The 142,771-nt window shown below is 30.2% G+C and overlaps 6 protein-coding genes and 1 long non-coding RNA gene across 12 annotated transcripts; 2 read left to right on the top strand and 5 right to left on the bottom strand.

Moving 5' to 3' along the window:
* The first annotated feature begins 39,144 nt into the window (after positions 1-39,144).
* Positions 39,145-58,041, top strand: LOC132950038 (polycystin-2). Its single transcript, XM_061021230.1, has 14 exons — positions 39,145-39,272; positions 45,595-45,708; positions 47,253-47,404; positions 47,767-47,883; positions 48,860-48,984; positions 49,521-49,745; positions 50,503-50,731; positions 51,350-51,595; positions 52,888-52,977; positions 53,756-53,908; positions 54,695-54,918; positions 56,145-56,272; positions 57,651-57,696; positions 57,759-58,041. Exons 1-14 carry the CDS (start codon positions 39,200-39,202, stop codon positions 57,907-57,909), a joined length of 2,073 nt encoding a protein of 690 aa, XP_060877213.1. The 5' UTR covers positions 39,145-39,199; the 3' UTR covers positions 57,910-58,041.
* Positions 58,042-58,182: 141 nt separating this feature from the next.
* On the bottom strand, positions 58,183-75,696 carry LOC132950041 (alanine--glyoxylate aminotransferase 2-like). Of its 2 annotated transcripts, XM_061021233.1 has the most exons (8): positions 75,539-75,696; positions 74,240-74,358; positions 65,365-65,599; positions 62,398-62,491; positions 61,716-61,930; positions 60,390-60,615; positions 58,982-59,229; positions 58,183-58,645 (listed from the first exon to the last, which is right to left on the bottom strand). In XM_061021233.1, exons 1-8 carry the CDS (start codon positions 75,595-75,597, stop codon positions 58,480-58,482), a joined length of 1,362 nt encoding a protein of 453 aa, XP_060877216.1. In that variant the 5' UTR covers positions 75,598-75,696; the 3' UTR covers positions 58,183-58,479. The 2 variants fall into 2 exon arrangements, with proteins under 2 accessions (XP_060877216.1, XP_060877217.1); XM_061021234.1 differs by lacking the exon at positions 74,240-74,358 and having other exon boundaries at positions 75,539-75,675.
* A 135-nt stretch (positions 75,697-75,831) lies between these two features.
* Positions 75,832-83,487, bottom strand: LOC132950040 (sorting nexin-27). 2 transcript variants are annotated; one of them, XM_061021231.1, is made up of 10 exons: positions 83,106-83,487; positions 82,877-82,979; positions 81,128-81,256; positions 80,020-80,153; positions 79,824-79,953; positions 79,580-79,757; positions 79,207-79,460; positions 78,929-79,078; positions 77,942-78,070; positions 75,832-77,846 (listed from the first exon to the last, which is right to left on the bottom strand). In XM_061021231.1, exons 1-10 carry the CDS (start codon positions 83,318-83,320, stop codon positions 77,781-77,783), a joined length of 1,488 nt encoding a protein of 495 aa, XP_060877214.1. In that variant the 5' UTR covers positions 83,321-83,487; the 3' UTR covers positions 75,832-77,780. The 2 variants fall into 2 exon arrangements, with proteins under 2 accessions (XP_060877214.1, XP_060877215.1); XM_061021232.1 differs by lacking the exons at positions 82,877-82,979; positions 83,106-83,487 and adding an exon at positions 82,187-82,344.
* Positions 83,488-91,564: 8,077 nt separating this feature from the next.
* Positions 91,565-93,753, bottom strand: LOC132950476 (uncharacterized). The gene is made up of 2 exons (XR_009665208.1): positions 93,527-93,753; positions 91,565-93,410 (listed from the first exon to the last, which is right to left on the bottom strand). It is a non-coding gene; the product is annotated as an uncharacterized LOC132950476 (long non-coding RNA).
* Positions 93,754-102,230: 8,477 nt separating this feature from the next.
* LOC132950060 (protein pygopus) lies at positions 102,231-112,801 on the top strand. 4 transcript variants are annotated; one of them, XM_061021265.1, is made up of 8 exons: positions 102,231-103,396; positions 103,484-103,581; positions 103,674-103,790; positions 105,176-105,345; positions 107,753-108,678; positions 110,985-111,130; positions 111,618-111,720; positions 112,631-112,801. In XM_061021265.1, exons 2-8 carry the CDS (start codon positions 103,544-103,546, stop codon positions 112,640-112,642), a joined length of 1,512 nt encoding a protein of 503 aa, XP_060877248.1. In that variant the 5' UTR covers positions 102,231-103,396; positions 103,484-103,543; the 3' UTR covers positions 112,643-112,801. The 4 variants fall into 4 exon arrangements, with proteins under 4 accessions (XP_060877248.1, XP_060877246.1, XP_060877245.1 ...); XM_061021263.1 differs by lacking the exon at positions 112,631-112,801 and having other exon boundaries at positions 102,233-103,123; positions 111,618-112,546; XM_061021262.1 differs by lacking the exon at positions 112,631-112,801 and having other exon boundaries at positions 102,233-103,396; positions 111,618-112,546.
* A 1,472-nt stretch (positions 112,802-114,273) lies between these two features.
* Positions 114,274-115,701, bottom strand: LOC132950062 (syntaxin-18). Its single transcript, XM_061021266.1, has 2 exons — positions 114,808-115,701; positions 114,274-114,740 (listed from the first exon to the last, which is right to left on the bottom strand). The coding sequence occupies exons 1-2, from the start codon at positions 115,561-115,563 to the stop codon at positions 114,489-114,491; spliced, it is 1,008 nt and encodes a 335-aa protein (XP_060877249.1). The 5' UTR covers positions 115,564-115,701; the 3' UTR covers positions 114,274-114,488.
* Positions 115,702-138,080: 22,379 nt separating this feature from the next.
* Positions 138,081-140,484, bottom strand: LOC132950137 (uncharacterized). Its single transcript, XM_061021377.1, has 2 exons — positions 138,351-140,484; positions 138,081-138,238 (listed from the first exon to the last, which is right to left on the bottom strand). Exons 1-2 carry the CDS (start codon positions 140,482-140,484, stop codon positions 138,081-138,083), a joined length of 2,292 nt encoding a protein of 763 aa, XP_060877360.1.
* Between the last annotated feature and the right edge of the window lie 2,287 nt (positions 140,485-142,771).

Raw genomic sequence — 142,771 nt, 5'->3', positions numbered from 1 at the left:
TTTTTTTCCCACTCCCCCGCCCCGAGGCGGGTCGTTATGTTTTCGTTACATGTCCCCCTATATCATATTATTATTATTATTATATTCACTATCGCCTCTCACACGCTGCACGACTCTACTAAATATATTATTATTATTATTTGTGTCGTTGTGCCCGTGTGTGTGTACAACTGTAGTACACGCGCGCACGCGATTCTTCTGCTCTTCCGACGACGACGACGTCGCGGGGGCGACAGCGCTCTGCAGCGTGGTAGCGGATGAGGCTGCAGTAGCGGCGGCTTGCCGGGTGGGCGGGCGGGCGGTCGCGCGCGCGTTCGTCCGGGGCAATAAATTTCTGAACGGTATATAGAGTTTAAAAAAAAAATGAGCAAAGGGTTTATACTCGGCGGTGCACGAGTAAAGGAGATATATTATCTACCGACTGTATATATATAAGACGTTCGTTTCAATTTGTTTCGTATTTGACGGTCCAGTTAACCGCCCGAGAACCACCCCCCTGGCTATGGCCCATTAGATGTGTGTGTGTGTCTATATATATATATATATATATGTGTGTGTGTGTGTGTGTTTAGTTGCAGAGCCCTCACGAGAGGGATGCCACCGCATCACGAGCTGCGCGCCGTCGTGTATATAAATATAAGTTAGGTATATAATATATATGATATGCATGTAAGTATATTGTATATACATCACGCGGTTATGATGACGTACCGCCGTGTGTTCCGACCTGCAGACCGAAAACAAAATAAATACTGCGTAATGTATACGCGGGGAGGTACCTACATCAATATCATATTATCATAATATTCGTAATAATATGCGGAAAACAAGGAAAAAAATTGAACGCGCAAACTGAATTATTGTTATTAGTATATTATATATAGGCTGGCAGGTAGCGGGGTTTTTTTTTCACGTTTCGAGAGGTCGTTAGTTTCCATTAAATAAAAATTACCATTTAAAATCCAACACTCTGAACGAGATAAAATATTACACCAGAGCAGTCGAAAACGCGATGATCGTATTCGTGTGCATATACATAATATGTATGTATATATTATACAGCCATGTCCGTAATACATCTCATCGTATACAGGTACCTATTATTAAAAAAAAATGTGATGCTTTTTTATAATATCTTCCAGTGTGTTAAAAACGTATTTATCATAATCCTTTCGGGATTTTATTCGTGTGTAATTGTATACCATTTTGTTAGGTACAATACATTTTCATCATTTTTCTTTAATCAAGTAGTTCGTCTTAATATTATCACATAAATAATATTGTACACGCTTATACGTATAATATATATTTATACGTGGAACATTCCCGTTTAATTTAATGCATAACTTACTCACGTTTTAAAAAAACTTGATAGTTGTACATTTTTCTCGAACAGAATTATTGTTACTAAAATATGAAAGTTTCGGTTTCTTAAAAACAAAATTAACCTTGAACATATATCTCATTTCAAACATATGAACATAATATTTACAGTTAACAGTTACTTAAAAATGAAGGGCGTTGTGCAATAACCAGACAGCTTCATTTTTATAAAAAATCTGTTTTTCGTGGAATATTATTCATGGAAGAAATATCTATATGTTGGTATCAAAATCAGAAAATTGATTTATTATTCCCAAAGAAATTACAAAATTAATTATTTCCCGCCAATAGTGGTAAATAAGATAACGGCATTTCTTTTGCTCATCCTGAACAATTATGTCTGGTTATTGCACAGAGCTCTTCGTAAAATGTTTAAAAAACAAAATTAGTTTTTGCTAATTGTAGATCTTTTCATTTTAAATCAAAATGTATAAAATAATTGGTTTAAATAAATGATTATAAATAAAAAAAACACTGTATCTCTTATACAAGTTTTTTTTTTATCGAAGGAGTAATATAATATATATTTAAAATCGTCGGTGAACTTAATTTTTCAATAATATATTGAAATAGTTCGTTTTTCAACACTATGATATATCATACCTTGAAGACATTTCATTAATTTTGTATCTACCCCCTCGTAAAACTAAAATTGATATTTTAATAATTCTTACTTATTGTGATATCATACATTCATACCTAATTAATTTCTGGATACCTACCAGTTAAAAACTAACAGAATTGTCTGTGAACGAGCACGCGTTATTTTATTTAAAATCAGTTTTAGTATTTAACCTTATTACTTATGAGACTATATTAGAGCTCATAAGAATTTTTTTAAATTTGTGATTAAAGATTACTTATAATTTATAAAAAATATTATCATTGAAAATTATAATAATATCATATTATAACTGCTATTTACTCAATAATATTTGTTCCCAAATAGTAGTTGGAATTACTGTAGGGACGCTGCAAATGTCATCACACAGCAATACAGCATATTCAATAATAATAACAATAATAAAATTAATTGAAAATTACACTTTTGAAAGAGTATTTGAAAACAATAATAGTTAACACTTTTTTTCACATAATATGGGTAGGTAATCGAAAAAGGTCACATATAGTTGTAAATCATTTTCGGGGTTTTTCAAAAAGTAGGTGTATATGTGTATAATAAAATCACACATACCTATAAATATTAAATACATAGATATGTATACCGTATGAAAAAAAAAACAATAACAACCAAACAAACAAATGGTTCAACATTCGAAAATGGCCCATTACCGAAAAAGGGTTTAAATGATTTAAATTAAATTTCGTCACCGTTTGCGGTGTAATTTTTATAAATATCAAACCCCTAAACAACCACACCTACATGACAATATATATATATAGGTATATACCGGCACAACTACCTCGTGCCGTACCCGATCATCCCCCACCGCGGCTGCTGTCGTTATATTCGTGGGGGTTTATATTCACCACCGCTGGCGGCGGCGTCGTATATGGAAATCATAAACCCGCACACCCACCCGTTGTAATATCATAAAACTATCGTTGCAACGGACCGGTGTCGTTGATTTATGTCATATGAAACTGTGTGTGTGTGTGTGTGTGTGTGATGTATATTTATATCTGTATGTAGATCGTCTAAATGGGAATACGCGCTAAACCGGTATAGGTGTGATATTATGTATAATTTTATACAGAGTGTGTGTGTGTGTTCAAAAACGGCGGCGGTGGTGGCGGGCACGCGACCGTATTGAATTATAATAAAACGACAACGGCGCGTATTTATTATATGTACCTATACATAATCTAAGTGCGAGTGTATGTGGGTGTGTGGGTGCGTGCGGGTGTGCGTGTGTGCGTGTGTAAATATAACGGGTGTCGTCAGAGCAAACACGCGCGCACGGCGGCACCCTCCCGCCGCACTCCCCCAGACGACCGCGGCTGACGTTTTTGGCGGACCACCACCACCACCACCACCACCAACAAGGGGATGACGACTAATGTGTCGTGTTCAATTGGCGCGCGCAAGACCAAAAATAATATTACGAGCCGCCGCCGTGTGATATAATTGAAAAATCCCCGCGGCATACGTTCGGTGTTTGTTTAGAGGAATCGGAAATGGGAACGGGAAGGAAAAAAAATCTGTTGTCCCCATACATATATGTATGTGTGTGCAGTTTATATATTATACGAATGTGTTCGTCATATTATTATAATATAAACCACTGCGGGAAAGAGCGAACCGACTGGCGAATGCTGCTGCTGCTGCATAAGCACAATGTGACGACGGAGGAAATATTATTTAATATTATTCGTGAACGTTTAATTGTTATCATTATTTTTTTTTATACAATTATTATTGTTCGAGACCGTGAGAACATTATTTTACGATTTTGGTTCAACGTAGTTTTTGTATTGCGGTATAATACTGATATCGTATTGAACAATTTGATAATGCACATCAATATATTATAATATGTATGTTAGGGACCGGTTTACGGTTCTTATCGGTTCCTTCGGTTCGTTGAGAATCGATGGAACTGATAATTATCGATTTCAACATAATTATTTATCGGTATCAGTTCTTTCCGGGTTTTCTTGTTATAAATAATAAAGTAATATATACAGGTAACTAATAAAGTTCCTTATAAATGTATTATTTTATTCTTAGGTAATTCTTATTTTTAATAAAGTTTAAAAAAAATCAGTATCGATAAGATTTTAAGAACTGGAATCGATGATTCTTTAAGAACTGGTCCATCCCTATTATATACAGGATAATTTGTTAAGCATTATATGTTTAATTGAAATTATACATACCTATCAATATTTTAATTCTGGTATTTGGAATTTTTAAGTACACTTGAAGACTAATATTACCACGTCTGTTTTTCAAATAAGAACCCCACTTTTTCAATTATTCAACAGGTATATTTTGTTGAGCATTTTTATGTGGCTCTCAATCAAAATTTGAGCCAGTAGTTTTTAATTATATAGCTTTATGTATACAAAGGATATTATGTTTATAGTAATGACTAATATGGGCTAAGTAGATATGAGAGCTTAGATAATTTGAAAATGTCAGTAGTTAATATATTGATCTATCAATATAAATAATTTATAAAAATGATCCATATGTACCTATTTAATAAATACTACATCTAAATACATAATATTAAGTACATAATATAATTTATATTTTTGTAAAACCATTTTTAAGGATTATTATCCTTAATATAAATACTATAATCACTCATAAACTACTATCTAGAATTTTAATCTAGAGTAAGAAATGGGGGTTTTCATTTAAAAAATAAAAGTTTGTATCGCCACAGGACGCTCAAGTAGTACAAAAATATCAGAAATTCGGAAATATGGACTTTAGTACTCTAAGGTATACATCATATTTAAAAATTCTAAAAATCAAAATTTGATTAAATGTACTTTTATAGAGGGAAATGGGGATAAAAATGCTGAAAAAATCATTCTGTACATTTCGATTCGATTATTTCCATTTAAAATATAGGTAGTGTTATACGTATATCATCTGAAGCAGTAAGATGAATAATTAAGAAATCCGATTTTACTATTATAAATTATGTAAACCTACCCGTAAATTGTAATAACAATAAATAATTAAACTAAAAAACAAACATCATTAGGTACATAATATATGGTATAACATAATACGTGGGATATTATTGGCAATTAAAAAAGTACTCACTTCTATGCACTTATAATAATTATTAACAATTATACTAGGTAAATTTAAATAGGTAGGTATTTCATAGGAATGGTTAAAATATTAGTTTTGATGTTTGTTGTTTAAGATTAAAAATGTATTATTTGAAATAAGTAATCAAGTAATCGCAGGTAAAAATGTAGGTATATAGTACCTGTATGATAATTCCCGCACACAGTCAAAACGAGTATATTATTTTTTGAAATTCATACATCTTTTTTTGTAGGTAGGTCTTATAATATTATACATTATGTTTCTATTTCCAATTTTTTTTACCCTATGCTGAATTCTCAACCTAAATTAGTATCGGTTTTTATAAAATGTCTAAAAATTTTAAACTGTTGTACCAACTGGAAATAAACAGAATACCTTGGGACTCAGATTACGTATACGTTTAATAACTATCTAGCCGCAATTTACGCAGTATATGAATGTCACCTTTTTTGGAAGACTCAATTTACCTACTCCGAGTAAAGATATATACGAAAATCCTTGAATATGAGTTACCTATATCGTAAAGACTCCATAGTCGAATATCTTTCCGATATTGTGAGTATGGCATACATATATATTATATACGTGTCTCCTTCGCCGAGCGTTACGTTGAAAGCCCATAGGTGCAAAAAATAATTCCGAGAACTTGACTGATACGTTAGACGTTCGCGCGTCGTATAATGTCAAAAAAACGAAATCTAAGAATTTCTTAAGTACGTTTTATTATACAATTTAGTAGGATTGTTATCAACTGTTAATGTGTGAAGAAAATCATTGGGTAATTAAATGTGTTTTGCACCGTGGGAACTGGGAAGTTTGCTAAGTTTAAAAATGGACTCCGTAGAAATTAGTTGGTGACCCCTGCTCTATACCTATTATAGACCAGGGACGCAAATAAGTGGCACGCGTACCATGCTTGCAGGCACGGGAGACATTTTCGATGGCACCCAAAAGACTTTCATTTGTTTGGCGTGTCTATATATATTTATATACCTTGCAAGCAAAAGCGCATATTAATCAGATATAACAAATCTTTCAAGTAATATTAAGTATAATGTTTCTAACAATCAATAAAAGTTGATTTTTTTCTACAATATTATCATTCATTTTTCATTTATATTTTGTAAAAATGCTCTGTGTTAACAAATATAATTATAGTGGCACGGATGAAATTTTTTTTTAATTGTATCATAAATTGGAACGATGAACAAATCCTATTTGCCATCCCTGATATAGACTCCATAGGATAGAAGTTACATTATTTTTAGAGACGTATTTTGAATACTGCTAATTTCGATGATAATGGATTTTCATAAACTGTTGTTCTACCTATATTATATAACATCTGATTAAAATATATTATAAAAAAAATGATAATAGTTGTAAATTTTATATAATTTGTAAAACCTTCTACAATGTATAATACTTAATATTTAAGAAACACATAATATGTAAAATTCAATAACAAGCTAATAACCTACGATGTTGAAGTCTTAATCTTTAAATAATAATAATATACCTTTATAACATCTATAAATGTTTATAATAACTAATGCCTATATAATAATATAATATTTTAAACAGTTGAATTGTGACTATTTTTTTGTTAAACCTGTGTATATTTATTATTTTTCACCATAATAATATTTAATTTTAAAACAGTAACATGAAAATTATTTATCAACTTATTACACTGTCATCTGACCGTAATACTCTTTATAGTCTACATTCACTGACGAACGTCGCTTAATAATCGATTTACTTTGCACATGAATTTAAAAGAAGTTTTTTCCCTTCAAAAGAGATATTAATGGGTATGAGGTGTTTTATTAGGGTCGTTGACGATGTAGATACAAAGAACGCTTTAGATATTTTTTACTTAGAAATAAACGAGGTCACTTCTTTGGATTAAATTAAGATTAATACAACTAGTATAAATAAAAACTAGTGTTTAATTTTATTTTTATACCACCAGGGGTTTTAAAAAATCGAGGGTAATTATGGGATGGAAAAAAAGGAAAGTTTCAGACGCTCGGTAATTACAGCCGTTTGTCAGTCGGTGGAAACTCCTGCTGCTTCACACTACCGTTTGCCGTGATAGTGGATTTATTGCGAGGGGATGACTATATACGTACAAGGGTTGTTCAAAAAAATAATAATAATAATAAGACTGCTTTAAAAACACGAGACAAAAACTTGCATTTTACTATTGCAGGAAAAAACATCGTTAACAATTAATATTCTAGTGTTTACCTTTACCTGCAGAACTTATACATACATATATACAAAAGCAACACTGCAAGGAGGTGCCCATTGCACTGTTCAAGTCTCAAGATCTTATATACAGTATTATACACCCTTGAAAATGAAGAACGTTTATGTTTTCAGTTTTTTGATGACTTCTAACCTGATACTTAACTTTATATATATATAAATTTATGAATGTATATTTTATACATAAACACATATATCAATATTTAATGTATTATAATATATACTAATACATATATATATATTACCTTTACTACCTATATAATATACACATAGGTTTATATAATAAAAAGAAATAAACTCACATTAATTGTCTTATGCGTATTATAACTTTACCAACTACTTATAATTAATATATTATTAATATTTCCTCAGAATAACAATTTTAAATATTTTACTCTATTAGAAGAATCATAATATTTCATTAGTTTAATTTTAATTTTAGTCATAATGGTTTTTACATCATATTATGCGTTTTTAAAAATCTCCTAAATTAAATAGCTTTGGATAATAACATTTAATTTTTATACACTATATATATTATACCTATAGCTCACATTATTATTATATTTAATACCTCATTGTTTATTAGATGTAAGGTATATGTTGTAAATACATTTGATAAACTTAACTCATTTAAATTATTTGTATGAATAGGTACTTTGGAGTTGAAAAACATCCTATATGACTATAGGTATAAACCTATTCACAATATAGTTTCTCTTCCTCCACTCAGTATTGTTTAGCCATGGCAATAAACTAATTAAATTTACTTGACGTATTAAACCTTAAAATTTAAAATAACAATACAAATATTTATAGCTATTATACTTACTTAAATAAAAAAATAAATATTAACTTAACATTTTATTTCACACATTTTTTCAATCAGAAATATAGGTACCTATAATGTGTTACAAAAAATAAAAATATAAAATAAATTATATTTATTATTTTTATCATCTATATAGGTGGTTATATTACTACTATATTCAGTAGGAGTAGAATTAGTAATTGTTTGTACTGTATATAGATAAATAAAATTTTGTAGCAGGTATAGTGACAATAGGTATACATGCATAGATTTTATGAAGTTATAATTTTATTTTCAATGAAACATGTATTTAATAAACATTGTTTATTTTAACAACGATATAATATTATGTATAAAATACTGAATATAAGTAATAAGTAGATACTTATATAAATTATAATGACAGTTTAGGTGCCTATATAGTTGTCATAACTAATATACAAATTTGATAAGATAAATGTATAATAAAACGTGTAAATATGGATATACCTATAGGTAATAGGTGTATTTGTGTTTAAACAAATTTAAATCCGCAGTATAATAATATTCAGAAAACAAATTATAATCTTGCCATAATTGAACTACTATAGGTATGCAATCTTTATTTGAAATAATGTATTCTATTGCAGTGGTTCACAAAAAACTTAGAACATAATATTATTTTAATTTTAAATTCATTTTGAAGTAATATTATTAAAGAGAGCCCATCAGGCCGGTCAATCGTTGTAGAATTTTTTAAATATATTACTTACTGTGCTTATTTGATTATACTGCAGATTGTAAATATTCGTTTTCTTAATAAACATAATAAAAATAATTTTATAATTATTGAATAAATAGCTTTAATGAAATTTAGAAATAACGTGCCGCGTGTCTGCTGCAGGTATACCATATATAACGCACTAAAATAATTGTATTTAAATTTACTATGTTTATATGTATTAGGTATACCTACTAAGTTAGTATATATATATACTTACATACCGTAGTAACTATAACATCGTGTCATGTAGGTATCTAGTGCAGTGTATTGTGAATAATATAATATAGATATCTACCATCTACTGCAGTCTGCAGAGTATATGATACAAAATTACTCTACATACAGGCATAGGTGCTCTAAAAGTCTAAAATATAGAGTTGAATAAAATAAATATATAATGCGCAAATTTGTTGGTCATATTAGTTATATAAAATATAGGTACCTATAATCTATTTATTATAACTTATAAGTCTTACAACACTATATAGGTATAGTATAGTTATTCGTTCATATATAATGTTGTTTAAATATAGGTATATAACAGTTTTTGTTCAAACTGAAACTGTAGGTAGATTAGGTTATAATATATAACCTAACCCCCCAGGTAGCATTTTGTGTTTATGATAATATTATAATATTATAATAATAATGTTATACGCTAATTATTATTATAATCACGAATAATATTAGTATAATGTTACAATAATATTTTTAAACAAAAAATTGTTACGTGGGTATAATATGTAATATAATATATAACGATATATATCTAGTCATTGAAATAATTACAGGAGGGTCCATACCACAAAGACACCCCCCCCCCTCCCCCACAAGTGGCGTTATAAAACGGAAATTCACAGGCAATTGCCTCTGAGATTTTTCTTAAATAGAAGGGTGGGTGGCAGACGGTGGATCACCTAGTAAATATAATATGATATACTCAATAATGTAGTCTATAAAATGATCTGAAACATAATTTGTTTTATTATATTAATATATTATTATGCATTATTACTCGGGATGTTTGTAACTTGTCTCCTTTTCAGTTCGCCGAGCCACTGCCCTCCCCCCCCTCCCCACCAGATACAGCCTTGCATCATATATTATAATAAACAATAATAATAGGTATAGGTGCTTTTCGGCCGACATACGCCAATTTATTATCTTTACAACATATGTAAGACGTTATACATGTACCTATATACATATACATTGGATGCAGAAAATGTAGACATATTTATAATATATATTAATACATTGCATAATAATTGTATTATATATTATATATACCTATCCATATAGTATACCTACTACCTATATATAGTTGGACACTGCAGAAAAATCTGAACTTGCAGTTATCTTAATGTGTACGATCTACGCATAATATTATAAATTATTATTATCACGATTTATATAGATAGGTTATGCGTATACAATATAATAATATACATGGCATGATATGGTTGCTGCAACGATACGCTGTATATAATATACGCTATGCACATCACGGACGACGTAGACGAGGACGGAGGCGGTGGTGGTGGCGGTGGCGGTGAGACGTGCCGACTGCGGCTGCGGCGGTGAGTGGTGTGGCGGGCGCGGTGGCGGTCCCGCAGCACGGCCGAGCATAAAATATTCGATAGCCGCGCCGCCGGCGGTGTACCGTCGCCGCTCGAGGGATTCGCGACACTCCTATCGGGCTCCGCCCAGTTTTCAAAATGGCCGACACCCCATGTGCGTGAAACGTGAGGCGGTGGCGGTGGCGGCGGCGTCGGCGACGGTATATGAAAAGGCCCGCGAGAACAGAGGAAAAAGCGAAACTAAATATATATATATATAGGTAGTGTGTAAAGAAAAGAAGGAGAAAACACTCTCGATTCGGCAGTCTCTTTTGCGAGCGAATTTTTTTTTAACCTCCCCCTCGCTCTCTTACAACCCCATGACGTGGAAAACCCCCGAGTCCGCGACCCCCGCGCCACTACGCGCATACATATATATATTATTGTATATACGACGACGACGACGACGACGACGACGAATAGTTGATAAATTTCCCTTTTTCTTCTCGTCCGCTATCGCCACCGTCCGCGTGTCTTTTCTGCAGCGCCCTCACTCCTCCTGCTTATCACCACCGGGTCTCGACCACCCGCGCATCGACTTCAACGGGGCGCGGGAGGCAGCCCTGCGCAAATGGCTCGAATAATGGACTCCGCTGCCACGACGGATAGGGTAATCATGGCCGGAATTCCGACTTGTTCAGAACAAAACCACAATAACTTTTCTTCCCCAATCCGCCTTCCACAATTTCCTCCGAATAACGCTACATGCGTCTGACGAACGATCGCCCCCGCCACCGTTCTCTTTTTCACTATCTATAGGTTATAACTTATAGGTATACATTATGCCATACACAAACGGTTTAAATATATAATATATTATAATGATATATAGGAATATATAGGTATATATATAAAGGTACATAATTTAAAATGGTATATGTACTCTTTACAGCCTATATATATAAGATCTGATTGTAAACCATTAAATAGTAGGTACTTAATAATAATTATTATTTCTACAATTTTAATACATCGCAATTATATATAAACTGCATTTTGCGAAAAACGTTTGTTTTATTAATATTTTGTATACGACTCGATATATGATATGTTTTAATGTTTAAACAGCACAAATTGGTACAAAATAAGGCAGTCGTATTTATACAGGCGTTTTTCTATACTTTAATAATTCAATTTTGCGCAGTATTCTTCCCTTCGTCGCAGTATTGCTTATCGAATGATAGCTAAAAATATTAAAACAATTATTGTTGTGCTTTACCGCTGTCGACACTCGTCGCTGCAGTATATTAAACGATATTGAGTATTGACATAACATAATATAATTGAATAGCTTATAATATAGTGCAAACTATACCTAACAATGTATATGTTACGACTTGTCGACTTCGGACTTACGGTTGACAAGTTGAGTCGTGAATGACTGAGACGTTTGTTTTGACTTATGTGCATTTGTTTTTTGTTGTTTATCTCTTTACTGTTTATTTTTATTTATATTTGATAAATCAAACTGTCAAAGTTTTTTCGAAATCAACTTGGACATTATAAATGACAGTGATAGTATATAGGTAGTTGTATATAGATTAATCACCACCAAAATAATTAAAACTTATAATAAGAACCCAATTTCTAACTTTCTTCTATAATATACTATATTCTTCTTATATATTATGATCCAAAAGTGCTTATTGATATGTTAATTTAACTTGTAATGTGGAACGTGGATACAAGACAAGTAGGTATACCTTGTATACCTATTGGTACCTATAACCAGTTTAACTGCAATCATTAAATATTATCCTCATCAAAACATTTTTGATTGAATAACTGTATGAGAATTTTAATAATAAATATATTATATAATATACCAACCTATAAAAAAAATGCCTATTATAATATAATTGTAGATCGTTACTATAATATATTATTACCTGACTATGAAATTAATTGAAAAACTAATATATATTAAAATTCTCTTTAAAAAAAATACATTTGTATGTAAATTATATAACCATGTCTGTCCTAAATGTTGATCCTTGACACGCCTCTGCTCATACTTCTATACTGTGTGACGTGTGTGTCTATATGTATACAGTACATACGAATCGTCGGTATTGCAATATATATGGAATACATGTATTCAGCAATGTATGCACAGTAATGTACTTATATGTATATAGGTATACTTTTTTATTAAACTTTAATGAATAATTTGTATAGGCACACGTTTTATAATGAAAATCATGATGAAGTTTAAATTTATTACCCACAACATTGTATGTATTATATTATTATATTTAAATACTACATTATATTATACTGCACAATGCTGAATGCTAAATGACGTATATACATATACAGCAGAGTGATTCATCAAAGCATGCTCACCACCATTATTGTTTAATTTAATAGTTTAATATAATGAATTTATTCAAATTATGATGTTTGGAATTTTTAAAGATACCAATACATAAAAAATCATATTTTCAAATTCTTGAGATTTTACTACTGTAGGCTATCCTGTCGTATCTATACAAACTTCTGTTTTTCAAATGAAAACCTCCTATTTTTACCGTAAATTATTTAATTGATATTTTTTTTTAAATGTTGATGTTACGTATTACGTATAACTAATTGTTGACCTATACCTAATTCATAATTCGAACGAGCCGTTTCTCAGTTGTTAAATTGTTTATTCTAAGAATATTAGTCCTTAAAAATGGTTTTACACAAATATAAAATATAATGTGTAACATAATTGGATCTAGTATTTAAATTATACTTGGACCATTTTCACAAATTATAAATGCTGATTTTTATTAGATTATAATATTTATTACTAAAATTTACAAATCACTATATTCCCCACATATTCAAACATTTCAAACCCGTCATCGTAATTAAAACCTACTGTTCTTACTCCTTAGTGCACAAAGTTAAACATCTAAAACACTACTCGTTCGAATTTTGATTTTGATACGTCAAAAATGTCCAGAAAAATTATCTGCTAAATAATTTACAGTAGAAAATGGGCAGGGGCTCTCATTTTAAACAAAAAAGTTTTATCTCCACAGGACAATCCGTAGGTAGACGAAAAAATATCTAGAATTTTAAAATATGGTCTTTAGGTATATGTAGGTATCTATAACGTAGTAACGTACCTAACTATAACGGTACAAAATCTAACCTATATTTAAAAATCCGAAAATCAGATTTTGAATAAATAGATTATTGAAGAAAAAAGGGGTGGCCATGCTTGGGTGAATTACCCTGAATATTTATATTTATATATACCTACACTTGTTTTTATTTTATGTACTCGTACCCATATGTAAGTACATATATTATATATATAGGTACATTAAACATAACAAATTGTTTGCTTCGGTACATAAATTCGTAGCACTTTTTATTCACAATTTATTTCGGAGAGAACATTAAATATTATTTACGGTAAAACATATTTATTTATATCTTTTGATTTTTATAATATAATTATACTAGTAATTGAGTGCTAGAATATAGCTATGGTATACGCATATATTAAGTATTATAGCTGCAAGCTAATTTAAAATCTCTTAAACGAGTTGTTGGAAATTCTTTAAACGATTATTATATGGCTTAAACTTTGTAAGTACTTTTTGGTTCACCAAAACTTAAAAAAAAAAACAATATCATATTATCTAACTGTATTTTTGTTTCCGCGTGTGACTTAAATAAAAAATCTGAGGTGGTCAATTTATATTACATATATTATATACCTAGCTGCCAGCCGCTAGGGCTAATTTATGTAAATATTTTAAAAGTTGAGTTATTACATTTCGTTATATCAAATATAGTTATTCAAGTTTTAAGGTACCTAGTTATATGAAGCCACATAAATATTTATATAATACATAGGCTGCATCAAAGATATAGGTTAAATATAGTAGATATATTTATACAAGGCGATTTTTTAAACTTGCTCACTCCCATTCTTTTCTTTAATAATACATTTATTCAAATTCCGATTTTTAGAATTCTTAAGAATATCTAAAAGACCATATTTCTTGTCTTACTTAAGGAGTGACTCTTTGGTGATACAAACTTCTATTTTTCAAATGAGAACCTCCATTTTTATTTCAAATTATTTAGCAAATGATTTTCTTGAAAATGTTGATGTTATATCAACATTGAAATTACAACAAGTACCTAGTTTCTAGTTTCTGAGTTATTAAAATGTTTATACTAAAGATAATAATCCTTAAAAATGGTTTTACAAAAATATAAACTTTATGTACCAATATTATTTGTAGTATATTTATTATACTTGAATCATTTTTACAAATTATTGATACTGATAGATCGACATTAATTACCAACATTTTCAGATCATCTAAACCCCCTACTTAAACCATTACTATAGGCATATATTGTCCTTGATACAAAAATGTATAGAACTCAAAAACTACTGGCTCAAATTTTGATTTAGAATATATCAAAGATCTCAAAAGAATATCTGCTGAAATAGGGGTAATTAGGCCTATAACCTCCGGGAATGCACGAGAACAAACAAAGACGTGTATGGTTTATACCTATATAAATAATAAATATATTATAGCGTATTAAATACGTAAAATATGCCTAAAATAATGTGTTATACGTCTATCAGTTGTATAATATATGACCGTATAAACTATAAAGCGTTAACGTTTAGGAAATCGTGCTTTTATGGTTAGTACCTACCTATTAATATAATATACTATGTGATTTTTTAAATCTGTAGATAATTTCCATCACTGACCATAGTGACCAGGCAAGTGAGATAGTTATGATACTATTGATACTGTTTTACACTAAGCCAATATAATACCCAAGCTTTAATGCTTCGGTTGACTTTTTTTTTATACTCGTCTATAGCACGCGTATAATATCATTAATATTGTTTATGAAAAAAAAAAAACAACAGTAAATCAGCTTGACGAATATAGGTAGGTACCAATATAATATATTTTATACTGCGAATACGCGATTATTGCCGATTAAACGTATTATATATTTACACATGCCGCTCTGGCACTTTGGCTCGATATATATAGCTGATCTTATAATTCATTTTAAATGTATTATAACAATTCGTAATATAGCTCGTTATCCTCGTGGATATGATAGTATAAGTAATATATTCATATATATATTTAATGTGTATATTATGTACAACCACAGTAGCGAATCCAGTGGTTGTTCAGAGGAGTGGTGTATGATTTTCAAAATTAACTTTTTTATATGTCGAACCTTTAACTTATAGAGGAAATTGTTTTTCTGAAATATTTTTATTTCTTTTATAATTACTAATTGAAGCTTTATAATTATGGGGATTTGAGAGGCATATTATCATAATAGGTAGGTACGTATTATTATTTATGTTAAAAATTGATAGTTTCTTAGTTATCAAAATGATATTTCTATTGAAGTGATACCTAGATAAAACATTTTATGATAATATAATGATTAACAAATATGATTATCATTCAATTATAAATGCAAATTTCAAATCAATCATTACATATTTTTTTTTCATTGGCGAATCTATGAAATTGCATACACATCAAATATGAATATAGGTACAATGTCCCTATGCATATATATATTGCGTGTGCAAAATCGCTAAACCAGATGATCGTTCTTCTCATATTCGAGATCTTAGCTAAAAATACCGCGATCACGTACAATGTACATAATAACTTAAAAGTTATATTAGTCAATACTCAATATCGATATAACACGACGTATTTATATAGGTGTTGTATACCACGTGTTGTATATTATATATTTATATATAGGTCTGGGGTATAAGCACCTTAAAAATTGTCTAAATATTATCGAAATGTTGGTGTTTATAGGAAATAAGAACATATCTTTCTACGAATTTGTTGAATTAAAAAAAAAATAACTAAAATCGTTTGCGAAAATGTCGTTATATTTTGTTTAATGTCTGTATAAAATATAAATTAATGTTATGTAAAAAAAAAAACCGTGAATATTTTGGTATTCTTTCACTGCTGTAATTACAATTTGTGTCGGGGAACCTCCCAATTAATTTCCAATTTATTAATTACAATAAATAGTGTCCATACATGTGTAATTTTTTAATAGCACAATAAAACAATCTGGCCTCAACTAATCCCGATTAGATAAAATTGACTTCTTGAAACCAACCTCAATGTCGAAGATTGAAGGAGAAGATCTACAACTTAGGCAAACCCTGACGATAGATAAGAGAATAATATGATTACAAAAATAATGTATTCATGAAATTATTTTACAAAATTAATTAATAAATAATATTACTAAAATATAACACGAATATAATATACTTTTTTGTTTAATGCATTTGATTTCAGTGTTAGACTAAAATAATAATATTATTTTTAATTAATTGATTAAATAGATAAATAATAAATATATATGTTTGAAGTGTACAGCAAATTAAAAATTATTTTTCACATTAATAATACAAATTCACACACCTAATATTTAAATAATTATATTGTAATATTATTAAATTCGGAGTGCCGCCACTGGGTGACTTCCCCCTCCCGTCTATCAAATCAAATTTGTTTATTGTATAAGTGTATAACACTAAATACAGCTTGTAAATAAAGAAATTTTTGTACAAAAAAAAATAAATATTATTAAACTAAAATGTATGATGTTGGTTTATAAAATGAAACTGAATAAAAATGAAATATATTGCAGTGAAATAATTATAGTAGGTACTATAGAAGCTGAGGCACTTTTGAAAAAAATTACTGAACGTATATTACAATATATTACATATATATTAAGATGAATTTCAAAAGATGTCAAGTTATAAATAAACAGAACATTTGAATGCATATACTAAAAGTTGAAACCTACTAAAACTGTGTATTTTAAAAGAAAAAAAATAACAAGACTAAACGCATTATTTAGTCGTTAATCAACCAAATGGGATGGTTTAACGCGTTTTATTAGCAATTTTAAAACAAACCTTAGTTTGAAATTAGTTTTGGGTAAACTTTAGACGCGTTTAGAATAGAATTATAATACCCAAATAGACCACCCTTTTAGGGAAAATGTTCAACGATCTGAATATTTAACTCCCTCTTCGACCTTCCATAAATTTCTATACATATAGAGCAGAGCTTTCAGGTAAACCTTTCAAAACACTAATAAATAGTAATAATATTATAACATTTTATATACCGGAAAATTTTAATTTTATGAATAAATTAACAATATTTACACGCACGCACACCTAATGAAATAAAATATTATTTTCGTTTTGCTTGCAATTCGAATAAAGTACCACAATAATATTATAATACACGCAAAATATACCTCAATCTACCTGATCTACCTATCTATATCGTATTTGTTACGCACAAAAACAATAATATAGTCCTCATTCATCTTTCGTTCTGCAACTGCTCCATTATAACATGTTAAATCTCGAAACGGTTAACGTTTTTGAAAAAATATCAATTCGCTTTGTTTTTTGTTGCGCGCATATTATATGTATATTAATCACTCGCCGCCGCTTTAAATGGAAACGAAAATAGAAGTTTTATAGTTAATTGCCTTTCCGACTCTTGCTGCGTGCATTAATATAATAATATAATATGATGAGAGTGACTGTACGTGGTGCGCACAACGCGTCGAAAGCGAAGGGGCGCAAGTTGAATGAAAATTACGTTTCACGTTTTGTAGCTCCTCATAAAGGGATTAATGAGCGTTTTATTTGTCGTGCGTTCACAAAAATGTCTTGGCTGCCAACCATTGAACTATTAAAACCAGTAAATCCCCAACCAGATGTACCTACTGATGTGGGTTGTATTTATTTATTATTAGGTATTTTTTTTATTTTTTTTTTTTTTTCTCGGTGAAGATATACCTATGGGCTATGTTTATCTTATATACTATATACGTATATGTACAATGAACCCCTTGAATATTTTTAGATTTTACGAGAAACGTTGTATGATTTCAAGAGGTTTTCGTTTAAACGTTTTTATTCATATAATGTATCAGAGCTGCATTTACGACCATGCATATTATATTATTATAATATTATTATACTACAATAATGGTCAATAAGTCGTATAAGACTGATACATTGATAATAATATCAATATGTGACTTAATACCTGCTATATTTATGAACTAGTAATTACTAATACAACTAAATTATAAATATATAGATAAATTAGTGTTTCAAATTTCAAACAAATAGCTATTTTTAACAAAATTATGATAACTGATTAGTGTAATAGTCTTGTGTATACGGTCGTTCAACCTTTATGACTATTCAGGACTTAGGTGAAGCACTTCAAATAAAATATGAATATGTTATAACCTTAAAATTATACATTTTATAATTTCTTAAGAGTATACAGGGTGATTTGCCAAGCGTGCTTACCCTTTTTTCTCTTCAATACTTCATTTATTCCAACTATAATTTTTTTAATTTATGAATTGTTATACCTAGTACTTACTAAGGAGTAGGTACCATTTGGATTTACAAACTTCTTTTTTTTCAAATGAGAACTTCCCTTTTCTACTTTAAATTATTTAACGTTAAATTTTTCAGAAAACGATAACGTATTAAAGTGAAAATTTGAATGGATAATTTTTAGTTATTTAACTTTGTGTTCTAAGAATAATGGATCCATGATAATAAATTTGGAAGATATAGGAGCTACAGTGAATTGAAAATTGTAGTAAATCAGCATTAATTTATCAACAATTAGCTAGGTACAATTTTTAAAATGATCCAAGTATAATGAATATTATATCATCCATATTGGATTTGTACATGTATTTTATATTTCTGTAAAATCATTTTGAAGACATTATCCTTACTATAAATATGTTAATAACTGAGAAACTACTAGTTCGAATTTTGATTTTGATAGGTCATCATATTCAGAAAAAAATATTGACTAAACAATGTACACACATTTTTAATAATTACTTATGTAAATCACACATTGACCAATCCAAAAAACAAAATCATAAACAAAAGTTATACCTACGCTAGGAATTTAAAAATGTTGTTTCTATATGTTTGTAAGTTTGTAACAATAACTTCAACCCTAAGAGTTTGCTTCGTATTTATTTTTTTAAACTAGTAAATACTTCCGACAATATTTTCTACAGATTCTTTGGCTTTTGTTTACGTTTATATATAGGTATATACCTAGTGTATTTCATTTTTCATATCTTTATAAGTTCAATATTGAGTATCGTTTCATGTTGGTACCTACGACTGCAGATTCTTTGAACATAAAAAAAGAAAGTATTAAAATGTTGTTTTTTTACAATTATTTAGTCATCACCTACATAGCATAATAATATACATATACATATATATCATAATCTTAAACTAAAAACGTTTTAAATTATTTAATATGATATATGTGTAGGTAGTGATTACGAAATATTCTAATATTATAAATATACCTATAAATATTTAGGTGTTTACAGTTGTGTATTTATAATATATATGTTTATATTTTACTGCTCTATAAAATTGAAAATTATAATATCCATGGACTTAGAATTTAGAAATCACATTAAAATATAAACATTATAAGGTTTATAATTCACACGTCGAATACAAAGAGATACTGCGGGGTCGTGATCTTTTGAATCCCGACCTATATGAATGATCAAATAAACTTATCTCCCAAAAATGTCAGAGGATTTCCACAGTGCATTGGTGGGCCTCCCTCCTCACGTTTTTTTTTCGTGTTTTCATATATTTTAAGCTTCCAAATTTACTTATTGTATACAATTATATTAACGATTTTAAATACCTATAATTTTGTTTTAAATATACAAATATGTTTATAATAATACTTAGGTATATGTTTTAATGTTATTTCTAAGTCTATGGACATTAGATCTTCTAAATAAATAGATATTATATAATAATATAGTTTAGTTTAACAATATAACAGTGGACTACTAAACATAAAAATATCTTATGATTTTACAGTTCCAATCGATACCATTGGAATAGCGCTCGCCTATTATTCATATTCACACTAAATTAAACTTGATCTTGACCAAGTTGATCCAAACCAACTCGTGTTGGTTTTAGCCAGTTGAATAAGGAACCCATGTACCTATGTAAATAATTGTTAACCATATAAAGCATAAATAAAACAAACTATTTCGTTTGTTCGGTGCAAAATATCGAAGCTCGTCCCCTAATTGAATTTTTATTGATTCGTTGTTTCCCTTATTTTCTGTACACTTGCGTTTCTGTGCTCTTTTGTGCATATTGCGCCTGCAATATATATAATACGTCAAAATCGATTAGATTTTTTATCGCCAAAGAGAAAAATCATTTTAAAGTAATTAGTCATATGTAACTTCTTTGTACACGCCGTGCGGCTGCAGTAATTTATTCATAGTCGTAAAGTAAAAAAAAAAAATCATTGACAAACAGTGTATAGAGGGTTAGATCCCTCGCGCCGCTGTGTACGTGTACGCAGGGACAAAAGAAAATGTCATATGTTCCCCATTCCCGGAGACCTGTCACGCAGCGGAGTTTGGGCGGGGGCAAACCTAAAAAATAATTTGTACAACACTTAATGGCTCATCGGTTTTGCATAATGCACAACGACACCCCGATGTACAGTATAATGGATTCGGAGAATATATAATATATAGGTACTATATATACGCGAAAATCGAGTATATACCATGTATATTATACATTATTCACTAATGATATATTTTATGTCTATATAATGACTAATGAGGAGGAAGCTTGGAGTATAAAATTGTATTATAATAAACAATGTGTGTGTATGTGTGTTTTTATATTATTAAAAAAATGCAATTTTAACGTCAACGTGGTACTATGAAATTTAATCTAAAATACCACTTTTTAATCGGAAGTCCTTATCCTATGTAAAAGAACCGTAATATATAGAATCGTTTCTATATAATATATTGTAGTAGAAATAAAAATTGCATCAGCATAAAACTACGAAAGTGCAGTTTATAGGTCACATATCCTTGATACGTGTTTTACTATGAGCCTTGTACATAGTAAAGTGCGAACTACTGCTTAAAATGTAACGCATTTACTAAAAACAAACTAATAAATAATATTACTTGTATAATAATTATGACCATCGCACTAACTTACAATGCCAAAATGATTATATCGATATTGTATAGTAAGTAATCAACCAACGATATAAAAACGAATTCAACCGCAGTTGTGGTATATATAGGTAGTCTCTAACAAATCGTTCTCAAATAAACGAGGAAAACCCAATTCATTCGATCCGCTGACAAAAGGATTAACAATATGTTTTTCCTTATCTGCTATACATGCGCGCAGCATACCTGTGTATATCTAACGTATACTCAGGACATTTGAATATACCTTAATCTATAGTATTCGGTTTTGTTTATTCATCACTATACATTTGTGCCAGCATTGCACGGCATTACCGTTAACTGTGGTATTTCTAATATTAATCGCAATTATTACAGCAATTTTTACTAGTTGGATTATTCTGAGTCGGAGTGATGGTGGTTTTCTCATAGAAAAGAATAATATAGACGATTTGGCTTCTACAATAATTAGTAGAATATCGATAGTAATAAAGGTATAATAGGGGGACGAGCGGACTAAGGCGTTGGTTTGCGATGCGCACCGACGTCGGTTCACCACGGGTGACATTTTTCTTCAGGCAAGTCACGGTGTCCGGAGAGAGATGCCGCCATTCCCCCCCCCCTAACCTACGGGTTCCCAACTTGAAATTCTGCCAAACCTAAAAAACGTGTTTAAACCTGCAGCCATTACAAAAGCAACGAAACCGGTAATGGTTGCCATAGTTGCCAGGCTTAAAGTTCAATGAAAAAAAAAAGTTAAAATAGGACATTAAGACCCCCAAAAAAATAACAAACATAATACCTGTATAACCTATTAAGGTTATACGCAGTTCTATATAGTTTATAATTTATATAGGTACCTCACTACTGTCCACCATTTTCTTCCCAGGAAATGTTCAACGTAATTATAATCAAACAACGAAACTTAAGCTTACTCAGAATAAAAATATACATATATTAAAAAATAAACAGAAACATTCAAACATTTTAAATTCTGAGGTGCTGCATTGTGAACAGTTTAAGCTAATTTCTCCACAAGTTATTCATTTGAACTTGTTATTTTTACCATGTACCAAATTTATTTATTGTTTAAGATAACCGATTGTAAATATATTTATAATAGAAAAAAAGGTAAGTACCTACCTCAATATACCACTAAAATATGTAAATACCTAATATTAAATATACCATTTATTGTTTCGTTAAAATTATAGTAGGTAGTTATATGTACTAGGGTGGTGCTTAAAATTCAACTTTTAAAATATAATTGTGGCACCTTCCCAATTTGTTCTATATGATATAAATGAGCTGTAGGAAAAGTTTCAGGTGTAATAATTAAGTTTTAAAGGTCGCTACCAGCAGATAAAATAATGCTACAATTTCGCCAAAAATAGGTATAGTCGATAATTTCTATAGACCTATAAAGATAACGAGAAACACACTATTTCGATAATATGGGCACAATATTATAATCGATAATTTCTATAGACTCATAAAGATAGGAAGAAACATATTTCACTACGGGTGTCTTGGTCACAAATTCATAATCAGTTTACATTGTCATCTTATTCGTGTTTAATGTTTGAAATTGTTGTAGCTTTTTATACTTATTTTGTGTTCAATTTATTTTTTTTAACGTTAATCTCGCAGTTACTATAGTTTATTAAACACGTCTATTATGGAAACTACTATTAATACAGTGGTTTCGACGAGACAAACGACTGAAGTATGGTTGATCGGTCAGATGTCACAAAATTTAATTGAAACTAAATTACCTTCAAAAAAAGAGGTAGAACTAGAGGAGTTTCAACCAAGAGATGATTATAAAGAATTATTGAACCTATGTATTATTTTCTTGGGGGGAGTTCCTAAAAAAGGTATATATTTTAGATCCCCTGGTGGACTTCATCGTGCTCGATGGATGGCAAAAGCCATATATTCCTTAAAGATATATTTATTTAGAGGACAATGACGAAAAAAGAATATGTAGAAATTTGTGACATTTGTATTTTTACTGTAAGAATATACATAAAATATTGGTTTCAAGCTGCTACAGCGATTTACTCATATATAAATGACCTACATCTATTAAAAGATTTAAAGAAATACGAAGAAGTAAATGTAATGATTTCTAAAAAAGCTATGAAGAAATTCCTTGGCCATCTTTGGTACTTATCAGAAGAACTGATCGCATTCGCCTTTTTTTACGAAAATGTTTCTTCCGAAACAAAAAGAAACCTGGTGGTTGCTATGCAAAATGAAAGAACGGAGCACCCAGTGAAACGCATAAGTTTGGAACCTGATATTGTTTTAAGAAAAAACTTAGAAGATTTTGTAACCGACAACACTCGCAAATTCTTTGACATATTAGGAATTTCTTCTCAGTTTTTTAATAAAGATGTCGACCATTGGGATGAAGACGAAGATTATAAAAAAATTTTTATTAATATTAGGATTTTATTAATATGAAGATTTTACTTAATATTAGGATTTTCTTAATATTAGGATTTTATTAATATTAGGATTTTCTTAATATTAAGATTTTATTATAAATTATAAATTTATTTATTTTATTAATAATATTATTAATATTATACATATGTTAATTACTAACTAATATTATTAATATTAATATTAACTAAAAAATGGGGGGTCCTACTAGACCGAAAACAGTCGGGCGGGAAATATCCATTTACCCTATAATATAGATAATTGTTTTAAGAAAAAACTTAGAAGATTTTGTAACCGACAACACTCGCAAATTCTTTAACATATTAGGAATTTCTTCTCAGTTTTTTAATAAAGATGTCGACCATTGGGATGAAGACGAAGATTATAAAAAAGTAAGGCAATCGTTCAGTCAATGAGAGTTGTCAACGATATTGCAGAGAGAGGAGTGGCTTTGATGGAGGAATATAATAAATTACACACCACAAATGAAGAACAAAAACAGTTCCTTTTGTTACTAATAAAACAGTTTAGGCAAAAATATCCGGACAGAAAAAAATCAACTTTAATATTATAATAATGTAAATACTTGTAGAATGTAATTATAACATAGCTAATTAAAATAATAATACCTACCTTATATGTAAAAATTATACTAGATAATAAAATATACAAACAATTAATTTTTTTCGAAATTTATCAATTTTCAATTCCTGGTAGCGACCTTTAAAAAAAATTCAAAAAAAAAAATTTTACATGTAATAGTATCTCCGAGGTAGGTATAAAATAATTACGAGGTGCCCTGAAATAAATTGAAGAAAAAAATTTATTTGCCCATATAAGCACCACCCTAATATGTACCTATATGTACCTAAAGTTGAATAGGTGTGTGCAATTTGTATAATTTAGTTCGAACAAATAAATTACAGTATAGTTAACACTTAAGTACTTAACCTTACGTCGTTATTGTCATATATATTGGTATAGGTACCAATACTGTAAGCTGAACGCCTGAACTTAATATTTTGCATTTTAATCGAATCTAGTGCAGGCTCGTGTACTTTCAGATATTTTGGTTGAATTGGAGTATTGGACATTAAAATAAGATATTCAATAATATGCAAAACTATAAAAGTCATTACATTACTATAACCCTATTATGTCTAATAATAGTAATATTATTATTAACCACAATAAAAATAATAATAATCACGTTAAAAGTAATACAGTAGCCGTTAGATAGTTTAGCTTTAATTTCCTGAAATTATTTGAATTCGAATGTTTGTCAATTTATATAATAACACGGTAGTATTTCATTTCTTGGCTTTAATTCAAACAAACATTTATTTTTGGTAATTTATTTATAAATACATTTATAACAAAACAAGATTCAAAAATTAAAAATTCAATTTTAAAAATTACGATAATATGTTACACGCGTCACAGACATAATCTAAGAACACATCTACATACATCTATACTTTCATTGAAATCTTTTTTAAATTATTATTCGAGTAATCATCACACTGCAATGTACCTATAACTCTTAGGTGTAATTTTTAGACACTATTCCGCTCGTCGACCTTCTCACTAGTCTGTCATTATTTTTTTTATTAGATAGAACAGTCCGCGGCGTCAGAGGCCATTGGACGTATTACATTAAGATACATTTAAAAATTATAATTTTTTTCAATATTATACGTTATAATAGTATGTACAATGTACATTTAAACTACCTAATTGTATGACAAAAAAAAAAGTACGTATCCTACATATTATTTTTGAATATAGTCATGTCACAAATGTCACGATGGGTGTAATTAGAAATGTCAAATGGGGCCCCCCATTATAAATTATTATTTATTCGTGTATTTTAAAATATGTACGGTGCCATTTTCACACCAATAATTATCAGAAAATTATACAAAATCATCAACAAATATGTAAACATAAAATATATGTACATATACGCATTCGTCGTGTGGTTCTGCATATTATGTAGCCCACATCATTCACATAATATATGATAACAATGTATGATAATATCATGTACCTGCCTACAACTGCTGCAGTACCATATAGTCACCGTTGCTCTTAGAGACCGCCCGGTAAACGGTGGAAAGGATGACGCAATTTGCAGGGTTTTTCAATCGACACGCGACTGCGGCGATTTTTTTTACAATTTTTTCTTCCGGAGTGCGGGCGTGTGCTCGAACGTCTTTACATTACATCCGGTCACCCCAACGACCATCGATCTCCCTCCCCGAAATATCAACCGGAATCGGGAACGTGATTTTCCGCGTATTCGCACTAATCCCTCGCCGACGACGTGTCCAAGCGCGCAAATACGCGAGCACCGCTCTTTATATACTTATACAGCGTGGCGGCGGCGGCTAATTGTAATTCTATTGGTAAACACTCGTTTCGCGTGTAAAACTCGGGCGAGGGTGTAGTCAGCGTATACACAGACATTATAACGATGTTATAACTGCCGTGTTTGTGTTTGCGCATAGTATATGCGGCAACGTGATCACACAACATATATTATATTGTGACGTACAGGGTGCAGTTGTGGACGGGGTGGACTTTTTTCAAATATAATATTTTATTATAATATTATCTATATAAACGTATCCATACCACGGTGGTCGTTTTCAAAAATTGCGAACTTCTTGAGTGTGCGTGATGGCATGACGTACCTATTATACTGCTGCCGCATTGGTTTTCGGTTAAAAGATCACAAATATTATAGGTATAACGCGTTATAGGTTAGGTATGTACGCGTATACAGGTCAGTGTATATTATCTATATACCTACGTCCATGTGGGCGCTGTCAGATTTGGTTGGAACGCGATGGGCGATTGTAAATTCCCCATAGATAATATAAGAATGGATAGGACATGCCTATACCAGTTCCATATGGGGCCGTGTGCTTTTTTGGGGAAGAGACAACGTAAAGAGAGAAAGACGATATGGGGCTTTTTAAGGTTATGTGCAAAACTATTTTATTAAATAATAATGATAACATGATAGTCAGTTATATTTAGATATTTGTCAGTTTTTATTTTGATTGTTGTGCCACTTGTGCCTGGAAAATTACTCTAAACTTTATTAAATATTTAAAATATTTATTATTATTTATCAATTATCATATCAATATTTGCCCCATATAACCTTAAAAATAGTATCACTAAAGTTTCATGTGATAAGTTCTTATGTCCTATCCATTCTTATATTATCTATGAAATTCCCCCGATTTGTAGGTAGTCGATTTTAGGGTAGGATTTATAGCATTGCGTATATTATGCGCCGCGGTGATTTTCAGCGGTACCTTTTTCATGACGCGATTCCGTAGGTTGAATTGATTATATATTTGTGGGATGTCGCCAAATGTTTACAATTTTACAAGCCAAAAGCCAAAAGCTTCTATAAATACACAGCCAGTTGTATAGTGCACACTAACGCATATATTATATGCAACGACAACGTTGAAGCTAGTACGGTTGAGTCGTATTTAAAGGATGTATTTTTCGTCAAATATATACGCTGCAACAGTGTTCAAAAAAATTCAAAAATCATATACGTAATGTTGGATTCTAGTTAAGTAAGAGCCGCGGATGAGCAAGGCCATTTGCGCCTCACGTGTTTACGTTTTAAATACGAGCAAAATTAATGTCTGAACCAGAAAAAAATTATGGGTGAAAAATGTTTGAGGTGACTAAAATCTTCCAATATTATAATCATTGTATATTTTCTGAATATACTTAATAGGGGTTTGTGGAACCCATTTATCCTCGCAAAACCTTGCGCTGCCTTAGTATCTATTATAATATATGTATATACACACTTCACGCATATTATTCGTATAAGTACTATATATATGTGTATATTTATACATAATATGTAGCCGTCAGCAGTATGGGAATATTCTTTTAGGTTTGAAGTGTGAAGCACAGAGTGGTGGGTGATGCCAGCTGGACGTTGCAGACACCGACAAGAGAACATTTTTTTTCGCTGAATCGGTGCGTATACACAAACTCTAGCGAGACGTTGGCTAAAGTCTCAACTGTTTGACGTCTTCTGCAGCAGTTTCAATACACTGCAGCCGTGCCAATCCGCGCACGTTCGGTAGAAGGATTTGTTTATTGTATAATATTATAAATACCTATCATAATATTATATTACGTGAAGACTTCCGAAAACGTGGTGATTTACACTCTGTACAACACATCACAATATGACGAGTAGGTGAATATAAACCTAATATTATAGACGTCAGCAGTAGGAATATCTGTTTAGGTTTAAAGTCTGCAGCACAAAGTGGCGATGATATGCGCCAGCTTGAAGTTGGCACCGACAAGAGAACATTTTTTTTGCGCGGGATCAGCGCGTATTGGCGATGGAAAGTGATAAGCATTAATAAGCTTTAAAGGGCACGCTGCGTAACATTTATACATGTGTTATACTTTCAGTGGCCCGGTACAGATCCACCCCCCGCCGACCTAAAAACTGATAAGCTTTCTATCGCCAATGCGCAAACTCCAGCAAGACATTCCCGAAAGTTTGAAGTCTGCTGTTTCGTAAAGCCGCCGCCACGCACGTTCGGTATGGACAGACTTGTTTATTATTATATTATTATAGATACCTAATTACAGAATTATATTATTACCAGAGAGAGGATCTCTGCGGACGTATGGTGATACATCCTGTACAACACATTATACGACGAGTAAGTATGTATGATGTATATATATATTACACAGTTTACACAGCAGCAGCACCCGTCGCCCTCGCACGCGTTCGATCGCCGTCCGCCGTCGGTTTTTTTTATTTTATTCGCCTCATCTGCGGCGGTGGTGCGCCATCGTCCGCTGGTGGATGGCGGCGGGTGTGGTATCCGGTTAGGTCACGTGTGCAAGTACGTGCATGTGTGTCTATGTGTGTACGAATCGTGCGATGCGTATCGTATTATGTCATTACTATGCACGACATTGGCCGGTCGCGTGTCCGGGGAAAAAAAATAAACCAGTGAGAGAGAGAGAGAGAGAGAGAGAGACGCGCGACGACGATGTTTACGCGTCGTTTTTCCGCGTCGACGCGCACCGCGACCAAGTTATTATAAGGGCGCACGTGTAGAGCTGATCTATATAAACACACACACACACACACACACGCACACACACATTTGTGTACATAATATATATATATATAAATATAACATAATACGTATACGTTGTATATACGCAATATATGCATGCGCGCATATTATAATATAATGTAGCATAATATTTGCTTCCTAGGAAATATTTTTGTTTTTTTAAATATAAATCTCGAAATGTATTCAGACTGCAGGCGAACGCACGCGGGTTTCGACGCATGCGATACGAAGAAGTACATTGAAGTTTAACCGCGCGTGCGATAGAATTTTAAATTATTCGTCTGCAGCGTAATATCATCATTGAGTTAGATAAGGTTAAGTTTAATTAATGATGGTATCATATTGTCGTGGATAATAATATAAGAAATATGTATTGTATTATAGACGTTTTGTAGGTAATCATATAATAATATGTAGGTAAGAATTCGTGTCGCTAACAATCGCCGTGATTTCGATTAAAATCAAACTAATTGCGTAACTATAATACGCGTGTACGATCACCGCGTAAAAAAGCCACGCGCCCTTTTTTATATATATATATAACATTCTCTGTATCGATCTTCAACATCGCTTTCGAGCAATTAAGTTTAACGCGAAGTTTGTTATAATATGAATACATTTTCTCCGCGGTGCGTCTAATTTCGTGAAGGGCTTGTCAAAAGTTTTCGCCTTATATAATAACTTTGACGGGGAAAAAAACCGCGTTATTTACTATACAGTATATTATACGTATATAATATAATATATAGGTACCTAAACTCGTTATTCATCCACCGCCGCACCCTCCCCCGCACCCTCAGAGTCGCGCGCGCACGACGACGATGACACTATAGTTTCGCATTGTGACCGAATTGCATTATTCATCAAATGTCCGTTTTTTGGCCGTGCGCAAAAAAGCGGTAAAAAAGTGTGTGTGTGTATATATAGTTTTTTTTTTTTTTTTTTTAAAAAAAGGCAGACAGGTCGCTCAAAGGCAATAATTCATGAGCTGCCGCTGCTCCCGCGAACACAGTGTCAGAATAAACAAACAAAACACCGGCGGCGGCACATCCTTCGCGTCGCTATCATCCTTTCCCCCATCGACCGACGCAGGTCTCTACTAAATATATATAATATATTATACGTATACTATTATTATTATTATTATTATAATAGTCATCGCGCCGTCGTCGTATTTCGCCGGGGCGGGCTTACGAGCGATCGTCATTATACGAGCGGACCGTTGTTCTATATATATATATATACGCGCGCGGGGACCACCGCCAAAGGTCCCTCGCCTCTCTATTGATATGGTAATGTATAGCAAACCCTCCCCCCCCCCACACGTATACTTATGTTGTATAATGCTCAGTGTGTACATTATATATATATATATAGGTAAGCGTATGTAGTGAACTTCGTTTTATACTTCGTGGCAGCAGACTGCTGCAGTATACGCCATCATAATACACATATATATATATATATATGTGTACGCGTATATAATGTGTACAATATGATATTATATTTGTTACGTTATTACAATCACGCCCACTCGATATACCGCGGTCACGCTCGTAATAAACAGCGCATGGTGACTTGAGCTGCAAACAATGCACAGCCGATGCGCAATTGTTATTGGAATTACTTTTTGTATATATACATTGTATATAGGTAGATTTATTTAGGTACGTATATTATTGAGATTGGACACTTAAAGTATGGAAATATGGTCAGCGCCAAATTTGCCTTCGGTTCGAAAATATCATGTAATATAATATGAAAAACAATTTTCCGTTTGATTCAAGTAGGTAATGACGAGTAATGACTAATATGTGGTACATATATATATATATAGCGTTGGTAGAATAGGCTGTACTATATAGGTTAGTCTAATTAAAATTATTCCAGTTGTATTAGAATTTATTTTCTATGGACGCCAATGATTTCTAGAACCATTAAGTCAAACGCGTATATTTGTCGATTGTACAAATTCGGTAAACCCTTCTTAGAGTTGAGAAAGTCTTTGGTTTCTAAAATGCGGTATCCCGCCCTCGAGGTGTGGTTTCAAACAGACTTGTTGTCTAAATCTTATTATACAATATTGTAGTATCCGTAACACTCACTCGAATACAATAATTAAAATACATTAATTTATACGTTGAATGAATTGATTAATGAAAATTTCAAAAATGTGTACTGTACCTATAACGTTGCTTATGTAATATTTATATGACAATGAACGAATAAACATTTTAGCAACATTTTAGTAAGTAATATACACTTGTGCGCGTGGTAGTTTCACAATTATTGTATTACGCGTATACTGTGCAGTGTCCCCGAAAACAGGGTAAAGAGAAAAGGTTAAGTTGTAGCGCATGATGTATGCGTTGTATGCGCAAAATATACAATAGTTAAAAAAATTGTAAGTCATAGGAATTTATATGGTCCAATAGTTTAGTCTCGTATCCCGAACAGCCTTTAATAATAATAAGTTCATAGGGTGCTGAGTAATATATAAGTAACTGAGTTAGTGAGTTATAGAGTGCACCCTTTTTTGAGGACTCACTGTGTATATCTGTTAAGAGTATATAGTGTATTTTGCACTAAAGTATATTTTAGATTATCTTTTTTCAACTGAAAACCGCTACAAATACTTGAAATATATTCATACGAAATAATCCACCATAACTATTCATAAATTAAATTAACATCAAGTTCGTGTTTTTTTCCGACAATTAATCGGCAATCTGTACCTTCAATAAACTCATTACGTATGCACTCTGCATTGTATACGACCGACAGATAAGCCATTATAATAAACGTATTGAATTTTGATCACGTATATAATATCAATCATTATACTATGTGCATAAACTGGGTCAAGTTACGCTAATTTTATCTAAAAATAATCAGAGATCAAATGATGAAATATCATGTATAATTTGTACCTATTTAATATTTTAATCTTATAATTATAGTATTTTTTTAATCAGTCAATATTATTACTTCCCAAATCACTTAAAATATATTTCTGAAACTATTCTAATACATATAGTAAGTGAAATTGTTTTGGATTTCATCGATATAATTTAAACTAAAATATTTTTTTATCAAATCCAACGATTTATGTCAATGCGTTTGATGTGATAATTTATCGATTAATTTTTTTTTGCAGTCTAAATATTATCCGAAACCATTAAAGGACCAAATCAATTATTGTGAAAACGTCATCACAAAAGGGATGAAAATCCATTAAGCTCCCGGTATAACCCATTTGTTTTGTACTATGATTATTATTATTATTATTTCTAGTAACAACTATTTTGTAGATCGTCAGTGACTGAATCGATTAAATTCGACTTTGTCATAATCAAACGGTCGTTATTATCAAAGCTCGTTTACATTATAATGGCTTAGTGTGTATAGCAACCAAATGGCAGTTTACACTGAACAAAAAAGATACACCTACTTTAAAATTTAAAATTGATTTTTTTTTAAATTCAGAAAGGATATTATTAGTTATGGAAAAAACTTAGATACGAATTTACCTAATTTTTTTAACCGTACGAAATAAAAAGTTAGTCAAATGTTCGAAGTTTATTTATTATAGTATAAAATAATGTCGTAAATTATAACTTATAACTTATAAGTAAAAGTATTATGATTTTGTTTTTATTAAACAATATGCATAATAGTATACCTAATTATTAATTTAAATTTAAATACCTACAATACAATAATTATAATTAACTATCAACAAACAAATAGTTGTTTATGTTATATAAAATTCAAGGCTATTATTTTTTTGATTTATAATGTTACCTTAAGAAAATCAGCCAAAAATCAAGAACTATTATAGACAACTATTTTTGAATTATTATACTACGGAAATAACCAAAGTTATCTAACTCATTAGGTACCTAAGTACCTCGATAATTATTATACTTGGGTTAAAAATTTAAAATGATCATGTTTATGATTTTTACATATTTTTTCTTTCATGCACATTGTAGACCAAATTATAAATATGTTTGTATGACATATATACGAGCGTCATTTTATGTAACCACATAAACTTACCACATTTCATTCGTCATTATAGCTATATAAATGTATTGTATAATAAATTATAATGTATCTACATATTAAATTACCAACAATAACGATTTTAGTGATTTTGTTGTAATTTAAAAATATTATTCGAAAGTACTTGAAACTTTTAAAATATATTATTATAAACAAATATGATAATATATACAAATAACATTAATTCAACTTACCGGCTACCGTATTAATAATAACATTATAAATAGGGCTGTGAATTTGTAGGAAAGTGAATTTTTTTGGTGATTGTGAAACGTAGTTTTGTAAGTACATAATTTGAATTATGTAACTACGAATCTATATATGAAACTTATATTTTGCATTTTTAGGTCATATTTTCCTTTTTTAGTTAATTTTCCGGTATTTTTAATCAAATTCCGTCAATTGACATGTTTGAAAAAACATTTTTTTGTTTTTTTTTTTTTTTTGTCTAATGCAATAGTAAAGACTAAAGATGAATATTTTGTTTAAATTGTCCAACCAATCAAATATGGCCGTTGGGTTCAAATATATATAAATAGATATTCACAATATTAAATTTACTTTCCAAGTAATCCTGCAATTTATCTTGTATGGAATGTATTGACAACTTGTCAATTTCAAGGCAATATGGTGTTTAAAACTAAAAAAGACTTCAAAGGTTAGGTTTGATTATGTTAGGTAAAACATCCTTTATAAGATATTAAATTGTTCTGTTATTGCTCTCAAATTGGATTCCATTGAATCGTCAATAACACGATTCGAAAAAAGTATAGAAAAAACGACCCTTTAATCGGTCTGGTATATCGTATATGATGTATGAGTTTACTTCATTCTATTCTAAATTGATGGTGACATCCATGTTTATATACTTCATTGGTCAAAGCATCTAAAAGTGGCTAACCAATTCTTAGATTTATGAACTAGCAGATCGCGATTGTAGCGGTTTTTAAATAATAATGTTGTGAAACTTGAATACATTTTTGTCCAAGATAACATTATTATCGAGCATAATAATATACACGAACTCAAAACGTGTCACCCATTAGCTATAATATAACTTCTCTGACGATTACATCAACATCAACGCCCTATATTTTGAAACACGCGAGGACAATAAATTATAGATACCTACAGAATAGGTAGCTAAGTATGTAGTTAATATCTACTACTAACAATTTTATATTGTGATAATCTTATAATAAGACGCGGCCACACCCGCCCGAGTTGACATCGGCTTACTACATACTATAGTATATGACATGGAAAATTTGTGTCGTTAGCTCTAATAAAAATGTAGATTGATGACCTTTCATAAAAATCCAAAGGTAAGAAAATTATCTGTGTTCCTGCGTCAGTTTTTACGATATTTCAATTTTCAAGAGATCTTATAGTTAACAAGATATTGCAGTTTAAAAATTGTCATATAATTTATATTACCTATTGCTTAATATAAATTAAATATTTTATGTAGGACCTACCAAGTACAAACACAGATAATGTTGACTTTTAGTTTGATATAATATTAGGTCAATTTGCTATTTTTTATGACGATAACGGAGCAACGCATGCTGCCATGCAGGTATAGTGTTCTCTTATATGCAAATTAAGTGGTTTCAAGTTTACAGTGTTTATGGTAGTGATATCAAAATCGTTTCAAGATCCACGTAGGTGTAGGTAGGTACAATTATTTAATCTTATTATCGAATATTAATTAAATTGTTTCTATTAAAGACTTGCACCGCATAAGTTATTTACAAAAATGTGACCAGACAAAAACTATCGTATATGACTTATATTTTGTATAATATTATAATCCCAAAACGTATAAAGCTATAATAATATAATATATATAATGATTTTTTTTCAAAGTATAATCTCGAAGACTATTTTATTCGAATTTATTAATTTTACTTCGCTTTAAACCATTTTTAGTAAGTAAATTAAAATCAATAACACTGCTACCTAAATATATTCAAATATATATCATTCATATTATTATTTAAATTTATCACATAAAACGGCCTCATCAAGTATTTATTATTATTATATTTTGTCTATTAAAGATTCTTGCACTGGACAACCTATACGAAAATGTGAACGTACAAAAACTACCAATGCAGAACTTATATTTTATATAATATAACTGCAAAACGTATCTGACCTTTTTTTTCAGTTTTTAACCGACGACGCCGCGGGAATTGCTTTTGCATTACTGCCGCAGCTCAAATACCTATCTAACCTACCTAGCCTTCATAAAAATTAAAATCAACTTTTTTCAAACCAATCTCAAATACTATTTTGGTCGAATGTATTCATTTTATTTCGTCTAACGTAAATATCCGTTGGTAGTTTTATGCCGCTATAAGATAATTATAATATCTTGTCATAATTGATTAGTTTTGCGAACAGTTGCGTCGTGTGGTATGCAATATTGAACCCATACATTATTAACCCCAATTTTAATCGGAATTTTCCCGGAAACCGTCAACCCTCAAAGATTAGACATTGGCATTATAAACGTAGGAGACTAGAGAAAGCTTATATAATATCATGTATTATTATAATAGTCCCTTGAAAACCTTCGTGAGTCCAAAGCCAAACCCTTCTTCGAATTTTGCCAAGTCGTGATTATTTAATAGTAATAAAGTAGCAGTAAGATACTATTACTATTACTAGTAAAGTAGTAATATTAGTAATAATACTAGCTGTATAGCCCGACTTCGCCCAGGAAAAAATTCACGATTGAACCCATTCCGACCGCACCGAGGTGCCGATCGGGTCATATTAATGTGTTATTATTATTATTGTTATTTGCTGTTCAATTCTATACAAACCGACTCATATATTATGTGGAGTTCTAATTTATTATTATTATTATTATTATTATTATTATTGCCATTGTAGCGCGTATATTATTAATTTCCCGGGCGCTTATAAATATAATTATTATTGTCAAACATATGCATATTGTGCATTGCGGCCAATCAGATTGGATAATCTTTGTAATAGGTATTGTAGGGATCCTCCTTCCGTCACGGACATCCCGCAAATCGTTGCCGTGAAACTAAAAGTAGGAGCGGAACGGCGCACAAACCCCGTGATTAAAGTGTACCTCAGTTCAGATATTATTGCACTTGGTATATTATGGTCTAACGTGGTTCAGACTACTCTTTTACCTTGCCTGATATCTCTAAGAATAATCTATGAAATGTTCGTTAAAATCGGTCAAGTAGTTTTTGAGTATACATGACAAATATTATATGTATAGAAGAATCGTTTTACAATTAATAATCACTCATATTTGTTTTGAGATATTAACATCTTTGTTCGAGGCCATAAACGCGACGATTTGATGCCTTTTATCTCAACAGCTCGATAAACCAATGGTAAACCATTTATCAACGAAAAAAAATTCAATTTTCATCGTGAATATCAAAATCCATGTGTGCAAAGCACCTCTTTAAAATGTAAATTTTGAAAAATCCTTTCTTGCCTTCTTGGTGCAACCCTACATGGAGGTGCGAATGTACCATGACAATTTCAAGTCTCTAGCTATCATAGTTTATTCTCTTAGTTAGTCAGTCAGTCAGAACCCCGTTACTTAGATATTATACATACATGATATATATTATTTAGAATTGACAACAGTTATAGGACGATGACGCCAGAGCATATCCATAAACGGGTTTCCATCGTAAAACTACTATGGTACCTACGGTTTATAAATGTCAGGTATGGGATCTAAGCCAGCAAACCAGTGTCACGATTCACGGGTAGCTATAATACTGAGGTATACTATGTTACACTCGGGTCACGGTAATCCAATATACCCAATTCCGGGTTGGTAACAGTTTATACAAATATGTGGTGTAATAATATAATATATGTGTGTTTTTTCGACTACCTACTATATTATATAATATATATTAATAGGGCTCGTGTTTTATACAACAAACAAATACCATAAAAAGCACAAAATTGTATGTAAAAAGCAAAATTAGCATGACCAAAAATCAACTTAAATTAGGTAAAAAATGTAATAAAATAAAAAATTATTTTTAATTAAAAAAGCATTTACGATCATGTAATTTTGTTAGATTTTCACTAGTGAACCTGACTCTATTATGAGACGAAATGTTTTTATACATCGAAAACGAACGCTCTAGATCCGCTGAAGTGATCGGCGCGTATACCTATATTTCATATTGATAATAATATACAGTTTACAGACTGTAATATTATGTTTGCGACGGCATATTATATGTGTATCGTCCCATTACATATACCACCTACCTTATTATAAAATTATGTGCCTACATAACTATAGTGTTACGTATACTATTATAATGTAATAATTATTATACTACACGATATATAATATTATAATATACAGTACACACCGTGCGTGTATCCGCAGTGATAAACATCGTAAAGGTCATCTCATCGGCATCGATAACGGGCAATTGACTTCTAACGAGAAAATGGGGCTTATAAATCGTGGAAGAGGGTCGTATATAATGCACAGACGCGATTATGTACACTGCAGTGTGCGTCTAAACGCATAATATGCATTACGTATACAGGGTGGCCGGTGGGCCATTCCGTACGTCAATACAATATAATATTATATAATAATACAGAAAAACCTCCTTATAACGGACACTCTACAGGATCCTCTACAGCAGAAATTAACAATACAGTCCCGTACAACCCGTACATCCCGTACATTATATTTTAGTCCCCCTACACCGAAAACTCCATCATATTGGAAAAATCCGTTGGCGGTTTGGCACCGAGCGATTCCGTTATAAGGAGGTTTCACTGTATAGGTATAGGCGTTTTCGCGACCAGACACGCTGATTCGAACGAGTTTTTCAGGGACGACGCGTGCTTATATTATATGGCGCCCGCGCCTGTTGTACAACAATAGTGTAACATAATCACAATAAGAGTGATGTTATGTACCTAATATCATCATACTTACATGACTCGCAGTGGAAGAAACCCGCCGCGAGAGCGAAATGCAAAACTGGCCGTCGACGGGGTCTTATATAAACACTCGTAATTATTGCTCATAATAATAATAATAATAATAATAATAATAATAATAATATGTATGTTAATGCGGCGGTCTGACGGTCGTAAAACCGCGCGCGAGAAATGACAATGTATATATATTATTATTGTTATTATTATAACGCGGGTATATATAGGGTGTTTCTCTATTGTCACCAAGGGTCCAAAAGGCATAAATAATGGCTAGAACTCCTCCACCCCGCCCCAACCACCCATGGCAATCCCGTCCCGAAAAGTCTATTAGGACTCGGGTGTGTGTGTGTGTGTTTGCGCGCACACCGAGGGGACCGGAATATATGAATTATAGATCTTATTAAATCGGTAACGACCTTTTTCCCCGCCGCCGTTTCGCTACAATATTATAGTGTGTCCGAGAGACGAGCCCGATATGGCGTATGTTGTGGTTAAACAAACAAATAGCTTATATTATTATTATTATTATTATTATGTAGGTCCCGGGGAAAATATATTATATAAAAAAAAAAAAAAATACTGGTATAATGTAAACATTAAACATCTGATTATACGATACGTCGTGGGCGACGGCGGCGTGACAACAATGCACGGGGTCCGGATAAACAGGCTATATTATACGTCATGATATTGTTATTATTATTGTATTTTCGACGGCGATTATTCAGCGATATGTGCGTATCATCGTTATTATATTCCGATTTTTTCCGTTTCGAATCTCCGCAGTAATAATAACATCGTAATACCATCATGTCGGACCGCGGTGGTTCGATCGCGGTAATCGACCCCGGGCAACCGTCGGATCGGACCGTACGACCAAAAGGTAGGAGGTATAATATTATAAATTATAATGTCCTGCCGATTCGCCAGGTTCGGATGTTGTGTTGAATAAAAAATTTTGCGAATCGAGTAGTAAGCACCTACCTATGTAACAGTACCTATTATCTATATGATATAGTCTGCGATTCCACAGCTTCAGTAATAATAACCTAGGTATATCGTAAATAATACTACAACCCATACCGCTTAAAAAACCTTCTAAACTGCATCCTTAACCGTAGGTGAAACTACGGGTCAAGCGGTACGACGGCCCGTCCTAATTCTGACTTAATTAGAATTTAAAATTAACATTAAAAACTTATTTTATAATTAGAATTTATTTTCGTAAATTTTATCATTATTTCATACTGTTTATTATCATCTAATAAAATTGTCTAGTTTCGCTAAGTCCTAAATACAAACACCATGCTGGACTTCGCACAATGCACAATAATTGCTACTAGCTGTTATGAATAATTTCTTGTATTAGACTTATTAGTTGAGACATAATGATTATTAATTATTTATGTGAAAATTTCAATAACGGTCTGAAATTGGTGAAAATTAAAATATTATTCTTACAGTAGGTACCTACCCTATATGGCTATATCAATCAACTATTATCATATTTTATTACATAAATTGTATATAAGCAAATACATTTCTTGCAAAAAAAAATCGTCATTAACTAAAAATGTTTTAACATAACTATGGTAAATAACTATGGAAATATTCTTTATTTTTTTATACTAAAAATGGAAGTTTTAGGGTTCTAAAAAAAATTAGAACAATAGAACAACTTAATAAATCCCCGTTTTGTCCGTCTGTATGATAGTTAACAGTACATAGTTAACAAATAACTAATTTTATAACGGTTATATTGAAAGTAAATTTATACTATTAAGCATTGAAAAAGTAGATATCAAAATATGAGTTGTAACATGAATATGTTTTTGTGCTGGATTCACGATAAAATGTTTCTGACCGATTTGTCTTGAGGTTTTCGTTGTCATGGTTACTTATTAACAAAAACGTATATTTTATGACTCATAGATTTTCCTTGTGGAGGAAAAATATCGAGTAGCCAGCTATGGTTTTTAATATAGATTCATACTAGCCAACACCAAAATAATCGGCACCTACCTACTATTTTGAAAATTAAAATATTTAATTTATTTAGGTTTCTATATATATATATATATATATTTATTTATACATAACCATAATATTTAAGTTACCCAGTTATTTTAAATTTGTACTAATTGTACGTATATGGAATTATAGTTTATTTAAATACCTACTAAATACGTTTAGAAACCGGGAATTTAGCACGCTCGAACAGTGAGCTTTTCCTAAATTGTTTATTTTACTGTAGATTTCAAACGCATAAAATCATTGCTATAATATGTTAAACATGACGTGTGAACTGCGAATATAGTACCTATTTATTTTGTGTACATATTTACCTTTTCCTTGTTCAATAGTTAAACAATTATCGTTCTTTTTGAGTACATACACTGAAAATGTAATTTATTTGCGAATAATAAATATGTATAAAAACCCGTTATCCGCACGATTTCTTAAATTATTAATTTTACTGCACATTATAATGTTATATAAAATATATCAGAGTTATAAAATTACACTATCACTATCGTCAGGGTTTAACTATACTTACACAAGAAATTAAACTTTAAACATGTGTAAATAATATAACTAAACCACCGCGTCATTAATAAAAATAACTATTAATGTATCTACATTATATTATATTATTTTTGTATTAATTTACATTTCATGTTCACAATGAAACTGTATTTTATTCATACGTCAACCAAATAAGTTGTGCGGAAAATATGCAATATTTAACGCAATTGTTTCATTCGGTAGGTATGTGTTATTTGAAGTAAATATTACAATAAACTACCTAAAGTAATATAATGATCATAAATTCCTAAACAAGAACTCGTGTATATTATATTTTTACGACTTCGCGGTGATACAATTCATTCTAGTTTACGGCTGTAATTCAATGAGCATAATGTATTATTACTGTTCTGTATTATTTTATTTTTTTTAAATGGCTCTACCTACGCGTATTTCATTAAAAGTTGTAGGTAGTTCAAAGTTACGAAAATTAGTAACTCGCTGTCACTATCATAAGTTACCTGCATTTTTAATTTTTAGCCCACAAATATTATAGCTATCTACAATGTTACATTTTCATCGCTCGTATAAAATTACTATTTTTATTAAGTAATAAGTAAATATATGCATTCCTATATAATTATTTAAATACAATTTTAAAAAAATAACAAAACAAATTGTTCTTAAAACTGAATTAAGTTTAAAATACAATAGTGGTAACTTTTTGCAGTTACCTTTTATTACCTAATCAAGAAAATTAGGTATTATTATTGAACCTTATAAATTATAATACATATCAGAGTGCCTAACGTTGGCTCCAATTAAATTTAAAAACTATGATTGCATCATAATATATAATCTATTGTCTATTTCGAGACTAGACGAAATTTATTTGAAATAATTTATCATTCTTATTAGATTTTATAAACTATCCTAACCGGGACGCGCTACCGTCTTCACGTTTTATAGTTATACCTAGATATTCTTTAATTGTGTATTTATTTTATGTATTTTAGATTAATATTTTACCGTTTGTTTGACAATAAAACATAATACATACTACACAATATAATACAATACACGTAATAGAAATAACACTATATTATTCTTTTAAAGAGGTAACAAACAGAGTATTATATAGCACTCATCTGCGTCCCGCACAGTAATGTCATTTTTGATTTATGACCTACGAGGGACTTCGATTTATCTTTAATTTACTTTTAAAGATTACACGTTTTGATGGTAAAAACTTGGCTTTTTAATTTTACGACGTTCAAATGTTTATCTGCACTATAGCACTTCTACTATATTATTCAACGATAAGAATACACTTATTTAAATAATGTAAGTATACAATATACAGAAGTTACTTTGTCTGTTTGCACATTGTTTTGTTTAGTGCCACCAAATCTACAACATGTTGTAAATTCTTTATTATAGAGTAAATAATATTATATTCTATATAGACAACGCGCACATCGTAGTTTCGGCTGAAAAATATTGATCCAGTAAACGTTCATTTATCGTGGCCTAAATTATTAACTCTTTACGAAATTCTGAATACTATTGGTTTGTAGCCATATGTGCCATCATATTTTATAGATTTATATCAAAATGATAAGGCAGTAAAACGTTTAAATATGATTTTTAAGATGATATTTCGTCCTTGCGTAGTGTGTGTCTATGCATTAAACTTGTTGATGTATTTTCCTTGATTTGTAATAACAATATTATTGAATATAATAACGCACACAAATTAAAGTAATTATAATAACAATTTACAAAAAAGGTGGATAAGTGGATGTCGCTCTGCTGTACAGTAGGTTACAAGTGGGTCACCGTAATGGATGGTGTTAAATTTGAATTCAATGATATAATATCATTGTATAAGAAAAACGATTCTGAGCGAAAACGGTCAGTCAGCCTATGATTTTACCAAGTATATTTGATGATATTATTGTGAATAAAGTAATTTATATTTAACCTATTTACGTGGAGCCTTGTATTAAATTTTCAATCCTTAGCCATAAAAGTTAAACATTTTATACATTTTTAACTACAAAATAATTAATAAATTATAAATTTGATAAATGTTGTCAAAATTTGAACTTTAAATGCTTATAAAAAAAAATTGTGCCTCTGTATTTTTAATATTTTTCAACTGCATTAGAACGATATATCAGGAGCCTTATTTACATTTTCACGCTTTTTTACCCTACAAAAAAATTTTTATTGATATTTATAGAAAAAAAAATTAAAAAAATTGAAAACTGACAATGTCCGTAAACAGCTCAAAAAGAGTCAAAATATTTTCAACATTTTATGGTGTATAGAAAATGCTAATATAAACATTCAGTGAAATTTTCAAGTATCTACAGTCATTCGTTTTTTAATTACAATAAAATAAGAAAATTGTTACATGAGAAATCAAGTAAATATCAAATGTTGTAAAAATATAAATTTCAGACGCTCATAAAAATTTAATTTAAGTTTCTTCTAGACATTTTTTTTTTTTGATAAAGGTAGACAAACTTATGAGTAATGTTATATTACATTTTCAAATCTTAGATTTAAAAATAAAATTTTTTATGAATTCTCAACTCAAAATAATTTGCTATTTTTCGTGATTTTTCCGTATTTTGTCAAAATTTGAACTTTAAATGCTTATAAATAAAAACTGTGACTAAGGATTTTTAATTTTTTTCATCTACCTTTGAAACAATAACCTAGGAGCCTTCTATTAAATTTTCAAGCTTTTTTACTCAACAGATAAAATTTTATTGATATTTATAGAAAAAAAACTAAAAAAATTGAAAACTGACAATGGCCGTAAACAGCTCAAAAAGAGTCAAAATATTTTGTAAATTTTATGGTGTATAGAAAATGCTAATATAAACATTCAGTCAAAATTTCATGTCCCTACGGTCATTTGTTTTAGAGTTACACCAAAAACCAAAATCGATTTTCTCGAAAACAGATTTTGCGTAAAAATTCCCGTTTTTCCTTAATTTTTTTTTTGTTTTTCACGTCGCTTGTGAAAACTACTGGGAAATTTTTACTAATGACCCTAACTAGATTCACTTTCCTATCAGAAAAGTTACTATTGAAGAAAATCCAAGCACTTTTACTGTCCTAAAAGGTGATGACAGACACAAAAATTAAAAAAAAAATTTAAAAAAAAATTAAAAATTAAAAAAAAAATAAAAATAAAAACACACATCATTGTAAAATCAATACATTTATCGCTTCGCTCAGAATCTAAAATATTATAAAAACATCCGCTATGGTCACAGCCGTTAATGAATTAAAAACAAATTCATCTTCCATACTCGTCCAAATTATTATATTTATTTATAGATATACTTTATATTTTGCTTCAAAATATGAAATTAAAAATAGGAATATGTCGTAAATCAAAAAACTAAAAAATTAACTGATTGTCGATTGATAACATTATTGATCAAAAATCAATGAAATCACATAATATACAATTTGTAAAATCGTAGGTAATAGAGTATTATAGACTGTTAATAAAAATAAATCATAAGACAAAAAAATGTAATACAAAGTACTTAATTCAAAAATATTTTTTAAAAAAATAATATTACTCAAATTCAAACTTGGGGGGTGGCCATTTCAAAACAATTTTTATTTTACTTCAGATGCGCCGAAAATAGTGTTCAATAAGTTATGCTTTATATGCAGTGAAAAAACATGAATCAAATTCGGTCATGCGCGTTCAAAATATTGATCGTGTTTCCTTCATCATCGAACACACTATATTATAATATTATATAGAATATACAAATAATTAGATATATAGTAACTACAGACGACGGTTTAAGTTTGCACAGCTCTCTATTATCTAGAAGTAACCTCTCCAATTCACTATTGGCTTTTAAGGTGAGTCTAATTTGAATGCCGGCGGTGTGGAACATATAATTGAATTGAATTAAACAGTGGATGAGGAGTTTCACGGTGGAATTCGACTTGCGCACACTGTACCTAATTCTAAACGTATTATTATAAATTATGATATATACAGGGCGTTGCAAAAAGAATGCACCGATTTGAATGACAAACCCTGTATTTAAAAATGGTACAGAAAAAGTAAATATATTTCATGAGTTCTATCATTATACATTCCTGCAAACGTTCAATATGGGCCACCTGCACCCGTAACACGAAAAATATCGAGGCGGTACACAAACCCCCTCATATTGGTAACGAAAAGTTCACACCTTCCTCATACTATCCACAGCCCTGCAGGATAGGCCGCGGTGAAGGTAACCTGCAGGGCCAGCAATTTCTGGCCCACGAGATCACCCGACCTCACACCATATAATATGTTGCTATGTGATTCCTCACTGTGGGGCTACATGATTACGTGAAAGATATAAGGTGTTTGTTTCGCCGAAACGCCGGTAAAACGGTGCATTTGAAACGCCCTGTATAATATATAGCCAGATGAGTGTCTTCCGCCGAGACGAGATTATTATAATGCTATACCAAACGACGTATTTTAATTTAGTATAATATTGTGCATATAACTATATACCGTATACACTAATGCTACTCTCGATCACACTGCCACGCATTTCAATTAGCGAATTTGGGATGAAAATAAATTATGCGATATTATATCAATGATATTCTGACACGAATTTCTCGGTTTGCAGTCACGTGGAAGACCCGCCAAATCGCTCTGGACAGAAACGACCGTGAATCGTACGTCCAGCTAACAATCAAAGAACTAGCCATTTACGCCGTGTTTTTCGTAATATTCTTCGCCTGTAAGCGCAGACCTAAAGCAACATGTCAACATATTATTATTATAAATATGTGAAAACACTATGCTATTATACCTACCAACGTCCGACGACTGTATATTATACAGGGTGTAACAGAAATACCTGACAAATGAAATAACTTTTGTTGTAATAAATATTTAAACATTTTTTTATATACAGGGTGATTCATTAAGCGTAAACACCCTTTATCTCACAAAGTATTAATGTTTTTGAAAATATTTATTTACATAGTTTCATGTTGTTAAAAAAAACAACGTTTTTATTAAAAAATTATATTTTTTATCCTTATAATTGTTTAAGTTTTGTACTTTTTTGAATGACAGCTTAGAGTTTTAATTTCATATTCCAAAGCAGAATATTTTTCTAAGTATTTTGATTCATAAAAATCGAATTTAGGACGAGTAGTTTATGAGTTGTAAGTATTTAAAGTTTAGACAAGCGGAGTAGTGGACAAACAATTTGCGAGGTAAAATGTTGTTTAGGTTCTGCAAATTGTTTGTCCACTACTCCACCCATCTAAACTTTAAATACTTATAACTCATAAAATATTAGTCCTAAATTCGTTTTTTATGAATCAAAATACTTAGAAAAATATTCTGCTTTGGAATATGAAATTAAAACTTTAAGCTATCATTCAAAAAAGTAAAAAACTTAAAAAATTATAAGGATAAAAAATATTTAAAAAAATATTTTTTTAATGTATTTTAACAACTTGAAACTATGTAAATACATATTTTCAAAAACATTAATACTTTTTGAGATAATAAGTGTTTTACGCTTAATGAATCAACCTGTATAATGTAATGCACCTATACAAACTTGCACTACAGTCTACAAATACAGTATAACATTAATAAATTTATTTTTTAACGCTCAACATTTATAATCTAAAATGTTATTAAATTTCATTTACGAAAATTTAAAATAGTCAATTTATAAATCTAATTTTTGGAAAAAAATGTTGATGTTAAAAACGTTTATTTAAATAAAATAATTTATTTTTACAATTTTAAAAATATCAATATTTTTTTGGAGTAAATTTATTTAAACGAAATATTTTTTCGAGGAGATTTCCTAACATATTACTAGAGAATATTACATATTCCTAACTATTTCTTAAACTATTTATCATCCCTATAATTTTCATAATTTTTGTGGCACATTTAACTAGTGTCATTATTAATTTTTATTTATCAGGTCTTTCTGTCCCACCCTTGCATATCGTATTATACTTTAGTAGGGTATTTGAACAGGCGTTGTGGGACCATCTCCCTCCCCTTTTGGTGAATTTTTCTTTTGTGTCTATAATGATAAAATTTTTAATTTATCATCAAATGAAATTAGAAAAGAAATTAATCTATTAATGTATTAAAAATCAACATTTTAAAAAATTTAGTCGAAAAAAAGAGTCCTCCCCCTCACATCCAGTGTTCAAGCTTGAGATACGCCACTGTGCGTGTACCTATAAATATTATATAGTAATTATTGTGAATATTATTGTTGTTAACGATAATACCGTGATGCAGCATGTACCCGTCTGTACTCGTACGACACGTTCGTGATCAACAGAGAAATATCCTCGTTGTTCGTGGAATCAAGTTTCTCGACGTACTCGGACGACGATTACGACGTGTCCTTAAAATTTTACGACATCATCACCATGACGCACTTCTGGCAGGTACCGATAATAATATTACCTATAACATTAAATCCGTCCATCGATCAAAGTTCCGACTTTGCAGTGTTATGCCCTATAGGTATCAGGCCTCGGATTTAAAGGGGGGCTATGAGTGTTCGGGCACCCCCTGTCGGCTAAGGCTTAGATTCTAAGCCAAGAACAAAATACATTTTTCTTAAATAACGTAATCTAAAATAATCAATTTTTTTTTTTTTTTGAGCACTCCCTATTAAAATCGTCTGGACCCGCACATGCCCCGTATAATATAATTATATTATACTCGTGCGGGATGTATACTGTGTACATACACGGTATAAGCAGATATATATTATATTATAATTCGGTGTTTCGTCTTTGTACAGTACTTTCACAGCGTGTTGTGTGACAAACTGTACGAAATTCCCACGGTCGTGGACAAGGATGACGGTACCAAATTACTGTTCGAAAACAAATTTCTGTTCAGGCCCAGAGTGAGACAGGTATTATACAATGTTTAATAGGATATATGCCATAAGATAAATAAATAAATAGGATACAATATAACCCGCGGTCCTGCAGTTCATCTCGACACTCGGCAACCAAACAAAAATTTGTGGTTCGAAAACTTTATTCTTGCCAATATAATACTTACAGTGGTTTTCGAACCACAGTTTTACAAAACCGTAACCAATCAACCGCGATGTAATAATATCGTCGTCATTTCAAATAGCGACGACGAGTCTGCTGCACGTCGTAAATTATTATTATTTGATTATTATGATGATACTACCTATATAGTATATAGTGACACGGCGCGTTGATACCTTTACCTATATACACCATAATATACGAAATATCATGTTCGCATCGCGGTGTGGTCGTATTGTATTTTTCCCAACGACGAGAGTCTGTTTCCAGGGGGGAAAAAATAAATAAAAATAACTACAACAATTATATAATGTCATTATCTATAATACGGTATTACGCGTGGTCTTAAGTAGTACCTATACACATCATAAGCCCGTCGGGATTTATAGACGCGCGTCGGTGCATATAGAGGTTTATAATATAGGTATACGAGCTGTACGCAAGATTACCGTTGTATAAATACGCGACTGCTCGCATCCCGCAAGTTATGTGGCCGTACCGGTGACGACTATAGGTTAGTGTTTGCTTTTTTTGTATGCGCGGCTTCTCCGCAATATCAACAGGTAGGCACCTTATAACTATTGAGCTACTCTTACCTCACACACACAACTGCGTCAGTTTACATTGAACGCGCGACGACCGGTCGTCGTTATTAACTTATTTATTAAAAAAAAAAAAAAAAATGTTTTCTCGTTGAAAAAAATTCGTAACGTTATCGAATACCGGTCGGACATACTGGGTAGCGTATCCGCTGGAATGCATTTGAAAAATATAACCCAATATACGTATGATTTGTTCAAGTTGTTGTATTTTTATATTTATACCTAGGTGAGGGTCGAAGAAGGACACTGCGAAATCAGAAACCAATTCAAAGGATTATTCCAAGACTGCTATGTCCCGTACGAAATTAAATATGAAGACAAAGCAAGTTTTGGACCGAAAAAAGGAACACAGTAAGTCGTAGTATAATGAAAAAAATCGTCTACACTACTAGATTATAATATTTTATATAACCACTGATAATTCTTCTGTATTGTGGCGAAAAATTTCGGAAAGAGTTATGCTCAAATTGCATGTCAAGTTAACTTTTCAAGTACTTCTTAGTTTTTAGTTTTTCAGTTTTCTACCCGAAAGTTAATTTTTCTGTTTTTTACTCGTAAATAAGTTGTTTTTTAAAAGTAAAAAACGAAAAAAAAATATAAAATAGCTATTTTACTTTGTAAAACAAAACTGAAATAATTTACCTAAGCCTGTTTTGAATAATAAAAGCCGAAGAATTTCCCGGTATCGGTATATTATAAGTTCTACGATTGCAAGTTTTATGCGCATTACAGACGCGACTCGCCGAGCAAGTCTCGGTATTATTTATAGAACAACATAATTTATTACAAACCATAAATAGATACCTCCAAACTTAATTTAATTTTATACGAATGACTACATTATTTAATCGTTGCTTGTTCGGCATTCCGTTTCCGTGTGTATATAGATGGACGTACTCTGATAGCTCCAAGACCCAGGGCGTGTCCTTCAGAGGCGAAATCGCGACCTACGGACCCGGTGGATTTTATTTCGATTTTCCAAAGGATAAAATAAATGCAAAAACGACGATCAAAGACCTCGAACACGACACGTGGCTGAATCGCGGTACCAGAGCGGTTTTTGTGGATTTCGCCATTTACAACTGCAACATAAACGTGGTCTGTGCTGTCAAGTACGGACCCATTTCTAATTTCTTTTTCGTCCACCTACGCCTAGAACAGAACAAAACGTGTATACATGCGACAGCCAGTGGCGTAGCCAGGATTATGAAATGAGGAGGGGGGGGGGGCGTTTAAGTATAAATTAAATCAAGTTTTTACGGTTTTTGGTGTATAAATAATACATTTATTAGGGGGAAATGTCAATTGGGGGGGGGGGGGGAGGAAACACTTAAACCCCCACGCCACTGGTGACACATATTACTACAGTAATGTATCATTACTGAATGTATACGTCAGCTATGCTCAACCAGTGGCTGAGCGGTCCGCCGAGCTTTTTTATGCGGACTATTCGCGCTGCAAATACGCGGCAATCGTCTTGGTATAAAAATTGATTTAAGGTCCCTGAAGATATTATGTAATTTTTAAGGGGTCGTGTTTAGGCAATTATTTCGTCCCTTGCGGTCACTGCTCGCCTTTGTGGGTGTAGTAAATTATGATTTGTGTATGTATACTCCCCACCGATCACCCGAATCATACATATTATCGTATAACGCCACGCGCCCACGCATGTATGTAAACCAATACAAAAAATATATAATATACCACGAGAATATGTGGCGGTCCCGAGTAAAAATAAGGTTAGGTTAGCACGGTCCACCGACGTCCAAGCGTATCATTGCATCCGAAATCGATGTTATACATATTATTAAAACCGGATGTTATTTGGTTGTCGTCGATCTAATTTAAACGTTCCGCCATCGTCCGCAGATTAGTGTTCGAATTTCCGGCGTCGGGCGGCATCGTCTCGTCGTCTACGTTTCGGACCGTCAAACTGTACAGGTACGCCGTGGCCGACTCGTTGTTTACGTTGATCGGCATGCTCGCCGTCGTCGGGTTCCTCGTTTATTTCACGGTGGAAGAAATATTCGAAATCATGTACTTCCGGAAGGACTACGTCACCGTGTTCTGGAACTACGTCGATTTCGGCATCGTGGCCGTAAGTCGTTATTACCTATAGTTTTTTTTTCCACAAAAAGGTGATTGATTGCCTATAATATATTTTAACGGCCAACACGCTCGCGCGGCGTTGTTTCGGAAACGATTAACTTTTTGACTTAATTATTGTTGGTGCTCTTAACTTAAAACGTGAATTTTTTTTTTTTATGTCAGTCAATATTTATACAAAAACACTTTGGTATAAACTATTATTTGCATTGAATAATGAAATTAAAATCTTAAAGATAGCGATTTAAAAATTAAAAGTTTGTCGTAGCTTAACCAAGATTTAGTCAGAACAATATGATATAAGGGCTGTGTATCAACTATTATAAGTGCAAAAGTAAACAATGTGTTTTAAATCAAAACGTATGTATATACACACAGTGACACTAGTGACAGTCGTGCAGTAGGCCGTCCAAATGACAGAGTATTCTTGCGAATACAACAAGTCGTATTATATTTAATTATTTTATAAATAAGTAGCCGTGTTATTTTTTGTTTAAAAACGTTGTGGAAAAAATGCATCTTTATTTTTTGATAAACCTACCAACCTATTATGATATTATTATAATATGAACAATAATAATTAAAATGTGATCTTTATACGCCGCCTCAGTTGGGATGGTGGGCCATCGGTGTGACGCTGATGATCGTATTTAAGGAGAGGTCGTCGTCGGGTAGTAACCCGTGGAACGCGATCGCGAAAACCGTGACGGACCGCAAGTCCGTGGAGCGCCTGGTAGCAAGACATGAGACCCTCGTACAACTGGCGGCCTACTTGTTCTTCCTGGTGTGCATCAAAGTCATCAAGTACACCGACCTGAACAGATCGATGACCATCGTGTACTTGAGCGTGGGCAGGGTAAATAATATTATATTATAAATTATCGTATTATTATTACATCATATTCTGTAACCCGGTGGTCGATATATATTATATTCAGTGGCGCAGTGGCGACGCAACCGAGATTTTTCGGGACAAATGCCCCGAGACAAAAATTGGTGGGTAGGTAGAGGTATAAGTGGGTGGGTGGGTGTTATCTTAGTGGACAGTGGGCTGCAGTTGTCAGTTGTCATCGAATAACTTTTCTGTGTAACTTAATTTCAGTATTGTGAAGCAGTGTGGCGCGGTGTCTGGCTAGTGGCTTCAGTCACTGATGTGCTCTGAGTGGCAACACCGGCCGGTGCCACTAATTCCCGGAACAAAGAATTTCAGTATAAGCATTTCCTCGAGTATTTCAGGGGTAAGTGGGTCGAAACGTCTAGAACTGTCCCATAGAACTGTCCCACTGTTCACACCATCACTGCAGTGGCGTATCGCCGGTAATGCAGTGAGTGGGAGTGGGTGGGGCTTTACTGACAGATCAATTCTATTTCATTTCGTTACAAAAATAATTCTCATATAGAATGTACGCCGTTCGATGGAGTTGGCCCTTCAACTTCGTTCAAAGATTTCGTAGATTATGCCTGAACTTTTCAAATGGTTTGAGAGTATTTGAGGGGCAATTTTTTTTAAATTAGCAAGTGCGAATTGGTCTATAGTACGGACATTTACAACGCATAATATATAACCTGTGGCTGTATTATGGTTGTAAAATACGACACTGATATAACACCAAGGTGATCTTGAAGTCGAAACTCCCCCAGTTTCCCCCTTTCCACCCATCAACGAATTTAGGTAAAAATGTCCGAGGTAAAATTGTTCAAAATCATAAATGTCCTTGACATAGTTGTTCAAAATCAAAAATATTAAAAAACAAAAAACAAATCAGCTGATAATATTAAACACGTATTAACATCATTGATAAAAAATGTTTGACACTTCTATAATTATGAATAATTATTAATTACATTTTAAAAATTATATAGTGTTTGAACAGGTCAATATATTAGTGTTACAGGGTAGGTATCCTTTTTTCGTTCTATTTCAATACTCTAAATATTTACTTTTTGATTTTTGATAATTTCCCCAGGGACATTCTTGATTTCGCTCACGCTCACGCTTGGCTTGTCTAGCGAACCACCGCCACTGATTATAAAGGATCTGCAATACAGATCTATTAAAAATTACTCTAACACCACCGACGAGTATAGTAATATTAATAATAATTGCATTTATACGGCAGTATAATAAATTGTTGTTTATCACTACAGTGTTTCAAAATCGTCGCTGGATACCTGGTTATAATGATGTTTGTCGTGAGCGCATTCGCGACGCTCGGTTATTTCGCATTCGGCTCACAGGTAATTAAGATTAAATACGATAGGTCGATATATTATTATTTTCTATAATAATTGTTATGTTTAAATTGAAAAACGAGCAGTTAATTAACGCCGTGCGTTGCCATATGGAATACATTACCATTTTTTACAATCATTTTTGAGGTATAACATATACGTTTTCAACAAAATGTTGGTTAAAATTGTAAATGAAAAAACTCCAGCGCTAATGGGTTAAAAATCAATCCACGTTGTGATATACATATTATATATTATAATATAAAATATGTATACCTAAATGCATACTTGTGTTCACCAAATCAGTGTTGTTTTATATGTGAAGCGGAAATACTTTAGATTTTTTACACATCATAAACTATAAATTCCTGTATAATATGATGCTTGTTACGGGACAAGCTTTAGTAGCGGCTTCCAACCACTGCAGATAATAAACAAAAAAAATACAAACTATAAGTTTCAAAAATGAACAATAAACTATTAAAATATTGTAAAAAGTGTTGTATAAATACGATTTTTATACTCAATGGTATTACCTAAAAAAGGATGTCTCTAAAAAAAAAAAGTATCAATAACCCTACCCCTTGTGTTTGCCCCAGGAAGCAAATTTCGGTAAAATTTGTTCGTAAAAAGGACATACCTAATATTCGACGTCGGCCAACTTGTAAATTTATACTTCCACAAATGCGCATAATATATATGTACCTACGACGTATAATTGAACGCGATGTCACCCTCATTTATTTTTTTGTTTTTCTCTAACACACTCTCGTCCCCAAACCAGGTAAAAGGATTCTCGACCATCTACGATTCAATTCTTTCGTCGCTCAGAATACTGATGAGGGACTTCGACTACAAGACGCTTCAAGACGCGGACGCATGGTTCACCACGTTCTTCTTCGTATTTTTCACGTGCGTGGTGATATTCGTTCTCTTGGTAATTATGATGTATAATTTTAAACCTATTTTCTGTGATTCTCATGTTAGGTAATATATATTATATTTGATAGCGCAACGATATCGTAGGTAAGCAATCTGCCTATTATTTTTACAGTTCTTTGTACGGATAAAATATAATTTATAAATGGTTTATACAAAATATGTATTGAACAAATTAACTTTATTAAATATTAATTTATCAAAAAGGTTTATACATAAAAAAAATATTTTAATATTTAAAAATGTAGTTACATAATAATATTAATAATAATAAATTACTTATACAAAAGGTTTCTTCTGTGTCATTTAGAAAGTCTTAAATTATTCAGTCATCTCTCAAGCATAGATCTCCACCATTATTCTTGCAACTTCTTTTCGATAGCAAAGGAGAACCAAGATTGCCTCGCGTATACCACATTTTTGTTTTTTAATACACCATAAGATATAAACATTCAATGTATTTTCAGTATATGGACTCCGTTTTGTGGACCTATACAATTCTCACTGTAACTGATTCAGAGTTGCGTATAATATAATATATGATTTCCATTTATCACTTATGGACGGGGCGATCCCTATATTATGTAGTTATTTATTATAGTTATAGTTGTTTTTTTTTCTGGTCAATTATTGTCAGCGCGATAACCTTATCACGTGCTTATCACAGCAAGGGGTTGGCAGAAGAAGGTCAAAAAAAAATTTGCTGATCGCTCACCAATACCTATGATCGTCTATGCGCGGGTGTGTAGAGCTATCTTTTTTTTACCTCGCATTCGCTTTCCAGACGATGCTAGTGGCGATCGTGTTTCACGCGTATTTTGACGTGGACGTCGAACAACTGTTGGGGGACCGGCAACAGTACGTGAGCGACAAGGTTTCGGCGTTCGTGGACCGCGTGCTCTCCTGGATGGGTTTTGACAAATGGGCGGGGCGTCGTCGAACTGACCGGCTGAACAACGAACTGGATCGCCGAGTTACCTATCAGGACGTTTACAAGATACTGAAACGGTACATGGTATTATAAGTGTATAACCATATAATTATGTAAATAGGTTTGTCATCATAATAGATATAAGAGGGTTAGGTGGGTGAAGTGAGCATTTGTGTCTCTACTGCTTCCGCCCCCTTCACCCAACCAAACATATAGGGGCATATTCGCGATATTTTTCTGCGAGTCTCACAATTAATCCTAAAGCCGGATTCAGAGCAACGTCGTATATCGTGTCGTACGTGGGCCATGGGCATGGTAACTATATTGGTTTTGAAGTTAAGATGTAATCTAATAGTCGTGGTATACTCGGTTGCAACTTGGTTATTACACGATACCTGCTAAAAGAGCAACCAGAAATCAGAATGAGATTTTATCGAAGTGGCACACACACGACGACGAAGCTGTGAACCAGCATAATGGGGGGATCACAACTGCCTGTGTCGTGTCATGTAAAATAAATTAAATTAAATTAAATAAATAAATATACCGAAATGTGTTTGTAAAAATATGATAGTGTCGACCAACACGATGCCGCAAATACCGTGAAGACGTGAAGTTAAATATATTCAACTTTTGATCGTGCTTTCACAATGTTCACGCTGTGGTAGTGTGGTTTACTGTTATCTATTATATTTTGATTAGAAACAATTTTAAATATTACATTTTATTCAATTTATATTCGTGTCTTCTGTTGATCATATTTAATAATTGTTGAACATATTTTGTCCCGAGTCCTGATAAAACAAACGGAACAAACGTGCCTACAACACGAACCGTGTAAAATTAAGATATATAATAACCCTGGTAGAATTTATGATTGCCTATATTGTTGGTAACGTCCTGATTCGGAACGAAACTTGATTCCGAAGAACGAATTGAATTCATAATTCACACGACACGACACGGGCAGTTGTCCTTCACTATGTATATTATATGCTTGACTACCTGCAGCTATACCACGGTGGTATATACCTATGTACAGTGGTCGAAGTGGCTCAAAATGCATGGAGGGATGCCTTTCGTATTTTATACAGTTTTATTATATGAAATTAATTATAAGGGGGGTACATTATTTTCGACGAAAAAAGTGAAGGGATGGAAAATATAAATTATAAAAAGTGGAGAGATGTCATCCCCCCCCCTCCCACTTCGACCACTGCCTATGAATAATGATAGAAAGATTCCACATAGATCGACTGCGCGTAGATTAACACCAACGTAACGTTTCGTCCTCGTCCCGCAGCTGCCGTTTTACAGACTCTGAAGTGGAAAAGATTCTCAACAAATACGGAATCGAACCGCAGAAGACAGTACACGAAGACGAAGCCAAGCAGATGTTCCGGGACGTGCTGCAAAACGCACCCGAATCGAGTACGCGTCTTATCATTATTATTTGCTCATATAATGTACGATTCGATCACGACAGTCTATCGCCGTTTTCGTAGTAAATGCCAACTATTACTGACCACTGCAAATAGTCATACGCGTTTGGTGGACGATCCTCCATCTAAATTAGTTTTATATAATATGCGTATTGCGTTTATTCGGATAGATAGTAATAATACACATTTTAAACGAATACGTACTTATCGCACTCCGTTTAGCAGACGGATTGCCGACGTCTTGCTAACTCCAAGAATATTTTATTTAAAATAGTGTTATATAAACTTATAAATAATATACCTAGAGTGGCTTACATTCTAAGCCAGAAAATTTGTAGTTGAGGTAAATTCCCCTACGCCTTTTTGCGGACGGCGCGCGGCGCCGTATTGTATATAGCTATACATGGTACATGGGCGTATAGCATTAACCTTATACCCAGGTGTAATGTTTGTTTTGATGATAACATAGATCTAAAAGTTGAAAAATACCCGATTACTGAATACTTATGTAGCATATCTGTTAACTGGGCTGCGTATGAGTTGATTCGCAGGGACCTGTTTACCTGCACCGATATACCGTTGAATTGATTCCAAATCAACTAATACATAAAGTAAGTCTCGGGAATAAACGTGACAATAACAGCGGTTAACTGTATATAAAAACATTAATGTACGTCTATATGGGGCTCATAGACTTGGAAACTACTAAACCAACCGTCATAAAATTTCTGACATAATATGGGTTTCTTTAGGATGGCTCACATATGGATTTCGCTTTAGCTTACGAATAATTTTTTTTGTTTATACATAGAAATTCCAATGGTTAAAGAAATACATTTTTTTTAAATTGGTTTACACTAGCCAATCTGCCATGCGTTGCTATGGGATTTTTTATAAATAAAAGAAAATAATATTTAATTACCTAATTGATGTATGTTCTTTAAATGTATAAAAGGTATAATATCCACATAGGTATATCTGTAACTATTATTATAGCCTTAAAAACTACTCTGCCAAATTTGACGAATGTATCAATGATTATTCTTAGAGATATCAGGAAAGTTAAGATAGTAGTTTGAACAACCTCAGAAAAAATATTCATTACAGATTGATTGCCTATCTCGGCCGAATTAGTTCACAAAGCTAGGTACATCAATGCCGATTCTCCCGTGAACTGAGGTACTTACACTAAAACCGAGAAAAATCAATATAGCACCGTATTTTATGTTTGTTCATTTTTTCCCCTTACGAAATCGGATTAGGCACATACACCTAGTATTTAATAAAACTAAAAATGGTTATTCATAATTTATTATAAGTATACTTAAAAAAATATATAGTAAAATAATTTATTTATTATTTTTTAGGTAAAAATGACGAAAACTCAACTTCCAATGAATCAGATATCAAGTGGCAAGTATACAATATCGAAATTATTGTTTCCGAGCTGATTTTTAAATAAATTGAGGTTTCAGGTTGATTAAGAGAGTAGATCTACTTGAAAATGCATTGGAAGATGTTCATAAGAAATGTGATATCGTCATAGCACGACTCGATGCGATACGAGTTCAATTACCACCAAATTACGCAGAACAAAATCTGCAGAATAACCCTACTTCTTCTTAAATGCGTAATTATCATAAGAATATTTCTTTTGCAATTTCCCGCAGTATACTAGCTATTTTTTTTATAAACTTAGTCAATTGTAACAAAAAAAAAAACCATACAAAATACATCAATAATTACTTTGTATTCGCGCAGTTCACTGTCCGGGTCCTATCAACGTGTATGTTGTGTTGTTTAAATTACACTCAATTGCCCCAGCCTTGACTTGGCAACTGATAAATCAATATTATCTCTACACATAAATCAAATCACACAAACAAACATCGATAAACATACTTTTACACATACGAATAATAATCTATTTTTCGATTCTCGTTATTTTAATATTTTCAGTTATACATTTAAATTATTTAATATAATATTATTAGTTATTAGTTTATTACCTATGTTATGCATAACGTATCATGCCATACGTTTTGTTTTATAAAGTGCAGGAATAGGTTATTTTTTATATATTATACATATATATTATATAACCTATATAATATTTGAAGAATACAAATTACAATTATGATATTGATGCCAAATTACGTAGGTAAACATTTATAGTAGGTTGCCGTATAAAATAAATCACAGCAGTTGAAACCGTTGTGTCCTAATCTCTGAAATCAATGTCTTGAACGCCTTCAGAAAGCGGTCAGCATTGGCTCTGCTGAACACCATCGGTGGCTTCAGTTTGATGACGTTCACGTCTGGTCCGTCGCTGCTGACCAATATTCTAAATTCATCTTTCATTCTAAAACACAATTTGTACGTTATCAATGAATATTGTTCTATTAAATATTCCAAAAACCATCTGGCGATATATAATAGTTTTAACTTTAGAAGTTCCGCGAAATATTATACACTGCACATGACACATAGTGGTCAAGCGCTCATTATTTCTACCGTGAAAATCGTTTCGCTAAGACAAACCTTTCACGTGAAAAATAGAAAGTTTTCTTGGACATATTCTTACTTGTGAAAAGATTTTTTAGTATACTAGTACGTAATTTATGTAATATTAGCGGGTCCAATTGTGAATCTAAATCATTCAGCGAACCACACAAACAAACCAAAATTCGGCTATTACCTGTCGACGACATCTCGGGCTTCCACCGTTGCCGGAGTCTTGGTTTTCGGGTCCTTTATCAGTTCTACACCCACAAATAGTCCGACACCACGGACATCTCCGATCACGTCCGGGAACCTCCGTTGCATGTTTTCTAGTTCGGACAACAGGTACCCGCCCACGTCTTTGGCGTTGTCCACCAGCCGTTCTTCGTCGACGGCGGTCATCACGGCGATGGCTATTGCGCACGACACGGGATTTCCACCGTACTGAAAAACCACACGAGAGTTTTTCGCGTTAACTTGGATTAACTTGAATCCAAGTTGGATTAGCGGAGTAACACCACTATACAATAATAATATGTTATTGATAATACATAAACATTTTATTTCGTAAATACATATTTAATGATATATTATGTTAATTAATAATCGTGAACGTGAGTATAGGATTTAGAATTTACTCCACATGGCTGAATTAGATCATCGCCACTGTAGGTACATCAATGCGGATAAAAATAAATATAATTATTAATCATACATATATACTGAAAGTAGTGAAAGTGGTGTACGCAGCTCGATTAAATAGTACATTTTTATTTTTTAGTACATTTTCGAAATTGATGTGATTTTTATTTTTAGAAAATATTTAACTACTTAAGTACCAAAGTCGTAGAAAATGGTAAATCATTCTCCAGATTACGAATTCTTTGTTCAACCAAACATGTTCGTGTAGATAATGAGACATGAATTGTATGTGCTTGATACTTGTTGATACAATTATCGCAAATCTGACACGAGTATAGGCTACACGTATACCTACTATCCATGTTGTGATCCGTTTATTATATTTTATATATTTATGTCACAGACAAAGAATAGAAAACTAGTCAATATACAATATTTTAATGTTTAAATACTTCAATATGCACATAAACACATAATAATTAATATTTACTGTAATATATTAGATATATCTTCAACTATATAAGGGCCTAACAGCAGTATACTCAAGATATAATATGTTATTGAATACTTTACAAACTTTTTTATTCTTTTTTTCATGATTATATGGGTTATAGATATGGGCGTATTTGTGGGAAGGGGAGGTTCTACTATAAAAAGTGTCTTCTGACACAAAAATAAAAACACACATCATTGTTAAATCAATACAATTATCGCTCCGGTCAGAATATAAGATTCCAGGGAATAAATAGAATGCCCAGATTTTTTACATTGCCTGCCATAACATATTTAATGGGTGTTGGCGTGTTGTGTGTACCCACCTACTAATTTTTGTGGCCAGCATTCCATTAAAAGGCACCTAAGTTACATATTTTCAAACTTTATATGGATCAAATAAAAACGCATGCCCGAGGTAGGTACTCAAATCACGATTCATACCTAAACCAATACGCATTTTTACTCACCGTGTTAAAATATTGTATGCCAGTGGCTTCAAAACTTCGGGCCACAGCTTCCGTGGTGATGACGGCGGCGACCGGATGTCCGTTGCCCATAGGCTTGCCGATGGTCACGATGTCAGGTAGTACGTCCGGTCCGTCGATCTGGAACGCCCAATAGTGCGTACCCGACCGGCCAAATCCCACTTGAACTTCGTCAGCAATGCACACGCCACCGGCTTCCCGCACGTATCTAAAATCAAAAATAATACTCTAATTATTTACACCATCCATTGATCCCTTACGTACATAGAATAATTATATTCCCGCACACGGTTTCAATTTAAAATGTCGGTTTTTATCAAAACACGATTTCAAAAAAATGATATTGCCGAACGATGAAAAATGACTTTTTTTACAATCTCATCGTAAGTCTTACAAATTCGAATTTTCCAGGTAAGCGTAAAAATATATTACATTTTTTTAATACATTAAACACTAAAATTATGTTATCTCGGCGTCGTGTATAGGCAACTTAAGGTTTGCTATGAAAGACAAGATATTATTATACCTTTATACAATTATAAGAAATCGTGAATTCATGAACAATTAATACATGTACAGACTACAAATCCACTTTTCCTTAGTTAGGAGTAAGACTCAGCTATTAGGTACAATAAACAAATTCCGTTGATTTTACCTTACTGGCTATACGGCTACACGGCTATACGCAATATATTAATATTTTCAATTCAAATTAGCTTACCGTAATTTGAAAATAACTGATAATTTTTTTTTATTAGTACCTAGCACTAAAGGCTTTGACTGCTAAGGTCATTAGCCTACAAGTTTTAAATTGGTTAAAATTTTACATATTTTTTACATATATGTAATTGAGAATAAAATTTTAAAAGTATTTATTAAGCTTTGATACTTATTCGAATGCTAATTAGTTGTATTTACTTTATTCGACGGGTAACTACCTAAGATATATTAAATTGTTAGTTTATAATAAACTCTTAACACTGTACACGTGCAACACGCACAATGATAATTTATTGACAAATTGGTTTATTTAACCTTGAATTCAAATAAATACATAATAATATAATGGTAAGCGACAATATTTGATCAGCACGATAAAAATATTTAGTTATGTTATTACAAACCAATTTTATCTGGTTTAACCTTTAGCCAATGATAAATTTACCAAGTTTTAATCGAACGAATGTGTTTTAAAAGTATTGGCATCGTACCTACATGTAAAAATTATGACTACCTAGGTAACGTTTAACCATTTATTTCACCTATTTATATAGTCTTTCGAACTTAATTAATATTAAAGTCACTTACGTGTAAACATCTCGCAGATAATTATGTGGTAAAATAATCTGGCCACCACAGCTTTGTAAGCTTTCTGCGATGAAAGCGCACACTTGTTGACCACGTTGCCCGATCACGTTTTCATCAATAATCTTTTTAACTTCCAGAGCGTACAATTTTCCCATATCCTCGTCGGGATGATCATCAGCTCTTATTTTACCTCTATATACATCCGGAACCGGAGCCTATGTAGTAAAAACATATAAATTAAAAGGATTTGTATATGTGTGTTTGTGTGTGTAAACATTAAACCACAAGAGCGACAATGGTTAAATGAAAATAATATGAATGACATTCAAAATCAAAATTACATATTTTATAACGATTTAGTCGTAATTTGTGAATATTTAACAATCGACTAAAGACTACATTTTAAACTCATAAGAAAATAAAACATCGGGGCTATTTTCAAATTATAGTCAGGTTAACACACGAATAACCTTGAATAAAAAATAAAAGGTTTTCAAAACTAAAACTTCCAGTTTTATTATAAATAAAAAAACTCAATAAAACTATTTACTATATACATATAGTTCATATTAATGTACGTATTATTTGATAGACAATAAAATATGTAAAATGAACTAGAATAAGGTTGAATAAAGTCAAAATTAATAATTATAAATATAACTTTTTTAAAAAAAATACATACTACGTGCACGTGATCTGGTTTTTTTGGTGCTCCTGGCAAATTTAGTTTATAAGGTGAAATATCAATTAGTGAAGTCAAGTGACCATGGTACGCACTGAAACATGTATAAATATTTATTAAACTCTAAGTTACAGCGATGTATTTTGTAAAATAAATATTTTTTTTACTTATCAAACTTAGGTTAGGTTATTTCTATTGGTATAAAATAAATAGTTAACAATAAACATATAATACAGTAATACATATTAAGTAGTTATAAGTATATCTCGTATATTATGTTGTTTTAAATGTCATAAACCAATATGGCAATATAGTAGGTAAATAAGTAAATTCAATAGCAGTATACAACAATGTTGACAAAGATTTTTTAATATATATTGTAGTTTTGAATTATATAGGTATTTTATCTAAATATATATTATGTAGGAACAATAATTATTTTAACAGTAAACAGAGTCAATACAAAACAATATATTTGAAAAAAACATAAACTTTTTAGTTTTCCTACATTCTGTAGGACATCTTTTCTGAGAATCGTTACATACATACAAATCAAACTTTGGAGATTGAGCGATGAGCCTTGAAAATTAAATAAGTGGACCAACATTTTGCCAGGATCTTGTGCCACACAAATTTGTTCATTTAAACTTAATTTAACCTTGAAATACTTCGTTTGAAATTAATATTTTATATATTGAAGATGAAATTAAAAATAATTGTTGTAAATTTGTAATGCAAAAAGCAGAAATTAAAAACTTTTAAGTAGGGCTGGGATTTTAATGCCCTAATAAATATCAAAAATCCAAAACTACCTTAAAAATATTAAAATATGCACCAACAATTATTTCAAAAATGTTTTCTTACAGTTTTAAAATACTAAAGACACTAAAAGGTAGTATCAAAATAGAAGATAAATTGTTTTCATTTCTAATTATTTGTAAATATGAAAACGGTGGTCAGCGAGTATAATATATCTACTACACATTCGACATTATCTGACCACCAACTATACGTCTATACCTCTACCAATATGCTTCAATTACAACAATAGATTGTGAAAAAGTTCTAAAAACACGAAAATTCCCTAAAAACATAGAAAAAAATATCAATAAAATAATCAGAATACCCTAAAACCCAAAATCCACTTACAAACCTACTAGCCTTTAAAACAACAGAAAAAAACATTGCCTCAGAATCCCAGCCATACTTATAAACAATTAAAAAAATAAACATCAAAAATTCAGTTTTATAATGACTTGAAATCATCAAAAAAAAAATGTCCAACAACGTTAATACTTTTCGAAGTAATGAATATCGATTTCGTTAAAATAATCATCCATTAACCTAACCTTGATATAGGTAACGTCAAATTGTAGATTAATTGACTATAATATTATTAGATTCAGTAACATTTTATTAAATATAAATTACTAAAATGTGCCTATATGCGTGATTGTGCTGACTGAAGACGGTTCAATTATAGTTTATCTGCACAGATGAACACTGACACAAATAAAACATAAACGATATAAACAATCTTATATCTATGTGAGGTACTATCGCGTGTAAAAAATGCTATCATCTATTCTAAAGATTAGACTTCTTCTATTGCATAATATTTGCGAGCCATCATAATATAAAACTGTTACTCGGAGTCAAAAATCCTAATCAAACTGTTACAACTTATATCAAAAATACCCACAACACTTAATAATATACATTAAGGCTCAACAAGATATTAAATTATATATATAATATATATAATTGTTATTTAACTCGTTATTATTGTTATTGTATAATTATTTTCTATAATGATGATTAGTTATAATTTTAACTATTCATGTCAATAATTTAGTAGGTATAGGTATTATATTTTAACCTTTCACACTTTAAACATGAACAATTGGAAATATTGTTGTATTCTTATGTACAGTCTATATGCATAAAAAGATAACATATAGTATATATATTATATAGGTACCAATCTACTTAATTTCAATGTCAACTGTAATACATTTAAAATACTCATACCGGGCTAAATTAGTGTAACACTACAAAGTATGTTAAAGTGTGAAATATTAAAAAAACAAATTATTTATATAAAAATATAATATTTCTCAAATCTGTTTTTCTGTTTATTTATGATTTTTTGAACCACATAAAAGATAACAGCAAAGATAAATTTATTAGGTAATTAATATATTAAACAATTTAACGATATGAATAAAATAGGTAATAAGATAGGTATTTAACATTTTTAATAATTCAATTCATTTCATATTCCACCAGAAGGTAACCCTCTCGCATATACATTGACATCGACATTCGTGTAGTAGGTGATGTACCCTATAACTATAAGTGTAGCAGGTGATCTATACCTTTCAATTGAAGTGTAACGTACTCACTGAAATTACCAGTTGGTGATCTATCAAATTGTGTAAACATTTTTCAACGTTTACTAACATATTTCCTTTTAAGTAGGAGGTACCAATCTTAGTAGAGTCCACAAAGTGTTCCTTTTCGCTTATAGGTAATATTATATAGTTACCTGTTAGTTATTACATATACACGAAATTTATGCCAAATTTTGATAATTCTATATTTTTATAATTGATTACGATCATGTTACCATGTGTCTATGTACACCTAATTTTAATAATAATATTTATATATGAAATGGAAGTGTTCAATTCATATTTTTAATACATTTTTATTTGATAATTTGATTTATTTATTCTTGTTATAGTTTTCAAAATCTTTAATTACTAATAAAAAATTAATTTCAATAGTAAATACTAAATAATCAATTGTAGGTTTGTAATCGAATTTTGTAGTAGATCGCCGGCTACACGAATGCCTAAATATTATGTCCACCTATACGAATATGAGCAACTGAGGCAGTTGTGAGACACGAGCTATTATAATTATTAGGTAATTTAATATAATTTTTATATAACAGAAACTCACTGGTCCAGGGTGATGACGTCGGTGTTGCCGGTGTGTTGACGGGCCAACCTCAATGCCAAGTCATTTGCTTCGGAACCGGAATTGACGAAGAAACAGACGGAAAGCGATTCCGGCATTTTCGACACGATCTTCTCCGCGCACACCACCAGGTTATCGTGTAGAAACCGGCTGTTGGTGTTCAACTGTTGCATTTGCTCTATGCCCGCTCTCACCACGTCTGGATGACAATGGCCAACTGAAAACAATACATAACAAACGTTATAGACATAGATAAGATACAGGGGTGGATAGGCGCTTATTTTGTTGTGCGGGAAATTTTTAAAAAGCCACATTAAATAAAATTCATAAGAACAACGTAGTTTCTCCCTGGACCTCCAATCCTCCAACCGTTAGGACCCAAGGAGAATCTCTATATCACTGTAAGCATATGTGTCCCTGGGTTTGAATTTGTATATGTATAATTTAAAGCAAAACATCCACAAAACGGTATTAAAAATTGAGTTTAAAGTTCAAAAATTATTCAATAAATATAATATTATATACCACGCGCGTTACAAACTATATATTTGTGTAAACTAAAATTTGTAATAAATGTAGTTATAATACAAAATGTTAATACAAAATGCTTAGGATAATACTCATATTATAAACTTATCGTATAATATTATTATTACTAGTAAAACACTTATATATCCATTAATCCTTTAATAGTATACCTACCTATATGGATATATACAAACAGCATAACATTGATTATTAATTCTAATATACACCTTATATTATTACCTGTGTTGGTTGATTTTTTATTATTATATTTATATTATGATACGGTCGTTATAACTCAAAAGTATAATACCAAAACGTAAGCTAAATTTGATAAGTTTAGAATGTTCAAAACCGTTTAATTTACTAATTAAATTAGTATTTGTGGACAGATAAGTTATGAACCCTATCTATAGTAGGTGGTATCTACGACCTACGTACTATATAACATGTGTTCACAATAACGACAAAAGTCAAAAATATCGTGTCTGCACTTTTTAGTCCTTATACTTTATAGTACCTACTTAGCCACTTGGGTTTAGACTAAAGGTAATAGTAATAGGTACCTATAAACTCTAAACGTAAGTACCAATATCTATAATTTATGTATTTTTATTTATTATATATTAATCTTAATTTAATGTCTAGTATAATCGATAAGTATTAAAGTATGATTAGGTAGGTTATTACTTATTATGATATAATTTAGTATTTCCATTTTCATTATCGCAGCTCTACTATTACTAATAAATTATAATAATAATAATTTTATTTAGATAAAGAAACAATAAACAAAAAGGTATAATATGGATATAATAATCATCAGAATTAAAAAAAAAAATAATGGCACCTATAGATAGGTACCTACTTAATCGGCATCAGAATTTTCGGATTTATCGTAGTATGATTAATTGTTATTCTATTATTACTTACATATGAAATATTTTAAAATGTAAATTATATTGAAAATAATAAAAAACTGGGAAGATGTTGCACCGCACTATACCACCTATACTGTATAGTAGAGTTTTGAGCGTATTTCGTCATTAAGTAGGTCACTGACTACTGTAATGGATGAGTTCAATGTGTTTTAAATTCAATAATAATCATAGCATACGAGATACGAACAACGATCTGATCAAAGTCACACCGTCTCAGAATATAATATAGTCAAATGTCGTGCAGACACACGATCAGCCTCTATTTCTTTTGATATTTTATAGTTTACCTATTATTAGTATTACGGTATGGTACTACGATATAGTATTACGGTAGCCGGTAGGTTAAGTAAAATATAAGTATTTTATTGTTATCAACTTATAAAATATTACAAGTCAATACTAGCTTAAAATTAGTTTAAATATTTTGAAAAATTAATTGTGTATATAATAGAAATAAAAATATATTTAAAAAAATTCCAAGTCCATAGAATTAACATTTTTTAACTAAAACAAAATAACTTAAGTCATTGACAAATAATAAAAAAATATTTTTAAATATAAATAAGAACAATTTTTTTCAGGAATCTATATTGTACTAAATTGTTTAAGCCTTAAAAGTATACAATTCAAAATTTAAAAATTTAATATTTTTTGCGGATTTTGGAAAGCTTAAAAAAATAGACTATAGGTATCTATGTATTTTGTATACATTTTAATTAAGTGTGGGTGACACTGTGACAGTAATGGATGGCGGAGACGGTTAGTAGCCTATGCTTTAGTAATATTTTTTAATTACAACAAAATATTATTATTATAACCAAATAAAAAAAAACTGTTTAAATATTTTTTTGAATTTTTGGTGACAGTAGTTCATACCTATTTATGAGAAATCTCGTTTTAAATTTTCAATCCTTAGCTATAGAAACTGAACAGTTTATACATTTCTAACTACAAAATAATTTGAAAATTATCGAGATTTTGTCAAAATTTGAACTTTAAATTTTTTTTTCAATTGCTACTATAACAACATATGAGGTACCTTACACTAAATTTTCAAGATTTTATACCTAAAGAAAAAACACTAAAAAAAATTGAAAATGTCTATAAATAGCTAAAAACGAGTCAAAATATTTTGAACATTTCAAGTATTTACGGTTATTAGTTTTTGTTTTGAGTTACACCAAAAAAACTTAACATATTTGATCAAAACCTGATTTTGCATAAGAAGCCCCGTTTATTCTAATATTTTTCCTGACGCTTTTGAAAACAACTAAGAATTTTTTACTTTTACTTTTTAATTTTTACCCCCCATACCCTCCCTCTAAAAAAAACTGACTACTGAATAGACGCTGAAGTTAAAACCAAAATATTATTTCAACTAAAAAAAATGTTTACAGACAGAAAAAAGTGCTTAGGTTCGCTCCGCTCAGAATCTAAAACAAATACCTAATTATAAGACCAATTATACGCCATGTATCACTCTGCTCGGTAATTATAATAATACAATAAAAAAATGATTTAAATTAAATTAATATGGCATAAATATGAATAATATATTATTCTAATAAATAATATTATAATATCAATTCAGACGTTTTCATATACCCAATACCTATATGGACATGTGGCTTAGTGGCTATATATATATTTATACAGTAGGAAGCAGGAACCCAACGTGTCAATACTCAATAATTTAACAAACAAATTACCTATGTCCATGAATTTGACCCACCCACTTTCTATGATAAGACCCAAACCAATACCAAAAGTTAGCAAATAGTTAGCAAATAATAGCAAATTTACTATAGAAGTTAGCAAATCATTATTGAGGCAGTTATAAGCATTATTTATTTGGGTGGGCCAAGTTCAGGTAACCCACCCACTTTGTCCGATCGTCTCCAAACAAACGCCGGTAGTTAGCAAACAGTTAGCAAATAATAGCAAATCAATTTTTGAAGTTAGCAAATCAAAATTCTATTTTTGGCCGATTTTAGAAAAAAAAATTCCAGCCCACCCACTTTGTCCGATCGTCTCCAAACAAACGCCGGTAGTTAGCAAACAGTTAGCAAATAATAGCAAATCAATTTTTGAAGTTAGCAAATCAAAATTCTATTTTTGGCCGATTTTAGAAAAAAAAATTCCAGCCCACCCACTTTGTCCGATCGTTTCCAAACAAACGCCGGTAGTTAGCAAACAATTAGCAAATAATAGCAAATCAATTTTTGAAGTTAGCAAATCAAAATTCTATTTTTGGCCGATTTAGAAAAAAAAATTCCAGCCCACCCACTTTGTCCGAACGTCTCCAAACAAACGCCGGTAGTTAGCAAACAGTTAGCAAATAATAGCAAATCAATTTTTGAAGTTAGCAAATCAAAATTCTATTTTTGGCCGATTTTAGAAAAAAAAATTCCAGCCCACCCACTTTGTCCGATCGTCTCCAAACAAACGCCGTTAGTTAGCAAACAGTTAGCAAATAATAGCAAATCAATTTTTGAAGTTAGCAAATCAAAATTCTATTTTTGGCCGATTTTAGAAAAAAAAATTCCAGCCCACCCACTTTGTCCGATCGTCTCCAAACAAACGTCGGTAGTTAGCAAACAGTTAGCAAATAATAGCAAATCAATTTTTGAAGTTAGCAAATCAAAATTCTATTTTTGGCCGATTTTAGAAAAAAAAATTCCAGCCCACCCACTTTGTCCGATCGTCTCCAAACAAACGTCGGTAGTTAGCAAACAGTTAGCAAATAATAGCAAATCAATTTTTGAAGTTAGCAAATCAAAATTCTATTTTTGGCCGATTTTAGAAAAAAAAATTCCAGCCCACCCACTTTGTCCGATCGTCTCCAAACAAACGCCGGTAGTTAGCAAACAATTAGCAAATAATAGCAAATCAATTTTTGAAATTAGCAAATCAAAATTCTATTTTTGGCCGATTTTAGAAAAAAAAATTCCAGCACACCCACTTTGTCCGATCGTCTCCAAACAAACGCCGGTAGTTAGCAAACAATTAGCAAATAATAGCAAATCAATTTTTGAAGTTAGCAAATCAAAATTCTATTTTTGGCCGATTTTAGAAAAAAAAATTCCAGCCCACCCACTATTCCGAACGTCTCCAAACAAACGCCGGTAGTTAGCAAATAGTTAGCGAAATAATAGCAAATTATTAATTATTATTTTTGCATTACTCTTTTATATTATTTTTAGATTATGAATTACGATAATATCCATAATAAAACTCATATACTCATATACGATATTAGTTATTACTTATTAGGTGTAATTTTTAGTGTTTTATAAAATAGATACGTGTATGAGTATGATTTTTCGTATCCTTGGTGATATGACAACTTCTAAAATATTCTCAATCTGCTTGAGTAGCGTACATAAGCCTTTTTTATGGGTGGGGGGTTACAAAAATATTTTCATATCTACATTATATGGGATTTGACCATGTTATAAATAGTATAGTTAATATCTACATCACTTTCACGAACTTCATGCCTGTGTATTATTTGGCTGTAATAATATTATATACTAATTAGTGACATAAAGCAAATAAACGTGTTGTGTTATTTTACCACCTCAATCCAAACTAACACTACGACCGGATCATGATCAACCAGTGTTCAATCATCGTGTATGCATCCCACTCTGTAGTCTGTGTTTTTTTCACACGATTAATGTCTTCTGGTATCATCACATATCGTGGTTACTGCTAATAAGATGAACACGACAAATGTAAATCTATTAACGGACTAAGATATTAATATTAAACAGGATTATGGAACACAAATAATATTTGTTGGGGACTTCAGCACTTCACCACTAGTTTGGATTGAGGTGGTAAAATAACACAACACGTTTACTCATACTCATACTCATACACGTATCTATTTTATAAAACACTAACAATTACACCTAATAAGTAATAACTAATATCGTATATGAGTATATGAGTTTTATTATGGATACTATCGTAATTCATAATCTAAAAATAATAATATAAAAGAGTAATGCAAAAATAATAATTAATAATTTGCTATTATTTCGCTAACTATTATAAAATCGGCCAAAAATAGAATTTTGATTTGCTAACTTCAAAAATTGATTTGCTATTATTTGCTAACTGTTTGCTAACTAACGGCGTTTGTTTGGAGACGATCGGACAAAGTGGGTGGGCTGGAATTTTTTTTTCTAAAATCTGCCAAAAATAGAATTTTGATTTGCTAACTTCAAAAATTTATTTGCTATTATTTGCTAACTGTTTTCTAACTACCGGCGTTTGTTTGGAGACGATCGGACAAAGTGGGTGGGCTGGAATTTTTTTTTCTGAAATCGGCCAAAAATAGAATTTTGATTTGCTAACTTCAAAAATTGATTTGTTATTATTTGCTAACTGTTTGCTAACTAACGGCGTTTGTTTGGAAACGATCGGACAAAAAGGATGGGCTGGAATTTTTTTTTCTAAAATCGGCCAAAAATAGAATCTTGATTTGCTAACTTCAAAAATTGATTTGCTATTATTTGCTAACTGTTTGCTAACTACCGGCGTTTGTTTGGAGATGATCGGACAAAGGGGGTGGGCTGGAATTTTTTTTTCTAAAATCGGCCAAAAATAGAATCTTGATTTGCTAACTTCAAAAAATGATTTGCTATTATTTGCTAACTGTTTGCTAACTACCGGCGTTTGTTTGGAGACGATCGGACAAAGTGGGTGGGCTGGAATTTTTTTTTCTGAAATCGGCCAAAAATAGAATTTTGATTTGCTAACTTCAAAAATTGATTTGTTATTATTTGCTAACTGTTTGCTAACTAACGGCGTTTGTTTGGAAACGATCGGACAAAGTGGGTGGGCTGGAATTTTTTTTTCTAAAATCGGCCAAAAATAGAATTTTGATTTGCTAACTTCAAAAATTGATTTGCTATTATTTGCTAACTGTTTGCTAACTACCGGCGTTTGTTTGGAGACGATCGGACAAAGTGGGTGGGTTACCTGAACTTGGCCCACCCAAATAAATAATGCTTATAACTGCCTCAATAATGATTTGCTAACTTCTATAGTAAATTTGCTATTATTTGCTAACTATTTGCTAACTTTTGGTATTGGTTTGGGTCTTATCATAGAAAGTGGATGGGTCAAATTCATGGACATAAATTACCTACGTTAGGATTGAAAGAAACAAAGATGGAAGAACCTATAAATACGATGTCTAAACGAAATAACTGTACTACTGGACTACCTAGCTATTATATCTACCTATGTACCTACGTATATTGTAAATTCACAAGTCACAACACACAGCAATAAAAAATATTAGGTATTTTGTTTGTTTGAATTAATTAATACTTAAGTACTTAGATACCTACTATCTATATATTATAGTACATACCTACTATTTTTTTTTAATAACGGCTATACTTGTAAACTCAATCGTTGTTGTTAAGATAAGATAACACTACATATTACAATAATACGACCTGTAACATCAATACATGCGTAGGCATGACGTACTATTGAGTACGTCGTACCCGCATGTGTTGTATACATCTTACACACGTACGACATAGAAAATTTTGTTCAGCGGTTACAATAGTGATAACTATTAGTAATATAGTGTGGTGTTAGTTTTGATATACTTAGAGTTAATTGACCTATCACCTGTTATTAAACTTTTAATTAAGAACATTATTTATGTTCTCTCGATCGATTTTTTACGATATTTTAATTTTTAAGTGAGTTATGGCTTATGAGTATATAAAATATTAATATTTTAAAATACTCTTAATTCACTTAAAAATTAAATATCGTAAAAAACCGATTAAGAGAACACGGGTAATGTTCTTACCTCAAAGTTTGATTATAGGTCAATTCACTCAAATATCAAAACTATTGAAACTGATGAACGAAAAATTGCCATGTCGTACGTGTATAAGACTGAGACAACATATTACGCGGATATGACGTCCACGTCCTCTCAAGTGTCTTATTGCCTACGTGCGACTACCTATATTATTTTAAATATCGACGTAGCAAAGTAATGTTTGGTTCAGATGCACAAATAATATGTTTAGGTCATTAATACAATAACATATATATATATATACCTAGTACATTACAGATTTGCAGATATTGTAAGTTATATAATATATTATATACAAATAGGTATATAGGTATACTAGATAGTATAAATATGGAATAGGGACAGACAATACAAAAACGTTTTAAACTTATAGTAAGACAATAGGTAATATGCAAAATATATTACCCGGAAGACATACATATACGGCTAACCTACCTTCTATTTGTAATAATTTATCGAATTAAATTATTATATAATGAAGGTATTATTTTTATTGGATTCTTTAATTTCAAAAGCTTTCAAAGCTTTCATTTTAAACTATGATCACTAATAATTGTTAAAAATTAAGAAAACGTTCAATTCGCCCGATTCTGATACGTAAAAACAAGCGTTATGCAATAGGTATATCAGCTGTGAGAATAATTTATTAAAAAAGTTCCTAGTATCATAAGCGTAGAATCGGGGAGAGAGGATGTAAGGGGGGGCAGGGGGCTATAATCACCCTGGAATTTTGTTTAGCCACCATTCCGTACATTTTTTTTAGTTACATTTTTAGAATATATATTGTGTATACCAGAAACATAATAGCCTATTAGCCCCCTGTATAAATTCATAACGTCTATATTCACTACGTCTATACACCTAGTATTCGAATTATTTAGTTAATTTGTTTGTTATGATTTTATGCAGATGATTATTTGAAAATGTTAAATATAAAACCATATAAACATCCTTAAGATGTCAATCATCTGTTATAATTACTTATGAATTATTACCTACCTAAGAGTTATTATAATGTGAAATGAAGTGTAGCTTGGCAAACCTAAAAATGCCAATGAATTAGGTACTTGCAATTTTGTAGAAAATAATTTCATAGGTGAACAAGTATATCCAACGTGAGAATATATACGAGGTATATTATATACCAATCTATAGCTTCAGTAGAACACGTATACCTCACGAAGTCACAACAAAAAAAATCCATCAAATTGTTAAACCAATTCCTCACAATAATCAATAAGGAAATCCTTAAGTCTGCGATTACATTTTCCCATACGATTATCTGCACAAGAACCATGAATATAGACGTCCTATCTGCACATTTATATTTAAGAGGGAGATATAAGGATTTGTATCCCAGTCCCTGATTCTCAATATTGTATAGGTACCTAATAGCTATTAATTAAACAATAAATAATTATCTACATTTTATTCAGTTATTGCAATTAAATTATTTTGTTATTGCCTACCCCGTTAAACACTCATAAATACGCCCCTACAGCCTACGTCCTACTAATGTTTAAAGCCATACCGTGGGCTACGTTATTGATGCAATCCAAGTATTCTCTTCCGTCTTGGTCGTACAAATACTGTGCTTGGCCGCGAACGATTTTCAAAGGATTCTTCTTATAAAACAATTCGCAAGATTTCCTAAAAAATACATACATAAGCAAACCTATTTTGTACAGAAGACACAAAGAATGTTTGAGTGTCAATCGAAAATTAATTGGGTTGTTAAATATAAAAATAATTATATTTACGATTTAATCGTGTTAACGGTTTTTGTATTTGAATATAATTGGTGTATAATTTATTTTATTCAATTCAATAAAATTAAGTGAAACTTTTGCAGTTGGTTTGAGTTTAACCCAAAATAAATACGTTCAATAATTAGGTAAGTTAAAACGGAAATGGGGGGGGTTGAAGGGGATTAGCCCCCAAAAGTCCGTCAAGTCCGATCGAAGCCCCCCCTCCGCTCACATTGATATTATTAATGACCCCCCTGAAATTTTAATGGCTTTCCGCTTATGGACTAGCCTGCCTGTTCACATCAAAGAAAAGCCGCGTGGCTTGTTCCGATCGATTATGTCACGTGTGTGTGGACGTTTTTTCGGAAAAGTCTAGCGGCAACAGTACTTTTTTTAAATCATTTTAATCGAAAAACAAATGCTGCATCGTCTGGACACGTATTTGCCGCGCGGCACGGCGCTACCGATGGCCGAGCGGCTGTGCCTCTGTTGCGTCTGGACGCGCCTTAGAAATATTATAATTTATAAATTACCTACTAAATTTGATCAAACACATATTGGAATTATATTCGTTACTATACATAATGTGGCTTATTACCAAAGGTAATTATTATAGTAAGTAAATAAGTAATTTTAAAAATCATCAAATGGGTTATTATTAATTAATTATATAAGTATCTAGGTGGCTAGGTATAGAACAAACTTGGCGGGTGTGAATAGGTATAAAAGAAGAAATATTTTTTTTTTTAAAAACTGAACAAAACATTAATATTTAATAACCGAAAATTTAAAGTTGACCTTTGGGGATGAGGTGGTCGTAAAACACTAGCCTATCTCCGGGGCTTGGCTTAAATTGAAGCCCCGTAAAATTAAAACACTAGTTGCCACTAGTTTTTCAATGCATTCAACAATTAAATACACAAATTAAATGTATTATTTTTAAAACCATGGAATTAAAATAATAGCAGGTAGCCGGTATGTACGTGACGATCACGATATTAATAAACACGAAAAGAAATATTGGACACGGGTCAAAAAGAGACAAATTAACTAGTAAACTATATTTTAAAAATAGCACTTACCCGACATATTTATTACGCAGATCGATTGTTTCGGTAAATGTGAGCTTTTTACTTTCCATTGTCACCTTGTTATGTTGAATATGGAAATATCAGAACAATAAAAGATACAGCTCTGAACACGACCGTTCTAATACTGCATTAGGTTAGTAAATTATAATTACATACTCATAGATTTACGAAATGGTAACAGAGTGGATGACCTTCATAACACAATCAAAACAAGTTATCACACACAACAATAATATATGTATAATCACATAATAGTATTAATCTATCATAAATGGTAATATTGAATATTTATTTTATTATGTATTTAAAAAAATATATATATATTGTTTAATATTACAACCTCCGTGGTTATATAGATAGACTCAATAATAGTAATAATAATAATCATAATTGTAAAAAAAAATCTAAAACATATAAAATACTGAGTGGCAGACATTGTTATAATAAAATATAATAATTAAAAGTCAAGTGGAGTTTAAGCTTTCGAGAACATCACTTTCAAAAAATATATTTTACTAAAAAGAGTCATATTATGTATTTATGTGAACAAATTTTCATTGTAATTACATGCAACAAGGCATTAACAAAACAATAATTATGTTTAACTTACTACTCCACTTCACAATCAAAAAATAGGGCTTATCCGTACAGCTTAATGTAGATCACAATAGTTGGTGATCACTTGTTATCTTAGATCTTCAATTTACATAAAACAAATCAAAGTTACAATAAAGAAAATTGAAAAATAACTAATAATAATAGTATCATAATTCATAACAAATCTTGATATAAAATTGAATTACTATACAGAGTGTTAAACGGAATATACAATATTGCAGGTACAATTTTATCATTATCATAGTCATAGTATATAAAACAAAAAAATATATATTTCAAAACGAGCTTATAAAATGATTAAATAATGTAAACCTATATATGATCACTTGTTGAACACTCAGTATAATACAATTTTATTGATGAAATAAAATTAATTATGTGCCTATATTATTAAATAATCAAATTTAAAAAAAATGTCTTTCAATCAATACAAGATATAACATAATAACATATTGCAATAATAATATACAGTAATAAAATAATACAATAAATAGTCATTAAAACAATGTATTTGTTATAAAAACAATGTCTTATTGTTTAAAAGGTTTTAAATATAACAACTGAAAGTAAAACCGAAGTCTTATAAATGGCCCAAATTACAATAATGCTGGCACTATATTTTTGGTGGAAAAATAAATATAATATAATTGTACTCATAATATAGATAAACTATTTAATATATTGTATTTGTATAATATATATTATAATATGTATGTCCATATGAGTATATGACAAATCAGAATTTAATTAATTATATATAAATAAAATACTAAAAACAAAAGTAGATCAAAAGAAAAAATAAGGAAAACTAGCTAGGAATACATTTAAATGGTGGAAAAAATGTATCATCCCATTAATGGAACTCTAATCATACTTGGGAATGTTAAACAAGAAATGAACTTTTTAACTATACAACAAATAATAGGTTAAAAACAAATCTTTTAACATGTTACATCATAGTTAATTCTAATAATTTGATAGTTTTTAATTTTGCTCTAATTTATTATTATGATTTATTTTTATTAAATAATTTTATAAAACTATTGTTAAATAGAAAATTATGTTTTAAACTTGAGAGTTTAGAGTTTTTTTAATTAGATGGTATGAATATTTAATAAAATAAATAAGTCCAAAATTTTTCCCAGTTTCCATATTATATTGAAATAAAATCATACTAAATATAGAACAAAATTAAAAATGTATTAAAATGTAATATAGTAAAAAAAATAAACTTCAAGATTTTAATTTTAAAAATATACACAAATTCATAATTGATATTTGATAGACAGTAACTATTTGAAAAAAATGAAAATGAATAAGTTAGTTAAAAGAAACCGATATAATAGACTTTTGTAAGATTCAAAATAATAAACATATTTAAATGGCGCCTGTTATCACTATCACATTATCCTTATTTTTTGTTTAAAAAAAATTGAATTAATTGAGGATCACACTTTAAATGGAGAATATAGTATTATTCATCAATCAAAGCTTATACCAAAAAAAAATTATATTGCCATAATACTATTTAGGTATTTTATTTATTTTATACTCATAAAATTAAATTAAATATTTCATACACGTTCAAAATGTATACTACTATGCATTTATTGTTTTATGGTGTTTTAATTTTCCATGATTCCTCTTGTATTCGATTAAAGCAGTCTGCTAGGAATGTAAACTGTATATATAAAAAGTGCATATAAAATCAGAAATGATACAACAATAACATAAAAATATAAATTTGTTTTTAATTGCATCAAATAAAATACTCACATAAGGAGTGTGTAATTTAACACATTTGGGGCTTTTTTCTTCACGTTGAAACTGAAAACTAAATAATCCATTAGTCTCATCAACCTCCCAGCATTTGATAGTTTTCCATGTGAATTCAACAATTTGATTCTGTAACGTTAACATTTGATGTTACAATATATTTAATATTTGCTAGTATTATTTTAATTATTTTTCTACTCAATGTTTATTATAATTATTTAATTGAAAATGTTATATAAAGAAACATTTTTTTACTTCTGTACAAACAAATATCAAAATTAATATTTTAAATGTTCAAAAATATACTCATTTTTTTTAACTGTAAGGAATCATTATAATAATATTTCCCGTTAATTACTTACGTTCATGATATTCTAAATGTTATTGTTAACATTTTTTTAATATCAAACTATCAAAATAAAAAATATGTCAACAAACAAATACAACATAATATTTAATTTATATACAATTAACAGGCTATTTTTGCTTTAATTTTGGTGCAGTTATAGGATGTCTTAAAGATACTTTTAAGTTACCAACAATTACAGCAATCTATTTACTAACAGCCTACTTATTCCAATTACCAAGCATTTACATATAAATATTTTACTAAAATAGATAATAATTAATTTAATTTACTAAATACAGGAATTTTATGAATTAACATGTTTTTACTGAAATTAATCTGCATAATCTGGACAATTTGTCAAAGTTTTCATTATTTGATAAATTGAAATACTAAAGATTTTATAGCAAGCAAATATTGTATATTTTAAGATATTAAATAATATTTTTTGCAATACAATAGGTTTTGGAAATAGTCCGAAATACAACTCTATATTTTTATTTTTTTATAAATATTTATCCAATGAAACATTATTCCTAATCATATTTTCTATACATTTTTGGAGGATAAGATCATCTTAATGTAAGTATTTAAAATCATAAACATCAAGTCTCTAGTAATAATTAATTAATAAATATTACCTCAAGAGTACCATCTTCAGTGCATGCTATAAGTCTAAGACCTAAATAACCAACTGCTGCCATCACATGACCAGTCTTTCGAGAGTCACACGGACAATGTGGAAATATTACTTCACCATAACCAGGTAATTCTTTAGCCATTTTTAAATACTGGAAAAACAATTTTTTTAATATTAAACTATTTTATTTAATCTTTTACATTCATACATTAAAACTTTATAAATTGTCTCATAAACTGTGGTTAAAAAATAAAATAAAAAAATATGATGAATAATTACATCTAATTTTTTGGAAGAATCTTGCAAAGCTTTTAGCTCATATAAACGGTCTCCTACAATGATATGATTACGATCAACTTCGTCTATAGTACTCCAGAAAACAAACGTAGCTGCTAAATTATCTGATTCTATGAGACGAGTTTCAACAGCCGGATTAAATAACCATCGCTTTATACATAAACAACTAGCACTCGCCGTGCGGTAGTTTTGAACATAAAGTTGATGAGCTACTTCATTTGGTTGAATTTTCCTTTCTAATAAAATATAATGATATGATGTTATAAGTAAATAATGTATAGTATATAAATTTTAAATGTTTTAAAGTCATGACAAAAATATACTATGTCTTGTGTTAAACAATTTTAATACTCACCAAAATTATACTCAACAATTTCAAATAGGTAAAAATAAACTGCTGTATTTTCAGCCATTTGTATTTTATCAATAACACTGTTGTAAACACTATCAGCTGTTGCATTTTTTTTAGTTCTAATAACTACTATTTCTCGGTCAGGTAATATTATTTTTAAATCCACTATAGAGTCAATATTCTGTATACAAAATTAAATTAAAATATTAAGTACCTATATTAAAATCTAACATATTAATAGAATTACCTGTATGTTACCAGAATCAGCTAAAAAATCTTGCATTATTTCACATTCAGCTATAACACGAACAGCACATACCTTTTCCAAGTATAACTCCAAACCCCTTCTTCTAGAATCAAGTTGTTGTTCACTTAACCTGTTTCAAAAATAGCATTATTTATTGTATATTTGAATAAGATAAATTAATATATTTAGAACTTACGTAAATGGCCACTTTCCCGGGATTTTAGGAAAACTGTACCCAATAAACTCTCTTTTAAGGTTAGCATGTAGATTGGCAAATTCACTATATCTTTTTGAACACAAGTGTCGACCAGCCATATATATATTGAACACCTAAATAGTATTTTTATTTGTTAATTAAAAGACCTCACTATATTCCTATCTAGTATCTACAATGGTTAAAATGGATAGAAACTAAAGTTTAATATGCATTACATTAATAGAAGAAAAATCCAACAAAGTTATACTTTTTATGAGGTTAGGTTATCAAATAATATGAACTTATGATCAATTTACTGTTAGTGTAATATTATGTAAATAAAAGATTACAAGACAGTGGCGTCATTTGGGGAGTGGCAAGGTGGGCATTTGCCCCTGTCTGATTTTAAAAGCAGCCCAATGGGCTGGTGCCTAGTGGTTTTCGATTAAACATTGTCCATTTTTATATTAAAATAAAATACCTATATTTGTTGGAAAATATTTTTTAATTTATTGTATAGGTAGGTATTAAGAAATTGTCACAATGTTAAATTGGTAATTACTAATTAATTGTTGGAATATATTTATATTTAGTCTCATGTGTGGACGTGCTTAAAAGTAGGTATGTATTACATTGTATTTGTTTAATGAAGTAAAAGGAACATAATATATTAGTAATGACTAGTCAAAATTTTTTTCTCCCCTCTATTAATAACTGAATTTACACCACAGTTACAATATAATTTATAAATAAAAAAATTAATAATACTTCATATTCATAACTATTTCTTATATTTTTAAGGATCTAAAGACACTAATATCCATATTATAATTTTTATATTTAGGTGGGTAAAATAAGTTGTTTTTAAAATTGTAATTTTTTAATAAGTAAAAAAATTATTCAATGGTATTTAAAAAAACTATGATAATATAATATCTTAATTATGTTATTTTTGAGCGTTAAATATTTTAGAAATCTGGTAGTTAAATAATTACATTTATGTTTTAAATATGTTGGTATGATAATCAATTACATACTTATTAGTAATTACTCATTAAGATACATTTTATAATACCATAATAAAAACTAAGATATAATAAATTCTTACCACATATTTGTCTCCATCTTTATCAACTGTATGATAATCTGGTACAGAAATTGGTAATGATCTTTTATCACTATAATCTATATAATTATATATAGATTGATCTTCACTTGGTTCAAGTCTTTCGGCTTCCTAAAATATAATAACAGGAATTCAGTATATTATGTATATTTGAATGTTTTAAAAATAATTAAAAAAATATTTTTTTAAGTTATATTTCTAGTTTCTACCATTGAAAATTGGTTCCAAGTTTTGTTTCCAAGAAAAAAGTTACCACAAAGCCAATTGAATAGTTATAAATTTGTATCTATCAAAGTAATAATAATAAAAACAGATTCATGTATAAAATGTTTTATTTTTTTTTTATTATTATAGCAATAAGGCATACTATATCACTGTCAACTAATAAATAATGCCTAAATAATTGTTTGTATAATTTTAATTATCTAACTTATTGATGTATAAAAATATTATAGTATAAAAGTTAGATTTTTTTATCTCAGATAATTTTTGTTTGCTGCAACAAGGATAAGTTTTCAAAACATTGTATTGTGCATATAAATTGCTACACAAAAGTTAGGATTAAGGATTAAGTTTGGGTAAATCTACCAGACTCCTGTCATAGCCATAATGGAAACAATAAAGTATGACAACTAATTAGTAAAAAAAAATAAGTGACAATTATGAATTATGATTCATTGTTATAAACTATACACAATAATTATTATTATGATCATAATTCATAATGATTCATGCTTATAAGAATACAAGATTAGTTTTTTTTTAATTATAGGTAAGCGAATATACCAATTTATGTTACATAAAATATCACATATCCATCATCTGTAACTTATGTTCTGATCAACAGTTTTATATGTTAAATTATTAAGAATCTATATTATTCAAATTCTGGTTTTAATTTATTTTGTTTTAAAAATGCACAGATCTATATAGCAATGTTAAACTCTGATAAATCTTATATCTACATAATAAGGAACAAACTATAACACCACTATTTTAAAAGTAAAATTAATGTTAGTGTATCTTTAAGAGGAGTTATACCTGCATGAATTTGTTCAGTCTTAAAATGGATAACATATTAAAATGTACATTCGGAATAATGCAACTCTGTAATATTTAATTCATCTATTATCAAATTTAAAGATAAGATTATTGTCTAGGCCACATAGGTTTTTTCATATTTTAAATATAAGAGTATTTTAAAAATTTTGGAAAATTTAAAATACTTAAAACTTGCTTTAAAATTAAAATATAAAAAATATATAAGTGGAGCTCTTGATAATATAGGTACTTACCTACCTTTAAACTCGATAATAGGTCAATTCACTCTAAGGTTAAACATAAAAGTAAAATGTAATATACTGAAAGTAAAATGTGGTAGTTAAAAGTTAGTAAGAAAGAAACAACACAAGAGGGTACAACGTCCTCTTAATGTAATCAGGTCATAACTGATAATATTTAAAAAATTTAACCTTTACTGTTTATCAAGTATATAAAACTAATCTTACATTGATTTCTTTTTAAATTATGAGTTGGAAATATTGTGTTTCTACAATTCTTCTAAAACTTAACTTAGTTGGATAATGTTGAATATACGGGAAACTCTAGAAGCCAAAATTGCTATTTGTTATTTACTGTTAAATTCAATCAATCATTTTAAAAATCAGCATATGTTTTTGATTAACTACAATAATCTACTTAAAACATAAAATAATAAAAATATTAACATACTTGAGGTGTAACGGAAATTACCGTCAACGTCAACACATCACCGCCCGATTTGATCAGGTCTACAACTTGTTTGTGTGTTGATCCTTCGACATTCACATTATTCCTGGATATCAAACACAGTATTATAGAGTTTTTAAGTTTTATTTCCACCACAAATTAACAGGGAACCCCGTCCCATAAACAATTCAATGACTTAAGACAAGAGGAAACATGGAAGCATGAGCCTTACACTTCGAGTATCCTGTCTCCTTTTCGAATCCCCGCGTCGTAAGCTGCTCCTCCTTCGAGTACAGCACTGACGTGCTGCAGAGGAGCGTAGAGTTGACCATTTATGCTCTTAAGTTGACCGCCCTCGCTAACCTGGCCACGAACGTTAAATCCGAAGCCGGTGACGCTCTTTGTTATGGTGACTTCACGGGGGCCCGCCGGTACTTTCGACGACATCGTCCATTAACACTCCATCACCTAAATGAGCAATAAAAACATGTGATCGTCCACGGCTCAAGTACGAAATTAGTGTTCATTTATTTTGAAAATCACTGATGGGTCAAGAATATTATCATCCGACATTTCGATAACACGGTCACTATCAATAATAATATCATTACAATATGAATAGTAAATATTACGACTCAGATTTCTCAACAAGAGAGACATCTACAATACAGATTAAAAAATGTTAGTCTTGTTAATATCCGTTTGTTCGTCCCATATTCATAACAACGACAATTTATTTATTTTCAAATTGGTCAAAACTATATATAAAATGAATTTAGTGTTTGAAATATTATCAAAAGCTTTCCTACACGAAAAATGTAAACATACATTATATAAACGGAGGGAAATTTGAAAATATCTGAACGACAATACAGGTATTTATATTATTAGGTTAAAATAATAAAATGAATTGATAAATTTAAAATTGGTTTGTATTCAAATTTACACGATTTCAACCAATAATTAATTAAATAGTGTTCAAATTTCAAATAGGTATGAAAGGTAATTTTTTAACACTACAAATGTTAGTGAAATTAGTTGATTCAATAATTTATTTATTGATTACATAACTTAAATCCAAGTTAAAATTACTAATCGATATAAAAAAAATTGACAAGAGGGTGTCGCTCTGCTGTACAGTAGGTTACAAGTGGGCACAAGTGGGCAGTAATAGATGGTGTTAAATTTGAATTCAATGATAAAATAATATCATTGTATACAAAAAATGATTCTGAGCGAAAACGGTAAGTCAGCCTTAGATATAAATATATTTGATGACATAAAGGTGAATAAAGTAATTTATATATAATCCTATTTACGTAGAATCTTGTTTTAAATTTTTAACTACAAAATAATTATTACATTTTGTCAAAATTTGAACTTTAAATGCTTATAATAAAAATTGTGCCTATGTATTTTAATATTTTACAACTGCTATTATAACAATATATCAGGAGCCTTGCATATAATTTTCACGCTTTTTTACCCAACAAATAACATTTTATTGATATATTTTATAGAAAAAAAACCTAAAAAAATCGAAAACTGACAATGTCTGTTAACAGTTAAATAGAGTAAAATTATTTTCAAAATTGAAAATGCTATTATAAACATTCAGTGAAATTTTTAAGTATCTACTAGATACCTTGTAGTACCTACAGTCATTCGTTTTTTATTTACAATAAAATAAGAAAATCGTTACCTATAATATGAGAAATCGAGTGAATATCAAAATCAGGGTTTCAAAAAGAGTAAAGACAGCCCTGAATTTGCCTGCAAGATAACCGATAGGTATATTAAAGTATATGAAGTTGAAAATTCCCAGGGGGGCATAGTGCCTTTGCCCCCCCCCCTGTGGGCGCCTGTGTGGGAATGAAAGGTCACGGCTTAAAATATACTTTAAATAAAAAGGTGATTATGAATATTTTAAACCGTGACCTATCACTCTCACGCAGGCGTCTACAGGGGGGAGGGGGTAAAGGCACTTTGCCTCCCCTGGGAATTTTCAACTTAATATACTTTATTATACCTATCGGCTATCCTTCAGGCGCACTCAGGGCCGTCTTTAACCTTTTTGAAACCCTGGGCAGTGGTATAATGGAGCCCCAACGACTAGGACAGAGTACTATTTTATTAAAACGGGCAAACAGGGAGCCCCATCGATCGTGGGGCCCTGGGCACGTGCCCAAAGTGTACAGTGGGAAAGTGGTGCTTGGGCGCACCTGTACTCCCGTCTTCCACATTCCAAGTTCCAAGTACATGGATAATAGAAGAATTATTTATTTATTTATCTATGACGAATAATTTAAAATTAGTTTAAGCGTTCATACCATAGTCTTGAATAAATCTATTAGATCTAATAGATCTATCTCCGTGGTTTTTAAATTTTCAACACGTGCCTGCGTAAAGATCACAGACTTCTATACTATTCTAGACGTCAGTGTTAAAGAAGGACCCACAAACGTGGTAATGACTTGTTAGCATGAATCGTAGTAGCTAGGTGGCGCCACCATGTATGTGTTTTTGTATTTCATTTTCAAATTTCCGATTTCCGTGTTGATGTATCATAATCCTACTATAGGTATTGAAAATTAATGTCATATTTTAGACTCTGAGCGAAGCGATGAATATATTGATTTTACAATGATGTGTGTTTTTTTTTAAATTTTTTTTTATATTTTTTTTATTTTTGTGTCTGTCATCACCTTTTAGGACAGTAAAAGTGCTTGGATTTTCTTCAACAGTAACTTTCTGATAGGAAAGTGAATCTAGTTGGTACTTTGGGGGGTCAAAAGTGAAAAATTCCCAAAAGTTTACAAAAACGACGTGGAAAACAAAAGAAAAATTAAGGAAAAACGGGAATTTTTACGCAAAATCTGTTTTCGAGAAAATCGATTTTGGTTTTTGGAGTAACTCTAAAAAAAATGTCCGTAAGTACATGAAATTTTGACTGAATGTTTATATTAGCATTTTCTATACACCATAACATTTTCCAAATATTTTGACTTATTTTGAGCTGTTTCCAGACATTTTCTATTAGCATTTTTTTTAGTTTTTTTTTCTATAAATATCAATAAAATTTTATTTGTTGGTTAAAAAAGCTTGACAATTTAATAGAAGGTGCCTAGGTTATTGTTTCAAAGGAAGATGAAAAAAATTAAAAATCCTTAGTCACAGTTTTTATTTATAAGCATTTAAAGTTTAAATCTTGACAAAATACGGAAAAATGACGAAAATTAGCAAATTATTTTGAGTTTAATTCATAAAAATTTTTCTTTTTAAATCTAAGATTTTAAAATGTAATACAAGATTATCCATAAGTTTGTCTACCTTTATCAAAAAAAAAAATGTCTACAAGAAAGTCAAATTAAATTTTTATGAGCGTTTGAAATTCATATTTTTACAACATTTGATATTCACTCGATTTCTCGTGTAACGATTTTCTTATTTTGTTGTAATTAAAAAATGTATGTCTGTAGATACTTGAAAATTTCACTGAATGTTTATATTAGCATTTTCTATACACGATACAATTTTGAAAGTAATTTGACACTTTTTGAACTGTTAACAGACATTAACAGTTTTCGATTTTTTTAGTTTTTTTTTCTATAAAATAAATCAATAAAATGTTATTTGTTGGGTGGAAAAGCGTGAAAATTTAATGCAAGGCTTCTGATATATTGTTACAATAGCAGCTAAAAAATATTGAAAATATGCAAGCACAATTTTTTTTTATAAGCAAATAAAATTCAAATTTTGACAAAATTTATTAAATTTAAAATGCAATAATTATTTTGTAGTTAAAAATTTATAAAATGTTCAAATTTTGTAGCTAAGGATTAAAAATTTAAAACAAGGTTCTACGTAAATAGGTTATATATAAATTACTTTACTCACCTTTATGTCATCAAATATACTTATATCTTAGGCTGACTTACCGTTTTCGCTCAGAATCTTTTTTTATATACAATGATATTATTTTATCATTGAATTCAAATTTAACACCATCCATTACAGTGACCCACTTGTAACATACTGTACAGCAGAGCGACATCCACTTACCCACCTTTTTTTATATTTATTTCTTTGGAGTATGAGACGAGCAATAATTAAGACTATATTATAGCGTATAGAAGTATACAAATCGTTAGGTATTTTACATGCTTATAATGTACAAAACTACAAAGTGCCAACTGCCAAGTAATACAGGTATCTACGTAAACAAATCCTTTAAAGTTTGAAATCTATTTAAAACGTTTGTTTTCAGTTTGATTATTTAATCCTATTAATTACCTACTAACTATTAGAACTGTAAAATACATTTTTCTCTGGACATTAAGTTTATTCAATTATAATTCTAATATTTCGTTAAACCTTATATTTTGATTAAATACATTTCATATTTTCATGTGTCCTATGAATGTTTTTGGTTAACGAACCTAATACTTGTACATACCTAAAGTGTATTAGAGATTGCATTTTGGCCTGACTATAGTTTTTCAGTGTTGGGCAAAAATTCTTAGATTCATCTCTATTCTATACTGCGCCGTGTCTTGATTTGAGATTTAAATTAGTATTCATTATCAAGGGTGCCCATAAGCCCATTAGGGGGTGCAAGGAGTTACATACCATCCCCTAGACAAATTCGTGATTTTTTAATTGTAAATAATAAACTATTTTTACAAATGATATTATATTAGATGACCTTTCATAGGTACATCGTTTATCTATATTGTACATCTATTGTCTGTTATTTAATAAAAGCAATTATAATGTTGGTTATTGGATTTTTTATGATATTATCACCACTCCTACTCCCTAGGTTCTGATTGATTTGGTTTCAAATTGTTATAGTAGGTAATAACTGTGTTATATATAGGTACCTAACTCAAAATGAAACCATGCATTCTGTAAATTCCTGCAAATGTTTGATTTGTAAAGCACTAGGGTACCTACTTTAACTCTTTGCTGATCTATTTTCATTATACTTCAAAATGCACAATTAAGTGACCTCTCTACCAACGTCTAACATACTCAATGGTACTATCTTTGACTCAAATTGGAGGTATATAATATATATATTGTATTTTAAAACCTAAATCAGGTTCGTCCACTAGTCTCTAGATAAATACTAATTGCTACGGCCCAAGGTTATTTAAAATTGTTTTCTTGATTATATCGATTTAATAAACTGCACCTACCACTGATTCTATTACCCTTATATTCAGCCAGTATCATTGTAAAGCGTTGTCATTTTATGGGCATTGGGCACTACAGGACTCTGAGCTCAAATTAGCGGTATAATAATATAAATCTAATATTATATTAAATAGGTAGTTTTATTTTTGTCAAGTTTTATGACTTTATACATTTTTTTCTTTAAATGCCAATCTTAGTAATTTTGTGAGCTATGGCATCTTGCCATTTACAATACCCTATTTTTATTTCTTTACATATATTATATTATAGTTTTTTTTAAATTTATATTGGCAATACATTTATTGAAGAAATGCCAAGTTTGTTTTAAGCTTTTCAATTATGAATTAAAACCATCAAAAATAAAATATTACCTAAATATTATTTAGATATTCTTACCTACCATTATTATTATTATTAGGTTACATTATAATCGTAGTACATAATTAATTATTAATGTACCTACTTTAAAAATCTTAAGTACCTATATTGCAGTGGCGGTTTTAAGGGGGACCAGAGACCTCCCCATTGGTCTAACAGCTAGGTTAATGAATTGGGCCATTTTTAAATATTTGTATCACTCCCCCCCCCTCAAAAAAAAAACAAAAAATTCTAGATCCGCCACTGCTATATTGCATCTAAAGATTAATTGCGTTTGTAATTTATAATATTTAGGTAGTATAAATAAATAATTTAGTATAATGGATAGATAAGTATAGTCAACTACATAAACAATTGCTGAGAAAAAAAACGACACAAATATTATTTTTCAATTTGTAAGTGCATCAACACGTTCGTGTATTTATTTACTGTAACCCAAAATTCATAATCGAACTATACTTACTATCTTGGCTAGACAGTAGACACATTTAGGCTTTACCAGTTACAGAAGTATAGACACAACTATAGGTATATATTTTTTATATTCTGTAACCTATATGTAATGTTTGATTGTTTTGACTTTTGAATTTTGAGTTAGGCAAGCTAGCAAGACAGATTGCTGCATAAATGTTGCTTATCAGTACATAATATTACGGCGGGATTGTGAGAATGATTTATAACAATTTAAACTACAAAATATACGTTATACCTATATTATATACTATATTATACATTATATTGGTACTACCTACCAGGGACGTAAATAGAGGGGGACAAAGGCGTACCTACCATCGCCACTGAAGGAAAATTGTTTAGGGGTTTAGCATCGTAGCGGCATAGGCACAATTTCAATTTTTTCTCTGAAGGGGCTGAACAAACTCATGTCAAATAAGTTAGTGGGGGAGGGGGAAAAACCCCCACACAATCATCTTTAACTTACCTAAAAAAACTTTTTAGATCTTAAAAAAATGTATTGATACATTATAATTATTACTCGGCTTATCTTGAGAAGAGATGTAGGAGTTGTCACACCCGCACACACTAATATACAACAAAATAAACGATAAGAAAAAAGTGGTACCTATCTAGCTAAAATCCAAAAGAAATTAATTGTTAATGGATGGTACCACGAATTAAGATAGTAGAATTATCAAAATTTAAGAATTTAGCGTATGTCAGTGCATCAGATGTATTACCTATAGGTATTTACAATTTTGTTTTCTATTTAACGCGCGTCACATATTGTGCAACATAGCAAATTTGTGTTTAGATAAACTGATATCGTGTTGCTAATATTAGAGCTTCAATATTAACCTATTATCAAACTTGAAGTTAAGAACAGTAGGTATATGTGTTTATATGTTGCCATGTTGGCGCTTTTACAATGTTTAAATTTGAATATGATATAGGTAATGATCATTCTTAAATTGTAATATTTCGCACTCATAACTTGCATAAAAATTTTAATGTTGTAAAAAAGCCAAATTACAAACACAGATAGTGTTCTTATTTTTAAATTTGGTAATAGGTCAATTCTTTCTAATATTAAAGCTAATAACAGAATATTGGTTCTGCAAAAACGAAAATTTGCTTTATGTTACAGTACGTGGTTCAGAGAAAAAAATAGTGTGCTGACATCCAGTCATCGTATATATTTTTAATGACAAATCTAAATTACTAAGCCACAGTAATATTATGTTTAATGTACAGCAGCTATGGTTGCGGTTGGTTACACTTTAGTGATGTTGATTTTTTTTTTAATGTACCTACCTACTTTTTATTCATAATAAATTTCTTAAATTAGACATTTATTTGATGACAGAAAAACCTGAAGATTTTACATGTATACATCTAATGTTAATTGTTTGTAAGTTCTGACTTATTGCAAATCTTTTTGTACCTATCTAAATAATTATTTCCAGTGACACATTTCTTCTGAGGAGAGTAGTAATAAGGGTGGCATCAACGCCTAGGGCGTTAAAACTCTAAACATTTTTCTGTATATACTACATAGGTATACCTGTGGTAAATGCGGTAATATAAAAAGTAGGTACCTAATACCTATATAATATTATATTAAGCAATATAAATAAGATTTTATCTATCTTAGACTTTATACAACACATTACAATGATTGTGGACTATAGTGTTCATCTCCAACACAAAAATTATATCCAACTGTAAAACGGATACACTCAATTTATATTAATTTAATTTATTTGTTTGTCAATAAATTTTTTCTTGTTAGTATAAACATATCATAATTCATAATAGACATATTACTTACGTGCATATCACGCTGTTTATACTTTACATATTATAACATATTACGCATAGTATTTTAAAATGCAAATTGATTTCCATGAACAACTCCGGACTCACTAATATTTACATCCCTATGTTTCAATGAAAAAAAAACCACCGAAGTTGCGTGATAAAAAAGGAATAATGCGGATCGCTGTGGGTACAAAGTACTAACAAATACTATATAATGAATAACGATTAATATGGATATATTTATTTCACTTCACGAATCATGGATCTCAAAGCAAACGTATTGAATTATTTTAAATCCTGTAAATATATTATAGCTAATTTTTACTATTAAATTAAAGAAATGTAAAATTACCTTATTATATTAATTTAAGTACAGCCATACATATGATGCCTGCATTCGATATATTATACAATATGTCAATCGATGGATGGGGTAGGTACTGAATGCAGTGGCGGCGTGAATAGCTATTTTATAAGGCGTCCGCCTCATGCAAAAGTGGGGGTGGGTATCCCAATGACTTCAATCTCCAAGACCTAGACGGCTAGACTACCTAGTTAATAATTTATACTCGCATAGTCACATACTCACATATGACCTGCGTTTAAAATGTGTGAAATGATAAGTGTAAAATGCGAAAAAAAAATGGTGAGTGGGTATTTATTTAAGGTAGTTACTTCATGGGAAAAAAAAATCACCCGCCACTGTCTGAATGAGGATCATTTTTCTGCTGCCTCTCAAAGTATAATTTATACAAATGACTATACGCATACCAACTTAAAAAATATTTAGTTACAAAACTAGGATAAATCAATCTACCGAAATAAAACGAAACAAACTTTTTAACAATGCAATATTTGCAGTTTATTAATAACATACTATATAGTTAACATATAATATATTAAAATACTTTATACTAGTGGCGTAATTGCGGGGTGGCAAGGGTGAGCATTTGCCCCACAGGCATTTTACTGGGGGCAACTTATTATTTGACCCCCCCCATATTTAACATTACAAACTTTTGAATTTCTTATAATTCAACTAGTACCTACTAAAAATATTATATATATATATATATATATAGCATTAGTCTCACATAGTTGCATGATTAAATATATCATTTAAAATCATATTTATTGTATATAGTTGTATTTTATGCGCAGTCCGGGCAGACTTACTATTTTTTTGTCTGCAAGTTTAATTTGATATTAAACTATAAGCGTTTTTTCTTATAAAATATAATATAATATATTCAAATTATATTAAGATACTAATATACTAATATTCTATAGTACTAAATAAATGTAGTTAGTCTTAGATAATTTAAAATGCTATTTTTTTTAAATTTTTTAATAATGTATTAAATTTATCAACTATAAATACTTAATATGGTATTTTTTTTATAAATAAGCTATTATGGGTATTTTTTTTCTGTTATACTATTGTTAAAGTTCTAAATTGTATTTTTACGTCATAATGGAGTTAAATTGTTATGGAATTTTTACATCCATGATCTGCATAAAAAAATATACAATTTTTTTCTTTTTTTTTGGAGGTTTTTGTTGAAGATGCATTTTATTTTGGCCTTCCATTTCTCCACAATTACACCACTGCTGAATACAATTAAACATTTGCGTTCAAAAATAATTTGTTTTGACCACTATTCATAGATTGTAACAAATTAAAAACTTAACATCTTATAAAGTATCAACTATTACTAAATTAACAGGGTTGGTATGGCAGAGTTTGTAACAATTATGTAATAATTCAAATATTACTTACAGCAAATAAAAATAATAGTAATAATAATTATAACAATTATAATAATAATTGGGGAAGGCATATTGCTAGTTAAAAATTTTAATTACCACAAACAGGTATATCTATATTATATATTATACACAATATAATATATTACAAGATTACGTAAAGATATACAAAATATAATATATAATCCCGATTGTAACCATAAACAATTTTTTGTTGATAAATAGTCTGAATAGAGATAATTAATTAATGATAAGGTCTAATTCATATGTTTTGTTTACACGCTTTATCAAATTTATTAATTACCTAACTCGTTGATAGTATTTAATGTTAGATATAATACTATTTAGTCACTTAACTTATTAACTAAGTAACGTAATATCAACAATAATTTAACAAAATTATGATGTTGTACAATATTTTATTGTTAATTTGTACTATTTCAAAACAAAATATTACATACAAATTCTCTAAAATAACACTCCATATAGTTATTTAATTTTTTACTATTTTTCCGTTATGATTTTACTAATTACGAAATATAATGAATAAAAGCTCGTCACTATACGATTGTAGTATTGTAAAATGATTGTCACTAGTCACTACTAACTGTATTAATAACAAATATAAATAGTATGTAAATAATATATTATGCACTTATTAAAGTAGATATAATTACGCAAACAAATATGTAATAAAAATATGAGCAAATCGGAAACCTATAGTATGCTGCAGATTACAGATACTATGTAGATTGTAATCAAAAAAGAAAATCACTGATTTGGTAACAAATAAATATCATTAGAGCCCAACAAGAATAACAAGATCGAAATGATTGAATTTGGTAATGGAAGTGCTGACGCAAAGACCATTGAATAATGTTTGATAGGTAGCTCTGAAATGAAGCTGTACAATGAGCTATAAAACGAATCATACATAATATTATTATTATTATATATTAATACGACGTTGTCACCATCATTGGCATCTGCCATCTTTAGTGAGCAAAAATTCATTTTATAGAATAAACTTACCAATGTCAGATATATAGTCTATTTATTGATGTAAAAAAAAAAATATTGAAACTGTGTGTAGTAATTATCACTCATTCATAACTTCATAAGTAGCGTAATGTAATCTTATTTAAAACTGTATTATTGTTACCAATAGTTATTTAATAAACATTATTTGATAACAGATAGATGACTTAAGAACAATTTGATAACTCGCATCGATTTTTATTATTTTCATTTTTGCTTAAAACACTGTTGTGACGGCAACACTGTAGTCTGTACCTAAACGTTGTTAACGCATTTTCGAATTCGAATCCCCTTTCTGTTAAAGTTTCAGCTAGGGAGTAGGGACCTACTTTAGTGGGTTCGACTATAATGAGATGAGTTAACAAGGCTGCCGTTCGAGAATAAACGGTTCAGAATAACTGAATAAACCGATGTCTAATGTAGTGATGTATTCTCAATATCTGCAAATAATTAGAGTAGTATGCCCTATGCTATATTACTATAGTATTATAATGAATAATCAATAGACGCTGAATTCTCTGTGTCAGTGTGTCATAAACAATGGAATTTATTAAATATAAATTCGCAATACCCTTTGAATAGGCAAAAAGTCGTTTTGCAGAGTATCGTTATGTCAATATACGTTTGAGATTTTAAAAACTATACAACTCTATCAAATATTTTATCATTATAATATTATAATATAATAAAATATATAGTTATACAGGTATATCATTATTTATAGCAGCAGTAGCCAGTAGTATTGTGATCCTGGCCCTGGTTTCCAACTTGGACTCCAAGTCAGCCAAATCTATTTTAAATTTGCACATACCTCTGAAAGTTAATTTTAAATTAATTTAAGGTATTAATGCGATTGATCCAATAATATTATGCCTATTTAAATCCAGAAAACGTCGACGAGTTCAGCTTGAAAACTCTATTATTGATTTTACAATGATGTGTGTTTTTATTGTTTTTTTTTTGTGTCTGTACACAATAAGAAGTCTAAATAATGCTTCGATTTTCAACTTCAGTATCTTGTTCGACGGGAATATGAATCTAGTTGGTGCGTTGGGAAGTAAAACTCCCTCAGTTTTCACCATTACCAATTTATTTGAAAATTAAGTACTCGTGGTGGCCATGGAGGGGGCAACTTCACGCATGTCTTTTTCAGTTTTATTCAGTAGGTTTAATAACATTTTTGTTTGTTAGAAAAAGTTTGAAAACTTTATACAATATCCTTACAAAGCCTAAAATTATATGTTCTCTGACAAACTTTGCATCGTTGTACAAAAAGTAAAGTGTGTAAATACTACGAAATTTGAAAGTGTTTAGTAAATTATTTTCCATTTGTTATAGCCATTCATCCAACCATTAAAAATGGTAACATTTTTTTCGTAATTGTTTATAAATATACTTTATAACAGACATTGATTATTTTTGTTCAATATTTTAAAAACAAAACCAGCGTGATGAATGATGATCTAAAGTTTGGGTACCTAAAATGGTGAAAAATATAATTATTAATTACCCTTTTGGTTCTAGAATAAAAAATTTGAAAAAGAAGAAGCATATTATAATAGTCTAAAAAAAAGTAGGGGGCAAGTAGCGTATACTATATAGGAATATAGGATTTCTAAAAAGGACGATAAAACACCTTAAAAAAATTAAATTTGTATTGTTTGCATCAGGTATAACTTTTATACCTACTTTAACTTATTGTATGACTATATAATATTCAATCATTCTACTTAAATAGATAATTTTTTAACAACTTTTTATTTATATTTATTTATTACAATAACTAATTACATCTTTATGAGGTTCTTATAATTAATTATAATATTATATTATTATCGTGTAAAACTTTCATTCATCTAGAGGTTTTTTATAAAAACGGTCAATATAATTTTAGATTCTGAGCAAAGCGATAAATGTATTGATTTTACAATGATGTGTCTTTTTTTTTAATTTTTAATTTTTTTAATTTCTGTTTTTTGTGTCTGTCATCACTTTTTAGGACAGTAATAATGCTTGGATTTTCTTCAACAGTAACTTTTCTGATAGAAAAGTGAATCTAATTGGTACTTTGGGGGGGTCAAAAGTAAAAAATGCCCAGTAATTTTCAAAAGCGACGTGAAAAACAAAAGGAAAAACGGGAATTTTTACGCAAAATCTGTTTTCGAGAAAGGTTTTGGTTTTTGGTGCAACTCTAAAACAAATTATCGTATGTTCATGAAATTTTGACTGAATGTTTATATAAACATTTTCTATACACCATAACATTTTCCAAATATTTTGACTTATTTTGAGCTGTTTACGGACATTTCAAGTTTTCATTTTTTTTAGTTTTTTTTTTCTATAAATATCAATAAAATTTTATTTGTTGGTTAAAATGCTTGAAAATTTAATAGAAGGTTCCTAGGTTATTGTTTCAAAGGCAGATGAAAAAAATTAAAAATCCTTAGTCACAGTTTTAATTTATAAGCATTTAAAGTTCAAATCTTGACAAAATTCGGAAAATCACGAAAATTAGAAAATTGATTTGAGTTGAGAATTTATAAAAATTTTTCTTTTTAAATCTAAGATTTTAAAATGTAATACAAGATTGTCCATAAGTTTTTCTTATTTATCAAAAAAAAAATGTCTACGAGAAAGTCAAATTAAATTTTTATGAGCGTTTGAAATTCATATTTTTACAACATTTGATATTCACTCGATTTCTCATGTAACGATTTTCTTATTGTTAAAAAAAACGTAAATAAAAAACGTATGAATGTAGATACTTGAAAATTTCACTGAATGTTTATATTAGCATTTTCTATACACGATACAATTTTGAAAATAATTTGACTCTTTTTGAGCTGTTTACGGACATTTTTAGTTTTAAATTTTTTTAGTTTTTTTTTCTATAAATATCAATAAAATTTTATTTGTTGGGTAAAAAATTTAATATAAGACTCCTGATATATCGTTCTAATAGCAGTTGAAAAATATGAAAAATACATAGGCACAATTTTTTTTTACAAGCATTTAAAGTTCAAATTTTGACAAAATTTATGAAATTTATAATTTAATAATTATTTTGTAGTTAAAAATTTATAAAATGTTCAACTTTTATAGCTAAGGATTGAAAATTTAAAACAAGGCTCCACGTAAATAGGTTATATATAAATTACTTTATTCACCTTTATGTCATCAAATATACTTATATCTTAGGCTGACTTACCATTTTCGCTCAGAATCATTTTTTGTATACAATGATATTATTTTATCATTGAATTCAAATTTAACATCATCTATTACAGTGACCCACTTGTAACCTACTGTACAGCAGAGCGACATCCACTTACCCACCTTTTTATTTATTTATTGTTATATTCTGCAAAAATACGACCAAATGGGGGATGGCTCAATGTTTTAATGTTTAACTCCCTAATTTCACCACTGCGGCAGTATACTCACCTACACTATAATACTTATGTATAAAAATATACCCATTTATATACCACATATATCAAAGTTATACCACGATCTATATACCATATACATAATGGTTATACCACGCTGTAAGATGTATAAGGTGCTTGTGTGCAGTAACTATGGTTTATTCTAAAGATATCATTTATTGTAGGTACCTAAACATAATTATTTATATAGGACACAGAGCAAATAGTACCACGCGTTTAATATTTTCAAATAATTGTTTGAAGGCCGTTTTAAATTTTAAATTCTGTTTTATTATATAACACGTTGGAAATTTGAATAATATTAATATATTTTATATTTTTATGTATAGGTAATATCGCTTTATCATTTATCAAACCTTCCAGAAGGCAGAAAATGTATAAATAAATATATTTATAGACAGGTTGAGTACAACTTAAACTTAAATGCAATATGTTGAAGGCATTTAGTCATCTTAAATGTAAACCAAGGTAAAAGTATAAAAAATATTAATTTTCAAAATTCTAATTTACTATTAAAAAATAACTGGTGACTCACATTTTTCGACGCATATTTATTGCAATGAACCGGATCTTATTGAATATCAGTCATAAACGTTAAAAATAAACATAGGCACATCGCACATCAATATTCAATATAGGTACGTCACAACTCAGTAGGTGCTCACTGCTCACACTATATTGTTTGAAACTTGAGTCAACGCATAAGTGTTGATACAATATAATATACATTATACATTTATACAATTATACATATCACATGTGCTTCCATGGTATCACTGGTATCACTAGTATTCACTATCCACTGTCCCGTGATCACTGGTACTCGGGTACTTAAGTATATAAATTGGAGTAGGGACGCAGAGAGACCAATTTAACTCCCCCCGCGTAAAAATGTTGTCACCCTAAAAGTATAATTATTCCTCATCACTAAAATTAAAACTTTTACATTTAATTACACTTTATGTTTTTTGGACGTATTACTACCGATTTCTTGTTTATTATCTTTTATATAAATATCTATTTTATTACTATTATAATACTATTTAGAAAAAAACGACTAGAATGGTTGGAGAGCAGATGGACAACTAATAAAAAAAGTACTTTTAGAAAAAATTAACAAAACAAGGTCCCTAGGAAGACCAAGAACCCGGTGGATCGATGTAATAACCCTAGACCTTAAAGTAATAGCATAATGGCATAATGTAACTTTTGAGCTGACATACAACAGAGAGAGATGACGAGACCTCTTGAAGGCAGCAATGGTCCTCAACGGACCGGTAAGCTGAGAAGAAGAAGATAATATTATTTAGTACTATCGAATCATTGAGGAATTATAAATTCCACTTGGTACTTACCACTTTACGGGGTCCAATATGGCAATATCTACTCAAAACTTACGGATGTCTAGTTCTAGAACGTTCTTTATGCACCGATGCACCATACATTATTGTAGTTTAAATTATTAAATTATTATTTTGATTCTATACGGGTTGTCGGTACTATTGTCAACGATAATTTATTTTAAAATCTTTCTCCCACTTGTGGATTGTGCGTCAAGTACAATTTGTGGATTATATAGGTACACATATGTACATATTATAATTTATAAGCAATATTATACTACATAGTACATACAAGTATACAACATAGGTACATAAAGATCAAGATCAATGATCATAATACAGTTAAATACAATATACACATATACCTACATAAAGATTTTACATAAGCATAAATGCATAATAAATTATACGTATTATGTATATATAGTTTACGCATGTTTAATTTAAGTGAGCTTACATTTTAGCTTGAGTACATTTAAGCTTTTTATCCATTATATATAATACGATTCTGTGATAATATGTGTAAACTACTTACCATAATATATTAATATTTATAAAACTGCTTTTAAATTCAGATACCTAGGCAATTAACAGTTTTCTTCAGTCTGTAGATATCGAGAATATTTGTGTGGAGGGTGGTATTAAAAACATTGTATAATATTAAAAAAATAATTATGGATAGTTATATCTTATATCCTTATTTATATACCTACATCTCCATACGATAAAATGCATATGGAAAAAAATGTCTTAACAGAAGCTTGAATCCTGCAGATATCCGGAAATCCTTTGAATACGAGTTACGACTATGTGTTTAGTGATATAAATAGAATAGGATAGATTATAATCATATATTTTATATTATATACATTAGTGTATTGAACAAAACATAAAACGCAGATGCATAGATGAAATATACTTTTATAATAGGTAAAACAAAATAGCCTATACGGCTATACCTATTGGCTATTGCCTATTAGATATAGTTACGTAATTAAGTTCATAGCTGTAATAAATAATAACAATAACGTATAATTTATAGACATAATATGGTACCTATACGGCTATATCTAAATATGTACTAATTCAAATGATCAATAAGGATTTATCAATTGTGATATCCACACCGTATATCATTTATTGTATATTTGTGTTGGACTTAATGCAATGGTGTGCATATTATTATATACAAAGACAACAGGTATACAATGCCCTTTAAAATTTGAATAAATTATTCAACATTCACAAATAAATTGTTGACGACCAAAGTAAATCTAATAACCTCGAAATCTCGACGATTCACATTTATGAAAAATTAAATATTTTGATAAATGTATACCTATCTATTTAATATTAAAACACGGCATGATTTCTAATTTCAATACAGAATTAACTATTCAGAAAGTATATTTACAATAGGTGCCTATTATAATATATTATTACTTAAAAACAAACTGTGAGTATAGATATGCTATTAGACATTAGTGTAATAAAAATAAGTTTTGAGTAAATTAAGTTAAAATAAATTCCAAATTTTGCTTGTTTATTTATAGTGTCGATATTATAAATCGACATATAAAGAGTATTTTTCTATAGAGAATAAGATTTTATCTATGTATCTACGACTACACAATTACACTACCTTTAGTAAATGATAAATTAGTATGTAAAAAATAAAATAAAATAAAATAATATTCATGAGTAAACTGTAAAAATACTAAATAGTCAATTAGGTATATATTATTATAGTCAAGTTTCTTTCTGGGTTAAGTAATTGAAACGAATGACGAATAATTTATTATAACATTTACAAGTTATAATACCAAACTGAATATATTTCGAATGGCAATGGTAGCTAGTTGTGAAAAAAAATATTTCGTAAAAACCAGACGGCTCGTAAAACCTTTTTGTAGTTTTGTTAACACGTGGGGGTCAGGTGTTTGGACGTAATGAAGGTATTTTTTTTTTTACCCAAGCCGATTGAACCGTTTTGGGTACCCGTGGAATTGTCACCCGCACTTTCACCTTCGAAATATTTTATGCCACTGAGTGACAGTTTTAAAACCAGCTAGACAAATTTTTAATCAATCTAACACCACTGTTTTTTGTTTGTCTATTTAGGTACGCATTAAAAGACCACAACAAATTGTCAATAAATATTAACCTACAATACTTATCAGCTATATTAATTATTATTAATATTATTATGCATATAAATCAGTTATTATATAATAAATAATAATATTAAGTTGCATAATGTGTGTACCGTGTGGTTGTGTGGGCTTATAATAATTCCGAAAATAACAAACAATAGGTACATAAATACATAATATACTTATAACTTGTTTTATATGAAAAATGTTTGTGTAGTTAATGTTTTTTCGAAAATAAACCGTACCATTTTCGGTAATAATTAAATAACATTATTCTTCGTCGGCAGATACATATTTTTAATAATTTGTATTGTAATTAAATCAAAAATAAAAATGTTCACCAAAAAAAACTTCAGAATTCCGACGTTTTTATCGTCTTTAAAATCATTCTCAATCTCAATACACCAGTGGCGTGTATATATTCACGTTTTATTATATTTTCAAGTTGACCGTCATCGAATAACCTGTTTTATTATTGTTTTTTTTCTTCTATAATATTTTGATCCAAATTATGACGAGGGTAGTGGGGATAAAGGGACGTTGCTGATTTGCTGAAAAACCATTAAACCGAAAGACGGAACAAAAAAAATAAAACTCGTATGTATACTACTGCAGCAGCCGGCAGACATAAAAACCTTATCGTCTTGGGTGTACAGTATATACGTGTGATATATATGTATATTGTGTATATATATATATGTACTGTGTATTTGTGTATATATCTATATGACTATATACATGGTACGTACACAGTATTCCTGGGACGGTGAACCTCGCGGGTCGGGGTAGTTTTTATTCGGTTACAGGTGCATGCGGTAGGTATACAATATAATATACACTAAGACACATACACGCACACAAATATACATTATAGCATATACACAATACCGTGGCGTGGGAAGCAGCTGGGTGTTTGAGAGCATTGGCGTCGTAGTGTTGTATACTTGTATAAGAAAGGTGATGGGAGGGAGGGGGTAGTCACGAAGAGGTACACGAAATCCCATTTATTTGGAATTTTTGTGATTGGCTGGGTTGGGATTAGTTGTGAGGGTGGGGGGGGGGGGGTGAAGCGGGGGTGGTATATAGACATAATATAGTTGTAATATTTGTGGGTGGTTGTAGAAAAATGCTCGATCTTAGGGGTTTTGAGTCTCCACTCCGACAATATTATAAGTGCGCAACGTCACCGCTCTGGAGCATACAAATAAGAACCCACACCCGATGGCCGATATCACTGCTATACACAACTTGGAACACACCATTTATATAATATTATTATGAATATTACTGCGGCGGCGTTGAGCACGAAAACGAATATCATTATAATAATGTGGAAAAAAAAGAACAGCCGTCGGGCAATCTGATCGTGTGGCTGTGTGGCCTGCGCTCGCCGCTCACAATGCTACGGCGGCGACGACGTCACGACTCACAACGAGTCGATGGCGCGGGAACGGTGGGGAAAAAAAGGCGCTCTGCCGCCGCCGATTGAGAGATCAATACACCCTGGGCGCGGCGGCGGGGCGAGCGCTACACGCACCAACAACTACTACAACGACGACTGGTGTGACCGCGAGCCGGTCTTCGACCGCGGTAACCACGGTCCCGGGCAATGTCACGGATGTTACAAGCGTCCCGCACTTGCAACGTCACCGACATCGTGTCGGCCGATTGATGTTTTCGTTCGGCATTCCTGTCTGCCGCCGTCCTTGTCCAACTACTAAATATAGCGCGTACGCGGATCCGTTCTCGCCGCCGTATCTCGTCCGTACAATGCACGCGCATTATCGTTTCGTCTCCGTCTGATCACCCCCGGCCGCCACCGCCGCCACCGCTGTTCGTGTGTATTATTGTTTTGGTTTTTTTTTCTCAAACATTTTTTTCACATTATTATTATAACTATTATTATTATTATTATCATTATTACTATTATTATTATTATTATTATGTCGCCTCCCTCCACCCCGCGAGCCAGACACCGCGACTGAAGACGACGACGACGTTTTACGTTTTTCGCGATTTACGAAATCCTTTACTATCAACGTTTTCGGACGCACAGAATCCGGCCGCCGCCGCCGCCGCCGTCGCATTATTATTATTATTATTATTATTATTATTTTTAATATCGTCTTCTCCGCGGTTGAACAACACGTCCGTGCCGGCCATTGTGGCTGTCGACTGTCGAGTACACACCACCGTTCGCCCTTTTTCATTACATTATTATTTCATTTTTTTTTTTTCACTTCACTCCTCTCGTCGCGCCGAGTATATCCGTGCGTGCATGTGTGCGACCGTATATACGTGAGTTTGTGTGCGTGTTCGTGCGCGCGCGTCGTCTTGCACACATATATTATATATGTATATACGCGATATATAATACATATATGTATATAAATAATAACAGTTTATATACATAGAGAGTGATACGTGTATGTGTGCGGCGGTGTATATGTATTACAATAATAATAATAATATACGTATCGTACGTTTATACGCTTTATATGCGATACTGTACACGTTCGAAACGTAAACGGAAATAATTGCCGGCCGATGGCAGCGTAGGCAGAGCAGGCGGGTGTCAGCAGCAGCATACTCCGGTCCTCGGCCGCTGTAGAAGGAAGAATCCAATCGCGTCCGTCACAATTTTCCGTGAGTGGTGTAAATGTAAAAATACGATCGCGCGAACGGGAGGTTCTTTTTTACACCTACGTCTCCACACACTCGACTGTACGGCGTAGGCATTCGGGTTTCGTTTTTCGTCGTGTCTCATGTACGATGTCGCTCGATCCGTCCGAGTCTTCACTCCGATGGACTCGATTTTAAAATAGACGATCGACTGTACAATAATATCATTTTGTTATAACAGTATTATGTATTTTTACCTGCACAATTCAACAATATTACCGTGACGCGAGATATTGTGTAGGTACTAACCTGTGTTTGGTTTTTCGTCAGCGTATTTCGAGTTAGTTTATTTTTCGGTTAATTTTTTTTTTTTTTCGTTTCCAGATTTTTACGCCACAGTCATCGCTGTGATGCATTTGATACTCTGAGTTCCATCTATCAGCAATGAGCCACAACATGGGTGGTATGGCCCCTTACGTCACGTAAGTTGCTCTTAGTTTCCGGACATGCGTTTATCTACCGTCGTCCATCTGTGTACATACTTGTAATGGTCATGTGTGTTTGTTTCTAATAGGTTACCGAGAGGCCGTAATCAAATGGCGTACTACAATCAATGTCAAGACATGACGCCTCATATGCAGAGAGGCCACTGTTATCCAGACGATTTCAATAAAATGGGTGGACCCTGCTCGTATGTATTCTTTTTTTTTATTAAATAATTAGAAATTATGTTTTGTGAATGGTAATTCATATAATAAGGTAATACCGATCTTGAGTAAAATGTAAAACACCCTATAAAACTATGATATACCTAATAATCAAAATATATATGATAATACTTAAAATAATAAAATCAACACATAAACAAATTATTCTAATAACTAATCCTTATTCATTATTTTTTGTAGGTACTTAAAAATAATTTAAAATGTTTAAACAATTAATCAGGTACTTACCAAATTGTTTGCCAACCTTTGTTTATTATTATTCTATTAATTATATTTAGGTATATCATCTTATTTTTCTATTTTTACTCTTAAAATTAAGGTAACTAACAAATCATATAATTTAACAAAGGTACCTTAGTTGTACTTGGAATTTGAATTAAACCTTTTAACTTATTGTTAATAATATAATATTATTATCAATAATAGGTAATGTGATGTTGTTATTATTATTTGTTGGTGAATGCAGTAAACAATTTGAAATATAAATTAAAATAATTTTTTAGTAAGTTTTGTCTAATTTTTAAACTATCATTACTCTATTGATTTTTTGTCGATGACAGGTATTAAAAATTACATTATTTTTTGTGGTAGTTATAGTGTAAATATATTATTAAAATTAAAATATTAAACAAATGTTGTTATAAGGTACTTGCAATCGTAAATTAATTAGTTTAAAATAATTCTTTGAAGGTTTAACTGAAAATTGTAGTTATTAGATTGATAATTAAAAAGTAGTAGGTAATACAAATTGTTCTTATATGTGCTATTATTATTTTTATTTTTTTTCAGTTAGGTAGTTTTCTATAGTAAAAAACTGAAATAAATTTATTGTAAATAATCATTGATGTTTTAAAACATATTTTAATTTTACCAAAGTGCCAATGCCGACTTGCCTCAAGAGATACAATATTCTAGTGTTTTTACAAATAAGATCATTTAGGCTTGTTTTATTAAAAATGTACAGATATTATAATTCTCAAAAAATAAAAATAAAATATCAAAATTTGTTTAATTGATAAAAAAAGATATTATTCAGTAAGAATCAAAAACCATTTTGCCAACTATAATATAAAATGTTTTTAAATCTTAAATAAAAACTGGGCAATCATTTTATTTTGTTTCAAGTATTAAATTTTTATGTATAATTTGAGTGCCTCCAACATTATAAGTTAAGACTGATGATATTTCATTTGGTACTGAATAATACATTAAAAGCTAGTACCTTGTGATCAATAACGTGAACTTCAATAATTTATTTCTAATAAACTCTAATTAATTTGAATTATCTATTTATAAAATAAATATTTGAACAATTTGTAATTTGTATTTACCTATTTTAATTTTATAGGATGTTGCCTATGGGCAATGAGTTTAAATCGCCCATGATGACTCCAGATCCACCACCACCACCCCCAGCTAAGAAGAAGCGGCGTACTTCCAATGCTGCTACTGTGACGAATCATGCACCTCAACCACCACCTCCATCACCTCAAGATTTACTTCCACCACCTTTAACTGGTAAAATTAAATAAACATAATATTTAAGCTTTAGTGAGAGTTACAATATTTATTCCCCCCCAATATTAGGTATTTATTGTGCTGGCCTTCAACTAATGAACCAAACCAATATTTTATTCGATAAGGGTAATTTTTTTTATGGATGTTTGAAGAAAAATTGACTATACTACGGAAACTATACATGGAACATAATATGGGAAAAATGTGTAAGGATTAGTAGTATATACACATATGTCATGTAATAGACCTAATATTATCATTAGAATATATTCCTATTTAGACCTAAACCTTTATCTACTCAATGTTAGACACTTAAGTCCTAAATTTAATTTAACGCTAGGTTGTGTATTCGTTTAAAATGTGTATATATACATTGAAAAATATATTAAACAAAGTTATTTTATCTTTTTTGAAACCTATCTAATTTTATTATAGATAGTCCCAGATCCATTACCTTATAACTCATTTCATTGATAAATCTTAAATAGATCTCAATAAAGAATTTAGAATAATATGCACACAAATTCATAGTTATAGATAATAGCTCCATTTAGATTGAACATTAAAGATAAGATAAGTATAATACACCATACATTTTGAACTTTTAAAGGTCTTTAATGTATTTTAGATTTATAAACAATCAAATATATGTTAACAGGTATAGACTTCAAAATTATTTATTTAATTCAACCTCAATTAAAATCGACTTTAATAAATCGTCATTAATTAATATTTAGTTTTCCTACTCCAAAAACTTAATAAATATTTTTAAAAATCTTCTGAGGAATTTAACGAACTATATTTTCTAAATTAAAACTTTTAGTTCATTTCTAATAATATCTCTATAAAAACCTATTCATATGCGTACATTTTATTTCATTAATGATGAAATAAACATTTATTTAATATATATTTATGTCAATACTCAGTACTGAATAACATTCTTGAATACCTAGTCTTTAAAAAATCCAAAACTTAAAAGCATTTAATTTAAAGGATTTGATTACTAATTTTTTTATGAAAGTATAGTTTTATATTATTTTTCCTCAAATTATGTGTTGGTCAACGTTCTCTTGCCAATAAAGATCTCAACATTTTATTTGGTATTTTAGAATAAACCATAGAAAATCTCACCTGTTTTATGATATTGTTTAATCTATTTTTTTATTGAGTTTTAATTAGGAACTTTCAAAATGTTCATAAAATAATTTTAAAAATAAAAACTACTAATACCACAGCGGATAAAAATATTAATTCACACGCATACATGTCACATAGTTTAGTAGGTCACGAACAATTGTTAACTAAATTTTCTTTGTAGTAAATTATGAGCTAACATCAAACTTCTATCTAATTTATCAAGAACGTGCCGATAAGCATAAAACATGTGATTAGATATGACATAACTATGATTTAGCATATTTATACTGTATGAGAACCTGTTTTGGCTGTAGACAATAATGTTAAAACAAATATAATATTTTGCTATTACATGCTGATAATAATGATTAATACAGCTTAGATTACTGCACGTAATTTAAGAAAAAAAAATCTTCATACAATATTAAAATTAAAGCTTCTAACCTGTTACAACAAAATCTAGATATTTTGTTTTTTTTTAATTAAAACTTTAGCGCTTGAACCAGAAAAAAAAGATTCATACATTTATATTATAATACTTATAAAAATAAACAATTTTAAACAAGAACATAATATCAAAATTCAATAAATTCTTAATTTTCTTCGCTAAGAATCCTAAACAACATGTTATTAATTGGAAGTAAAATCTATTAGTATACTACTGATAAATATTGGAAATATCTATAAATCAACTAAACTTAGTACATTCAACGTCACCGTCAATTCTACATGCGAGCATTGGTGGACATTGTGATTTTACCTGCGAGCGCCGGTTGCGGCTTGTGAATATGGTAGATTTTATATAATAGTCAATACGTTAATGAATTTCCATTTCAAATGTACATGGCCCCATTTACTCTTGTCAGTTACATATTTATTAACATCAGCCATGGATGCCCATTTACTGATATAAACACTGTATTGATATAGGTGTTGAACGTGTTATAGCTTAAAGATTGTTAATCCTTGTTTAACTACTCGATATTGCTAATGTTTCCATATAGTAGTTATAAGTATATAGTATTTCAGGTACCTCAAAAACAGTTGTTCACCTCTGTATATCTAGTATATTATGTCCTAAGTAAAATGTAAAACTATAATGCCATTACCATAACCAATTTATATCTTGTACTTTGGTGAATTATTAAACTATTATTATCCAACTAACCATATTTTGCATTTAGTGAATTAAATAATAAATAATAATAATATGTTATAAATTATATTAAATTCATATTAATAATATAAACATTCAATTTTTTTTTAGGTTATGGAGATACTATAGTTGCTTCAAACCCTTTTGATGACACCCCACCACCACAAGTTATGAACACAAATCATATGAACAGACAAATGATGAATTCTAGACCCATGATGTCTGGTAGCCCTTGCCACCAAATGGGTGGCTCACCTATGAATTGTGGTCCACCTATGGGTAGCCCAATGGGTGGACCTTGTGGTAGTAGCCCACATAGAAATCCTATGGTATGCGGACCCCCTATGATGAGTTGTGGTGCACCAGGGAATAGTCCACATGCCTTATCTATGAATCGAAGTCCTTCTGCTATGGGCAGTCCACATATGGTGCCAAATATGCGTGGCAACAGCCCTATGGAATGTGCTGCCATGGTAAAACCGTCTCTGAATTGTGCTTCGCCTATGGGTAGTCCCATACCTCAAAATACCAATATGAACATTCATCCACCAATGTCTAGTCCCATGACAATGGGTCCTTCACCACTTAACGGTCATCCTAACTCAGGTCCTGGTGGCAGTCCCATGATGATGGGTCGAGGTGGGCCTTCACCTTTAACAAATAGTCCAATGTCTATGAATATGCCAGTAAGTTCAGCAGACATGAATGATATGGGTCCACACATGTCAGTAGACAATAATGGGTGTCCAGTACGTGGGCCTCCGTGTCCAGGATCCAACAACATGACATCTGTTTCCATGGCTTGTAGGCAACCAATGTCAAATCAGCAGTGCAATAGTATGCCAGGACCCAGTAATATGATGAACTGTCCAAGAGGTATGCCCTGTCCCCAAATGATGCGAGGTCCACCACAACCTTCTGAACAACATAGACTTATGCCCCCTATGATGCATCATTCTCAAATACCTAATAGTCAACAACCAGGTGGATATGGGCCTGGACCTAATTCTAAGCCAATGCCAGTATCGGCTGGAAAGGTACAAGAATATATTATTAAATCTATAAACTAAATTAATTTGATTTGATTTATATATAATATATGTATTATATGTATAAACCATATCTGTATTATTATGGGTTGATTTAATGTTGCATTTTTAATTAAGGGTTCTCGCTATGGCTATTATTTAAAGGACAACATTTTGGCAATTTTTAATCTAATTTTAGCCGCCTGGGATATGTGTTAGTTGTAAACGATTATTACTATGAGTGAAATTCAATGCGGGCATCACTCTTGTACACACATGCACATGTCAACAACTCGATAACAATAAAAAATTTACTATACACATTTTACGACAACTTATTTATTGTTTTGACAAAATTAACATTGTCTGATTTTAATTCTGAAAAAATATTTGAATTCAGCAGAAAAATTACTGTAGGTTGTACAAAATACTTTCCAATTTTAATTATGATTTGAAAAAACTCATATTTTCAAGTTTTTAATTACAGTTTACAATAATATAAGATTTTTTTTTCAAAAGGTATTCCGTACGATCTATAGACAATTTTCTGCTGTTATAATTTTTTTCAGAATCATTTCAGATAACGTAAAATAACTTTAATTTTGTCAAAACTTAAGGTCTTTTGATCTAAAATTGACACGGTAGTCAGGCTTCTTAATGGTTTGTTTGCGATATTATTTAAGCTCAGCGGTAATCAATGAAAATAGTTTCTAACTAACACTACTATATAATTTAAAATTAAAATTAATTTTTGAGATAATGATTCTGATTAAAACTGTGTAATAGAGTTCAGTGGGATGATTTAAAAGAGGTTGTTATTGAATGTAGCTTGGAGATCTCGAATACTTATGATTTTTATAAAAATAATATATAATATAATAATAATATAAAAATATACTATATGGTAATCACAACTTGAAGTGTTTCTAAATATTTGGCCTGGTTAACCAGTATGATTCGGTCTTTTTTTTTTTTTTAATAATAGCCAATAGAAGCAAAGTTATAAAATAAATATTAGATATAATTTTATAAGTATTAAGTAAACCTGACATTATTTAATATTATACGACTAATCTGTTGACTGTCAATAAATTGGAGTACCTACTTAATACAAATATTTCAAAATGATTGGCTTATTATTAAATATAAAAATAATTTATCAAATTTGTTGATTGTATTATGAAGTAAATATTTCAATTTAACTAATAAAAGTATGAAATAAAAATATTATTCATCAAAAGAAAATACCAATTGGTTTTTCATGGTAATTATATTTTTACATTTGATTGAAGAATTAATCTATTTTGAAACAAAGTGTTTTTAAAAATAAGCATAAAACTGTACAATATATTAAGTAAAAAAAAAAAAAGTCTGCTATCAACTATACTTAGACAATTTTTATTTCCAATTTATTCTTTCCTTCGGTTCATAAGTTAATTTATACATTAGAAAATGTTTTAAACATTCACATTTTAATCAGGTATTTACTTTAAAATCTCAACAATTGTTTTTAAATTTAGAATAAATCACAATCATTAATATTCTATGCAGATTTTAAAGCAAACATCCATGGTAACCTATGGTGAAGTATTTAAGTACTAATAGTACCTATGGTAAAGTACTAAAGTTTAAAAAGTCTTAATTTTATTGTTTTTTATTATTTTTACTAATTATATTGTATTATTTAATTTTATAAAACGAGTAAAGATTAACAATTATTAAATTGTTATTGTGATTACTTCAATTAAAGCTTGAATGTTCATCCAATTAAAATCATTCAAGAGTAATGAACATGAATTTGGCATTATATTTACCCAAAGTGGAATTATACCATTTTTTTTATTCATATTCTATACATATATCAAAATATGTGTTACAATAATTAAGATATCAGTAAAATTGACTATCTTTTAATGAATTTACAAATTTAATACATCTAGTGTTTTTATCTTGACAAATCCAAACTAAAAAAAGGTGCAATTCCAATTAAAAAATATTGTTTTGCTACGCATTTTATGAAAACAAAAAGGTTAAATAAATTGAATGTTTCAAAATCAAGTGTCATTATAAGACCTTAAAGGCCCACACATACTGTGTTAGTAGCGTTGACGTCGCTAAAACAATAGAATACTGCCACCGCTGCAGTGTATGCAGTAAACATATTCCTAATCAAATTAATGCTCATCTAGCTAAAATATTTAGTGTTACTTTTAATTGTAATCACATTGTATATTTAAATGCGAAATATATGTATAAAATTATTTATAAATTATAGTTGCTTATAATCTGAACTTTTAATGATTTAATGATTTCAGATATACCCTCATGATCAACCAATGGTATTTAATCCACAGAATCCAAATGCCCCACCAATTTATCCTTGTGGTAACTGTCATAAAGAAGTTCATGACAATGATCAAGCTGTCTTATGTGAATCTGGTTGTAATTTTTGGTTTCATAGGTATTTATTAAAAATATGAAATAAATATATTTGTATTATTATATGAATGTATAGTGTTGCACAACCATTTTTTGTTAAGTTTAGATATTTTTTCATTTATATTGATATTGTATCGTAATATTAAATAACAAACAATAGGTATCAATTTCATAATATCGATAAAAAAGTGTATCAACAGATTTTTTGGACTCTTAATAGCTCTTTATTACAATTCTGTCAAACAAATTATATGTAATATACTTATATTGTTGTTTGGCGTTATCTGATGAAAAAATTTAATTTATTTGTTATCCAGAGATAAATAAATAAAAAATACAAATATTTTGATATCAATATTGATGTTTTTTCGATGTTTTCTCACATAAATATCTGAAAATGTATTCAATATTGATAGCATTGTGCATCACACTATTATTGAATAGACATTTATATAATAAATATATAATTTAATTTAATTATAATATTAATGTATTGTAAATATTTTCAGGGTTTGTACAGGCTTAATGGAGCCTGCGTTCCAGTTACTTACTGCTGAAGTATACGCTGAGTGGGTGTGTGACAAATGTCTACAAACAAAAAATATACCTTTGGTAAAATACAAACCCTAACGAATACATTTTACATCTCTCAACCCTAAATTACTTTAGCTATCATGCACTGAACGTTACAATATTAACAGTACTTCAAACCTTCAGTGGATTAAGTACTTAATCTCAGTTACGAGCATTAACGTAATTTCAAATACTTATTATTCATGTATGGATTATAATTTATATGAAATCAAAAATAATTATTTTTGAGTTATTATCAGTCTTATAATTTTTGTTTTATATTTATGTATGTGTGCATATATATATATATTATATATATATTACATATATTTTTTTATTGAGTTACGACTGAGGTTCAAAATGATAATGTGTAGCGTATAAAAATTCCTCCTTTGTACTCATCAGTATTTCAACTACTTGCATACATTGAGCGTTTTGCCATTTGATTTTTATTTGGCATTTAAAAAATCTAAAGTTCCTTCAAATATACAACAAATTGGGCCTTTTCCTTTTCAATCTACTAATGCATTGTCTTATTGCCACTTTTATCTTCTTTATAATTTTACTTTTATTACTTTTTTCACAAATGAATTGTTTTTATATAATGCAGAATGCTCTTAACAATGTCATGATTTATTATATATTTGTGTATATCTATTATCATTGATTATAAATACTTGTGTTTGTAATCAATGATGTAATGAAAAAATTTTTTTTTTAGAAAATAATTTAACACAATCAATATGTTTGTACATAGTTAGTTCAATTAAAAAATATATTAAAACCGAGAAACTTATGAACTTGAGATTGTAAGTTCTAAGTGTTACATGTAACTAAATAAAGTAAAATAAAAAATTTGTAATCATTTTTGTATTTTTATAATTCACTCTAGTGGCTATTGTATTTCTCTCAATTTAATATATAATAATGAAATCACACTATTTTGCAGATTGTTCAATGAATATTTGTACATCTAGAGCAATTAGCAGAACAATCAGTTTGTATTTTTTCTGGATTATAAATGTCATCAAGTTCCAAGCAACCATTTATTACTATATTCAACTGATCATATTGAATGGTGTATTTTTAAAAACTTCAAGTACAATTTTATATTATATTGTTTTCAGTGAAATATTTTATGGCTTTAGTTGTATTATAATTGATATGCTAAAGCAGTCGGTATTTATTTCAAATTTATTGAAATAATTTAATAATTATACCATGATAAAAAAATACGGCAAATGACTATAACAAATTTATTATATTATATTGTATAATACATTACCGCCAATAGTATATAATATGTTATAATATCATATACCTATTCATAACAATATGATCTAAGTCTGAGATCATCTCGGTCACAATAAATAGAAATTAGCACAGCCTTAGACAAGATGGTCTTAATATTTTTTTATCTACCAAAGACAAAACAAAATTACTTATTTAAATATATGGGTATTATAAAAAATTATATTATATCACTAATTTATTCAACAATTTCAACATAAAGCACGATTAAAGATATACATATAAATATATATATATATATAAAAGTGACATAAGCTTACTTTAAAAAAAAAAAACCAATTATTATGTTGTTTTATGCAACTGAATAACTAGAAAAGTATGTTCTAACAATATTTATTTAATTATACACTCGTGAGGATTTAATAGCGTTAAAATTCCAAGACCCCGTGGACTGGGATGATTACCAAATGGAACAGGTTTTCAATTTGTGCGTCATGGCTCCCAGAGGTGTCACGGTTATTATCACGAACAAAGATATCTTAGTTTCTGGTTATTATCAAGGAAATCACGACCGCAATAAATAATGTAAATTTGGTTATTTTATTATCATTTTTTGTATGAAATGTTTAAATTATTTTTGAAAATCATAAGAGCTGTGACTAAAGTTGAAAAACCCCTTTCCCCTGACATAAAAATATGTTACAATTTAAATTATAATTAAGAGTTAGATAAATCTGATAATTATTAATTTGTTTCATCAGATCTATTAACTAAATAATGATACATCTAGTTAATATTTTTAGCGTTTAGGCTTGAAAAAGCATTTATTAAGATAACTTAGTCAAAATATTGTTTATTAAGCGTGTGAAAAATATTTTGAAAATACTCCTTGAGTAAAACTATTAGTTATACTGTTCTACTATTCAACAGTCAATATACCAAACGGCATGAATTTTTGTATTAGGTACAATATTCGTCTAATTTACTATTTAATCATTTTAATGAATCACAACTGGTTCAAAATTTCATTAACGCATGGCGTAAATACAAATTTCTCTTACACTGCTACCTTCTTGCATATGTTGAGGTTCAGTTTGAAAAAAATTGAATTCCTTAAATACCTTCAATTTTTTTATCCAACTCATTGCTTATTTTTATCTTGTACTATGTTGTGTGTATTGTTTTTATAATAAAAAATAGTTTTAAAACAATTTCACGATTTATTATATAAAATATTTGTATATACATTTTGCCATTGAATGCAACTCATAATTATTTTTAATTTTATTATTTTCAGTGAAAATTAATGACTTGCGTGGATTCAGATTATAATAATTGAAATGTTAAAACAACTTCTATGTATTTCAAAAGTTTAAAAAAATGATAATTGTTTGCAAGAAATATCAAAACAGCTGAATGAATAAATAATACTATATCAAACTTAATAAATTAATAACCAAAGATACATAAAATCTTCACAACAAGTTCACCTTATCCAAATCACTTTCAACAATGACAATTTTCTTTAGTTGTGGTTTTGGTATAACATATCACATTTAATCATTGTACCAATCTAAAAATAGTAAGGTAAATGAAAGTACTAATATAAAGAACAATATATACACTCTAAGACCAGCGTTGGTTTGTATCGCTGATCTTATTTCAGTGTTAGCATCAACAATGTTCTCAGTAGTATTAACTGCGATTGTGTCTATCCTCTCGAGATCCTGATCTTGTTCCAATATTTTTTCAGTAAACAACTCTTGTAACTCAGCGATTCGTACAGCTTTGGACTCTATATTCCTCACCTAAGAGAAAATTCAGCTCAATAAGAAGTTAGCAAACGAAACAATTCTAAAGTAAAGTTGTACATACTTCATTTGATAATTGATTTAATTCATTGTACATTTCTATATTTTCGGCTTCGAACATTTGCAATTCTTCTGGTGACAATTCATCATCTAGTTGAGCTGCATACTGTCGGTCAGCAGCTTCATACTCAACAGCGGCTGCGTTATTGGTTTCTTTTGGGGGTTGAAAACCGTGAGTTAAGTTGCTCAACTTTGAAACGTTTTCATACTCTAGACACCTTTGGGCTCGAGTTGCTTTGATCTCTGCAAACAACTTAGTAACGGATTTTTGCCGCCATTCAACATAGCGTATGATCTGCCATCTATGATCGTCAATTTGACTGCAATCACCTGTCAAACTCTTTTTGAGCACGATCAACTGTTGACCGCACGTTTTGATGATGTGCTGCGCGCCAATATCGATTTTGTCACGGTCCGCATCTGTTAACGTAGTCTGCTGATTAAAAGCCTGGACGTCGATATAGTCCTTAAAGTGGCGGTTCAAGAAGTCTGTTAGCTTGACTAGATCGTTGACGATATCCTTAGCCCTACGAGAAAATTCGTCTCTACGTGGCTTACGTTGCTTCAGAATATCCACCTGTGGCGGTGCTGGAGACCCGAACGCCCTGTTTCTCGTTTTGATAGTCTTGACATACGCTTTGAACACGGCTGTCTTGTCCATTTTAACTACAGAATCATCGTCTGATAAATTTAAACTAAAAAAATTGAGGGTGACGAAGAAATTCGGAAGAATTATATTTTGAAAATTCCCCGCTATCATTATTTGTTATTTATTATTGTCGTGATAGCAAATATTGTGGTATCTATTAAGTCGTGGATTTAAAAAATATTAAACCGTGGTCACGGTGATAAGTCAGATAAATAGTGGTACATAATAGACCGCCATTTTTTCGTTCAAATATCATGGCAATAATACAAAATTGAAAATAATATTATTATTATTATAGTCTATGATCAAAGATCAATGTCACTCGGTATTTCGTTTGAATCGTTCGACGTACACCATTGCTCTATGCTTATTTTTCTAATGGATTAACTGCGTATGTTCGTATCAATATATTTCTAAATAGGTAACTGTTGTAGCCTTGTAGGGTATACTCCGTTGCCGACCATCCCTGATCTTCCTTAAGAGGATATCAACGTACTGTTTGTTTTCTCCCTATGGGCCCACGCGCAACATAGAAAAACGCATTTACGCAGAATCATTTTTTTTTTATGTTCTGAATACCTAATCTTAGGGTATAATCACCCATTACAAAAATGATAGAGAATAATATTTTTGAAGGTATGACATTGTATGGATGTTTAATATGTATTGTCTCAAAACAATTTAAACATCATTTAAATTTACAAAATCATAAAAAATGATTTTATGTGAAAGTGTTTTATTTATGTTGCGCGTGGGTCAGACATAAAACAAATATTGCACTGAGCCACTGACATCGTATTAAATACTGCTATATCAGTAATACAATTTTTTTTTTTTAATTCCACGGTTAAGTATTTTACATTAATATTATACTTAGGACGCATTTTAATCACTGTGACACTGCTAGCTTGTAATTAGGTATACAATAAATAAAGAAGACAATTATTATACTCTTATAGTCTTATAAAAATGTAGATACTTAATACTTACATAGTTAGGTATATGATTAAGACTTATATAAGATTGAAAAATGTATTTCAACTGTTTAAAATCTTTAAAATTTGTACTACAACTATATTATTATTTATTATAATATATTTTAAATACTGTCCATATCTCTGTATGGCTTTATACCGCAGACAATCAGACAATTTATATTCAATTTATTATACTATACCTATAATAATTTATAATATTATATACTATATTACTACATATTAAATACCTTTTACATTTTATAGATACCTACTAATATGTTAATTTCTTCTCTGTATTATTGCTTAGTTATTATTAGTACTATTATTTAACAACAACAATAATTCGCAATCATTATAATTTATAAACGATTAAAAATGAATTACTAACATTCTTCGCACAATTATAATAAAATCGTGGATAAATGGAGGCGTGAAAATCTGTAAGAGAGACACAACACCATGGATCACAGAATAAATTAAATTACATTATATTATAAAATGTAATATTAAATTATACCAACTTCATTACTTTAATGTTTCATAAGGTAACAATATTATTATATAGTATATTAAAATAATAAACATTTTGAGTACCTATTCACTTATTTATTTGTAATAAATTCGAATTTAAATACCGTATAAATACATAATATATATACCTACTCAAAATATTTATTATTTTCATTCCAATGTATGAATGTAGATTTTTCTCGATTTTTTTTGGTAGTTTTATTTTATGTCTACGGTGTCCCTAATATATTTAGTTTTTTATATCTTAAATAGTACCTATCTAAAACATTTATAATGGGGTTTTGTTAAAAAAAAGTTTTTAACTGACACAAATATTGTATTAAAATAATATAAAACAATGAAGTGTTAACCTGTGGTAGTCTCAGTAAACGAATTGAGTTACCTGAGGTAGTCAAAATAACCAATGAGTACCATATTTTTATTTTTTACCTACCTAAATTATTCAAAAACAATGTCATCATGACCAGGTCATGAGTAAAACATTTTAGATTGAAAAAAAACATTTAAATGGGAATGTTTAATATTATTACTAAGTCCAAAGAATATAAATTAATAATTGTATTCACGTGCTAACAACCTATACAGGATGTAACTTTGCAGTCACCCCTGCTTGCACACATGACCATATGTTCCTGATGTGTCATTTTGATTGGTAATTTTCAACGGTTTTTATTTTCCGGTATTCTACATTTGTGTATGAAAATTGCCTACTTCAAACGCCTTAAACTGATTAATAAATTATATTATATTATATTGATAACTGATGCAGTGGCATACTATTCTATAGAGTATAGGCTATAAAACACATGCATACAAAATCATCTAGAATTTTCTCTAATAAATTAAACTAAAATATATTACAATACATAAACTTGTCTTAAGCATTATATTTAATAAGTTAGTTAATATTCATTAAAGAATTAAGTATTTATTCAAAAATTAATATAAAAAAATAAAATATATTAAAGGGAAAACTATTCAAACTACTCAATTATTTTATATTATGAACTAACAAAAATTAATAAATACTAAATAAGTAATAACCTTAAAATCATATATGATATATTGTATTAAACATTCAATTTTAAAAGGTAACCACGACCTAAAAAGTAAAAATTAAACTACCATAATATTTTTGATAAAAACTACCAACGGATTATTATAGCACAATATGAATATTTTTGAAATTATTTGAATGTTGTGTAGTTTAAAATAAGCCGAAAAGGATACAGAGGATGGAAACATGTTTTTTTCTAAAAGTACCTAACTATGCAGCTATTAGTATTATAAATGTATGATGTATATTTTGTGGACAGCAAATACATTATTTAACAGTATAGTTAGCTTATTTTATAATATTTTTTTTATGTTCTTATTCTTTTGTCTCGTGTTTTTCAATAAAGTATTCAAAAAGTAAAATAATGATCATTATCTTGGTGGATAATGTTTTGATGGTTGATAAAAATATGATTACCTTTAGCAGCAGATAAATCACAAATAATGTTGAATATCATAAACAAAATATTGTTTTTGTGATTATTTTATTAGACAAAATAAAAATTTTATCTTATTTTCTAATATTATAATAAATTGTGTTTGTTTTTATGATTGATCTATATTCTATACATAGGTACAAGGTACTTACTAACATACACAAACGATTCGTGGTAAAATTATTCTGAATTACATTATGCGCGATTGTTTTAGGAAAAGTCGATGTATTAAATGTATAATATTGTGTTAGAATATCATAAATATGGATTATAACAACATCATTAGGTACTAAAACTCAAAACTCAAAACAGTCAAAACAAAAATTAAAATATATTATATTTATCTATTTAATTTTCTTATAACATTCAGTGTGATGAATTATTTATTATTTTCATTATTATTACCATAATTGTGTTTATTATGAAATACTATATAATATACCAAGACACTAGGTCCTTGTATTAACTTATAGTTATATAATTGTATATTGTTATTAATAACTATAGATAGAACACCTAAGAATGCCCAACAGCATAATATTAGAAATATTTTATAAATACGATTATTCAATTTTACTAGGTATAATTGTACATTTCCTTGATTAGATGGATTCGACGTATTCAGTGTTTATTCACTTTATTCTATAATATTGCTTATTGCTTATGTTTACCTTTATTGCATAACATGGGCTGAGTAGTAAATAATATAATGAACTTTATAATATAATAGTTCAATGGTTGCATTAACTATAATATATTTTTATATAAATATCTATATCCGGTTATCGCCATGATATTTGGCATTTCGATAATTACTTAGTTAATTAGTAATAATAAGTATACATAGATCTTAATAATATAATATGTTAACAATTTATAAATTAGTATTTAGTATATTACACAAGAATAATTGTGTCCAAAAATATTCCAAAGAAAAATAACCGAACAAAAATATATTAAATGGAAAAATATGTATAAGAAATTATATTTATAACAACATTTTTGCACCTAAATGCTTTGAAAAAAGCCAAACTAGTTTCCTAATAACTTATTTAAAAAAAATTAAGTAACAAATTAAACATCTTGGAAATGGAAAAAAAATGTATCCTAAACCATTGTTATTATTTAACATATTTGTTGACCGTTTTGACAAGTTCATTTTTTTACACTAAAAAACAATTGAATTTTGATTTCATTAATTTATATTCAACAACAATTTTCGAGGATAACATTTTTTGAAAGAGATACCTTTGTCGAACAAATATGGTGGGAATCTTTTTGCTTTACATTTTAATATTTTATACTGTTTTATAAAAGTTTGAATACCTATATTATGTTCTTGTTTAGGCTGTTACAACTTATTTCGATTAAATTTCAAATCACGTTCAAAAGTGTAAATATTAAACGTTTTTAGATTCTGAGCCAAAGAAACGAATAAAAATAAAAATAATGATTTTAGTTATTTTGTTGTAATGTATAATATTAGTTCAACTTACAGGCTATAATAAAATATAATATCCAGACTGACAAACCGTCTCCGCTCAGAATCGTTTTTCGTAAACAATGATGTGATATCATTGAGTTCCAATTTAATACAATCCATTATACAGTGACCGACTTGTCACCTACTGTACAGCAGAGCTACATCCACTTACCCGCTTTTTATATTTAACATTATGCAAAAAATCGTAGTATTTTTATTATGCTAGTAAAATTAATAGCGCATAAATGCATTTAAAATAATTGTATGCTGTTTCACATTACAAACAAAATCTCTTTAGACGTATCCCATAATTGCATCACATGATGGGAAGAACACCCTTACGGGAATCATGAGAAATGTGTGTGACGGTATTCAACGGAAACAGGGCAGCCAGGACGGCCGGTGTATGTCCGGGATGTGGTTTCCGCATGACACGCGATATCGTCTTCCGGCGTTCATGTCTGATTATCGGTTGAAAAATCGGTCAAACCTGTTTCTTTGGTCGGAATTGATTTTTGTTATTTTTGAACTTATTGCCACGTAAAACTTTATCGTGGTTTATGTACAAGAACTAAGAAGACGAATAAAACTAAAACCCTACTCACAGTACCCGGCTTCTCGGTTAAGGTACTCATTGCCAGTTGTAGACGTCCCATATTGGTATAATGTATCCATTATCCACAAAAAATCAATTCATTTAAAACCATTTAAAATTTAACTAGTTACGTTGAAATACAATAACTTCAACTGGGTGTACAAAATCAACAGTTGGCAACCCCGAGGGTTGTTTTAACGGTGTATAGGCGTATAGCAACTGCCCTAAAGGTTGAGCATGTGTTTAGTTCGACTAGGTAGGTACCATCGTTATAACAGCAAACTATATAATATAATAATAATAATATGAAGAGAGTAAACATATTTATACATTTAAACTATTGATACACCAATAGTTTTTGACCAATAGCTATAATCAATATTCTAACGAAAACAATTTTTCAAATAGGCAGAATGAAATTATAATTTATGCATTACACGTCTTTTGTGTGTACAATTGTTAACTTTATACTATCTTGAAATAAATCCTCATGTTTCAACTTTTAACTAACAACACGAATCACATATTATTAAATATTAAACGTATTGTTCAGTTATACGCTTATACCGAATGTTGAATCCCGAATAGTGAATAATTTAATACTTTGTCAATGCCTATTATACCTACTAAATAGTCAATACGCATAGTCATCACTCAATGCTATAGTTCAATTTATTTGATATCATCCAATGTTTTTAAACACAAATTATGACAAAATATACGAAACTTAAGTTTACATACCTATAGATATCGTTTAGGATATTATTATCTACAATCAAACCGTTTCTTGAAATAATTTAGTGTATTATGAATTATTTCCTATTTATTATAATAATTTTACTATAATAGTTGTCGCAAACAAAAGTATGAAATTTCACGTATAAACCAAACTATCATGTCTGGAATTTTTAATAATCATATTATTATAATATTTGAAATTATTTTCATACTTTTGCACAGTTGCAACATTGTTAATTTTATTTATTGCTTACGGTCCATAAACGTTGCGTACGTCGTATGAAGTTACTATTGTTACGACTACGAAAGTGTACACATGTGCCCCAAACTACACAAAAGTGTCTAAACATTTTGCATTTCGTGTGACGCGTTTATTCGCACGCTTTGTGGGTGGCGGTTTCAAAAATCGTTACTCACTGACCGGAGAAATCATTTTGAACGCTCCACCGTCGATGGAACATATTTATACATTTGAAGGGGGAAACTACGATCAATGTTATATGTATATAATAATATTAAATAAAAACCGTGGTGAATTTTTCTTCGATTTCTGGCCTTTCAATGTGTTTTATGCTGTAAAGGTGTACACGGAAGTACAATGGATGAATACCTGCGTGTAGCTCACATATTTCATTCCTAAATAAATATACGCGTTTTACCTGCAAATCAGCTACGCGCCATGGTATACCTTTATAATAATAATATATTAAATATAAAAAAAATATATATATACATATATGTCTTGTGTATACCTCCCACTGAACATACGTCGTCGTTGTGTGTGAATGCCAACAATGCCGCAAACCAGTTTAATGGTGCATCTGCCTTACTTAGACCAACATCCAAATTGTCCCTGTTTAATGTATATTATACAATATAATATAATATTATATATTATGTGGAGTTACACATGATGCCAGTAATGAGCAATGGCTATGTCATATTGTAAACATCGATACGTTTTAATTTATATACATAAATATTAGTTATAATATAAAACAACGTTGATGTATAAACAATTGTATATAATATAATATATTATATTTTCATTTTTAAAAAAATCTTGACGAATACCGGTGTCCGGTGGACGGTGGGCCATCAATACTATTGTCATGTTTGGAAAGTAACTGGTAAAGAAAATTGTGTATTTTTGAAACTTATGTCATAATATAAAAGCCGTTTTTTTTAAATACATGTTTACAATTTTGTTTGTTTCAGAGCTATTAGTTGGTACTCGTTAGCTCCTTATTAGAGCCTCGTTTTTAAACGAATCAAAATACGACTCCGGTCCTAGAAAAAATATTTTTTTATGTTTCATACAAGTTTATCAATTTTTGAAAACTGTCCTCGAATGTTTTGGCCACCCGATGTACATTACTTCACAAATTGCTCATCTGCTAGTACCTATTTATGAAATCTTGAACAATTATTTTGTATTTCTTGATTTGTTTTGTTGTAAAAAGAGTCTTTTGTATTAGATATTTAACATTTCTAAAATATGCATTAAAAATGTAAATACTTTAAAATACTTAATATGCAAAATCAAATTTTATGAATATCTATGCAATCCAAGTATGGGGTTCAGCCTATAAATCTCAAATCGCACAAACCCTCAAATCTCAGAACGTTCTAGAAATTTTACTTCATTCATCTTTGTCAAATTGTATCTACTTCAGTGGCGGATCCAGGGCTCAATTTTGGGAGGGACATGGGGGAATGCCTACTTTACCCTCCCCCTAGATCCGCCACTGATCTACTCCATGGTATATAACGTATAATAATCTCGATAAAAACCTTATAAGTCAAACACTAAATCAGCTAACAAAAAGTCATTACACCTAACTTTACCAAAGAACTAAAAAATCATAAAATTCCACACTAATCAAACTTCTATCTTCTTGTACCATCCCCAAAAATCTTAATTATTATTGTTATGTATAAAATATGTATATTTTATGATATTAATATCATAATTATAACAGCAGGTTAAATTAATTTTTGCTGAAAAAGCGCCGCTAACATCATGCCAAGTCAACGGGCAATTTTTTCTTAAAACGTTTTACCACAACTTACCTATGATAATCGACCAATCAATAATCTAAAAGCTACCTACAACAATTTGTACCTTTATATTTTCAATTTTGTCATAAATTATATAAACAAACTAAATAATAATTACATTACATCATAATAACTACACAAATAATTTGTACATTTATGCTATGATCTTCATTTAAATAATTGAATTATTGGTTATGTTTATTTAATCTATTTGCATAAACAATGCGAACTGCAGTCTGCAGAGTGAAGGTTATTGTTTTAACCGATTACAGTTACATATAAAATCAATTTGTACTCTACTGTCTATGACTATTTGAGGTAATTAAATAAAACGCAATTTAGTAATGATAAAACTTCAATCAAAAAAAACCTGTACACTATTTACATTACTTTACGTGTGCTAATTGTGATTCCCTAGTTCTGGGTTGTTTATTTATTATTATAATAATATGCTTAAGTGCAACATAATCAAAACAATTATATTCCAACAAAACTTTATTCAAATACAGTCTTGACTAGAATTAGGTATTTGCATTTAATATATTATAGTTTGTCTACAGCTGAATTTTACAAAAAAATGATCTCTGCATGTTAAAACATTAGTCATCATATCCAAATGTTATATAATATCATTATGTATTATATCGTATAATACTATAATGTACCTATTGTATATAGACTTCAGAATCGGATCGATAGTTATTACTTATTATAATAAAATGTTTTATTTCAAAGTCAGATCGATACTTCAATATTCAATGTTCGAGGTATTAAATGTAAACATTTGTGTGTAATATTTTATTGTTCATGTTACTGCTTTTGTCATCTGTGTCCACACTAAGCGCCATAACGACTAGGAACTATACCCTATCATTAAATACGTTTTACGATTCGTCATCGTACACGGTCTTAAATCGATAAGCGATAGGCTTCTATACAGTACTACTAAAATATTCCCCTCTAATATGTTAATATGTCCAAGTTCGTAATTCAATAATTGGACATTTAGACGTCTGTTTTGGAATTAATACTAATAATTTATTGACATTTTGTTAATACATATTAATAAAATAAATAAATTGTATTCGTGTATATTGTATACTATACGTCATATACATATATTCTGCATCTCTACACTGCATTGGCGTATCGTGTAATGTGACTTTGCTGGTACTTAACTACTTAACCTTATACTGCATTTAAAATGTATGGTTAATATGCATTTAGAATTTAGATCAGTTAAAAATTATTATAAATTATAACTGCATAAAAAATGGGTTCTACCCAGTACCCGTTTATACTAGATAGTAGATACCAATATACCATTAAAATAGGTCCACTATATAGATTTTAGGTAGTACCTGAACAGTGGAGAATTTTCTCAGAAATATCTTATTCTTATAATAAATTTACTATATTGTAGGTGCTGTAGAAATAAATATGTACCCACATTTCTACGGCCACTACATTACACTCTTAACTAGTAATGATAATCTTTAGACAATTGATTCATCGCATTTATTTTTAAGATCATAATCACAACGTCTGTACCTACACTGTAATTAGTTATTTAATGAACTAGAAAGTTTGTAGAATTAATTTGTAAATTGTTATGAATACTTGATATTATAATTTTACCATTTTACAAGTTATAAATGAAGTTACTACCTATACGTAAACATTAAAAAAACACGTTGGCGCGGTGCGTATCTAATGTATACATAATAAATAAAAAGATTCTACTGATTGTAATTTGTGAAAATAATATATATCTACTGACTACTGATATCAAGAGTGATGTTTGATTTCATTGCAAGTCTCGCAGAACACGCACATTGCAGTATATGCTCGGGTATATTATGCATCATAAGATATAATATAATATACATTAGTCATATTACAATAATAATCATTGCATCGTTGAAAATAAAAAAAATGTCTCAACCACGTACATGATGATTACGTGTTCCGCGTTTTCAGTCATATTTTCCAACCGCATTTTTTTTTTGTTAAAAGTTTACAAGCCAACAGCATCGCAGGCATATAATAGATATAGCGCGATGGATGCCTAAGGGTGTAATATTATTACATTTGAAACATCGTCCCGCACGTACAAGTCTCCAGTAAGAATCGAGTTGAACGTCCCACTAAAATATAGGCGTTAATCGTAACGCTCCGGATCGAATGACATCAATGAACCTAACCCTGGGGTTCAGACATTCAATACTGTACGAAAGTCCGTCGATGTAATAGAAAATATATTGGGTGTAACACGACTGCGCCCGTCTTTCCCTTTTTACATGCAAAAAACGTAACACTATTGCGCTCAAAAAATTAGCACAATTTCGCCCCGTTCACCTATTTGTGCCGGCAAGAAACGCAACACGATTGCGCTCAGCGCGAAATGTAGGTGTTGACGTGTTGTCCTAATTACTTTTAATAATTTTCCAACTCACTATTTAAAAATACAGCGAGACTTCCGGGTAAACCTGAAGTTGAAGTTAAAAGTCCGAGGTATCGACGATTTCGAGTTAACCAAGTTCGACATGGCATTATAAACACTTGTCATATTTTATTTGAACAAAAATTATTATAAAAAAAAATGTAATTCATAGTTTTTTATGTCATGTATTAATAGTTTTAAATAGTGTACTGAGCAGGGATGGCTACATTGTGTCCTCCCAAGTCTGTATTTCTAAAAAATTGGATATTGTTACAGACAAAATTACAAAAAAAAAATCATATTATAAATTATAATATCAAAAGTTTTCTGAACATTATGACTTAACCCCCATCTCCCACCATATTTCTGGAGCCAGATACTTCTGATACTGTGTGTAGGTACTGATGTCTTAATATGAAATAATTTTTAACCAAGCCAACAGGTAGCAACAATTTAATTTTGTTGTCAGTCTTAACTCTTAAGCCTGTAAAATGGAGGAGGAAAATTATTGTTAAAAGGACAACACTTATATAGCATGGAGCGCAATTGCGTTGCGTTTTTTGCATGTAAAAAGGTAAGGCGAGCGCAATATTGTGTTGCACCGGAAATATTACTCAAGTACCAATAATTGTGCAAGGTGCATCAGGAAGATATGACAATTTTCCGTATAAATTATATTTAAACGTGTCAGATCATCGTGATACACTCGGCGTATTATACATATATATATATATTATCCCTATAGGGGTGTGAAATTCACGCACGTGATTCATATAGTAATATACAGCCGATAACACACCACAGAATAAATGAAATGTATAAATTTTATTCGGTTGGGTGTACCCGTTGCACGTGTACATACTACATATAGTATACGCGTTTTCGATCGTGCCTACTGATCAGATATTATTCTTATTATCATACCTGTATGAGGAGAAATTCGAAAAAAATATTATCGACTTGTGTCAATATTTAGTAGGTATTTTCAATAAACTATTATAATATCATGTGCATAATATATTTCATGTAATTTATACTGGAAGCGTTTTAAAATGTGCCGCAGACAATAGATTACCAATCTCGTCGAATTTATAGTTCATAATATAACGACGTAACAGCACAATAACGCCTCGAATCGGCTTCGGTGGCAGATGTATTCCGTGGTCGGCGCGGACTTAGCGCCTCTAGGCCCGTCGCATCGTGCACACACTACACACGCACACACGCACACACACACACACACACACACACACACACACACACACACACACATATATATAAGTATATAACCATCACGTAAAACCACGTTGTCTGAGCCTGGGTTTCGAGGGCGCGCGCGCGCGTACCTATACATATAATAACGATAATGATATATATTATTATCATAATGTTATAAAGTATTGTGCCGCCGTCTTCGTCCTTGGGTGCTTATATTATATTATGTCCTTAACGGCACGGAGCATCTTGCAAGCTGCACACACGCACCCGCCGCCGACGGTCTTCTCGGACGGAACAGCTGCTGCCGTCCTGCCGAGCCCGTCGCCGCTAACCACCCACCCTGCACCCACCCCGCATAAGAATCCCGTTGTTCCTAGCACACACACACGATTTCTTCTTTTTATTATTATTACCATCGTTATTATCATTACATAATAATATAATATTCCTTAATCCTCGAGCATAATATTTCCGAGGGTCGCGTCTCGTCGCGGGCGCGCGCACGCATAAAAACCAATCGTCTTTGGATACCGACCCGGGCCGGGTGTTTGTGCGCGCCGACTGCGAGACGTCGTATAATGTATAGACGAGGGGCGCGTGCCCGACACACGTATAATATTATTATATATTATATACGAGCGCGCGCGCGCACGCGTGTACATATCCATAAGACGGTTTTCAGCCGGCCGAGCACGAGACAATCGCGCGTCTCCGTGTATAATATATTATATTATATTTTACGTCTTTTATTTTTTTTTTCTCGGGTACACACGGCGCCCTTTGTCAGGGCTCCCATTGCGCCCTTTGCGCGCGGCGATATTGTCTTTTTCTTCCCTTATTCTTTCCCTACCGTCTTGTACACATTTTTCTGCCCAGTCGTCCTCCGCACAATGTAATAATATATTATATTATAATAACTCGTACAATGCACGCTGCACAATATATAATGCATATGCGCGTGCATAATAGGCGGCAATGGCGTGTCTTTTTCGCTTTCCTCCGCGGTCTTTGTGTCGTCATTGTAGCTATAACAATTTTTTCTTTTCTCCACGTCGTCGTCGTCGTCGTCGATTTTTTTATATTATATTTGTGAGCGAGCTCGCGCGCGCGCGCCCATTCCTCTCCTCCTCCGCCCACCGAAAAGACTACTATTCCTCTCTACAGTAATCAGCGGGCGCTGCACGCGCTGCAGCTGTTCGCAGGTGTGCGGCCACGACGACGACAATAATATATTATAATAACGTAAAAAATCTGACGCGAAAATTTCGGGAATGCGAGCGCCGCCGCCGCCGTCCGTCACCTGCGCGTTCCGATAAGACACTCGCCGCCTCGGCGGTAGTTTTTTTTTGTCTCTTTTGAAGTCTTCAAAGTATGTCGTGTCTCCTACTGCGCTCCCGTAAACCGTGCATTCCGTCCTGAAAATTATGGCCGGCTTGCGAGTAAAAAGTTCTCGACTAAATCTTGAATTTTCCAAACCGTGTTCATGTAATTAAACTGTTTATAATTTGACGGCGCATATTTCGCGGTATTTTATGATAAATAGGTTTCATAAAGACTTTAAAATATGTTCGTTTGAATAACGACAACACCCCATCACACCCATAATCACACTGTAGGTATGAAACGATAACTATAAACCTATAGAAAGTCCTAATTTTTCAAAAGAAAAAAACTATTTTTTGCGTTGTTAAGATGAAACTGTTTTGGTTTTGAAAAAATATACCTATACGGCTGTACGGAATGAACAATTCTATTTCCCTACCAACACCAATAAAATGTATGATTTTCATTAATTTTAGGATAAAAACATTATGTATAACTATTAATTATAGGTTGTATACTTGTATATTTAACTTGTACAAAGATCATAGGGAGACTGGCGGACTATGCCCCCCCCCCCAAACATTCCATTAACCCCCTCCCTTTAAAAACAGACAAATTTTTAGTTGTTTGGGATCGAAGCCCCCAAGGCTCACATTGATGTTGTCCCTCCTAAAATTTTAATGAATTTCTGCCTATGAAAAACGATATACCGTTCGAACTATTTCCAGTTCTTCAAAGTTATAGCTTTCACGCGTGTTCTTAATAATTTATGATGCTTTTATTTGATTACAGTTTGAAACTTTTAACCAGCACATTTAATGGGTGAATATTGTATTATAAATCTAGTGCTACTTTCATATTTTATACTAACTTGCAGAAGGGTCTTGAATCCTCAACTTGCTGAAGCCGCCGTGAAAAAAAAAAACCCCAAAACCATAACGCGTTGAACTTTTTCGTCTCAAGCCGACGTAGGTATATCGACTAGGTCAGACTTACAACAATATACCACATAATACATTCATTGATTAAATATCAATGTATAAAATATTAAGCATATTCAATCAACGATACACTATACGTATATAATACGCAGTCATGCCGTACTGTATAATATTGTCGTTCCGCGATGTTTACACGATAACATTGCAGCGTCACTGCACGTCTGCCATCACTCAATAATATAATATGAATTATAAAATTACAATATTATTATTTATAAATACAGTTTAAAAGTTTACGACGCCACATCATAACCATTAACTTTTAAACTGTATTTATAAATTATTAATGTAAAAAACCGAATTGTAGGCTAATATAAACTTTGCATTTGAAGCCTTAAATTAAATACAAAAAAAAAAAAAAAAATATTATTATTGCCTAGGTGCGTTTCTTCTTTTTCTTCTTCTTCTTATTATTTCTTCGCGTGTGTACGCGTGTGGCGTGTGCGTCCTTGCGTATACAATAATATATTATTGTATGTGCACCTCGGACTAGTTTCGATGGCCGCGCGGAATCGTACGCCGTGAATATTATATATTTTATATGACGTGTTGTGTATTATATATACGCACAAACATCTGGACGGCCGGTCGATTTTACTTAACATAAATTACACGCTTAGCTATAGTATACTTTTCTTCTTAAAATTTTTTGTGTTTTTTTTTTTTTTTTTCCACAAACATCTGTACTCTGTTACACGCTCGCCGGATAATGCGACAGATAGCGGCGAACGCGTTCGACTGTATAGCGGCAAATATATATATATTATAATAATATTATTATTATATTATTATATTATATACTATTAAGTGTGTATATATTGTATATTTGTACAGTAATAACGCGTGTCGCGTGCGAGCGTTTGTTTGTGCGAAAGTATATTATTATATTATCTTGCTCTCGATCCATAAGCGTTTTTAATGCAGAGCCCCGGGGCCTTTGTGGTGGGAAGGGATGTAGGGGTTGGATCTCTCGGTGGACTTTTTTTTTTCGTTTTTTAAGAAATTCTATGAAATTATCTAAAAATATAATATTTTTGTTCGTATATTCACAAAAAATAAAATTATGTTATTTCATTTCAATAAAAATTTTACACACGTGTTATAAATTATGATACACGGTGGCAACGCCTAATGAGGCAATGGGTAAATATTGGTGATGGCAATACCAATACGAATTTGATGTAAACTATTAGATCAGCAACGGTCCCTGCAACTAGGATTTCGGAAAAGACCAAATATTATCTTTGAAAATTACTCGCGGGCCGCATGCAGTAAATAAATATGAACTTGCGCATTATGACATTGACCTAAAAATAAAAAAGGGTCTTCGTTGGACGGATTTTTTTCCCTGGTTATAAAGATTTCTAGTTTCTAGTTAAATTTTGAAATGTTGAATGATAATAATTAAAAGTTATAAAAGTTAAAAATGCTATTTTATTTACTCTTTAAAAGTGTAGAATGCTGGATTTTAGAATGTACACTTTGGTTTTAGTAAGGGTCACACATAATTTGTTAAAGGGCCGCGTATAGTGGCGACCGCTGTCTTACATAGTTACATCATATAATATCATATAGATTATAAATAGGTATACAACATAAGTATATAAGGAGAGTAGTATAGGTAAGGTGTAAAAAGACCTGAAAAATTAAATAACTTTTGTTCCAATCAATACTTGACATTCATTTTTAATTATAGGTATATTTGTATACTTACAAATTAAATGGTAAAAACTTTTATTTAAGTCAAGTGATTTATGTTTTAAACGTTTTTTAAATGTCAATATTGTTTTAGAGTACCTATACCTACATAAATTTATTTGAAACGTAAAAACTTTTTTCAACATAATATTCTTGTTGGAAATTTCCTGATGTAAGTATGTTTCTTAAATTATATTTTCTATCCATATAATTTTCATAATATAGTACATTAGTATCGATTTTTTATTTTTATTTATCAGTTCTTTCAGTTGCACTCTTTACAACTGTACCTATCTAAAATTTAAGAGTATATAATACCTACCAAATTTACACTAAATAGTATGAAAGTATATTCAATATTGAATACTATACTATATATTATATACTACACAAGATAATATAGACGATAATTTACTTATCAGTAATCACCGATTATAATCTCACTACCACTCTACAATTAGGTCGTAAATATTTTTTCAGTTATTAGCAATGGCTTACATAGGTGTTTTCAATAGGGGAGGGTTACATTAAAACAATTATATACCTATATGGCTATAATATATTATATGTACGTCAAAATATATTTTATAACGAAGATTTATTTTTAATATAGAACAATATCCATCATGCATATAATTTCCTGGGTTTTCTTCCCGACTTGTAAATATTAACGACATGGTCAATCCATTTGATCCGTCCCGTTTATATAATTATTGTTCAGCATGAAATGTATTATTAATGGATATGGATTAAAAATATGTATAACCTTATAACTTATTCGGTAGCTTATAATACATTATAAGGAGTGACTAAATTAGATACAGACCTAACCTATCATTACTGAAGATTTATTAGACAAATCGTATAAAAAATAAATTAAGATTGAGTTTTATGATTTAATTGATTTAGTATATTATCGTTTTGAAAGAAAAAGTGTATACAATTTGTATTTGTTTTATTATTTATTAATTATTATTATATAGTGTACTGTGTACGGTGTGCTTATTTGTTAAATTATTAAGTATTAAGTCAACAGTCCACAAGTAATTTATATATATTTAATAATATCTAGTTTATTACTTATCAAAGTCTTTGAATTTTTTGGGGTAGAGATTTGAGATACATGACCTTTCTTTAAGTACCATAAATACCTTTACTTTGCCTTATTTCTATACATATTATAGGAGATTATGTTTTTATCCACTGCGTATAAGATATGTGTGCAGTGACTTATTTTACCAAAACTTAACCCTAAAGCTGCGTGGATCCAACATATCAAACCATGATACATTATACATATATATATTATACATATATTATGTTAAGTATTTATATTTGTCCACTGCGATCGCTGCTATTACGCTTTTACAGAATATTAATTATTTTACCGTATTAGAAACGAACGAATAATTTAATACATAAAATGGCCCGTTAAACGTGCGTAACTATTAATTAATTTAGTTATTTTGCGTACATCAATTCCTTTATTATAAGTTAATTAATTTAAAATGCGTTTCTAAACGTGTACGAAAATATGTTGGCGTTCTCAGGGAAGACAGGAAATGATTAATTGACTATACTACGAAGATTGATACATCACAATTCTTTCAAAATTTGCTACTGATTTTCAATATGAACTTTTAGTTTTGTTTATTATCGGTTCACTTTGAAATGTTCGGTCTTCTAGGAAATTATTTCAAAAGTACACAAGTATCAAAACACTTCTGCCACGCATAAATTTATAACTTTAGATTCTGATCAAAGCGATTACAATGATGAGATTTTTAATTATGTTTTTTTTGTGTATGAAGACACTTTTGAGAAAAAATAATTTTATTAAATTAACTTTTAGAGAAGTAAGAAATTTTCCAATATTTTTTTTAAATAATATGGAAAAACAAATTACGAAATTTTAGTTTCTACTTTTTTATGATAAAATAAAATATATTCATTATTAGTTAGTCAGTGGCGTGTATCATAAAAAAATTGGTGTTGCTCAAATAATTTTAGGAGACCTACCTCTCATAATACTGTTATACCGACCTATAAAATTACCTAATTTTCATCTATAAATACCCACCCACCCGTATTTAAGGTGTTGCCCGAGCAACACTTGGACCCGGACCCTATTATGTTACACGCCACTGTAGTTAGTAATATTGTATGAAATAATATCATAATTACTACCCATTTTATAAAATGCGATTTACTTTTAGTAGCAATATAAAATAATATATAATAAAATGTCCTTAGAAATATATTATGCTCACATATCGGAATCGTTTTTCATAGTATAAAACGATATTTTATCATTGAATTCAAATTTAACGTATCCATTAGTCACCTACTCAATGAAGAGGTACACTCGACACCTATACTGTTCATCAGAGCGTGGTAACCTACTTTTTAAAATATAAATATATTCTTTATTCATTTAACGTTGATGATATTATTATAAATGATAATTTTTATTCCAAGCGTATGTATAAATTTATCATGCAATTCGATTTTCGTGAATTGAATTTAAATGATTGTTATTAGGGTACAAGTGTAGGTACTTACAATACCGCAATATGCACACAAAACACATAACAATAACACTAATAATAGATACATAAATATAAGTACAGCGGTTAAGTACAGCCCGCGTTACTGTTGTCAAAATTATAGTTAACACGGATTGTATAATAAACTAATAACTGTTTTTTTTTCTCCAAAGGGGTCGTGTTCAAACGAGTGTGAAGGTAATACATACAGAGCGTGATTTTCTTAACTATTATAACCATTAGGAGGTACCCCACAACGGAATTTCGTCGAGAGAAGAGACGAGGTTTCGTTACACAAGGGTTGATTGGGACTTGATTACCCGCATTAACATCGGATTATGTTTCAAAACGAACGTCGTCGTATAACATCTCGGCGTATAATATACAATATTATATACAAACTGCCCTTCGGCCATATAATATTATAATATTATACATATAGGTAGGTATTATGATTATTACTCTACACGTGGCCACATGGCACACCGGTGTATATAAACCACTAGGAGGTATATACAATAATAATAATAATAATATTATTATTATTATTACACGTTACTAACTACCTGGGCACGCGTCGAGACGATAATGAATATACATATATATACTTTCGATCAGGTTTTAAGCTATTGCTTATAGTCTTATACCACTATATACCGGTACCTATATCTACGTAAAATCCGCTATGTTGTTACGTACGCACGCGTCGAGTTGAATTAAAAAAATATTTTTTATTTTTGGATTTGAAATTCTATAAGTGAATAGTATAATATACTACGTACATAAAATATAATTGATATATGACGAAACGACGACCACTTGTTGAGCAGGTGACCACGTTGTTTTTTTTTTTCGTACAAGGCGTCGGTATTTAAAAGCTGTTCCAACTGTCGGGGCCACCTGTCGATCGTCCGTGTTGGCCACCTGTCCCCTAGTTTTTGTCAGTAGACTCGTGCCACTCTGCCATCAGAATAATATAAAAACCGTCAGCTGCTGTTGTTGTTGCTGCTGCTGCTGCTGCTGCGTCTGTAGACTGATGTAGGTTTTTTCGTCTTGTAATTATACCACAGACGCCACTGAAACCGGCGTTTATATTAATGATCCTAAAATATATATCGCAATCATCAAGATCCATTTGACCTGATGTTATGTCTAACATGTATGGGTTATCGTTTATTATCGCGTTTCGTTAAATATTTTAGAGACATTGTTGCTGTAATAATATATTGTGTAGTAGATACTTCCTGGTCAAAATCATCAGACGAACAATATTACCAAAACGTTTTTGTGAATTGTATACGTTATTATAATATCAAGTGTTATTACCACTTCAGGGTGTACATTTCAATGTTAATATTAGGTAAATTCAAAACTATCCATTATTTTACTAAACAAAAATATCATCAATTTTAAATACAAAACTATTTACTGTAATGTGGTGCCCACCTATACCTATATTTATTATTAACTATTTGTATACAATTCTATCAAAAAAAAAAGAAGACACTTCATATTTACACATAGTATTCAATAAATCATTTTATATTAAAGGAGATATATCGTGTATATGTATATATAGTAGTATAATATACGTACCAATTTACGTATGTATATTGCGTTTTATGAACGTCTGCAGTGGCTCAAATAGGAACAATTTTCAGAGGAGCTCTAGCCACCAGAATATATTTATTATTTTAGATTCCGAGCCGTGGAGCGGAGTGTTGATCTTGCAATGATGTGTGGATTTTTGTGCATGTATATACTATTTATAATAGAAAAAATGCTTTGACATATATATTTTTTGGTAAGAAAGTTAATATAGTACTTTTAAGAGGTAAAATTAAAAATTCCCTGTACTTTTCAAAATAATTGAGAAAAACTGAAATTTTTACCCAAAATTAGTTTTTGATAAAATGTTCTTATTTTGTTGCGATTAAAATAACCACAGATACCTGACACCAAATGCTTATACAAGGATTTTTTTATACATGGTACAATTTTCAAAATATTCCGATTATTTTTGAGCTATTTATAGACATTGTCATTTTTGATTCTTTTAAAAGTTTTTTTTCTAAAATATTGAATAAACATTTTTGATTAGTAAAAAATCATGATAAGCCTTAATACAAGGTCTATCTAATAATATTAAACCATAGACACATTTTTTTTTATAAGTATTTTAAGTATAAATTCGTCAAAATCTCGAAAATGTGCAATTATAAAATGTTCAATTTTTATAGCTAAGGATTGAAGTTCCTCTTAAGTACTCTAATACTGGAGAACTATACAATCTAAGAAATATATTATAAACACAATTTTTTTATGGATATTTTAAGTTCAAATTTGGACGATATTATAGATATTAAAACGAAAAATAACAATTTTAGGTAGGTGTGTACTTATAGTTATTCTGTATTATGTAATTCAAAAACGTTTTTCGTTGGGATTTGTTACTTTTACATACCTATAGGTATTACTATATTTATATATACACAAAGACATTTTCAAAAGTCAAAACATTTAGATGAATAATAGTTGTGTGCTATATGTTGCCTATATTTTTATTATATTTCATATGTACCAGTATCATGAATCTATTCACACCGTTCTACGATAAATTGGTGTATTGACTCAAAAGTTAATAACAATAATATAATAAATTTATGAAACATTTAATTATTTTTATTATATGCAATGTTTTCGACAAAAATTAATTCAACCTATTACTTATATAGTAAAATGAATATACTAAACCAAATCACTATAATAGCATTTGAAATATATATAGTATATAAAATATACTTTAGATTTATATAGGCTGACAGTATGTCTTCGCTCGTTTATCGTAAACGATTATTTATTATTGGAGTCAAATTTAACACATAAATAATTACGGTAACTTACTCAATGACGAGGTACACTCAACACCTACTGTACCTACAGCTAAGCGGCTACCTTCTTTCCCCCTATTTTAAAACGATTATCAATTAAATACCTATATTCATTTTAAATTACGAAATATATAAATATTTATTATATTATATAATCTATTCATATTATTCGAGAGGGCTTAGTAGTGAGTCTAAAGTCACCAATTAACCACTTGCATGCGGTGCACACATGATTAAAAAAAAATTCTAATAAAAAAAAGGTGGATAAGTGGATGTCGCTCTGCTGTACAGTGGGCTACAAGTGGGTCACTGTAATGGATGGTGTTAAATTTGAATTCAATGATATAATATCATTGTATAAGAAAAACGATTCTGAGCGAAAACGGTCAGTCAGCCTATGATTTTACCAAGTATATTTGATGATATTATTGTGAATAAAGTAATTTATATATAACCTATTTACTCGGAGCCTTGTTTTAAATTTTCAATCTTTAGCCATAAAAGTTAAACATTTTATACATTTTTAACTACAAAGTAATTAATAAATTATAAATTTGATAAATGTTGTCAACATTTGAACTTTAAATGCTTATAAAATAAAATTGTGCCTATGTATTTTTAATATTTTTCAACTGCTATTAGAACGATATATCAGCAGCCTTATGTCCGTAAACAGCTCAAAAAGAGTCAAAATATTTTCAACATTTTATGGTGTATAGAAAATGCTAATATAAACATTCAGTGAAATTTTCAAGTATCTACAGTCATTCGTTTTTTAATTACAATAAAATAAGAAAATTGTTACATGAGAAATCGAGTAAATATCAAATGTTGTAAAAATATAAATTTCAGACGCTCATAAAAATTTAATTTAAGTTTCTTCTAGTCAAATCTTAGATTTAAAAAGAAAAATTTTTATGAATTCTCATCAAAATAATTTGCTATTTTTCGTGATTTTTCCGTATTTTGTCAAAATTTGAACTTTAAATGCTTATAATTAAAAACTGTGACTAAGGATTTTGAATTTTTTTCATCTGCCTTTGAAACAATAACCTAGGAGCCTTCTATTAAATTTTCAAGCTTTTTTACTCAACAGATAAAATTTTATTGATATTTATAGAAAAAAAAACTAAAAAAATTGAAAACTGACAATGGCCGTAAACAGCTCAAAAAGAGTCAAAATATTTTGTAAATTTTATGGTGTATAGAAAATGCTAATATAAACATTCAGTGAAAATTTCATGTCCCTACGGTCATTTGTTTTAGAGTTACACCAAAAACCAAAATCGATTTTCTCGAAAACAGATTTTGCGTAAAAATTCCCGTTTTTCCTTAATTTTTCTTTTGTTTTTCACGTCGCTTGTGAAAACTACTGGGAAATTTTTACTTTTGACCCCCCAAAGTACCAACTAGATTCACTTTCCTATCAGAAAAGTTACTATTGAAGAAAATCCAAGCACTTTTACTGTCCTAAAAGGTGATGACAGACACAAAAATAAAAAAAAAAATAAAAAAAAATTAAAAAAAAAACACACATCATTGTAGAATCAATACATTCATCGCTTCGCTCAGAATCTAAAAAACCTTACTATGTTGAATCTTTTGGATTTTTTTATTTATTTTTCAACATTTAACACGCTTCATCCCGATTATTTAATCTATCGCGAACAAATTTTGGCAACGGTTTCGCTTTGAAAGCCGGCAAGGTGTCCGGTCGCTCTGCCTGTTTCAATTTTGGAGCCCAGCCTTTTGGCGCACCACTTGGACGACTTCTGCGTAGGAAAGTTCCTGAAATACGATTTAGAAAATTTTAGAAAATTTTTAGGAGATGGATTTTTTTTATGATGTTAAATACGTGTAAGAAGACTATAGGTACTTTTATTAATTGTCGTATAATTACTTTTATTTTCCGCAGCAGGATTACAATCTTCTTGAGGACAATCAGCCACTCTCTTCGGGGCATTACTCGAACGCGGTCGTCCACCACTAGATTGCCCTGAAGGATTTGATAAACTTGAAACTGGTTCTCTAACATTAGGTGGCCTCTGGTTTGGCGGCTTCGGACAAACTTGTCTTGGACACGATTGTCGTATTGGGCTAGGTTGTCTTGGACACGGTTGTTGTACTGGACTAGGTTGACAGGATTGTTGTCTTGGACATAATTGTTGTGGAGTATTTTGTGGACTTGGTCTATAATTTTCTAGCGATTTATCAGGTATAGCAGGCATTTTTTTGTCTTTATAAAAATATGTTTCCCAAGTATTTCTTGTAATAAGTTTGACGTGTTCTAAAAGCATATCGTTTTTGAGTCTTGGATCACCCAGATCGTAGTGTATATGATACAGAGTGGACATAATGTCATCTAACATATTTATACCATAATCTCGCTGTGTTTTCGAAATATATTCTAATTGATTATGTACGCTTTCATAAAATGGGAGTAAACGAATGAAATCCTTGTCGTGAAATGCATTATCGTTCCATTCACAATCATTGAATGGCTTAATAATTTTTGGTGGATTTTTATAGATAGCTTGCAAGATCATCTTGGCACTCGGACTGTTATCACACGGAGGGTCTGCTTCTATTGGGTTCGATACAAAATTTAAATAATGTTGTGTTAACATATTAAAAGCGTCTGTTTTTGTCTGAAGGTCTTTTTTCGCTAATGACAAATTAGTAAATGCGTTGGCCACTAAACTTGATTTGCATACTATCTGCTGTATACTTTTTACACTGTTGATAGAATCTGAATCATTACAATCTTCGTCGTTTTCAGTTACAGAACATTGTAGAGCATTTGTTCTAAGCTCTGGTTCAACTGGTGTTCTTGGCAAAGGCCGACATGTATTATTTTGATTTCGTTGCGGGGACGGTGTGTTTGCAGTTATTCTGTAATATTCGTGTTGTGTAGTATCAGTTCCAGCCATTCCAGGATTAGGCGGCTTAGGCACAAATGTCGGGCCACTGCCGCAGGTCGGGCCACTACTACAACTAGGTACGCTGTGCGGGAAATAAAAGTCATTTCCTGCATGTTGGCGTTTGCATTGCGAGGTGCAATTTATTATTTTTATTTTTCTCATAGTTTCTTCAAAACCGACACGACACTTTTTACTTGTCGATTCATCAAGTTGTTCCAACTGACACTGGGTCCCAGGTATTTTTTCACGGCACTGTTTCGAATCCAATTTAAACGCATATTTATCTTGGTTAACAGTACTTTGAAAGCGTGGAGAATTTCTTCTTGGTTTAGAATTATGTGTGCATGGCAGATTATCAGAACCAGCGGCTTGATGATCGAAATCCATACATGGAGGACTAACGTCGTATAAGCTTGGGTGGGAAACAAAATCACACATGTCTTCAAAATTTACATGTTCGGGAGTTCTCTGGGCGCATCGATTTTGTCTGCGAGGCGTTGAGCACCGTTGAACGCAGTCTTCATTATTGGGTAATTGATTTACGGGGCATTGTTCATTAACTTGTGAGTTGCAATTTTTAGTTTGCGTTTGACATGGATTACAATAGTCGCTAAAATCTATGAGATTGTCATTCTTAACAAATTCACGTAACGATACCCATTCTTCAACTGTCGACCCGGGGACGTAGAGCCAAAATTCACTCCACAACTGTTGGGTTCTTACAGTCTTAGCTCTCCAATTAATCGTTTTCATAACGTCTATGGGATGTATATTTGGGTGAAACAAACGATAAAAAGTTTTACATACCTCTCGAGCTACTATTCTTGCATACGGATTATTAGTGTCTTTAATTAGTCTAACAAATGGATTAAGTATTCGAACAGCATCACGAAGCTCTTTGGGATCATACCTTGGTTCTTGATCCTCGTACGGACAACTTTGATCTTCAATTATTTGTGAATCGTTATTATTAGCACATTCCTCTTGGATAGGTTCAATAACTCTACACTTGGTTGCTTGTGGCCGTCCACATCTATTAGATTCCGAACTTTTCGTTCTAGTCCTTGGTTGTTCTCGTGTGCATGCATTTCTTGAAGATGGCCTTTGACTCATATTTAATAAAATATTTATAGTGCGTTATTAAAGATACTAATGTAATAGTTGGGATATGTAAATTTAAATGTAAATTTTGTTTAAAATGATTGTTATTCTTATTTGTTAAAATGTATATATTATTTGGTTTAATCTAAAATGTTCCTTAGTAACTATAATAGAATCAATAATAATATAAGGATGATAATAAATTATTATTATTAGTATAAATTGTAAGCATTTAAATCACAGATTTCTATATAGTGTAGTATAGAAGTCTGTGATTTAAATAAAATTCCCACAGTAGTCTATAATTCTATATTATGGTAATATTATAAGCAAATGTAAAATCATACAAATAATTTATGTACATCGAATTTTTAAAAATTGTAGTTTGGTTATTCTATGTTTATTTAAATATTATTTGTATTTTGAATCAAATCAATTATTTATCATTGATGGAATATTGCTATATCAATGCCAATACAAATATTAATTATTTATTTTAGTAATTTACTGTTTAAATCGAAAGAAGTAGATGAAATAAATAAAAAAAAAAATAAAAAAAAAAAAAAAAAAAAAAATTAAATTAGAATTTGCATATTATTTAAAATGTATTAGTTTTAGATTCTGAGCGAAGCGATGAATGTATTGATTTTACAATGACGTGTGTTTTTTTTTTTTTTTGTGTCTGTCATCACCTTTTAGTACAGTAAAAGTGCTTGGATTTTCTTCAACAGTAACTTTTCTGATAGGAAAGTGAATCTTTTGAAAGTTGGTACTTTGGGGGGTCAACAGTATAAATAACCAGGTAGTTTTCAAAAAGGACATGGAAAACAAAAGAAAAATTAAGGAAAAACGAGAATTTGTATGCAAAATATGTTTTTGAGAAAATGGATTTTGATTTTTGGTGTAACTCTAAAAAAAAAGTCTGTAGGTACATGACATTTTGACTGAATGTTTATATTAGCATTTTCTATACACCATAACATTTTCCAAATATTTTGAGCTGTTTACGGACATTTTCATTTACCATTTTTTTTAGTTTTTTTTTTCTATAAATATCAATGAAATGTTATTTGCTGGTTAAAAAAACTTGGAAATTTAACAGAAGGCTCCTAGGTTATTGTTTCAAAGGCAGGTTATTCATTTCAAATATTAAATGAATAAATTATAGTTATATTCACGCCTTACTGCTCAGTACTCGCTAGTTATTGTATATTTTAAAGTTTCAATCTGGATGAATAGTTAACGTTTATAATAAAGACAACTTATATGAAGGTGTAGGAATACATTTTTTTGCTTATAGATTTTTTTTTAATATGATTTACCTATTTAATTTAATATTTTTCTGGAAATTGAATTTGCTCAGAGGAGGCATAATACTAAATACTGTACCCTTTCAGTTCATTGAAATATTTTTGAGAACTGAATTTATTTAATTAATTAAATTAAATTTATTTAATCTATTTAACAAATTTCTCTATAATACGAATTGTTTTTGTTGCCCATGAGACTTCGTAATATGGAAGTTTGTATATAATAAATTATAATATCCAATTTGATTTGTTTTGGAATGTTTCCGTTAGACTTATTATTCATGGTTTGTAGACCAATTACATTTGTACATGTATACATTGATGTAAACAATTAAGTATTCAAGTGAAGTTTTACTATTTCTACATAGTATAAATTATATGTCACTGTTGTGCTCGAATAATGTAACGGCCACAAACCGCGTGTCGAAACTATTAAGTGTACCTAACTCGTATCTGTGTAATAGTATAACTTCAAGAAACGTCTGGACACAATATTATAGAAGTGCAGTGTAAGTATAGGTACGTACTATAAAGTATAAAGCATAAAATAAAACGGTAACGTGGAAAACGTTTAGTTAAAAACTTCATGGTGTGGTAATTTGTCGGAAACTTTGAAACTAATGACTAACGACTGTTTTTTATAGATCTCGAACATCGAAGTATAATAATTAATAATAATAATAATAATAATAATAATATAATATGTAACCTGCTGCATACAGCATATATACCTATGACAGGACTCTCGCAAGGGGGAGGGGGGGGCTGTTGGACCAGGAATAGATACATGTGCCCGGCTATTTTAGGGGCTCGTTGAAATGTATTAGTAATTTTTGAAATTTTGATAGGAATACATATTTTATAGTAATCTTGTTATTTTAAGCTGTGGGTTAACCTTTTATCACCTAGAAACCGTGGGACTCCAATGTCGTTTTTAATGGGTTATATTTTTTTGAAAGTTTTGTATAGGGCCCTCAAACAATTTTGTA

This window comes from Metopolophium dirhodum, chromosome 8 (genome assembly GCF_019925205.1).
Source record: "Metopolophium dirhodum isolate CAU chromosome 8, ASM1992520v1, whole genome shotgun sequence".
NCBI lineage: Eukaryota > Metazoa > Arthropoda > Insecta > Hemiptera > Aphididae > Metopolophium > Metopolophium dirhodum.
Note: the sequence above shows the minus strand (reverse complement) of the source record. Positions and strands in the feature narration are given on the sequence as shown.

What these genes read in the sequence shown, in the direction of transcription:
- LOC132950041 (XM_061021233.1), bottom strand. Translation starts at nt 75,597, where the DNA reads ATGGAAAGTAAAAAGCTCACATTTACCGAAACAATCGATCTGCGTAAT. An exon ending in GACGTCATCACCCTGGACCA is followed by an intron (nt 62,492 to 65,364) that starts GTGAGTTTCTGT and finishes TACATGTTTCAG; the next exon opens with TGCGTACCATGGTCACTTGA. An exon ending in GCATACAATATTTTAACACG is followed by an intron (nt 59,230 to 60,389) that starts GTGAGTAAAAAT and finishes GTGGTTTTTCAG; the next exon opens with TACGGTGGAAATCCCGTGTC.
- LOC132950040 (XM_061021231.1), bottom strand. Translation starts at nt 83,320, where the DNA reads ATGTCGTCGAAAGTACCGGCGGGCCCCCGTGAAGTCACCATAACAAAG. An exon ending in AAGATGGAGACAAATATGTG is followed by an intron (nt 80,154 to 81,127) that starts GTAAGAATTTAT and finishes AATACTATTTAG; the next exon opens with GTGTTCAATATATATATGGC. An exon ending in CTGATTCTGGTAACATACAG is followed by an intron (nt 79,758 to 79,823) that starts GTAATTCTATTA and finishes TTTTGTATACAG; the next exon opens with AATATTGACTCTATAGTGGA.
- LOC132950038 (XM_061021230.1), top strand. Translation starts at nt 39,200, where the DNA reads ATGTCGGACCGCGGTGGTTCGATCGCGGTAATCGACCCCGGGCAACCG. An exon ending in CCATGACGCACTTCTGGCAG is followed by an intron (nt 47,405 to 47,766) that starts GTACCGATAATA and finishes GTCTTTGTACAG; the next exon opens with TACTTTCACAGCGTGTTGTG. An exon ending in ATTTCGCATTCGGCTCACAG is followed by an intron (nt 52,978 to 53,755) that starts GTAATTAAGATT and finishes TCCCCAAACCAG; the next exon opens with GTAAAAGGATTCTCGACCAT.
- LOC132950062 (XM_061021266.1), bottom strand. Translation starts at nt 115,563, where the DNA reads ATGATAGCGGGGAATTTTCAAAATATAATTCTTCCGAATTTCTTCGTC. An exon ending in TAAATCAATTATCAAATGAA is followed by an intron (nt 114,741 to 114,807) that starts GTATGTACAACT and finishes ATTTTCTCTTAG; the next exon opens with GTGAGGAATATAGAGTCCAA.
- LOC132950137 (XM_061021377.1), bottom strand. Translation starts at nt 140,484, where the DNA reads ATGAGTCAAAGGCCATCTTCAAGAAATGCATGCACACGAGAACAACCA. An exon ending in TCCTGCTGCGGAAAATAAAA is followed by an intron (nt 138,239 to 138,350) that starts GTAATTATACGA and finishes ATCGTATTTCAG; the next exon opens with GAACTTTCCTACGCAGAAGT.
- LOC132950060 (XM_061021263.1), top strand. Translation starts at nt 103,544, where the DNA reads ATGAGCCACAACATGGGTGGTATGGCCCCTTACGTCAC. An exon ending in ACTTCCACCACCTTTAACTG is followed by an intron (nt 105,346 to 107,752) that starts GTAAAATTAAAT and finishes ATTTTTTTTTAG; the next exon opens with GTTATGGAGATACTATAGTT. An exon ending in TGCCAGTATCGGCTGGAAAG is followed by an intron (nt 108,679 to 110,984) that starts GTACAAGAATAT and finishes TAATGATTTCAG; the next exon opens with ATATACCCTCATGATCAACC.